At 34.3% G+C, this 121,896-nt stretch overlaps 2 protein-coding genes across 2 annotated transcripts; both read right to left on the bottom strand.

Moving 5' to 3' along the window:
* Positions 1–502: 502 nt before the first annotated feature.
* Positions 503–97,337, bottom strand: Atf2 (activating transcription factor 2). Its single transcript, XM_076866549.2, is given in 15 exon segments — positions 503–2,863; positions 2,865–3,070; positions 7,541–7,646; positions 17,381–17,587; positions 21,106–21,255; positions 33,187–33,276; positions 35,472–35,586; positions 36,186–36,364; positions 41,505–41,633; positions 41,768–41,886; positions 44,898–44,994; positions 56,725–56,794; positions 69,359–69,433; positions 83,707–83,802; positions 97,174–97,337. Coding segments are annotated over 13 exon segments (1,524 nt in total). The 5' UTR covers positions 69,391–69,433; positions 83,707–83,802; positions 97,174–97,337; the 3' UTR covers positions 503–2,839.
* Positions 97,338–107,324: 9,987 nt separating this feature from the next.
* Positions 107,325–110,822, bottom strand: Atp5mc3 (ATP synthase membrane subunit c locus 3). The gene is made up of 5 exons (XM_076866193.1): positions 110,714–110,822; positions 110,414–110,525; positions 109,184–109,261; positions 108,350–108,543; positions 107,325–107,849 (listed from the first exon to the last, which is right to left on the bottom strand). Exons 2-5 carry the CDS (start codon positions 110,450–110,452, stop codon positions 107,735–107,737), a joined length of 426 nt encoding a protein of 141 aa, XP_076722308.1. The 5' UTR covers positions 110,453–110,525; positions 110,714–110,822; the 3' UTR covers positions 107,325–107,734.
* Between the last annotated feature and the right edge of the window lie 11,074 nt (positions 110,823–121,896).

Raw genomic sequence — 121,896 nt, 5'->3', positions numbered from 1 at the left:
GAATCATGAAAGATTGTGAGAGGAGTATATCTGAGGTTAGTGTGAGGGAAGGTTATTTCAGTGTTGGATATGGTCTATTTAAGATGTTTTTTTTTTTTTTTTGGGGGGGGGGTGGTGGTGCTGGGATTGAACTCAGGGCCTTGGGCCTTGTGCATGCTAGGCAAGCACTCTACCAACTGAGCTATACCCCTAACCCCTATTTATGAGGTTTTATTAGGTGGTGAGCAGGTGGGTCTGTGGCTAAAGTTCAGGGAGTGTTCCAGGCTGGGGACATAATTTAAAGGATCATAGTATATGAATAGAGATTAAGGTAAATGCATAAAAAAGGAATAAGGCCTGAGCACTCTGAAGTTAAAAGGTCTTCAAGTATGAATGAATTTTATCATTAAAGTGGAAAGAATCTCAGTTCTTCTCAGGTAGTTAAACGTCCTGAAGGAAAAAAAACACTTATTAGGTGATATTACTTTGTGAAAGACAGGTAAAAACAAGCAAATTATGAACATAATTTAAAGATAGAATTTATTCTCTTGACGGTTTACTCATGCAAACTGCACATAAAAGAAAATAGTACAGTTTGTGTAACATTGCAAATATAAGGACTTAAAATGCTAGGTACAGAAGTAGTGTGACATCCTGGAAGTCAAAATGGAATTTGTGTTCATACAACTAATAATGATTTTTATTTGCTGAGTACAGACTGATTTACAATGAAAAGTTTTGCTAACCTTGGTAAGCTCATTAACCGTTTACATGAATTCTTACATCTATGTAGTTTTATTTTACAGTTGCAAGAATTGTTACCAAAAACTTTAACTTGCATAAATAAGATGAAAGAAAAACGCACTGAAAGACTTTAGAAAGTGAAAAATTGAGGCTTTTCCTAACCCATCCAAACTACGATAAAAAATAGCCTTCTTGTATAATTCATATTTTGTGCCTTGAGATCAACTCCTTAGCAAACTATGACAAAATCATGATTAGAAATTGATTACTTTAAAATTATGACATCAGTTAAAAATAAGAAAATTTTGAAGTAGAATTGTCAACCAAAATGCTCTCATTTTAAATAAGTCAAACAATAAAATTCCTATTATCTTCATACTTAGAAGTCCTGAAATGTCATTTGTATAATTTGCATGTTTCCCAGTTTGAAACTTAGGCAGGTGGGATACTCCCTTGAATTATCAAGGATATTCCATATAGGCTTTTAAAATGTCAGTCTCATCAGAAGATGGCACAGAGACTTTAGCAAGTAGTGTAGTATGGATGCAGAACAAACTACACAACTTATTATTAATGCATTACAGATATTTACATAATGGAATTCTGCTTGAATGCCAGAAGTTGGTACTGGGTAGGACTCATAACTATTTTACAAAGGTTTTTTTACACACATTTACTACTTTTTTATTTTTATTGTTTAACAATTGAGTCTATTTAAAATATTGTACTGTATTTTGAACATAACTGAAGAATAAAAATAGATAATGGCACATTAGAAAATTCAGTATCCCACAGATGATTGGATAATGAGAAGTGTACCTACAATCATCTCATCAGAAACAAGCTACTTCATGGAATGTTAGTTGTCCAAGCCTGCACAGTAATGACATTTTAAATTGCAATCATCTATTGGCCAGCATCACACTGAAGGCATCGTTAAACATTCAAGCAAAGATTGCTGGCATAAACTATTGAGACACACACACACACACACACACACACACACTCTCTCTCTCTCTCTTACATTTCCCACATTATAATTACATTGTTCTAAAGATAGATACTGATTTTTTTCCACGAGAAACGTTATCAAAATTTGCTACTAAAAGATGACAGTGCTTTCACAAGAATAAGTACAAGTTAGCTCTCAAGTACAAGACAATGGGGGTAAACAGTCTTAAATTTTCTAAGTAGTAATTTTAGGCTTTTCTGGCAACCATACCATACTTGACTATGCATAAATTCTGTCTGTAACCTGAACCCTGAAAAAAAAAAACACCTCAAAACAAGAGCTAATTTAAAAAAATTACTAAATATCTGATAACCCTGTATCGTATATTATATAATTTCATACTTTTCAGCCTCAAAACATGGTTTAAAAACACTGAATTTCAGACTTAAAAATAAAGTCATTTTTTAAAATGCTGAAGATTCCAAAAGTTTTTTCTACTTAAAATCTTAAAAAAAGAAAATGCATTATTAATGAACTTGATTTAACAGTGTGCATATAAAAGCACTGTATGTCTTTTATCATGTTTTCTCTCACTTAAAAAAACAAACAAACCAGTGTTCTCCAATATTCTTCCTTTTGCAAAATGTGCAAAATAAAAGGCAAAAAAGATTAAAAGCAAATTTCTACCCTTCTCTTGCCTAGTGCTTTATGACTTTGTTCACATTACAAAGTCAATAGGGACTATGCAGAACTTTGGTATAAATGATAACAAGACTACCATCACAGTTGAGGGTTAAGGGGTGGGCAAAAGAAATGGAAGTGGGAAGAGAGATTCAGTAACACCCCCATTTATTAAAACACCACCAAATTAAAAGTAAAATAAACCACAATGAATTATAATACAATTTACACATTGAGCACAGAAAAATTAATAAATCTAACAATATTTATAAAAAAGCAAAATCAGTCTTTCCAGAGACTTAAAACTGTCATTCAGTCTTATCATCAACTGCTGCTACACCAACTTTAGAGCCAAATTTAATTTCAAGTAAAAAAAAAAAAAAAAATTTACAACCACAGATTTCGCATAAATGGAAACTGGTCTTTCCTTGATTTCCCTTTGAAGTCACTAATGAGTATCTAAAACTGTTGTACTGCAGGTTTTTAATCAACTTCCTGAGGGCTGTGACTGGGAGGAAGGAGCCATGACAATCTGGGAAAGCGCAGGCTCCATACTCTGGTCTGCCATCTGGGTGAGGACTGAAGTGGCTACAGCTTCTGCCTTTGAGGTTGAACTGACTCCATTGGATGTGCTGACAGAACTATGCTGTATAGCTTCTGTATGTGGACTACTTGGCACCGAAAGGTCTTCTGAACTATCATCTTTATCAGCAGCTGAACAGAAAACAAAGAAAAATTAATCATTCCCTTCTTAAAGTATATGTAAAAGTATTAGGCTGAGTCAACATACAGAATAAAAAGTATTTTACAAAACTGAATATTTAGATAAGTCAGTATGGCAAATTAAGTAACTGAAAAGAAATGGCTATAAGTCATGAAGTAGGTGATTTTACCTGCTACAGGTCAAATGAAGAAACAACCATACATATGGGAACATCTGGGTGCCCAGTGCCTCACAAAATAGAGCTGAAGAAATATTTGCTAAATAGTGTTAAAGAAAATTAGGTAGGAGTTTGGGAGCTAGCCTTTCACACACACAAACAAATACTTATCAAGAAGCACATTTAACAAAACCAGTCTGTTCAACAACATGTCATTCTTTTTAAAAGATAAACAAGAATTTATAACCACATATATATACAAAATGAATCTTATTTACTGATTATATTTTCAAATTATTCCCTCAGCATTTTCCAGAACTATAGTCTGACTGACTTTCCATCTTGCAGCCACAGATGATTATAACACCTGATTCTAATGAGGCATACACATGAGTATAAGCACTATTTAGTCTAAATGCCACCAGCTGTTATATTTGCATGAATTAATTGGGATTCAAATAAAAATCCATATAAAACTCTAATGAGATTGAAAAGATGTTCAGGAAAGGACATTCTAAATTTTTATAAAAATAAACCTACCAATATTTATGCCTGAATAAAAATCTCTTAAATCTTCCTTATTTTAGCAGAAAGAATCCACCAATTTCATTTAGTGAAAAATTTGATGTGTGCAACACAAATTATTTATAATATCTGTGAGTTATAAGGTACAATGATAACATGAACACCTGTGCCCTAAATCTCCAACTTCAGAGAACACTGCCAATGACACTGTTGCTCCTTGGATGCTTCTCTCCTTGCCAGAGGTAATCCCCTATTCTGACATTTCTTTAACCAGTCCCTTGTTTTTTCTTTGTAGAGAGAATGGCCAGATGCCCATTCTCAAAGTTAAGAAGTTAAAAAAAAAAAAAAAAAAAAAAAAAAAGACTCTGGACATTAGGAAGCAAGATTACCCCATGATCTGTAATATAAACGATGGAAGGGGAGAATAACTGATAAGCATAACTTAAACTCAAAATCCTCATTTTGAGGATTTTCTGAAATATAGTGAAATTTACAAAATTTTGACACATCTTCCTCAAATCCACACATTTTTGAACAGCAAGTTTTCATAAATATATTAATGAGATAAAATCGTATCTTCTTCTCTATAATGTTATAAATGCAAAACTGTACCCATGGACCAAACTTACCTCAAGATACAGTAACAGAGATGAAAATTAGTAATCTTTTAAAAAATTGTATAAAGCATTATACAATATTTTTCTAATCAAGCATAGTGAGTACTATAAAATATTTATAATTATTATTTAGCTAATACAATAGTTACATGTTCAAAGAAAACACTGGCAATGACAGGCTAACATGAGAATACTAAGCAGTCCTTTTTGTTTATTTCACCACTATTCTTCAACAGAACAAGGCTGACCTTTCTCTGAATGTTAAGTTCTCAGGATATAGCAGCTTTCAAAAACAAAGGGATTGACAGGTGATGAGTGGTACAAAGAAATCTAAATACTGGAGGCAAAGACTGAGAAATAGTAAATTGTAATGGAGGAGTACTGACCTCCACTAAAGGTTTGTTCTAGGTAAAGCAAACCTTCAGGCAGCTGACAAGAATCAGTGGTTACTTATAAATTGTGTAATTATAAATTTTACATAGAAAATACCTTTGCAATGTGATATATCTGTTCTTATGTCCAGTTCTAGAAGGTGAGGTGAGACAATTACCAGTACAATCAAAAGCACAAGAAATCATGCTATACTCAAGAGTCACTTTAAGCTCTTTGTAAGCTAAATGGAACCAGATGTTAGACAATTCAATTCTATAAAAAATTCTCTACCTATGTTTATACATATTTTCAGTAATGAAATTAATCCAGTGGCTCTCCCAAAGAGCTAAATCCCCAGCACTTTTTATTTTGAGACAGGATCTCACTCAGTTGCCTCAAACTTGAGATCCTCTTGCCTTGGGTTCCAGAGTAGCTGGGATTACAGGCCCATGCCATCATGTCCAGTTATTAGTGCATATAAATTGTACAAAATAATGGGACTTATGGTGACGAGCTCATATGTATATGTATGTGTGTGTGTGTGTGTGTGTGTGTGTGTGTATAAAATGTCCTTTGATAATGTATTCCTTTCCTCTATCCTTCACCTCCTCCCATCTTTTCCATAACCTCTAGGTGATCTGATCTTCTTGTAAGGCATTAATTCTTACCAATCTATCGCAGATTTTACCTCCACCCAGAATTGCATTTACAACTGCTTAGTGAATTTTCTGACTTGGATGACTACATAAGTAAATAAGTATTATTATTATTATTATTTTCATTCTGATTTTATATTATTTAACATTTGGGGTGACCAACAGTTGACTGACTAAAGGGTTTCCTAGGGTGCAACATAGGACTTTCAGTGTTAAAACTAGGCAAGACAGTGTTAATAAAATTGAGATCTTATGACTAACTATTGTCACCTTTACCTGCAAGATTTTACAATATTCCTTAATTTATACTAAATCTTAGTTCTCCTTCATAAGTGTTTTGAAAGACTTACAGATTACCACCATTAACATTGCTATGTGCTACATGTTAGTGTGAAATCTGTAAACTTCTCCAAGATATATTCACTTAATCTCTATCACTACTTTCACTATTACTCAGAAGAAATTAGATTTATTTCAAAGGTTTGAAATCTGCAAATATAAATCTCTTAAAAATTTCTTTCAAATGCTAATAATTTGATTACCTAAACAACTAGACAGGAATAAAGGTAGAGATATTTCCAAATAATAAAAATATCTTTGTATTTCTTGCATTCTCATAACCTACTAAAAATATATTCACAAAAATGTATTAATCTTGATTTTTGGTCATTTAGCCATAGATAAGCCCACATGTCTCTACACCTGAAAATATCTTATCAGTTGTTAAAATGAATAATTGCTTTACATTTGTTGAGCCTATATTACTTAGAAAAAAGAGTCAAAACTATTAGAATCATCCAATAAATTACTAAAGATTAAAAACTGTATATAAATTTGAATTAAATGTAATTTGAGAAAAGAGTTACTTTCTTTCTAATTTTATAGAATCGTTTGTATACCAAAATTCAAGGAAACTTTCCTGTTTAAGAAAATCATGTATGCATAATGCTGAACTCAGAAGCTTCCACAGGAAATTATGTTAAGTCAGATGGGAACATAATGGTCTCATCCCTATAGCAATCATTGTTAATATAAATCCTAAACATATTTCTATATGGTTCCAATTTACTTTACAATGTGTTTCACTGGCCTTTGTCAAAATGACTAGATATCAAATAACTCAGATTCATATTCTCGAAACTGACAAAAATTAGTGTCCTAAATATATATGGCAATGGAGAATTGCTAAATCTACTGAATCTTTTTAAATTAAAAAATATTGCCCATTCTGATGAAATTGCTTACAATGACTACAAGTAAAAATGGTAGCCATTAAGTTTTATCGTGAGCACCTGAGGAACTGTTTGCATCCAATACAAAACATTTTGTTCTTTTGAATTACTGACACTGGCAAATTAAAATAAAGTGGATACATATGGCTGAAACAATCTTCACATTTACAAATATCCAGAAATATCACTAAATCATAAAAATGAAAGCTGTGGGTTATATATTATGAACGTTGCCTAATGCATTCCCAACTCTGTTATTTGTTTCAAATTTGTGCAATGGACAAAAATTGGCCATTTATTCAAGAGTAACAGCTGGTTCCAACATTGTGCATCTTATCTAACAAGGACATTATAGAAAGGAAAAAGCACAATTAACCTCTAAAATGCTGAAAACAGAAAAATCTCATTTTTTGTAAAACATTAGGAGTGAATTTACAATCAGATGATTTAAATACTGTTCTAGCCTTTTCATAACTAACTATATAAAGATTCACAACAACAAAAACACTGCACAATGCTGACATTACCTAAGAAAGAATAACAGGATCTAATACTATAAATGGATATTGTATGTTAAGTGAAGATGGCTGATAAAAAGTATAATCCTGTGAAGATAAAAAAATTATCATCAGTACTTGTCAATATGTTTAAAATCTTTAGATAACACATATTGCTGATCTGCAGTAATGCTTAGGAAAAAGCTAAAAACAGAAAACTCCAAAACACTTTAGATTCTAAAAAGTATACCCCACAACTCGCTTGTATAACAACCTTGCAGAAATTGATATTTAATCTTAGATTTAAGAACTGTACTCTCTACTTTTTTAAATGGTAGCTCTGCTCACTCTGGCATTATTTCACTGACGTAGCCTAAGGCTGTAGGTAATGGAACATTACTCACTATGATAGCCAGATTTCTTCTGCATGGCGGTTACAGGGCAATCTTTATGAGCCAGAAGAAGCTGTTTCAGCTGTGCCACTTCATTTCTCAGCAGGGTAACTTCGCTCTGGAGAAGAAACAACTTATGTACCTTACCAGCAGTAGACTAAACACATTTTTTACTGTTCAAAATGAGAGGATTAAGATTTGAAAACTGGACATCACTGGCAGAACATTAAGGAATAAAAAAACTATGCTGCTTAAATATGTCTAATCGGTATACATCATTTTTGCTATTTTAGCTTTTATACAAAAAGGACAACTTGTATAAAAAATAAGACAATAGCACAACTAGGTAGCATATTTCAAAGTTTTTACATTACCATTTGCCTTGGGACTCATTGTATATTTTAGGTTACCTATTGAAAATATTTTTATTTACATATGTTATTTGTTCTTTTGATTATCTGATAAAAATGAAAAATTCATCCTGAAAATTCAATTAAACTAGTTTCTAGTTACTAATAAGATTCCAGATGGGAAATACAATAACAAAAGAATCATGAATTTATGAAATTTATTGCAAGGTTCTATGTTGGGCACCAGAACCACTGAAAGTACATGTAATATTTAAATGGCTTAGCTGCCTTTTACCCAGGCAATTTGAAAAACTGAATTTAAAATTCATAAATCAATGGTGATTTGTCCTAAAGCTTACAACAGAATAAGAACTTCAGACTTTATATTAAATGCATTAATCTGTAAGTTTTATGCAAAAGTTCCAAATTGAGTTGAGTTCAACTCAACCTTTTGAGTTACCATCAAGTACTAAAAACGTATAAATTAGTGATCATTACCAATACTCAAGAATTAGAAATAATATGAATTTAATGAATTGCTAACATTAAAAAAAAATCCTCCAGGTGTGGTGGTGCATGCCTTATAATCACAGCAACGTGGGAGACTGATACATGAAGATCCTAAATTTGAGGGCGGCCTCTGCAACTTAGCAAGACCCTGTCTCAAAATATAAAATAAAAAAGGCTGGGGATGTGCCTTGGTGGTAGATTGCCCCTGGCTTTAATCCCCAGGGGGGGAAAAAAAAATAAAGAACTTAATTTATAAACATCTCTAACTTATTTGAAATTAACATTGACTTTACCAATTTGGGTTTTACTCCAAAGTAAATAGAAATATATAACAAACCAGGAGTAAATAAAAGTTTAGGCAGGTAGGTCTTTTTATATTCTGTCTCTTAACTAGAAAGCTCAATGTAAACTATTTCAGTAGAAATAGACTATTTCAGGGTCATTAAGCCTCCCTAAATGACCAATGCAGAAACATGAAAATCAACATAACAAAAGTTAAGCAATCTGTTTAATTAAATAATTCCTCACATCCCAACAACAATGAACTGTAATACTGTATCTAAAAGCACAAAACAAAATTGAGAGTCATAATAACTCTAAATATTAATATAAAGGTCAGATTATATTTAAAATACTGAATTTAAGAATGGGTGAAGAGTGATCAAAGTACAAAAGGTAAAATTTAAAAGTTTTGTTTTAGAAAAGATAAGCTGTTATTTAGAAAACTTATTTCCATGGAATATTACAAACCACTGGTGTCAATACAATTAATTATAGCTCGTTCTTAATGGCACTACTGATGAGAAACCATGTTACAAATAATCCAATATCTACCTTACCCTGCCTTGTCACCTTGATCTAATACTGTTTTCTACAAGCTTCTCATTAATTTTTGTAATATGAAATGGATATTTATCTTTAGCTAAAAAATATATAATCTTTGATAGTCTGCTGTGACCATATTGATTTCTGACTCTCACTGCTCTTCTAAAATACTATAAGCTTTAAATATACCAAAATACAAGTAATGTCCTTAAGTCTCCCTTATCCTTGCTGCCTTCTCATTAGTCTGAGCCATATGAAATAACCACTATCTAATTGTCATGCCTTATAAAAATAGTAAACTTAAGTGAATAAAATGCAATGTCTCTTTCTGGAAAGTCTTTCCTTTCTTCTTTGCCTTGGTAATTATTTCACTGATTTTAGGAATCAATACAATACAAATTTGCAAAGGAAAAGAAGTCAATTTTCCTTTTCTGTCTTCCCACAGCCATATAAAGGTGCATATTTACATTAATAGGTATCTTACACCGTACTTATCACTCTGGATTGTAATTTTTGGTATGTTTGTTTATCACCTCTACCAGATTGGGAATTTCTTGAGGGCAGAGATTATTTCTCTGTGTAACCTAAGAGGACAGTGCATGATCCGACATGGGTTGAATAGCTATAGTGAGGACTACAGTAATTTCAGCTAATAAAAAATTCCAAAGAAGGAGAAATAAAATAGCTGAAATAATAAGAAATTGGTCTGAAGTCCTAATTTCATTATTTATACCAACAATGTCACCAACACTGATATGCTGTTAATTTTCAACAGTTACAAAACGAAATTGACAAGCATTACCTTGATTATAAAATTTTAAAGATCACAAATCGTCTCTCAAATATTCCATAGAAACACTCATCATATAGTATACTGTGAAACAAAATGCTATATGTAATAAAATGGCTGAAAGCAGTTCTGAATTGATTAACCAATTGATTAACCAATAAAACAGTTGACTTAAATAATTCTGTGATTAAAAATTAAAACAAAATTCTTATGCACTCAAATAAAATAAATATTCAAATTTTCTTTTTAATTATGCAGAATTGAAACTGATATATGAGACATCAATTTCTATATTTCACACAGTTGGTGACAGTATGGCTTTTGATCTAATTAGATTATCTGGTCCATCAACAAATAAACAAATGTGAAGATGCCAACAATGGGCAATAAATATTAAGGATGGAAGTGGTAAGGCACTTGGTTCTTGCAATTTGTATTTGTGCTCACTGAATTTTCATTGGAGCAAATAACAGGAAAGACCAACAGGAGGGGCAATTAAAAATAAAAAGTTTGCATACATATATCCAAAGACACAAAAGTATGCTCTAAGTTATATTCACCCAAACTTCAAACAACAAATTGTTTCTCCTGCACTTTTCACATGACAGAAAGGGTAAGAAAACCCTCAACAATTTCAAGGTATACTCAAATATAAACACAGCCTAATTTGTTACATTATCCTGATTTTGGGGGGCTGGGGGCCCTCAGTAGTAGAGTGCTTGCCTAGCATGTGTGAAGCACTGGGTTCGATCCTCAGTATCACATAAAATAAATAAATAAAAGGTATTATGTCTATCTTTATTAACTTAAAAAAATTTAAAAAGTGACTTTTGGGTGAGAGGTTATAAATTAGACATAATTTGTGTTATTATTGTACCCTAATAATTTCTTTAAAATCTGGTATAAGCACTAGTCTGAAAGCAGCAATAGGACATAGTTACTGGCAGTGGGACTGAGACATGTATTGAAAAGCAAACACAACTGAAGTGTAGGTTAAGCATGAGAATGGGTCATGCTTTGATGGAAGTAGATTTAGTTGAGCTTGACTCCTAAATGTAAGCATATGTTAGTGGTCAAGACCAAGTAGAAGTTGAAAATATGAGGATTTTGCAGGTAAAGTTTATATAATAAATTAGGCAGAATAGGCTAAAGTCAAGTAATTTCTAAGTCATTCATGATATAGTAAAACTCAACAAATTTATCCAAGCATTTAAGAACTATAATCTCATATACATAAGTTTTAAAGGAAATATTTTATTCTTAAGAACATAGGTTTGACTATATTACTATTTGGATAAAGTGGTTGTACAAGTTATAATTTTAATTTTGAAAATTTTCTATAAAGAAACATTAGAATATAGGTTGGGAGGGGGGCTGTTATGTAACAAATACAACATGAAGGCTTCTATACAGAAACTTTAGGAAGTTAAAGAAAAAAAAAAAAAAAAAAAGGAAGAGAATACATATACAACCAGTTTGCTTAAGCCAAAATAAATTTGAGGGGATGTTAAGACACAGATTTAATAGTAAATGAAAAAAGAAATGTTTACACATCTACCATCTACTCTGAGGATTATTTTAGAATACACTTTAATTGGATTCAGCTTCCAAAGCCTTCCTGGTTGTATTGCCCACTATCTGTGAGTTAGCACTTGTAGAAGATTCTTAGATCATTTTGAAGATGAAACAAGGGGCATTAAAAGCATTTTGAAAATGCAAAAAAGTCTCATTCAAATGTGAGCAACTATTATTTTGTCAAAATAAAACAGATTGGGAAGAAAAAGAAAATGGTGAAAAATACTATTCTGGCCTAAAACCCAAAGTCAATTATTTTAACATCTTCTATACAACTGCTTCACTCTAAGAATGTGGCTACTTAAATTTAACTACATACTAGTGAACAAATAATATTTTTCTATATTGTTTATCTGAAGCAGATAAGTCTGATGAATAATGACAGGATTTTTTGATTAATCAATCAAAAATTTAGTTATGTTTTAATGGCCTGTTTCTCCATAAATTTATGTTATTTGAATTTCTAGTTTAGCCACTACCCCCCAAATTGGAGAAATAATATTGAATAGTTCCTTCTTTTGGGGACTTCTTATTGCTATAAACTATTTTATTATATTCAGTTTTCACAAAAGCCAGTTATTAAGTACCAAGATTCTCACCACACAGGCCCAAGGATTACACTGGATGTAAAACCTTATAACTGATAATAAATTAGTTCTTTAATTTGTATCTGTACTAATAGGAAAAACAAATAGGGTTTTTATTAGCGTTAAAAAATATTTTGGAAATAACTTAAAAAATGAGTGGGAATGACCACTGTCCTATTTTCACATTTAATTACTTGTTTTGTGTCTGTCTCTGCTAGACCACAAGTTTTGTAAATGCATAGACAATTATTTTTTACTGTTATATAATCTGTATCTAATAACATGCCTTGTACATAACAGAAACATAATGACAGAATGAATAATAACTTGCACTTACATGATGCAGCTACAACATACTTCTACACTTTGTCTTACTTGATCTTCCTAACAGTAATTATTCTATCAATTTGACAGATTAAAAAGTAAAGGCCTAGAAAAAGTTTTATTAAATAATATTAAAAGTAAGAGCTAGTGGCACATGCCTGTAAATCCAGGGGCTGTGGAGGCAGAGAGAAGAGGATCAAAAGTTTGAGGCCAGCCTCAGAAATTTAGTGACATCTGCCTGAAAATGAGAAATAAAATGGGCTGGGAATGTAGCTCAGTGATAAAGTGTCCCTGGGTTAAATCTCCAGTACAAAAAATAAATTAAAAAAAAAAAAAGTAAAATAAAAATTACTAGATTTCAAGTCCATAATAAAAACATACAAGGTAGAGATGAATATAGTTAAAATTTCATGGGGGGGTGGGGGTGGGGAAGAGAGCACATCAGAGAATTATAACTTTTTCAGTAATTAAACAAAACAGGCATTGTATAGCATCTTCCAACTGCTTTTCTTTCCTATTTCAAGTAATAAATATAGAAATCATATATTGTTTAGGTACTAGGAATAAAAGACTTGATTCCATTCCCTGTAAGTCACTGAATTAATAAACAAAACTTTTTCCACACAATTAACTATTGAGTGAAAAATCATCATGTATTAAATTATGCTTTTATTAATTTTGGGGGCTTCTACCTCACAATCATTTTGCAATATTTAAGTTTTAAAAACAAAATCCCAAATGAAAAAATTAAGTTTGCTTACAGAAAAATTACTAAAGAGCTACTATTAATAAAGAGAAGAGGGGCTGGGGTTGTAGCTCAGTGGTAGAGTGCTCACCTAGCATGCTTGAGGCCCTGGGTTCAATCCTCGGCACCACATAAAAATAAATAAATAAAATAAAGGCATTGTGTCCAACTACACCTAAAAAATAAATATTAAAATAAATAAATAAATAAATAAATAATAAAGAGAAGAGTCTGCCTTTCTGTTTACAAGGACACATGTTAAAATTGTATACTGAAAACTAACCTCCATAATGAATATAATTGAAAGACAAAGTTAAATATAGGTTAAAACCATTTCAAATAAAAGATAAAAGTAACAGAACAGGTATTATTTTAAAATACAATTACTGATAACTAACAGTATTCAATTCTTGGTCTACAGTACCATAAATGTCTGTAATAGCATTTGATTAAAGTGCTCTTTTAGTGATGATTTTAGAAAGCTAAAACATGATTCAATGAATGAGGAAATGATCTTCATAATAATTTTCTTTAAAATCAAATATGTTGGGCTGGGGATGTGGCTCAAGCAGTAGCGCACTCGCCTGGCATGCGTTCGATCCTCAGCACCACATACAAAGAAAGATGTTGTATCTGCCGATAACTAAAAAATAAATATTAAAAATTCTCTCTCTCTCTAAAAAAAAACCCACAAATATGTATTTGGTAAGAATATGAACAATCACAACTTAACACCTGTTAATCTTTTTATTGTATAAATAACCATGGGTCATTACCTAGTATACTGATCAGCTAAACTTGTATGCCACATAAAGGATTATTAAGGAAGTACAGAATTGATGAATGATTTCCATAGAGTTTAATTATTTCTTTGACACTAAATTTTCTACATAATTCATTCTGTCCTTCAGTTAATGGGATGGTTGTTAGCAGTCTAAAAGAAATTCTTGTTCCCTGAAACCATTATAAGTGGATTAACACTTCATGCTCTGCAAATAAACTCTGGTCAAAAGAGTTTTAAAAACTTTTAATTTTATTTGAAAACATAACTATAAAACAACAAAAAGTAAGAATCATATATTGACTTGAAACAATAATAGAAATTTATAACTGAAGTGCCTTTCTTCCCATCATCCATGGTTCTCAATCTCCTCCATCATCATTACTTACATCATGGTACACCTCACTGTTAAAAATTTACCTGAATTTACGGAGTCATTTCCTAAACCATTTCTACACCTATATATTTATCTATGTAAACCCTTCATTAATGAAAAAAGGATTGTGCTATACCTTTTAATATGCAACTGACTTTGAGTAATTTGAAGAGATATTCAAGTAACATAAAAGTAACCATTTTAAAGTGGCATTTAGTACGTTTACAATGTTATACAACCATCACCCTCAATTACAAAATGTTTCCATCACTCTAAAGTAAAAGCATTTACACATTAAGCAGTTTTTCCCAATTCTCTTCCACTCACCTTGTCAATATGCATTCTCTCTTGATAGATTTATCTATTCTGGATATTCCAGAATATGAATGAGTGCATACAATGTGCAATGTTTTGTTCTGGCTTCATTAAGCAAAATGTCTCAAGGTTCTTTCATATACTTCATTCCTTTTATGGCTGAATACTATTCCATTGTATGTATACATATACCACAGTTTAATTCATTTATACCTGAAGGCTGTTTCTAGCCAAGATTCCTTTTGCCCATAAATATATATAATGGATATTTCTCCAGGTTAATACATATAGGTGAACTTCATTTTTCAATGTTTTTTCTTTTTGAGAAAAATTTTAAAGTAAATCACTGATAACACATCATTTTAGCTCTTCATATTTTGGAATACATTTCAAAAACTAACATAGTGCTAACATCATTTAATTTTTAATGATTAAAAAGATGATTTTTCTATTTGTAGTTTGAGATATTAACTGAAATCATTTTCAATTTAGAGCTTAATTTAGTAATTTCCTGAATCTGACATCCATGTAAAAGTCAGATGCTTTGAAAATGGTGTCAGTTAACTTCTACTAAGATGATAAATTTTGCCTTTGTTTCTCCAAGTGAGAAATTTCTACCCAAATTAGGAAATATAAAAAGTCACCTTTTGTTACAATAAACATTTTTATCATATGGCAGAAAAAACAAGATAAATGAAAAAAAGATTATATGTACTTTGAATACTGAATCTTACAAGATTTTCTTAAATAATTAAGTGTTGCCATTAGTAAGTGGTGACCAGTGCTGTTGCATAATTAGGGAAAGCAATATTTCATTCAAAGCTATTAATACTTCTATAACTTGGGTCAAAGCAGAAAACTGGTCCTAATTAAAGTCTTTGTAAATGATACCATACATTTATATACCACTTAATAGTTTTCAAACACTTTTAATTTTTAAAACAAGACATAATAGACCAAATTACAAAGGAAAATACTGATAAGTTATCACTTTTTTTTAAATGGAAAACACCTGCATTCATTTCAGTTTGATTTATGTAATGACAGAGAAACAGGACAAGTACTATTATTTCTATTCTACAGGTCAGACAACTAGGCTGGAAGAGATGGGTTTTATATTATCCAACTATAAAACAGCCAAGTCATTCAGAAGGTTTTGTTATGATCAAAAACAAAAGATATATTTAAGTCACGTTACTAATGGAATAAAAGTTTGAAATTTAAAAAAAAACAGTAGTTATTATTCTAACAGGTTTGGTAAAGTATATAGCTATTTTGTAGTATATACATAAATTAATATTTATAATCTGTTTCATTTTATTTAAAAGGTAAAAAAAATTCAGAATTTTTTTTCCTGAAAAATTGTGTATGGCTACAGATGTAGATCAATGGCATTGTGCTTGCCCAGCATGCATGACATGCTGAGTTTGATCCTCAGCACTGCCATAAAATAAATAAATATGTAAACAAATAGTGAAACTAGTTCTTAAATAAAAATTCATTTATCATATGGTAATGATAATATTTCTTAATAAACTCTAGTTTTATACTTGTTATACTTCCACATATTGGAAGTCTATGTGGTACAGTAAGTTATTAAAATTAAATGGTTAAATATAGGTTTGTAAGACAATTGATTTGTTCTAAAGTTACCAGGTTCTTACTCAGAGCACAACATGGATTTATAAAAGATGTCTGCCTCACATATTACAATTTTTGAATTATAGTATTTAATTTGGTTAAACACTATGTTTGCTGTTAGAAATTTTTTCCTAAGCATTTAAAGAGACAATTATATGTGTAATATCTTTACAGATAGATTTAAAAAAGGAGTAGGGGTCTCTCTTATCATTAATTATGATTATATGGAAAGATTTGCTTTATATTGGCCTGTATTAATAACAAGTATAACTCATTAATATCAACTTCTAGTTGATGTTCATTAATTGGTGGCTAAAAAGACTTTATTAGAAAATACTCACAATGTTAAGAATAACTGAGTAAGGAGTCTTAAAATCTTTATGACCTCATGAGGTCCTAAAGAAACTATTTAAGGTCAATCTGGAACCTTTCATGAGTGTTAAAACAAAACAAAATAAAACTTGTAATTCAAAGAATTAAAAAATTTAAAAGTGGAAACTGCTGAAGCAATTTAGTTATGATATGATCAAAAGATAAACAAAGAAAGTGAATTTAAGTAATATTTTTAAATTTTAGAATTCTTTGATCTTTCTATTACAACTTCATAAAGTTTCAGTTAGATAGTTAAGATAGTGTATTTTTTTTTAAAGAGAGAATTTTTAATATTTATTTTTCAGTTTTTGGTGGACACAACACCTTTATTTATTTATTTATTTATTTTAACGTGGTGCTGAGGATCAAACCCAGCGCCCCGCGCATGCCAGGCGAGTGCATTACGGCTTGAGCCACATCCCCAGCCCAAAGATAGTGTATTTTAAGTTTCTTAATGTGTCAGTGCTGAAAATTTTATATCATTTCATCTCAGCATTCAAACACGTTTGTAAAACTATGATTATATTACTATAGAGTCTACCTACACCCAATATTATGCCCTAAAATATCCTGATGGCCAACTAGAAAGAAACAAGGAAAAGCTATGTTCACAACTAATAAAGATAAATGGCAAAACAAAACACATATTTATGCACCATACCTGCAGCTGACCATTTAATGAACTCAAGTCTTCTGCTTTTTTTTCTAAGGACTGAACCCAGACTTTCCTTTTTTGTCGGCATCTTGAAGCTGCTGCTCTGTTTCGCTCTAAAAATTTCCTCCTTTTTTCATCAGGATCTTCATTAGCAGCTCTTCTTCGACGACCACTTGTATTTTGAGTCTGTGGAGTTGTGTGAGCTGGAGAAGCCTACAGTGCACAGAGATGGAAGTTTGTTATATTTATGTTTAGTGAGTGAACTGATGTAGGCAGTAAAGGGTGTCAAAGGGGGAAAGCCACTAACTTTATTTTCTAAATCTTGAGGAATACATTAGTATTTTGGAGCAACATAAAAATCACCCTATGCTTTAATTGCCCCCTTGAAATAAATGAATCATACTATAATGAAATTCTTACTAAAGCAATGTCATAGTGAATATCTTCTTTAAAGTATATATAATATTTTCATTTGCTTAGAAATAAAAAATAGAAAATATAATACTAATGATCATATGTACTTGAATTTTCTACATGTACATTAAATTGACTTTCTTGTAATATTTAATCCTTTGAAAATTACTGATTATTTAATAAGTTCAAAAATTTAACTTTCTAATTAAATTCAAGTCAGAAAACCATTTTTTGTTTATTTTTTAAATAAAATATACTATATATTAAATCTGTCAATTTTCTTTATTGGTTTTTCTAAAATTAAGGAATTAAGATATGTATATACTTTGGGGTAGTTAGCTTTGAAATTCAGGGTCAGTCTTTTTCTAAGGGTCAGGTTCTTATAATTATTAGTGCTCATTTTCCTAGCAGGCAGAATCCCACAAGAACCCTAATTTTCATTTTTTAATTGATCCCATTTCCTCCTAATGGATCAGCTTGATTTCTGATCAGCCAAGGATATAAATCTTCAATCACTAGTCATACTGTCTAGTATATAGGACTAGAGAAAACAGAAACCTCCAGTCCTCTTATGAGCCCCGAAATCCATGCCACAAAACAGTTGAATATGGGAGATTGGAAATGAACCACTAGAAATTTGTGTAGAAGAAAGAGCACTTAATTGTTATAGGTACATAATTCAAAAGACAAGACTAAAAACAGGACTGGGGATGTGGCTCAAGCGGTAGCGCGCTCGCCTGGCATGCGTGCGGCCCAGGTTCGATCCTCAGCACCACATACAAATAAAGATGTTGTGTCTGCTGAAAAACTAAAAAATAAATATAAAAAAAAAAGACTAAAAACAATCTTTTACCTATAATTAATTATATTTTAAGGGTGTGAACAAATCAAATCAAATCAAGTCTATGTAATAAGCAAAAATCTTACGTATGTACGTGTTCAAGATAAGTTCTGCAGTAAATTGCCAAACTATTCCTCATTCTACAAACTCCCCAAAATAGTAAGTTATCACTTGATTCCTTTGTTCAAATAACTAGCAGTAAAAAATTAAGAGGTTAGGACTGGGAATATAGTTCAGTACCACAAAATAAATAAGAGGGTTATTTCACTTCTGAAGTATTTTAATTGTAATAAAGATCAAGCACTAAATTAAATTGCCTTTTTTAAACCTATGTATTGCAACTTAATCTTTTAGAAAAATATTTGCATGGCTGGCTTCAAGAACTGCAGCCTTGAAATATGTTTCTTTATCTTCTATCATTTTTTTTTATTGAGAACAAAATTTTTATTCAATTGTCTGAATAGAAAGAATTTCTTTGATTTGTTTTTAATTGATTTAATTCATCACAGCAAAGATTAATCAAATAATAGAATAGTAGCAATTATTACAATTAGATTCATGAAAATATTTATAGAAACTATTCTAGAGTCTAGTGATATATCAGTGAACAAACAGATAAAGTCCTGTACTCACTGGGCTTCTATTTGATACAATAAAACATAAAGTTATAAATCTAGGGAAAGACTAATAGTATATGAAAATAAAGATAAAGTAACTAAGTAAATATCTATGTTTAGTTGACAATCTAAAACTTGCTATTTACCCATTTCTTTGATTGGAAATTTTTAAGGTCAATACTAATATTCTTCAAGTAGAGAATATAAAATTTATTATAAAGGCTGGGGATGTAGCACAGTGTTAGAGTGCTTGCCTAGCATGTGTGAGACCCTGGGTTGGAGCCCTCATACTGCCAAAAGGCAGGGGGTTAGAAATTTATTGTAGACATATAGAAATATCAATCATGATAGGCAGTTAGAAACTAGAGATAAGTGAAAAGGGGTCCTTAATATAAACTGCTGCCATATTTATTCTTTTGGTGATGTTTTACAAATTTTAATTCAAGAATCATTTGATTTGTGTCATATGACTTACACATATATGGGTATGAATATTTATATATTTAAAAGACCTCCCATTACCTAGAAGTATAGTAAGAATACTTACATGAATAAATAAAAAGAACTAGTGCTTTATAATGAGTGAGCAAATACAACATGTGGAAACAAGAATTGCTAAAGAAAAAATGCCTGCTTCTTTGGACATGTGGAACATTAGTTAACAGCCCTATACACTTCAGTGGCTAGAGACCATTGCAATACTATAATATGCTAGGCAGTGTAATTAGGGACAATGATATTCTAGGGAAAAGGAAAATCAATGACAATTTTGAAAAGAGATTCAGAAAGATTCTTTTGTTGTTTTTGTTGTACTGGGGATTGAGTGCAGGGGTGCATTATCAGTGGGTTACAGACACAGTCCTTGTTACTTTTTATTTTGAGACAGGGTCTCACTAAATTGCTGGGCTTGAACTTGCAATTCTCCCGACTTAGCCTCCCAAGTAGCTGGGACTACAGGCATATACCACTCTGCCCAGTAGAAATACTCTTTAGAGATCTTAGTTTTGCTATCTAAAACGTTTCTAAAGAATAAGGCATTCCTCAACAATATCAAATAAGTTGTTAATGTCTATAATGTTTACAGAACATATCGACTATGTAATAATATTCAAGAGTACAGTTTAATATCAAACCTATTTATATCGAAGAAAGGAAAATATATTGATAATTATTGTTTGTTTTTAAGACAAGTTTGTCTATAGTTTTGTGACAATATTTAAAAGAAACTCTTCATTCCCCTCAACATAAGGTTCTAATGTTTTTCTAGTTATAGGACAAATTTTCCAAAGAGGGAATCATAACCCTAAAATTCCTCAATCAAGAAAGAAGGAATGAAATAAGTTTCCCAAAGTTGTATTAGGTTTCACTGTTCTAGAATTAAAAACTATTTATTTAAAAACTGGGCACAGTGGTGCACACCTGAAATCTCAGCTATTTGGAAGGCTGAGGCAGGAGGACTGCGTGTTCAAGGCCAACCTGGGCAACTTAAAATAAAAAATGAAAAGGGTTAGGGATGTGTCTCAGAAGTAGAATGCCTCTGATTCAGTCCCTAGTGCCAAGAAACAAAAACAAAAGTCGTCTGTGTTGTGTCAGGTCAATGTATATAAATGCCCACCGAGTTATTTATAGAATGTCTTGAATAGTAACAATGTATCTATTATTTTTATCTATTTAATTTTGTATTAACACATACATACTGACCTACCTTTTCTTAAGATTTTTGATATAGTTCTGGAATGACAACATGACAAAAAAATATTTATTTTTTTCAAAATATATAAAAAAGTCAATGTAAGTTACACTACATTTGCTTTTTTATTAGTAACAAGAGTAGTGAATGATTAAAAAAACACACATACCGGAGTTTCTGTTGTGGATGTAGCTGGTTGTTGTAATGATTGTGGGCGAGATTCTTCTGACTGAGTCCTAACCAATCCACTACCATGACCTTTGACAGTATCACCATTGGTAACTGGAGGATGTTGTTGGGTCAAAGCAGCTTTTAATCTCTGAAATGTAAACACCATTTAAAAAAGAAGTTTCCTGCTTTATCCCCAAATGTAGTTTACAACATACCCATTAGCTAACTGAAAATATTTGTTAAGGAACATATTTGGCTTTGAAATTAGTTTCAATTATTATATTTCACTGAGTATTATAAATATCAATATGACAAACAATTGTACATTTGGAAAGCTTCTCTTTTTGTCTAATTCTGAAAAGTTAAAAAATAAAAGTTAGCTGAAAATAACTAGCTTTGATCAATTAAAAAACACATTACAAGTTAATTGTGATATACACTTTTATCCATTCTTTTCTCCCTCATTCTTAAACCTCCTCCCCACCCCCAGGTTCTGCTTAAGATACTAAAACCTAAATCTATTCTTACCCAGATTTGGTAACCTTTAATAATCTCTGTTTATAGGTTTGGTATTTGGACAATGAAGAGATGCTGCATTTTTTTAGGCCACTATGCTGCCTGCCAGACTGAACTTCCTTCTAGAACTTACAGTTGGCTTTACTTCTTGTAGATCCTTTTCTTCCACTATATTTTATTTTTTGCCAGTAAAATGAACTGGACCTAATTGACTTATAGAATGTAATAGGTCTGGTATTAGATTAAAGCCCTACATTTTATGGCTACACCTCCTCATAAAGATACAATTTGAATGAAATTTATCTATCATCAGAAATATGTCATGTCATATGCCAATTAGATAGTAAGAGCAGAGATTATCTTGATTTCTTCTGTGAAACTGGGCAGATGTGTTTTTTAAGGTAGTTTTATGATTTGTAAGTACGTAACAATTAGTATAAGATAATCATAGTATCTCAGCAATGAAAGGAACATCAAGAACCTGGAAAAACCTGGGACTACTATTGCTAACACTGCTCTTAACTGAGATGTAGTTCTTGAGCCCCAAATAAGTTTCACTGAGTTGCTTAGTGCATCGACATTGCCAGGCTGGCTTTGAAATTTCGATCCTCCTGTCTCAGCCTCCCGAGCCGCTGGGATTACAGCTGTGTGCCACTGAGCCCGGCTTGGATGTTAACTATTAAAAAAAAAAAAAAAAAGATTCTTAACAATTTTTCCTTTCTTCCTTTCCACAGCACACAGTAAAGAATGCATGTGAAGAAAAGACCTTTTGAGGGCTGGGGATGTGGCTCAAGCGGTAGCGTGCTCGCCTGGCATGCGTGCGGCCCGGGTTCGATTCTCAGCACTACAAACAAAGAAAGATGTTGTGTCCGCCGAAAACTAAAATATAAATATTAAAAAATTCATTCTCACTCTTTCTCTCTCTCTCTCTTTTTTTTTTTTTTTAAAAAAAAGACCTTTTGAAAAAGGCCCTCAAATGTTTCTACAACTGTTTTCACTTATTCCAAGAAAAATTTTAGAAAATTTTATCAACTACAAAATTTTTCATCTATGCATATCTTTTTATTGTTTATTATATGTGATCCAAATCCCTTAACAACTGAAACATACATGAAAAGATCAGTAGAATTTCACCACAGGCAATAATTATGCCTAGATAAGCATTAGTGGACATTTTCTCTCTACTGAATGCTTGTAGATTCTGGATTTAATTTTTAAAATAAAGTCAGTAGTTTACAGAAAAGTCTTATTGACGTATAAGTTTTACAGACAGTAAATTTACTCATTTTAGTGTATACAGTTTTTTGAGTGTCAACAAGCACATACACTTGGGTTACTTTCTCCACAATTAGGATACTGAATAATTCTACCCACAAAATGCCCTATCCTGTCATATTTTCCTTGCATCTCTGGCCCCTGGAAACCACTGTTTTTTGACCCCAAGAATTTTATCTTATCCAGAATATCATTTAAACGGAAACATATAGTGTCTAGTCTTTTGAATCTGGCTTTTTCCCTTTGGCATAATGCACTTGAGATTCATCTGAGTTACCAATAGTTTTTAAATATGTTCTTAAATGAATAGTATCCCTGTTTTATAGATTAGGAATCCGGTGATCATTCTCTCAAGCTATTAAACTAGTTCAAATCCTGGTTTTGAATACAAAATCTCTTCAGCTTCAAAGTGTGCAATTTTTCTACGGCACTATGTTACATATATTATACTTGGTACTGTCAGAAAACACAGGGAAAGAACAAGAAAGATAATCTGAGACTGCATGGCTTTCAAAAGACAACCATAAAGGATTGAGAAAGACAAGCCTTATACAACTGCTAAGCCATGTCACCCAGGATCAGACATTTTTTCTCCTTTTCTGACAGACTTTCTCTACGAACTATAAAAATCACAATATCTGTAAAGTCCTACTATCTTCACTGATTGTATACACAATGTATTATAATGTCTTTTCAGATGAGAAGATCATGTACATATAGAACTTTAATTCAAACTCTCCGTAATTTTGAATAAATTAATCTTTTGAGTCTTAATTTTCTTTTCTGTGAAACTGGGAATAACTCCCTTGGAGGAGTTAAACAAAAATTAAATATAATATCCACAATTATCTGATTCATAAAAGGATTTCTAAAATGTTAGCTTCTTTATTTCTTCAAGAACAGTTATTGAGCCAGGTGTGGTGGCTGTAATCCCAGTGATGCAGAGGGTTAAGGTAGAAGGATTCTAGGTTAGAGGCCATTCTGGGCAATTCAGCAAGATCTTGTCTCAAAATAAAATTTTTTAAAAGGCTGGAAATGTAGTTCTGTGACAGATCATTTGCCTAGCATGCATAAGACCCTGGGTTCAATCTCTAGTACCAAAACAAACAAACCCATACCATATACTGCAATATATTTAAGAATACAGACAAAATTCCTAATTCCTTCTTTCCTCTATACCCTAACATTTTTTTAAAAAGAGAGAGAGAGAGAGAGAGAGAGAGAGAGAGAGCAAGAGAAAGAGAGAATCATAATATGAATATATTTTTTGTAGATGAACACAACACAATGCCTTTATTTTTATGTGGTGCTGAGAATTGAACCCGGGTCGCGCCTGTGCTAGGTGAGTGCTCTACCGCTGAGCCACAATCGCAGTCCAAATGCCTTCTTCTTCTTCTTTTTTTTTTTAAAGAAATCAGAAACAATTTGTCGTTAGGACAAAGGAAATAAGGACACTAATGACTGAGAATAATGTTGAAGTCGACACATAAAAAATGGAAACAGATGAGTGACCTAACTGGTAGCTGGCTGGAAAAAGACAGGAATATTTAGGAAACTGATCGAAAAGAAGTGAAAGAAAGATAAAAGTTAGAAAAGAGTATAGATCACATAAACAGAACAAAGAAGGGGAGTCTGAGGAGATGGTTGGTCTGCATATTTATACCTTCAATAAACAGAATGTTAGAGATCAAAATATAACAAATAGTACCCAATTTATAGTGCTAAATTGGAGCTTTTGTTTCTGGATATAAAGTGTGCAAAAATACACTACAAAATAGAGCTGTGAGGCTTGGTAAATTATGTGTTGGTAAAACATTTTTAAGTCCTTAGGTAGAAAACATTATAGAATTGAAGAGCATTTAAAGTTTTATAGTGAAGAGCTTACTCTTAGAATTAATGAAATACAGTAACTGCACATAGGGGAGTCTGAAGTACATAAACATCACTCTCTTGAATAATCTTTAGTAGGGCAAGTTACAACCTTACAGAGCACTTAAAAGCAGCATCAGTATTCATTCATTATCCTCCCTTGACTGCCCTAGGGTATACAGCACTCATCCAGTGAGGAAGCACTAATGTTTGCTCCATGCTGTTACATTGATTACAATGGGTCTGACTTGGAAAGTGTGCCAGTGGGTATAAAATATAAAAAAGAGATTTTAAGGGTTAATTAACACTGCTCAACTGCTGATTAATTTTTTTTAAACTATATATATATATATATATGTGCACATTATATGTATATACATACATATATACGTGTATGTATATATATGTGTGCTAAAAACTTAGAATGAGTTAGGTGAAGAAAGCAGGCACTAAATATTCATATAAATTTTTATAATTCATATAAGGATACCTATAATTTACCTTTATATATGTTAGGAGTATTTTAAAGAAGGCCAAATATCTTGGTTTTAAAAGAATTAATGAAAGCAAATATAAATACAGTGGACATTTATTTTACAATAGAATTTTGGAGCTAGCTGAGATAATGGAAATCAAAATATAATCGTCATCTTCCATATTAAGAAACTTCTCAAAGATTGAAGTTACTGCTCAAAATCATAAAGTTAGTAGCAGAGGTAAAACCTGAAATTCTATCTGTTGACCACCGCCACCCCCAGTTCAATTAACACATTATTAACAAACACTTTGCCAAAATAGAGCTTTGCCCTAATATTAAGTATTCTAGCACCTACCTGCCAAGGGTATTTAGACCAATGTCTACATCAAGCACACTGTGTCCCTTGAGCTATATCTGCTAGAGGGCAGCTACAACAAGGTATTCCTGGTCAAAGGCAACATCCCTGCTGAATGCTACACTTCTTCAACAACATTCTGCTGGACACTATCAGTGACAAGATGGCAGGATGTATTGAGAAGGCTGAGGAAATCCTTATCACTGAGGCCACCCAGAACCTCTTTTTCAAGACACCCAAGAAGATGATGGTCTAAGCTAAAAGTGAGGGTTGGTCCTGGGCCCCAACAACTACTACAGTTTTGCCAGCCAGCAGAAGCCAGAAGACACCACCATCCCCTCCCCAGAACTGGCCAAAGAGGTCACTGAATGTGCCCTGCAGCTGGGGATGTTTGAGCCCGCTGGCCCTGGGGCAGGGCAAGGCATCATTATTTAAAACTCACAGTGCAGGCTGTCCTCCAATAAAGGTGGAATGTCATTCGTTCTTCCAGACATTGTAACCCCAGTTGGAATGGCAGAGAAACCATTATTATCTCTGGAGAATTTGGAAGTTTGAGGGCTTATGGAGGTTGGAGATAATATCTTCCCATCTAACCCAGGGACAACTGCTCCTGGTCTCACACACAGATGCTCTGTGAACCATGGAAGAGCACAGGTCCCATATGGCCACACTGGAATGCTGGGCCAGGGCATCCAAATCTTTCAGTGATGTGTCCCATTTTTAAAATGTTGGCAGTGTACTAAATAATTTTACAAATGGAAAAAAAAGTAATCTAAGTATATTTGTTATCAATTAAGTATTAGATATATGCTCAGTTCATTACTAAGATCAAAGTTTCTCTCACCAGAGAAATTTAATAAGCAAATAAAAGCTAGGCATGGTGGAACATGCCTGTAATCCCATCAGCTCAGGAGGCCAAGATAAGAGGATCCCGAGTTCAAAGCCAGCCTCAGCAATGATGAAGTGCTAAGCAACTCAGTTAGACCCTGTCTCTAAATAAAATACAAAATAGGACTGGGCACGTGGCGGCCGAGTGCCCCTGAGTTCAAGCCCTGGTACAAAAAAAAAAAAAAAAAAAAAAGGCAAATAAAGATTGAGCATTCAGAAAATAAAGACTGAGCACTCAAAGAAATTAAATAAGATTTTAAGTGATCTATAATCTCTAATATGTACAATAAATCCTAGGCATAATTTTAAGGGAAAGGCGTATACTGTTTGAAAAAAACCTGTCTTTTATTATTATGTTTCTAAGAAGTAGATTAGTGTTTTGAAGTTGAGTTAATGTTTAGCAATGTCAAGTTCAATACCTATAATAAGAGCTTTTTTCTTTGAGATATAGACTGTGCCAATTAATTAAAGGGTGAATGGTGCATCTAAATATACCTTCATTCATTGTGATGAACAATCTGATACATTCATTTTTATAGGTGATCTGATAAAAATAATTTGTTATTCAAGTTCTATGTTCTCTGCTTATGTTGCACTCTTGAAATCAACTGTATCAAATCTGTCAGAACCTGATAGAAAAAAAAAAACTATCATAGTTCAGAGAAAAAAAGATAACGTTCTCTAGAAACAATTTATGAAAAAGTCAGATACATATTTCATATGTGCCACAAAAACTCATCAGAGTAATAACCCTCCTTCTCCTGGGTGTTATCCTACCATCTGCTGCTCTATTACTTATCTTTATTTTTCAACTAATTAACAGCATAATCTTCTAAATTCAGCAAGTTAATTATCATTATTGTGGTCTTTGCAGCATCATCAGTCCTCATGAAGTCTTGTCTCCCCACCCCTAGAGAACATATGAAAATGAAGTAGGTTTGGAGAGGGTCTGTTTCTTTGGTGTGGGCTCATTAGGTGTTTGCTGATTAGCTTGGCATGCAGAGGCAGGTCAGAAGAATTCTGCTGAACATGAGGTTCCATGCAGGGCCCATCTAAGTTAATGTAGGTTTCTGAACATTTGCCAAGATGCCCTATGTCAGCTCTTGGTAGAAACCCCCCGCAGAAACCCTACTGGCTACCCACTGTGTACAAAGATATTTCTCAGTTTGTCACAAGTCTTAAATGAATGATTCTGAAGGCTACTACTTAAATACTTCACTAAATATTCCTAAACAAAACTCCCAGATGATCAACATCTTATTTCTAAAGTCAGTATTTTACTACAAATATTACATAAGAAAGTTTCCTTATTTTAAGAGTAACACAGCAAATATCTACTGTTTATGTTTAATGACAAAACCAAAACCAAAACCTCCTAAATCTAAATTTGATGATATCTGCTATGATTTTATAAAAATAGCAGATCCTGGGAATTTTTCTATAGTGTTAAAAAGTACTAGATAATCTTGTATCTGTGGACCACTTAGCCCACTTCTTTACCACATTATTTTTCCAAAGACTAATAAGTTGTTAAATTTTTTTTCTTTTGAAGTTTACTTTGAAGACTTCAACAGAAAAGAAAGACCTTATTTTCCTATTTGTAGTCGACAAAACCTGACACATACATAAATTTTCCTTAAGCATTGGGCATCTGAAAACCAAGTTATTACAAAAGCATCCTTGGCTTTCTTAGGATACAAAGTTAAGTTTCTCTTCAACAGTGGTGTGCATTCTTATTCTTAACTGTTTCAATTTTGCCATTTCTCTTATTTTCTTAACCATAGGTCATATGAGCAGAATCACTACTACACTAAACTATGTAGCATTCCATTAACATATTGTGACCAAAGATCAAACAGTTATTGAGAGAGATGTAGAACCCCAAAAGAATGATTTTTTTTTAGCCAGGTGTGGTAGTGTACCACTTGTAATCCTAGCTACCAGAAGGCTGAAGTAGGAGGATTGCCAGTTCAAGGCCAGTTTCATCAACTTAGTGAGATCCTGTCTCAAAATAGAAAATTAAGAGTTGCAGATGTAGCTTAGTGGTAGAATGCACATGAGTTTGATTCCTAGTACTACAAAAGAAAAATTTAAAAAAGATGTTTACATGTTTTCAAAGAGTTGAAAACTACCACCACTACACCAACAAAGCAAAATTCAACTGAAATAACAGCAGCTTCTACCTCAAGGGCTGTCCTAAGGAAGAGGGCGTAACTCTTGTCCTTGGAAAAACCCACAGAGTACTCCTAAGTACATACCCACCCTGCTGAGTTGTTTGTCTGTAAATAACAGGAGAGGTCTGTGACACCAGGTGTCCCTGACTCAGTTAGGCTAGGTGAGGACCCACAGCAACCCCCCTAGCAACCTCCAATCAGCATGAGACAGGGAAAATAACTGAAATGCCAAATGACCCCCAAGTAGTTTATGGTGGTTGATAACATGTTGGGAAACCATGTAGTTTAGCACGTACACCCGTCTTGGCCTAAAAGGATCAGTTCAAACGAATCCCCCTCTTGTACTGACCAATCACCCCTACCCAACTTGTTCCCGCCAGTGGATGTGCTAATCAATGTTAAGAGTTGTTGTTTGACTTTCCCTAGGAAAAGTATGGAATGATTTGCTGTGTGATGTTGTGACGCATAGAGTATCCCCCACAAACCTATAAAATCTCACTGAACAAAGGACCAGGACTCATTCCCTGGGACCACTGCTTTGAGAACGGTTGTGAGTCGAGCCTCGAGCTTGCAAAAAAGACTCTTGTGTGCTTGCATCGGATTCAGCTCCTGGAGATCTATTGGGGTCCCACAAATCTGGCATAACAGAACCATCCACTTGGAGAAAATGAATGTGGAATTCTATCTTTGTTGCAGGAAAACATCTAGTCCTGTGATCAATAATTTGGTCATCAAGAAACCTCTGTGAACTGATATGAACCTAACTTCAACAGTCTTCAGATGGGTCGACAGAATTGTTTTTATTTCCTGAAGCTTACTAATAAATTCATGACACTGACATTTTAACTTTAAACTTGGAAATCAATTTGCACTTTTTTGGTAAATTCTGTTCTAAAAGTGCTAAAATAATTTGCTACATGGAGTAACAGATTATCTTTGTATTTTAATTAAAAATGTTTAATTTGGAGATTGATTTAGACTTGTAAATTTTAGTTTTCAGTAGTAAGATAATCTTAACTAAGCTTCTAAATGCTATAGGTATATCTAAGAAAACCAAGCCTCATCAAATCTACAAGTTTAAGAGTTATCAAACACTTAGGAAAGTTTGTTAACTGAGGTAATAACAAAGATAAATTTACAAATGTGGCTTAACATATTTCAGATGCATTATATTTAAAACCCTTTAGAAGCAATTATTACACACTTGTATTTATAAATTGCTTTGAAAACTTAAGAAACTTAAGTTTTCAAACTTGTAACTTTGATAAATGTGAACATGTTTTTAAAAAGTAGTCCCTGAATAATCAGTTTGGGGCACAAAAGTCACTATCAATGGCATGCAAAAAACAAAACAAAAAAACAAAAATTCACTAAGATATAATTCTAATTGCAACCCCCCCCCAATATAAATATATATCTATGTGTGTGTGCATGCATACGTACACACACACACACACACACACACACACACACACACACACATATGTACATGTTACACACCCACATACAGAACTAACAAAAATCTTGAATCCAATATATATATAAAGAATTCCTACAGTAAAAGAAAAGCCATTAAAAAATGGGCAAAAGATTTCACAAAGTTTGGTCAAAAAGGAAATGCAAACAATCAGAAACTGCTATACACTCCTAGAATGTCTATAATTAAAAAGAGAAATCTAAAGGTCAGCAAGACTGTGGAGACAAAGGAAATTCCCATATACTTCTGGAGGCAATATAAACTCTTGGTAAAAGAAACAATTTCTTTTACAATTAAATATACATTTACCCTGACTCAGCATTTCTATCCATTAGGTATTTTCCAAGAAAATAAAAATTATTTTCACAAAGAATTGTAGGAGAATGTGTATAGTAATGGGAGTTTGGGGTATAGGTCAGGGTAGAGAAGAGGGCTTGACTAGCACGCTGAAGCCCTGGGTTTGATCCAAACAAAATGAAACTAAATTAAAATAAAAACAAAAGGAATGCGCATAGTAGCTTTACTCAAAACAGCTAACCACTTGGAAACCAAGTGGCCATTAATAGGAGAATGGACAAAAAAATTGTGGTTTATTCACACAATGGAATATTATTCTGCAATAAAAAGAAGCAAACTGTGATACACTCAACAACATGAACAAATCTCAGAGACATTCACTGAGCTGGATATAAGAGAGTACATATTAATTTCATTTATATGAAATTTTAGGACTACAGTCACTATAGCAGCAGAACAGCTAGAAGTAGAACTAATAGGGGAGGGAAACAAAAAACTTTCTAGGTAGATGTCAATGTTCTATATCATAATGTGATGTGGGTTCTGTGAACGCCTTTAATTATTAAAACCATAAAAGTATAATTGACTCAATCAGTGTATGTAAATTTTGAATTGAGACAGAAATAAAATAGTTTTTTAAATGGGAAGTACAGATATAAGAATGATAGTGTCACGTTACTAAGTTGGGTGATGAATACATGTAAGTTTGTTATATTATCCTATTTTCTTTTTATATTTTGAAATTTTCCATAAGAAAAAATTTAAAAAGGCAGTAGAATAATTTCCATATTTTTTATTTAATACAAATAGGGAAATCTTATTTATTATTCCAATTAAAATAGGCAATCATGAAAATATGGCTATTTTACATTACCAAAATTCTAATAAGAAATTAAATTGGATTATTTTGTGGGTTTTTTTTTTTGGGGGGGGGATCGGGGATTGAACTCAGGGTTACTTAACCAATGCGCCACATTCCCAGCCCTTTTTTATATTTTATTTAGAGACAGAGTCTCACAGAGTTGCTTGGTGATTTTCTAAATTGCTGAGACTGGCTTTGATCTTGTGATCCTCCTGTCTTAACCTCCTAAACTGCTGGAATTTCAGGCGTGCTCCCAGCCTAGTTTTGGGATTTTTAAGTGATGATTGTTTTTTATATATAAAATGATAAAAGTTATCCAGTTGGTTATTTTTTTCACACATAAATGTTCAAAACACTTTTACTCTTTTAATTTAGTTTCCTAGTTACCTAAGAGAAAAAGTTATTTAGTTAGTCTTAGGTTTAATAGATGCTAGAACTATTGCCTACACTTGTAGCCAAAAGAACTTCTTTAAATTGGATGTTTTCCTTTTGAATAAATCTGTAGAAAAAAAAGTCCACTGAATGTGTAAGCGTATTTTTTGGTGCAATCTACAACAACAGGATCTTTTTGACTTCCATGGAAGGGTTCTCACAGCATGGAATCTTAAATTGAATTTTTCATTAATATAGTATTTTAAACAGCAAGTATAAAAAATATCCCCAGTGAACTTCTTCTGGTATCAAGTTCATCTTAATATTTCCAAAGGCTCAGACCCAACATTCTATGATATGAACAATTTTACCCCCTACGTTTTTTTGTTCTTTCACCACAAACAATAAGTAGTCAATGTTTACATTTTTTCAACCAATTGTCGTTCGTTCAAATGATGTGTTAACTTTTAAACAAAGGTTATCATGTGCAAATATCAGATTGATTATTTGCTCTAATAGAGAATAGTTGTAAAAACCTGTAAGCCTTGCAACATGTAATGTTTTTTATGTCTACACAATTGTATCATTAATATAGTGCCTAGAACTGAAGCAAATATAAGGATCTAATAACTACTTATTTATTGATTTTCTAAGAATACACTAATTAATTGATGTTAAGAGGAATTAGTCCTGCATTGTCTCAGACTGTACAATGAAGAATTACACTGATTATAAAATTAAAAAAAATCTCATGTCTTTTAAAAGAAAGTTAAAAAGTTTATGGCAATTTGGGTTGAATAACGCCAGAAATCAAGTCTTAATTCTATTTTAAAGACAATGAAAAATGGACCTCAGAAAAGTTAAACTGGCTTGATTTAGGGTAGTGAATAGGAAAGTTAGAATTAAAATTAAAATATAGATCTTATCCCTTTAAGCAATATTAATTTCTCATTCTTTCTGGTGCTTTCTAATTAGACAAAATAGTGGAATTCATTATGCCTTACTTGCACATGCACATTACATAATTTGATTAATCTTATTCCCCAGTAAAAACAATACTAATTTCTTATGTCTGAAACACAATAGAAAAAGATATACTTTTATTTATCATGTACAATGTTTCCTAGCTTATATACTATTTCAGAATTCTTTTTTATACTGTTTAAAACCACTCATTCAGCCCTGCCTTCAGATGATTGTTACACATAGTCTCAGCTGTAATACTCCTAGTCTCCACCAGGAGGAGAGTTTGTTTAAAAAAGTCAAAACCAGACAAATTACAAATGACAAGAACCAGAACTTTATTCCCAACTCACCCATTTATTTTAAAGTACCACTAACCAATTACTACGCTAATAGAAGCTTTTCTTTGCCAAAATTTATGGTTCTTCTACAATGTAATATAGTCTATGACTTTTTAAAATGGGACCTAAACTGTACCTTTGAAGCAGGTTTTAATGGAAAAAACTAATTCAAAGCTTAAAAAAATGTACAAAATAAACAAATTTTTGCTCACCATTTTTGCTTCTGACTGTTGTACTGGTTGAGGGGAGGAAGGGCCTGGAATTCCTGGAACACTAGGCACCATGGTGACTGGTCGAACAAGCTATGCAAAAAAGATATTGAAAAATATTTTCTATAGAATATTTTCAAAATGAGATTTGTATTTTTATTTGTATAATGGCTATTACAATTTGAAACATTAAAATCACAAAATTATAAAACTTATCTCTAGCTGATTATATTTCTACACCAAATCCTGCTTTACATCCAGATATATCCCTCAAAAGTTGTCAGTTTCTCTGAGACATGTGCTTCCCTAGTCTTCAATTTTCATGACTTCTTTAATGTTTCTTATAAAAACTCATAGTATTGGAAGTGATTAATGCAAAATTTCTCACAAATCTGTCACTTTCATTTTGCATTTGAAAGAATTTGAAAACTAGTGACAATAGGCATAAAAATAATTTCAACAATGAACTCTGCTTTTCTAAAATATATATTTGTATATGAAAATTTTCTAAAATATGATTTCTTTGATGTATCAATATACTGGATAGTGACAAAGAAGATGATTACTTCTAACAACTTCTCAAATAATCTGGAACAGATTTTACCACATTTTTTTAAACTAGTACTATATAAATAAAGTATACCTCTTCTTTCATTTTTAAGTTGCTGTCATCACAGATACAATTAATAGGATAACCATATAATCTCAAATACAAGGCAAAAATGTTTTCCATCTCAAAAATATCCTCAGCAAAAAGGAAAAACTTATATTTGAGTATTTTACAAAAAGTCTTTCCAATAATAAATTTTGAACAAAAGTTTTGTTTTGAAGAAGTCTTATTATCTTAAAATTATCCCATTCAATACTGATTTTGGATACTTAGATCACTTGGAAGAATTAAAGTATTAAGCATTTAAAAAAGTATAAACATAATATTAATCTGTTAATATTTCTGGGGGTATAACTGTATTCAAAGTATCTGTTACTATAAGTAGGCTTTTAAAAATAATTTTAAAAAGAAACATAGTGTTAACATTACTAAATGTCATCATTTAAAAACTAAACTTTTTTATTATATAAATGAGTATCTAAGGCTTTGGATAAGATTTCCAGGAAACTACAGATTCAAAAACTATTATAAATAATTTAGGTGAAAATGAAAATGATGTGCTTGGAAAACTTTGTTGGATATTTAAAACAGTGGTTCTCAGGATTAAAATGTGAAATGTTGACACATTTGGAAAGTATGAATTAAACTGTTTATTAAACATGAGAGTAGGGCAGAGTATAATGGCACATGTTTGTAATCCCATCAGATCAGGAGGCTGAGACAGAAGGACTACAAGTTCAAAGCCAGCCCCAGTAATTTAGCCAGGGCCTAAGCAACTCAGTGAGACCCTGTCTCAAAAAATAAAAAGGAAGAATTGTGGATGTGGTTCAGTGGTTATGTACCTTTGGGTTCAGTCCCTGGTACCCCACCCACTGCCCATCCCCAGAAAGTGAGTAGGAAAAAAGCATTATTTCTAAGTTGCAGCATTTTACAATGTGTTTTTAAATTCTCACTAAACTATTAAATATCATAAATAGTTATTTGACTATTTTGTCCATGTCTTCCAAAATTTATATATTGAACATGCCCTTCAAAAAAAATCTCTTGGATCTTTTCATTACAAACTGGGAGATTACTACTTCAGTACATTTAGATTTTAACATGCTTGGGCCATCAAAGAAATTCTGTAAAACTAATTGGACCATAAAGGCTCACAGAACCTTTATGAGGTCTTTATAAAGAACTTTTATAAATAAATAGAAATGCCATAGAATTATTTGATAGCATTCTAGTATTAGTATCTTTAAAATTAGAACTCTGGGGCTGAGGATATAGCTTCATTGGCAGAATGCTTGCCTGGTATGCATGAGGCCCTGTGTTCAATCCAGAGTTTTAAAAAAAAAAAAAAAAAAAAAAAAACAAACCTGCAGAAATCAGAAATATCTGAATTCTACTAATCTAGGCAAATTGAAATGAACTGAACAAGGGGTGGAGTTCTTAGTATTAAAAAAAAAAAAGCAGGAAATCAAGATTTGAATGGGAAGAAAAACTGTTTTCTATCCAATTACATTTGCCTACAATAGTATATTTTATTACTACAAATATCAACAAGTAAATATTACTGACCACTAATAAGTATTTTGTTTAGTTTCAGCTAATGAAGCAGTTCCAAATATATTTTCTAACTGCTTTACAAAAACCAGTTTGCTACAAGAATTAGTCTAACTTTACAACTTACTGGGACTGCAGCTGGAACATGCACATTAGAACTTGTAATTGATGCAGGAATAGCAACAGGCATGGTTTGTCCATTAGGGAGATGTAACAGAAGAGGAAATGGGCCTGGTACAGGGCTAAGAAAAACAAAACAAGGGAAATTTAAAAAGAGCCATGACAATCATCCCTTTAAAAAACAACAGTACTCTTATTCTTATTAATTTAAAAATCTTAAAAATTATTTAAAAATAAATTTTCTAATCACTGTAAAGCAAACTGCAAAATTTAATTAGTTTTAATTGTATCTTAAATGTACAATCTATTCAACAGTGTTAAAAAATGGAAAAGATTATAGATTCATTTGGGACAATCTCTATTCTATAAAATGGGAAAAATTCTCATCAAAAAGCTCTTGGAAGCTACTTGTAAGAACTGAAAGAAATGTTATCTGATGATGTAGTAATTTTATGTTTTTCTTTTTTTTTTGAAATAGCATGAAAATAAGAGATCATCTTAAATTCACATCCTATGATGATTTGTTTTTAACTAAGATTTAGATATTTATTTTCTAATCTATAAATAGTATTTACAGTAAAAAAAAAGAAATCAAGTTTTCTGAAATCAAAATATGCAGATCTCTCTCACACACACACACAAAACTAAGGTCACAATTTGAATAATTAAATGTCTTAAGAAAAATCTAACAATACAGTCAATGACTGGCCAAATCACTTACACAATTGGCCTGTTGGAGGACGGTGCCTGGGTGATTACAGTACTTGAGGTTGGTGAAGGTACTGCCTGCTGAATAATTACACTGGAGTCAGAACTTGTGAGCAGCACATTGGGAACCTGTAATGATGCTGGACGAACAATAGCTGATGTGGGTTGTGCTGTTTGTGCCAATGGTACTTCCTATTTAATAATGAGATAAAGAAAGGGTGTCAATTATAATGCAAATCAATTTGTGTACCCTATTAAACAGAATGAAACATATTTCTAAAAGCATCCACAAGATAATACTTGAACACCCAAAATCAAATTAATTTATAATAAAATTAATTGAAAGTACATTTTAGGGGATTGGGATGTAGTTCAGTGGTACAGTGCTTGTCTAGCATGTGTGAGGTCCTAGGTTCAAATTCCAGCATCACAAAACAAGCAAAATTAAGAGGCAGCTGTAAAGCACTAAGCAGTGCTCAATAATTTAATTTTTAACAACTTGTTTTTTTTCTCCCAGAATAACTGTGTTTCTATCAATCTATAAAAAATTAGGCTGGACAATTTGGCTATGACAATATGATTTAATGAGAATTTCAGTAAAATATGCAAATACAATCCATTTTCAGGAATCACAGAACACAGAATCCAGAAGGAATTGCCTAATTATACTCCCTCATTATACTGTATGGACAGGAAACCAGTATGGGGAGATTATGTCATCATTAACCAAAATTCAGTAAGAGAAATGCTCAAAAATATTTTAAAGCAACACAAATGTTTGCTAATAGGTAGCTACCCCTCTAATAGCCATAATTTCTCAATATCAAAAGGCCAATATTGCTATCTTGAATGTAAAATAAATAAATAATTACTGGAGTAAGACCTTTCTGTATTAAAAGGAAAAAATAATTTATGACTCAGCCAGAGCCTTAAAGGTATTCTTTTCCCCAGTTTCACAGATTAGCAAACAAAGAGATTAGGGTCTTACTCACAACTCCTTAACTAATTGGTATAAAAACTGGGTACAGTATGTTCTTTAAATTGGTCTATACACTGCCACTTACTGTGGAATTCTTACTAAGGTACATAGAAGAAGGAGCTTCATTTACTCAAGAAGTTTGAGAACCTGTAACATGTTCTCAAATACTGGAAAGAGAGATAATAAACTAAAACAAACAAAACAATTTAGATTGTAACAAGTGTGAAGTGTTACAGAATAATAAATGCAACATAATAAATACTGGAAGACCTAAGGGTTAAAGTAGAGTTGGATATTTTAGATAGAATAAGAGAAGGTAAGCTGTTTTGCAAAATGATATCTGAACTATACTGAAAGAATAAGGAGGAAAGCATGCTAGGAAGAAGGAAGTAATATCACAAGTAATATCTCAAGGCAGGAAAAGCTTACAGTACTTGATGAACACAACAGAGGCAAGAGGTTGAGGATGAATGAGTAGACAAGTTCAGATCAGAGAAGGCTTATGCTAAGGAGTGTCAATTATCATAAATACAATGGCAAAGTATTGAAGGATTTTTCAGCAGTGGAGCTGCTTTATTCATTTATTTATTGGTGCTGGGTATTGAACCCAGGGCATCCAGCATGCTGAAGCAAATGCTCTACCACTGAGCTATATTTACAGCCCCAAAGTATTTTTTAAAATATTTTTTCATGTTGGTGAACTTTTATTTTATTCATTTATTTATAATGTGATGCTGAGAATTGAACCCAGTGCCTCACACATGCTAGGCAAGTGCTCTACCACTGAGCTACACCCCAGAACCAGTCCCAATGTATTGTTTTACAAATCCCAAAATACTATGGAAAATAGATTAGAGATGGAAGCAGGAAGTTCAGTAAGAAATTAGTTAAGCGTAGTGGTGGAAGCATGAACTTGTAGTTCAGCAGCTTGGGAGGTTGAGGCAGGAGGATCATGTGTTTGAGGCCAGCTAGGCAACACAGTGAGACCCCATCTCCCGTGAGAGAAATAAAGGGGTTTGGCGAAGTAGCTCAGTGGTACAGTGCATTCTAGAGGTTCTGGGTTTGATTCCCAGCACTACACAAAAAAGAACGCAAATATTAATAATAAAAAATACTACAATGACTTGGCTTAAAGTGGTAACAATGAACACAGAAAGAAAAGGATAAGTAAGACTCAGGATATATTCTGGAAATATGTCTAATAAGAAAGGTTGTTGGTTTCAATGTGAAAAAAAAGAAGGAATTAGGGATGATCCCTAAATTGTTGGCTTGAGCAACTAGATAAGTGGAGAAAATTTACTGCAGGGGAAAATTGGCAAAAAGAATTAAGGGCTCTGATTTAGATATATTAAAATGCCTATCAGACATAAAAAAGGAAATATCAAGTGGAGATGAATATGAAAATCTCAAGAGACCTCAGTTGATAAATCAGAAATAATTTTTTATACCTTGACATAACTATGCCCTTACCCAAGAGGAGCTAACATTAAGGAATTCGGGAAGAGCAAATACCCTTAAAAGATGATAACGCAGCCATATAATAGTGAAGAGACTGGAATGCTCTGCAGGAAAAATGGTTTATCTTAAGGATTTAACAACATGTCTAATAATGGGTAATGTGGAAGCCTGTCCTAAAAGAACAGGATAATTAAATAATCAAGATAATTATAAAACAAAGTACAACCATTAAAAATTGTGATTTTGAGAAATCCCTAATGACAAAGGAAAATGTTCATTAGTGCTACGTATATAAAGTACAATGTAAGGCCAAGTGCAGTAACACATGCTGGTAATCCCAGTTACATGGGAGGCTGAGATAATGAGACCACAAGTTCAAGGCCTGTCTCAAAATAAAAAATTAAAAAGGGTTGGGGATTTAGCTCAGTGGCAGTGCCCTGGGTTCAATCCGCAGTACTGGGCAAGAGGAAAAAAAAAAAAAAAAAGCCAGCTACCCTTCTATGCAACTATACACTTACATATTTGTATGTATAAATGTATGTATAAATAAAGGGAAAAAATCCTCAAAATATTAGTAATTATTATTCCAGTTATGGGCTAAGAGGTGATTTTAGTTGCCTTCTTTGCTATTCTTTAAGTTCTTACGGTGAGAATGTACTTTTATCATCAAAAAAAGAAAATTTAAATAAAACAAAAAACAACCCTAAACTTTTATTCTAGGATAAAAAGTTACTTTTTCTGAAGTAATATACTGCATAATGACATTATGACAATAGGCTGCATAAGATAGAACTGAAAAAATGTATTACCCAGGAAACACATAGCTGAAAAAAAGATAAAAGGAAATTACAAGAGAAGAAAAAGAACCCCCCCAAAAATTCACAGGGAAGGGTTTAAAAAGAAGTGTTTGCAAATCTAAACAAGTTGTTTTAGAATTTTGAAAATGAGGACACCAACACCAAAAAGGTTTTCAATAATTTCTTTAATTGGGAAGAATATTCATGGTATAATGAAAACTACCTGAGCAAACCATCCCGGACATATTTCTGAAAAGAATGACATATCCTCAGGAAGAGCTTAAGGCAGATCCTTCAAAAATGATTTCAGAAGGAGGCATTGCTATCATAGGTAACATGGCTCCATGTGTGAGTTACTGTCCTAAAGACCTTACATAAGGACAAAATGTGGAAGTGGAAGACAGTGACATTGATGATTCTGATCCTACATAGGCCTCAGCTAATGTGTGTATTGGTGTATTAGATCTTAAAAAAAAAAAAAAAAGTTAACAAGAAAAATAATTTTTTAAATAGAAAAAATATTATAGAATAAGGATATAAAAAGAATATTTTGGTACAGCTAATGCAGTGGGTGTGTGTTTTCAACTGTTCTTACAAAAAAGTTGAAAAGTTGAAAAAATAACAAGTTTATAAAGTAAAAAAGTTAACCAGTAAGTTAAAGTACTGTTACAGGAAGAATTTCAAGAATATTTAATATAACCTAAATATACAGTGTTTACAAAGTCTACAGTAGTGTATAGTAATATTCTAAGCCTTCATTCACTCACCACTCACTGACTCACACAGAGCAATTTCCAGTTCTATAAACTCCATTCACAATAAGTGCTTTACACAACTGTCCCCTCTTTTTTAAAAGATTTACTTTTTATTTTTTAAATAGGTTTTATTTTTTTTAGATATACATGACAGTATAGTATATTTTGATATATTATACATACATGGAGTATAACTTATTCTTTTTTTTTTTTTTGGTACCAGGGACTGAATTCAGGGACACTCAACAACTGAACCACATCCTTGGCCCTATTTTGTATTTTTATTTAGAGACAGGGTCTCACTGAGTTGTTGAGCACCTCGCTTTTGCTGAGGCTAGCTTTGAACTTGCAATCCTCCTGCCTCAGCCTCCTGAGCCGCTAGGATTACAGGCGTGTGCCACCACGCCCAGCAACAACTGTCCCATTTGTTTTTTTTATCTTTTATAGTTTATTTTCAACTGTACCTTTTCTATGTTTAGACACACATATACTTAACATTGGGTTACAACTTCCTACACAGTATTCAGTATAGTAACATACTGTAAAGATTTATAGCTTAGAGGCAATAGGTTGTACCATATAGCCCAAGTGTGTTAATATGCTATACTATCTAGTTTTATGTAAGTACACTCTAATGCCTGCACAATGATGAAATTGCCAATTGATGCATTTCTCAGAATGAATCTCTGTAATTAAATGATATATGACTGTATTTCCTATTTATATTTCCATCAATGTTATGGCTTTAGAATAACGTATCTAAAAATGACCACTGCCTCTTGCTACCCAATAAATATATGTTCATTTCATGTGCTTATAAATGAAAAAAGTGATCATTGTCACTCAACACATAACGGCCCAGATGGCCTTAGGTTAACAGGGGATTCAAGATAGTATCATCACCATCTTAGTTACTAATACCAAAGATCCACTGCTGAGAAGTAACCAGTTACTTTTTAAAACTTAAATAGCCGTTGTTCAAATAAATTTTAGTTGTAAAAACTTTTAAATTAAGTTGTTATTATATCAAACTAGCTAAAAATAAAATGGTAAAACTGAGAAAAATGCAGTTAAATTTATAAATTTACACGTTTTAAAATTATGCATTTCTGTAAAATGATTGCTGTTCTATCCCATAATTTTTCAATGTAATAAAGATAATTATCTGTAAAGGTAGAATCTTTTTCCCCTGAAATGTTGAATTTTCACAAATATAAGGTGACAATGAATTTTATATAGTTTAATACATTGACATTTTGTAGAGATTAAATAATTAAACTTTACTGGGAGCAACAATTTTTTCCACTTAACTTGTATTTCTACTACATAAATATATTCCTAACCTTTTCATCACTGGTAGTAGACTCTGGATGAGGTAAAGGACTATCCTGGTGAGTTGTTTCCACAACAGATGGTTCCTCAATTTTGCTTCTTATGATGGGTGTCGCAAGAGGGGACAAATCTAGAGGCATCTAATACAAACAACAAAGAAAATGTTATAAGTTCAAAAACTAAATCAGTATGTCTAAATTAAGAAGCAGGAAATTTATACAATCATTACTTTTCCAATCAGAAGTATTCTTTAAGTTCACAGTTAACAACATACTTTTTTAATGTCATCTTCTGAAGCCTTCTTGAATTCATTCTCAAATGGACTTGCCAACTCATTAAACAAACCCACTTCTTCACAGTTTTTCAAGAATCTTGTTGGTGTTGGGGTCTGATCTGAAATAAATGTCAAGAAGTAATCATGCAGATTTAAATATCATGTTAAGACTTTCTAAAATATAACTAGTAAATTAACAAATTAGCAGGACTGGTTCAATCAGTTGTTAATGCTCTCTTTGAAATCTCTTCCTTTAAAACAAACAAAATTTGGTTAAGTTTTTGTTGAACTTAAAAATATCTTCTCCAACTTCATGAACCATAAAAATATGAAAGAAATCCTTTTGATTCCATAGTCCACTCCTCTCTGAGTGGAGTGGCAAAAACATACTCTACTCTAGAGATAAACTATTATCCTAGTGATTAGAATTTTTAAAATTTACATTAAAATTATAATTGTTTAAATACATGCAATTTGGGAAAAAGTAGAGTAAGAGCATCTATGTTTGCTTTAACTTGACCCTTCTCCAGTTGTTTATAATTTAGTCTTAAAAACATTAGGATAAAATATAATATTTAATATCTAATAGGTGGATCAAAATACAAGAAAGAAAAAGAAAGTTAAAATGAGAGCCCTAAAAACAAAAGACGGCCCTCTTCACTACTGTCAACTGAAGTTCATTTTCTATTTTAATGCATTTTATAAAACTGGTATGAGGAGTATGTTAGAGTCAAGTATCAAAAAAAAGTTCTAGCTTAATTTTTACAACTAACAATTACTTTCTTACAAATTGAAATATTTCCATTGTACTTCAGTAAGTACTCATGTTAGGTACATTAACATGTTTATGTATTGCTTATAGAATAAATACCAGTTAAGGCCCATGGTGAATGAAAAATAGCAAATTTATAAAATTTACCCATTTAATCTTATTATTTTCAAGGCTCTTTATTCATATTAATTAGAATTGGTAGTGTATTTAAATTTCATTCACATTTTATATACTTTAGAGCATCGATTTTATAGGTTATACCAGGAATCTAGTCTAAACTAAATAAATGTTTAGACTACCAAGGTCAACTCCTGGTTTAAGAGAAAAGCCAAAAATATTTTTTGTGGAAGTAAAATTCTTGTACTTGTTAATTACTGTTTTCCCAAAGTGGGCATTACTATTTTATCTTTATCACCACAGGTGTACCAAGAGTAATATTACATATAAATATATTTTAACACTAACATGACCTAATTGTCACACACATTAGATATAATTTAAACCTGTCTCAGACACTATTAGTAATATCAGAATTACTTTTGGGACTCCACTATGTCATAATTTTACCTGTAATTAATCTTTAACCTATGTCCTACTCCAACACCCAAAAGACTTCCAAAATCATATTACAGTAAGGGATTTGCATACATGCATCAGCTTAAGTCCCTCATGACTGTATTAATAAGTCAAATATAACTTGGACTCTTCTGTTTACAGCCAAAAGATTTGTCTATCTAAGCTTATTAAAATTTTCTTAATTTATATTAAAGGGATGGAAAGTCTTAAAAATGCATAAGTATAAGTCATTTTTATTGATTATTAGAACCATCAGACTTGAGACAAGTCAAGATAGGCACGATCGTTTGTATATGGCTACCGATCAAATATATACCACACACATCATGCATTTTATTTATACAGTAATGTTAAACAATCATCTCAACATGTCAGTAAAAAAATGTTCAAGTGTTGTTTGTGCTATATTTTTACACACTATGAAATGTGATCAGATAGGAAAATAATTTCTAGAAACCAATTTCAAAACATTTTATGAATTAAGAACTTATACAGAAAGAAAATGCTCTCAGGAAAACAAAAACCTTTATGTAGGGAGTAAACTTTCCAGGTTATTTTTCTTGCTTTTTTCTTTTTATTTTTTTTAATTCTAGCTCTTACTATCTATAATATTCCAAAGAAAGGCTCTTCTCTTTTACTTATAGGGCTGAAGTTGAAAGTTTCCTTACAAAAACTTACCAACTTTTTGTTACCTCCAATTTCTTCATTACAAAAATTTAGATACTGAAAGTACAGGACGAGCCATCCAATTTTGTCTTATTAACTACCCAAAGCATTGTAATGACAATTTGATCTCAATACTCAGTAATAATTTTAAAAATACTAATAGTATTCAGGTATAATTTCAAAATTGCAAATAGTATAGCCTAAGCTTCACAAGAGAAAAAAGAATCTCGAGTTAATTGAATATAATGCAAATCTGTCATTATGATATAGAAGGTCTAACATTTTTGTAAAGTTGGATATTAAAACTTGTTTAGGCCCTCAGTGGCCCTAAGTTGCTGAGGCTGGCCTAAAACTTGCAATCCTCCTGCCTTAGCCTCCCAAGTCGCTGGGATTACAGGCATGTGCCACCGCACCAGGCTAAAACTTATTCTCATCATAATACATAATCAGAAAATATGCAAATGTACTAAAATTATACATAATATATGTGGGTATATATACATGAATGTGTGTGTATATACTTAAATACCAAAAAGGCAGCTAATACAGCATGCAATAACAATAAATCAATGCATGAATTAGGTCTTTCTTCTTATTTGTAATGAAAAATAATCACCTGTTTAAGTAAGAATGTATGATCAACACACCAAAAACAGCACTGACTGAATTTAGGCTCCTTTATCAAGAATATTTTATTAATACAAATAAAAAGAATTAACAAAATCCTAATGGACATGTCTCCTAATTGCTCTTTCTCCATCATATAGCCTTTTAAACTGAGTTAGGACAGCTAAAAGAAACACTGACTAAATACCATATTAGTTCAATTATCAGTTAACTGTAAACTTTGTAGATTGTATGAATATTCCCAGAATTTCAATTAACTTCCATAAAATTAACATTGAAATTTATATTTGAAAAGTAGACAAAAAAAAGTGAAATGAATGGTCAGACGAACACATGAAAATGTAATGGGTAAAATGCATGTTGCCAACATTTACCGTAAATGAAGTAATTGGAGTATCACCAGACTATAATTTTTACAGAGAATACACAAAAATTGTGCACATTCCAGGTGAAATATGTATATAAGCTATTAAAAAAGCATATACTAACCAGCCACAATGACACTGTCATTACGTGCTGGACCAAATTTCAGTGTCATCTCATGTTTATGTTTATGGACAGCCAAATGATCCTCGTTGGTAAAACGCTGTGGCAGAAAGTTTTAAAATATAGTTAAGATTTTCAATTTGATCAAATAAGTAAAATGATAAGGAAATTCATTTCCACAACATGTAAAACCACCATTAACAGTGACATAGCAGTTTGTCAACTATAAAAGGATCTACTGTTAGTATAGACAAGCATACTATATTTCAAATAATCACAGAGAAAGTCATTACCCAATGAAGAACAATACCAATAAATTACTAAATCACATAATTTGAGAGCATTTAAAAATAAAATCTAAGGCAAAGAAACTTTACATAAATTTCATTTGGATACTAAAACCAGATCATTATTATTTTTTTGTTATATCAGTGTAGAAATATATACTCCATGGCACAATGACTTTTAAAGAAAATTCTATATTTATCTAGACTTAAGTTTACTTACCACTTTTTAAATGAGAAAAATTATTTTAAAATATTACTACTGAACAAATAAAAAATAAGTCATGATTTCTGTTACCACATAAAAAGACAATGTCTTTGTTATAATCTAGTAAAGAAACAGCAACCAATACAATGATAAATCGGTTCATCTAAATAAAGTGTTTAGCTTACAGTAGCTAAAGTGATTTTTTGAACTATGGGGCTTATATTAAAAGTGAAGCAAAATTATTTAAAAGCTATATCAAATTTTTCCCCTTCACTCAATCTGGATAAATCCTGCATATTAAATGTGAAATTTATGAGTACAATATAATAAATACATTGTTTAAATATTCTCTTTATGAAGATGCTCCTTATCAAGCAACATTTGTAACTACCTCTTGTTATTTCAGAGCAATTATTTTTTTGCCCAATTCCTGGTTTGGAGCATTAATTTAAAAATGTTAAGTTAATGGATCTAAACTCACTCTTTAGTCTATAACTTTACAAATAGGGATGTTAAAATTTTATATATAACTAACTTGGTTTTCCCAAATTACTAAAATGGATCCCCCCCTATTCAATTCACTATATCCTTTCATTCAACTAGAAACAGTAGCTTTAGGCTAACCCTAAAACAATGTAAAACAATTAAATATTTTCCCCCACTATATATTTTATTCTAATTTTTTTTCAAGCATGCCATGGAGTACCTATATCATCACTAGCCCTCAGCCTACAGATGTAAAAAACCTTTATCTATGTCCATTATGCTCTGTGTAACACATTGGTTATAGCACCTTTCATAATAGCATACATATTTTCATGTTCTTTTTAAGTAGGCAAGATCCTACTATCATTCCTCCAAATATAACATGTAGTAGTATGCTAGCAGTATGCTTTAGCTATATTTTATCATTTAGTCTTTAGATTACTTCATACCAGGGGAAAATTAACTATTATTTTATGATCCTCAGAACCTTCCTTTATTTCCATCAAAGGCAATCTGGTCAAAATTTAGTCATTAAGAAAAGACTGACAGTTGGATAGATGTCCATTTTCTAATAAACACTTATAAAAGTAACTATAATATATGAAAAAAATTATTTTTGCAGAATCTATGTGAACTACTTTCTAGCCAAACTAAATGGTTTATTCTAAAAGAAAGTTTTTAAGAAAAATTTTTAATGATACTATAAAAGTGTTCAGATGCAACAATACTTCTGTCCCTTGCCTTATTAATTCATTAGCTATTCAGACATTTACTGAGCATCATCTAGGGGCACTCAGACAATCTTAACTTTTCCCCACTTAGGAACTATCTTCTTTTACTTTATCATTATAAGAATCCCTCCCAACTTTTGGGGAATAAGTATTGGTGGCACTTTTGACAAGACTGCTAAATAACAAAGCTCCTAGAGAATGAACATATCTGTAGTTTACTAACATTATTTTATTGCTTTTTATATTTTGTATAACAATTTTAAATGTATGTGTCTTATATTCTACACTAAAAGTATATTAAAGCAAGATTGATTTTATGTTCCAAAGAATGTCACAATGTGGTTTTTCCACTAAAGGAAATCATTAAATATTTGTGAATGAATTCATTTTAGTATAGGTTTCAGATTTTAAAACTGTAAAGTTGGTAAAAATTAATAAGAATAACTTACAAATTTTTCTTCTAGGAATTTTATTCTATCTGTATTCTCTGCTTAGTTTTGACCACATATATTCAAATCAAAGATCAACTGGGGGTGCTGGGGTTGTGGCTCAGTGGTAGAGTACTTGCTTTAGCATGTATAAGGAGGCACTGGGTTCGATCCTCAGTACCACATACAAAAAGAAACAAATAAAATACAGTTACTAAAAAAAAAAAAAAAAAAAAAAAAAAGTAACCGGGGCTAGGTATACAGCTCAGGAACTGGGATTGTAGTTCAGTGGTAGCGTTTGCCTACCATGCTCAAGGTCCTGAGTTCAATCCCCAGCACTTCAAAGAGAAAGAAAGGGGAGGGTGGAAGAGACACAGAAACTACCTATAAAGCAAATAACACTGTCTTCTTTACAAAACAAATATGAGAGCACTAAGCTTTATCCCAAGTGAAAAGGAGTGGTTGTAACAAATACTCAGGATCATATGAACTAACATTAAAAGAAGAAATCCAAGAAAGATGCATTTATAAACTCTCAGGGGATCCATAGATTGAATTTACCTAAATGTTGTTTATAAAGGGATTAGTGATCATACACTGGTATTATTTATATACACACACTTTCTAATGTGAAGGACAAAATACACTCAATTTGGCCCTTGATACAGGTGACTCTGACCCTTGCTATATCTTAAAACATTTACTTTAAACAAGAAAATTAAAATCAGCATGAAGAGGCAATCTGGTCAAAATGTATGTGTGTGCATGTACACATAGGTACAGTATTCTTTTTTCAACAAATACTTAAAAGTAACTATTACATGCTGAAATATGTGTGTGTGTGTGTGTGTGCGTGTGTGTGTGTGTGTGTGTGTGTGTGTGTGTGCGTATGTATTTACACCATCTATGTGAACTGCTTCAAAACTAAAGGGAAGATAAGTTTTCTAGAAAAATTATAGTGATCTTACTAGCAATACCAACACTGAATTCATGTTAATTTTTTTTCTAGGCAATTCAAAGCACAGCCCCAATGCAAAATGCTATAGAAATTCACAAAAATACAAGTATTTTGTTAAGCAACAGAAGCTTGAAATCTATTACTCAATAAACAATGAGAAAAGCAGTGGAAAAAAAAAAAGTGTGTGTTTTTTTTGTTGTTGTTAGATTCCTGATAGGTAACCATTTCTCTTAGAAAGTTAAAAAGGAAGGATAATCTGACAAATGGGAGGAAGGTGAATCAGTTGTTTCCCATAATAAATTAATGTAAGCAACTAATGTAAACTCTGCTGAGAAATCTGTGCTTACAAGGCTCTACTACTCGCCAGAATTAACTTTATAAAAAATCAGTCATTCTATATTTATATATTCACTCACATCTACAATATACTGATTATTATTCCTATTTAACATATTAAATAGACACAAATAAGTTTTCTAGTTATCAAGCCAATAGCTCATTTTACTACCTCTTTCACTAGTTGAAGAACTTGAAAAGCAAGAAGTTACTGATTAAAAGAAGCCTGCCTTAACTGAGACTTTAGAGTAAATATAAAGCCGATCTCTCTTTCTCTCACACTCTCTCTCTCTCTCTCTATATATATACACACACACACACACACACACACACACACACACTTTGTAAAACTGCTTATAATGTACATTTTACCAAAGAAGCTATTTTCAATGAGAATATCACCAAGGCAAATACATTAGAAATAAAACAAAAGAGTACCAATTTTCACTAAATTATCTCTGTCTCTTATGGCATTCCTTAGAACATTGCTTTAATACAACTGAAATTAACAGGAATCTCATTGTGGAATACCTAACAGTTAATTAGGCATAATAAAAAAAGATTTAACAGCAAGAATCATCAGGTGAACTCTTTGTACAATTTCTAAAGTCTTTCTCTTAGGTAATATTAGTAACAAAATACATTTTAAATTGTAAAAAGTCATTTGAAATTTTCAACTTAGAACTAAAATTAATATTGGTAATAATATTACTGCTTACTGATAAGAAAAATGATTTGCACTACCAACACCAAATTGGTGCTTGTAAAATTAATTCTTATTCACAACCTTCAATTTCCTGGAAATAATATTTCAATCTAAAGAGAGACTATATTATTTCTATACTCAGCAAGATTTAACAAATGGAATATTGACAGTAGCCAGGTTACATTTTGGTCAGTAATACAAAATGGTATTATAACACAGAGATTATTTTAAGTACTTTTTTTTTTGTTTTGCAGTGATAGGAATTGAACCCAGGGCTCTGCACATGTATGATCCTAATCTTTTTTTTCCTTCTCTCTCTCTCTCTCTCTCTCTCTCTTTATACACAAACACAAACACACACACACACACACACACACACACACACACACACAGGGGATTGACCCCAGGGGTGCTCTACCACTGAAATACATCCCCAACCCTTTTTATTTTTTATTTGAGACAGAATCTCATTAAGTTGCTTAGGGCTTTGCCAATTACTTATGCTAAACTTGAACTTGTGATCCTCCTGGACTCAGCCTCCAGATCTAAGCCACTGGGATTATATGAGTAAGCCACCAAGCATGAACTAATTTTGTTTTGAATGAGAGGCAGAATTTAGGAAATGCTCCAAAATGTTAATGAAAGTTCTCTTTGAATTTTTTTCTTCTTCTTTTTCTTTCTTTCTTTTTTTTTTTTTTTTTTTGCAGTACTGGGCACTGAACCCAGGGCCTTCTACATGCTAGGCAAGCACTCTACCACTGAGCTATATCCCTAGCCCTTGTTTCATTTTTTTTAAGATAGTATCTCACTGAGTTGCCCATGCTGGCCTCAAACCTTTATCCTTCTGCCTTAGCCTCCTGAGTAGCTGGGATTTTACAGGCGTGCTCCAATACTTGTGGTTTTGCTTTGAATTATTTTGTCGTTTTAAACTTGTCGACATTTTCTGTGGTACTTTTATAATTAAAAGGAAATAATTTTTTTTTAATGTCAAGAAAAAATACACATATACAAGGAACAGTATTCAAGTAAGAATCTCTTCGTATCTTAGCATGCTATTTAGGGATGACTCATTATATATGTTACACAAGAATATGCTTGGATTCAAACCTAGCACTAGTATTTACTTATTCTGTGACTCACAAAAGTTCAGCAATTTGTCTCAAGTTTAGTCCTTGTCTGTAAAACGAGGCTAACAATACTGACTTCACAGGGCTGTTACAAGGATTAAATGACATAGAACACATCAAGTTCTTAGTATCAGTGACTAGCTAAATAAAAAAATGCTATCATTATAAATGTTTTTATTACTAAGATGACTATTATATAAATCTTTAGTCCTCCAATCCTTTTTGAAACAAGTTGGGCACAGATTAAAAAATACATATGATAAATATCTGATAAATATTTGGAAGCCCTATTCTGTGGCTGGATATGTAAATTTTATGTACATATATATTTCACAGGTAGAGCTGTTTTTGTTGTTACTTTGTTCTCAGTTACATTTCATTTTGGAAAATCGTTAAATTCACAGAAAAGTAGAAAAGATAGCAAGAGATTCCTAAATGCTTCTTAACCAATTTTGGTTCCCCTAATGTTTTCTCAATACTAGGTATACTGTTCAAAACTACGAAACCAACATTAGTACATTACTAATAACTAACTCAAGACTTCAGTAACTTTGTTTTAAGCTTATCTAACTAGACTCAGGCTCCCACTGATTTTTTGCTATGTATCCAAATTTAAAACCATTTCTGAAAACTACGACAAGGACTGCTAGCTGTCTCTCAACAAGTAGTCCTCCTTTTACTTCAATAAAAATAAAATGTTCTGCATTTCAGGTGAGCATTTAGTCATCCACAACAAAGACTACATTTTCTAGCTTCCTTTGCAATTGAGTGGCCACTAATTCAATTCTGGTTAAAAGGAATGATTGAAAATTATGAATTTATTACTTCTAGCTAATGACTTGAAAATGATGGAGATGTACTGTATGCTCTGCTTCCCTTTTTCCTTACTATTATTGTAGACTTGATGGCATGAGCAGGAATAGCTTCTTGGAGATACAAATGGAAGTCACATGTTGAGGATCACAGAGGCAGCCTACTGACCCTGGAATTCCTACTTCTGGACTATTACATAAGAGACAAATATATACATTATTAGGTTGCATCTATGTGCTAACTTGTATCCTAAGTAATATAAAGGGCTGAAAATTTGCCATCCCTTAGGCTATTTCAAAAATGTGTCAAAGCCTCAAAGTCTCAAAAGGTTATTTTGTTGGTTCAATGAAACAAACAGAAGTGTAGTTTTTAAGGTGACTATATTGAAGGATATATGTTTGTATGTCTTAAGTTCAGGTATGATTTCTTTTCTATATTCAAATCTTCCACACTTCTCTTCTCTTCACTCAGTTACTATGAGTAAACTATTCATGGTTTATCTAACAATAGTTCCTTCACTTCATAACTGGATCATATCTACTCTTACCTACTTAAGGACCCCATTCCTGCAGTGGTCCCCTAACTCTGCAGTAACAAATATGCTGTTACATTCCTACTTTTTAATTTTTAGTTGTAGTTGGACATAATACCTTTATTTTATTTACTTATTTTTATGTGGTACTGAGGATTGAACCCAGGGCCTCGCACATGCTAGGCAAGTGCTCTACCACTGAGCCACAACCTTAGCCCACATTTCTACTTTAAAATACAAAACAAACAAACTAAATTCATCTTTAATTCTACATCCTTCTCCAGCTATATATCATACTTTCCCCTTTAGGTTACACTCCAAGAAAGAGCTCTTACAATGTCTCCATTCTCTTCTCTCTCTCTCTCTCTCTTTTTTTAGTTATACATGGGCACAATATCTTTATTTTGTTTATTTATTTTTATGTGATGCTGAGGATCAAACCCAGGGTCCCACATTTGAGAGGTAAGTGCTCTACCGCTGAGCCACAACCCTAGCCCCTCCATTCTCTTTTTTTTCCCCATTCTCTAAACTACTCTGATCAACACAGGTGTTCCTGCTGCTTCACTGAAGCTACTTTCACCAAGGTCTCTAATTATCTTCACTTTTTTTTTTTTTTTTTAACCTTTTTGCAATGCTGGGGATCAAAGTTAGGACTTTGCACACATTAGGCAAATGTTCTACCACGCTACAGGTATAGCCCTAAGAATTTCTAAATCAAATAAATACTGAATTCTCATTTGATGCTATATGGCTATATTCCCCCCACCCCAACAACTTCAAAACATTTCTTACTTGACTTCCAGGACTCAACTTTCCTCACTGGCTATTGTGTCTTAGTTATATTCTCCTCCTATTTTGACTTTTAAACACTCAAGTGCCCAAATGCTTTGTTTTCAACCCTTATTCTCTATACCATTTTAAGATAGAAACTAAATAAATATGAGAGTTATAAGACAAAATTTAAATTTTATAAACCTTGACAATATAAGAATAGTACAATAATTATCTGATATCAGGAGATGGAAAAGGGAAGTGGAGAGTCAAATATCAACTTGTTAATGTTTTTCATATGCCATAAATTTAATGTTAGAGGTCTTTTAGGAAATAAAAACTCTTATGATGCATATATACACATATATTCTAACATCTGGCATCAGTTTCTTTTTCTTCTGTATAAATGAATTTAAACACAATGCTTTTTATAAACAAAGGCATGTAAGAAGTCTGTTGTGTTTAGATGTGAGGTGTTCCCCAAAAATTCATGTGCAAGATAAATGCAAGAAGGCTTAAAGAAATGACCAAGTCATGAGAGCCTTAATTCAATCAGTGAATTAGTGCCCTCATGGGATTAACTCAGTGGTAAATGAAGATGGGTGAGGCTGAAGGAGGTGGGTCATCGGGGACAGGCCTTTGGGGTATATATTTTGTAGTATTTGTCAAGGAGTCTTTCTGCTTTCTGATCATCATGTAAGCTGCTTCCCTCCAAGATGTTCAGCCTCACCTTGAGCCCTGAGAAACGGAGCCAGCTGTCTATGGACTGAGAACTTTGAAACTGAAAGCCCCTGTTAAGGTCTGTAAACAAGTCAGATTGGCACCTGTTATTTTGCCAGAGAAATGTTAGAGTCTGTAAACAAGTCTGGATGGCGCCTGGCAAAATGCCAGAGGGAGTGGTTTGTGAAGTAACAAAAGTGAGCCATTAAGTGTGGAGATTCCTTATTGGTTGACTGCTGTATCTATTTTATGCTAATTAGATAAGCTGTGTAAAATGTATAAATACCGCTCTTATTCTACAATAAAGGGCTTCCACTCCTGCTGTATCAACTACACAAGTTATTCGTCACCCCCCCCCCACCCCCCGTTATTTTGCTGCAGCCGGACTGCGGCAAGCCCCCAAATAAACTTTTCCTCCTCTAAAATTGTTCTTGACAGGGTTTTTAGTCACAGCCGAAAAAAAGCTGACTAAAACAGAGTCAATCACAACAGAAACATTCCAACTATTTTAAGCAGAAGAGAATAAGGACAAAGAATTAGGTAAGCCCTTGTCTGAGTCTGTATTTTCAAGAACAACTGCTAGAACATGACCAAACTGGCTAATGTCCAAAGATAGTCCTGGAAACTTATTTCATTAGCTGTTGCTGTAGTCTGGATCATCTTGATTGTTAAAGACCTGGTTCCCAAGTGGGCATTATTGGGAAAGGTGGAACTACTGAGTGTTGGGGCTTTATGGGAGGTTCTTAGGTTACTGGCAGAGTGCCCCTGAAAGAGACTTTGGGACTCTGGCCCCTTCCTCTTCTTGGCACTCTGCTTGTGATATAAGTGGTTGGTTCTGTTTCTTGCTCCTGCCATGATGTATGTCCTGCCTTGTCACAGGCCCAAAGTAACAGGACTAACCAATCATGGACAGCAACCTCCAAAACTGTGAGCCAAAATGAATATTTTCTCCTTATAAATTGACGTTTTTAAGCTCTCTTAACTTTATAGGAAAATGCATATCAAATATAACTCCAAAACAGATGTCAAGTTAGTCTATTTCTATGTCCACCATTACTACTTAGTCAAAGCCACCTAGTCCATCTCTCATCTGAATTGCTGTTAGCCTCTAATCTCCCTAACTTTCACTCTTATCTCAGGAATAGTTTCTTACTGTTCTATGCATAAACCCCAAACAGTATGCAAAATTCTACAGGATATTTCTTCTTTTTCCTACCATTCTGATTAACCTCTAACCCTACCTCCCACTGACCATTATATGCTCTAATGCAAAAGAAATATATGCACATTTTCTTCATTTCTTTGTTCAAACACATTTCCTGACCAATCTATTTAAAACAGCATCAACTGTGTTAACTCCTGTCTTTATCCTGCTCAATATAGATACCAGGTAATTGAAATCACAAGACACCACTAACATCTTCACCAGAATTACTAAAAATTAAAAGACTAACCAAAACGATCTTTAAAAGGGAGAACTAAATTGAAGAACTTACCCTATCTGACTGGAACACAAACTGCAAAGCTAGAAAATGTGGAATTGGCATAAAAGCTGAGACTGATGAATGAAACAAAAATATAAAAGCCCAGAAACAGCCTCATCTTATATCATCATTTGGTTTTCTATACAGGAACCAAAGCAATTTAATGGAGAAAGAAACATCTTTTCAACATGTGATGACTGTCTGAGAAACTATATCAGGAAAAATAGATTAATTTCAATCTATACCTCGCACTGTATATGAAAATTAGTTCAAGATGAAATCAGAAGCCTAAGCTTAAAAAAAAAAAAAAAAAGCTTTTAGAGGAAAGCAAGGACAAATATCTTTGTGACCTAAGGGTAGGCAGAAGTTTCTTAGGCAAGTTACAGAGTACACAAAACATAAAAGAGTAAAAATTATATATCAGACTTCATTAAAATTAGAAACACCTGTTCATCAAAAATTATTATGAAACCTAAGATGCAAATTACAGGCTTGAAGAGAATATTTGACAAAGCACAGGTATCTAGAATATATAAAGAAATGCCACAACTCAGTAATTAAAAGACAACCTAAGTTTTAGAAACAAAAAATGATCTGAAATGATACCTCACAAAAAATAAGGTATACAAATGGCTCATAAATACATTTTGAAAAAGTGCTCATTTTTTCATTAAAGAAATGCAAATTAAAACTACAATGAGACACCAGTATACACACATGAAGATGACTAAAATTTTAAAGACCTGACAACATCAAATGTTGACAAGCACAGGGTATAATTAAATCTCTTATAAATTGTCAATGTAAATGTAAAGTGATATCCATTTTGGGAAGCAGTTTGGTAACTTTCTAAAAAGTCAAACATACACCCATCACATAATCCCATCATCATATTTCTGGGTATCATCTAAGAGAAACAAAAGCACATATTCAGATAAAGACTTGTATACTAATATTCATCCAAATTTCCATTTGTGATAACTAAATACTGGAAATAAGTCAAATGTCTATCATAAACAAGTAAATGAATGAATTGTAGAAAGATGAAATATTATTTCTCAGTGCAAAGGAATTAATTATTGATCATATAACATAGAGACAATAGTTTGGGTATGTCCCCAGGAATCCACATGTTAGAAACTTTAAAACCTAAAGTCATGTTAGTAGTATTTGGAAGTGGGGCCTTTGGAAGATAATTAGGATTAACAGGGTTATTTAAAAAAAAAAAAAAAAAAAAAAAAAAAAAGAGAGAGAGAGAAAAGAAAAAGAAAAAAGAAAAAAAAAAGACTAATTCAGACTAGTTAAAATTGACTAGAAATCTTAAGTTATGTGGTATAAAAGAAGCTAGACAAATACACAAACTGTATGATTCCATTTATATAAAACTTAGAAAATGAATACATCTACAGTGACAGCAGGTACATCAGGGGTTGACAGGGTGAGAGAAATTACAAATGGGTATGAGGAAAATTTTTGGAGTAAGGGTATGTTTGCTATCTTGTTTGTAGTGATGTTTTCTTGAGTCCATACATGTTAAAATTTACCACAATGTGAGTTTTATGCAGTTTATCATACATGACTTCTATCTCAATTAAAATAGTGATTACAGAAAATGAGAACTAATGAAGTACTTTAATGCTTATGACTTAAAATCCATATTTAAGTATGCTGTAATTTCAGTATACATCAAATTTATTCTTTCTTAGTGTTTATATTTATTTGAAGAATAGGATAATTATAATAGATTAATGATTTAATGCCTACTAAAAATCTGAAATATTTATTATTTTCTGAAACTGCTTCCACACAGATATTATATTTAAGAACATGGATACATTAGTGATAATATCAGAGGTAAATATCAGTTAATTTCATAAGAGTTCAACACATAAAACAATTTTTATATAAGACACGTGTTTGATTTCTAATTAGATAGTATACCAATGATTTTTGATGAATGTTGGTCAGATTTATAACTTTAAAAATCCTAGATTTTTACATTTCTATTACAAAATACTCCCCCAACCCCACACCCTCCGTTAGACTGTATTTTCTAAAACTCAGATATGTTACTGAAGAAAAAAATGAAAAGAAGAAATTCTTTCCCAAAGTGTTCTGGGCTGTTTTTACCTTAACTCTTACAAAACACCGTAAGACAGGGCTTTTTAAATAACAATGTATTCTACCATCAATGTTCTAACAAACGAGAACATACAAAATTATTTAAAGTAACTAATATCTATTACCTGGCCACATCCAGGGGCAGTGCATAGAAAGGGTTTGTCATCACTCATATTCCACAGGTCCTTGTATTGCCTATAATAGAACATAAGATGGTCACACATCTATACTATGTACATATTTTTAAATAAGGAATAGTTTAAAATATAAATCTCAAAATTTGACTTCTACTAAACTTAACTTTTTTCTATTTGTGAAATAAAACACTTTTACCGACATTTTAACTCAATTTTCCATTTATTATGAATGTAGAGAAAAACATTGTAACATGAAGATGTTATACTATAGAAAAAAAGGTGAGGAACAATGGCTATCAGATTCTTTCCTGCTCAACAGTGTAAAAGTACTTATGGTGAAATGAATGAAGTTCATTCATTCAAAAAAAATTAAAATGAGCAACTACTATGAAGTCTTTTAAGGATCACACTGCATAGTAGTAGAACAGTGGAAGAATTTCTATCTTCAGGGTTAGGGATACAGTTCAGTGGTAGAATGTTTGCCTAGTTTCTATGAGGCCCTGGGTTCAATACCCAGCACCATAAAAAAGGAAAAAAAAAATATGTCTTCCAACCTAAATTCTCAATGAATATTCATTTATTGGCAAAATGGGTCTATATAAATAGCTCACCAAAACATCACTTTGTCTAAAAAAATATCCTTAAACCCTACACTTCATTTGGGGGATTGAACCCAGGTGTGCTTAACCACTGAACTACATCCCTAACCCTTTTTTAAAATTTTGAGACAGGTCCTGCCAATTTGCTAAGGCTGGCTTTGAACTTATGAACTTCTGCCTAGCCTCCTGAATTGCTGCAACTACAGGTGTGTACCACCATGTCCAGCTGTTAAATCCCTTCTTAAAATTATTTACTTTTCATGTTTGCAAAGTGCTAGGGAATACTCTCAGAGCGGGTGAAGATATCCTAGGTTCAAGAGATCTCTCCTCCCAGTAAAGAAGATGGTAAGTCCATGGGAACTGGTTTCAAGACATCTTGCAGAAAAAAAAAATACACAGGTGCCTAAGACCCTCATATAAAATGGCATATTTGTATGTAACCTAAGCACAACCTCCTGTATACTTTAAATCCTTCTTAGATTACTCATAATACCTAATACAATGTAAGTACTATGTAAATAATATTTAGGGAATGATGACAAGTAAAGTTCTGTACATGCACAGACACAATTTTTTTTTCAAATACTTTGGTTCCTGGTTGGTTGAATCAGAGAGTGTAGAAGGCTGTCTGTATTAATATAACAAAAATCTTTGTTTCTAACTCTGATCTCTTTCTAAATCCGAATTTTCCAATTCTTTGTTAGTGGTAGATCTAGAATCAAAATCTAATCTTGATTTACAGTTCCAAGCCCCTGCTACAATTTCAAGCTCTTTCTTCCTAATGTATCAAAATTTTTGTCAAAGGTTTAATAGTCCTAAGGACATTCATGATGGTTCTCAGTAGTTACTATTTAATGTTTTAAGCATCCACACAACCCATCACTGCAAATTTAAAGGGTTTCCAGGTGGTCATAATTAACATTTCATATAAAATTTGTGAAATGAATGAATTACTGATTGCTTTATCCACTATAATTTTTAAATAGCCTATGGACAATTTGATACTGCACTTGTGCAAAGATGTCACTTAGTGAAACACTGATTAAGATTTCTGGTTTCTAGTTCAACATATACAGAGCTTGGAAATCATCACTTCTGCCCTCATAATAATGAAATGCTATGTAAATTAACTGAAAAACAAAAAAGTTGAACAAACAGAAAATCATCAACTTTTATATCCATCAGAAAATTGAGAGTAAAGTGTTGCCCTGAAAAGTGGAGTCAGAGAATAATCACTGATTACCAGGAGCCTGCTGCAAGAGCCAGTACTGGTAAGAATACATAAATTATAATGGACCAATTGCCAAAAACTGGGCTTAGACTAGCTTGAGAAGTAAAACTCCTGAAACCCAGTCATGAGTGGTGGTGGTGGCACAATTTCCTGAATTGTACCTACTGGAGCCCCATTAGAATATCAGGGTAAAGATTTGGAGGGGAAAAAAAAAAGTAGCAAGAGTAGGGGAAAGCAACTATTTTGAAATATGCCTAGAGTACTTGGTTCTTTTAAACAAAGCACCATTCTCAGAGGAAACTTAACTGATCTGAGGACAGGAAATATTCAACTCTAGCCCCCTGCACTCTTTAAATCATCTACTGGGAGAGGATAAAGCTGAGAACTTGTGAAGGTCACAGCCTATGGGTGCAGGTTCACTAAAGACTATTGATAAGATCAATTGAGCAAATCAATGGAAGGATTTTAGAATGTTTTCACTCTTCTCATATTTTACTACCACCATCAAACAAGCTCTTGCACAACAGTGTATCACAGCTGCCGGCACGCCAGTAATCCCAGTGGCTTGGTAGGCTGAGGCAGGAGGACTGCAAGTTCAAAGCCAGCCTCAGCAATTTAGCAAGGTGCCAAGCAACTCAGGGAGATCCTGTCTCTAAATAAAATACAAAATAGGGATGAAGATATGGCTCAGTGGTTGACTGCCCTGAGTTCAATCCCTGGTACCAAAAACAAAAACAAACAAACAGAAAAACCCTCACAACAAACAAAAAAACAACAATAGTGGGACACAGCTGAAAGATCTACAAAGCTCAGACCTTATTTTAGCAGGAGTCTCTAAGGAAACCAAAAGACAACAGGGGAAATAAAAGCAAGGATACCAGAAAATATTTTAGATTTGGACGCCTAGAGCCACAACAAATAATAAACACAGCCCAACTCATACCCAGATAAATACAAACCTTACCCAAAGGCTTATTAACCTCAATTCCTGTAAAACCAACCCTAAAACACACAACATAATTTAATAATTATGATTTATAAATTCTCAAAGTAGGGATATATAAATCCTCATGAAGTAGGGATGGTACAGCAACTCTTATTATTTTGCCTCAGTACTAAAAATACATTCCCTTTAGTAATAAAAAGTTTACAGCTGCACAAAATCTTGAAGGACCAAACCGAGTACTGTATCAATAATTACAACTTCAAATAGTAAAAATTTCAATACAAAACAACTTCAACAGGGTAATACTATTCATCTAATATACTGCCTTCTTCTGACAGTTGTATAACTGCAAATTCCTAACAAATTCTTAAAAATAAATCTAATGAAAAAATGACCTGTACTCTAAAACAATAAAAAAAAAAACCCAAACTAAAAAAATATTTCACAAGAAATTAAAGGTCTAAATAAATGGAGAATATAATATATTTACAGATGGAAGATTCGATGTTAGTTAGTTAATGACAATTCTACTCTAGTTAATCTATTAGAAATCAAGTATCTCAATCAAAATCTCAAGCTTATTGTGTGTGTGTAAACTGATCCTAAAATGTATAAGGAAACATAAAAGACTGCAAGACTGAAGAATAATCAAGCTAAAGTACTTACAATATCAGACATTATATTAAGATCCATTATAAAACTACAATGAGATACTGTGATATCAATCCAATGATAAACACAAAGCAATAAAAAAGAATGGAGTCCAGAAATGGACTCATATATAAGGTCACCTGATTTATACAGGTTTTTAATTTGTTCTAGAAATCTCAAAACAGTATTTGACTCAATTGTGTAATATTCCCTTTACAACACCAGCTAATCAATCCTTTAGATCAATGTTCCCCAAAGCATTATAGAAAAAAGATCTGTATTCCACATAAATTTGGGAAATGCTGAAGTATGTGAGGTTCATCTTTGGGGTACTGTTCAGAGCCTTTAATGCTATGTCAACTAAGCACCCATAAGGAAAACTATGACCCTTAACTCCTATTTCACATCAAACCAAAAAAGTCACCAGCAGATCAATGATCCAAATGTGATAAGTACAGCAAAAGATTCTGGAAAGAAAACCAGGAAACAATCTTCACAATTTTGTAATATACAAAGTTTCCTTAACAGAATCAAAAAGGAAAAGACTTGATTAATGGATTTTACTCTATGTGATATATTTTATTCTATTTTCATTGTACTTCAGCAAAATGTAATCAAAGACACACACACACACACACACACACACACACACACACACACCACACTAGTTTATCTAACCAAACACTAAGAAATAAGACAAAAATTAAGTAGGTAAATTCATCTGGATACAGTATGCTTCGGGAAACCTTACAGAAGCTTTTAGAGTTGAGAAGGACACATACTACAGAGAATATGAAAAAAATCAATAGAATTTTTTTCTAAAAATGAATGAACCTTACAGAACTCAAAGCAAAGAGAGAATAGAATAGTCAAAGAAAGTTTGGTACACAGCAAAATACCAATAAAGACAAGCAAATCATGCAATCCAGTGTCTGAAACAGGTAAGAAAAGGGGGGGAAAAATCAGCATTTATTCTGCTATTTTTGCTTAAATTTGTATTTCAGATAACCAAATAGTTGATGAAAATAAATTTCCTCACAAAAAAATTTATTTTAGTAAGTGCAGAAAGAATGAAATAATTAGAAAATCACTTTAACCCCAGTGAAATGAATCAGAGTAACTATCATCAATGTGTGATTTTTAAAACTATTAAGGTAAGTGAAACTTTATAATGGTTGGATTAGGCATATGACATGAATCAATCGTAATCAACAACACTAAAATTGGATCAAATACACATTAAGTACCTCCTAATATGACCTAACAGGAAGCAATGATAAAGTATCCTTGAAGGGGTTGAAGGTGGTATCAAACCTGAAACTAATCAAGCCTCCATAGCTCCAACTACAAGGAAATACAGGAAAAACCAAGAAGCTATCAGCCAAAGTCAATACATGGGAAAATCTAGAGGACAAATTACCTGGTCTCTTCAATAAATGTATGTCATGGGGTAAAAAAAGGAGTACATCAAATTAAACAAATATTATGACAAGAAGTAATATATTACAAGAGGTAATAAAAATACATTCTTGGATCCTGATTCAAGAACAACAACTACAAAGAGAGATATTTTTGAGTCAAAGATTATTTTCTGACTTTAAAATTTCCACTTAAAGTGTTCAATTATTCCTTCAATCAACTTGCAGCATAGCACCTGTACTTCTTTTCTTTTCTTTTTTCTTTTTTTGGTTCTAGGGGTTTAACCCAGGAGTGCTTTACCACTGAGCTACATGCCCAGCCCATTTCATTTTTAATTTTGAGACTGAGACTTGGCTAAAGTGCTTAGGGCCCAAGTTGCTGAGGTTGATCTCTAATCTTTTTTCCTTCTTCTTATAAAAAAAAAAAAAAAAAAAAAAAAAGTTTTATTGATTTGCTAGTGAAAAAGAAACACTGGGGACTCCTGTCCTAGAGGCTGAGATTCTGCCCATCATGGGGAACAGGGTTTGTTTTTTGTTGTTGTTGTTGTTGTTGTTTTAAAGCGGTAATTCAAAGGCTACATGCCATACGCTCTCAGTTGGAGTTGTGATTTACTTGTTAATGTGGGAGACAGTCATTTCTGAGATATGTGATCTCTGGTACCAGCCCCATTGTCTGGACTACTTTGTTCCTATGGTGTACTCAAGGACAGATAAATCTGCCTAAAATGGGAAAGAAAGGTAGTCCTGTTTTCCCTGAGTTTAGAGAGGAGCAGGGAGAGAGACAGAGAAAGAAACACGTCCATTTTCAAAATAAGTTGCAGGTGGTAGAGCAGCAAGGGTTATATTCAAAGTATAAAGTGGACCACTAATACATTTCCCCACTGTTAATTTCTAAATTTTATTGCTTCACCCTAGAAAGGGTGAAGACCACTCCAAGTTGCTTCTTGCTGAAAGAGGGTAAAACTGGGGAAGTAACCCAAGGTCCTTGTTCTCTATCAGGTAGGGCATGGACAGTTAGGGGTACTCAGCATCAGAGTAGTCCACAGGTCCACAGTGGCAGGTGGCAGGTATCTGGACAAGGCATACATAAGGCAAGGAGCATGCTAACACAACAAAAAAACAAGACATCAAAGCATTACCTTTTTTGTAAACAATTAGCAGAAAAAGCAATTTGTATTTAAGCTAATCTCTAAAAACCATGAAGACAGTAGCTCATAATCATATCAGTTTAAAAAAGAGTTTATCAATGTGGGAGATATGAAAGATTTGTAGGTCTATGAGATTAGATTGCAAAAGGGATTCACTTGATGCTTTGACTGTATCACCCTTGTCGCTTTAAAACTTAACATTTTCCCCCCAATCTTCTTCTCCCCGACCTCCTCCCTGGTCTTCTTTTCACTTTCTCCTTATTTATTTTCCCTAACCTTCTCTTCCCTGATTTTCTCCGTCCTGATCCCTCCTCCCTAATCATATTTTCTCTGAACCACCTCTTTCAAAAAACCCTGTTCCCCATGATGGGCAGAATCACAGCCTTTGGGACAGGAGTCCCCTGTGTTTCTCCTTTGCTAGCAAAGCAATAAGCCTCCCCCCACCCCTTTTTCTCAAGACTGTATCCTCATTATTGGATTGGCATTGGGGACAAGGATGGAGCTTTTAGCAACAAAATCAGGCTCAAATTAACTCAGGACAAACTGTGACTCTAGAGTCTTGTGTGATCATTATTATTAGGCACTCCTACACAAGAACTCTTCCTTTTTGGCCTCCAGGTTTAGTTACTTTTCATAGGTCTGACACAAGTTAGCCTTAAGTTATGTTAAACAACAACAACAACATTGTTTTTCCTTTTAAATGTCCACATAGGACTGTGCTTGCTATACTTTCCTGCAGGTGTTTAAGACTAAGCTGGTCAGAACTAACCTTATTCCTTTCAACTCTTAACTGTCAGCTAAAAAGGAAACAATCAATAAAGAGAAGAGAGACCCTAAAGAATGGGAGAAAATCTTTGCCACCTGCACCTCAGACAGAGCATTAATCTCAAGAATACATAAAGAATTCAAAAAAACTTAACACCAAAAAAAAAAAACAAAAACAAATAAGCCAATCAATAATTTTCTTCTGTGAACAGACACTTCACAGAAGAAGAACTAGCCTACAAATATATGAAAAAATATACAACATCTCTAACAATTAGAGAAATGGAAATTAAAACCACACTGAGATTTCATCCCACTCCAGTCAGAATGGCAATGATTAAGAATACAAATAACAATAAATGTTGGCGAGGATGTGGTGGAAAAAGGTATGCTCATATATTGCTGGTGGGACTGCAAATTGGTGCAACCACTCTGGAAAGCAGTATGGAGATTCCTCAGAAAACTTGGAATGAATGGAACCACCATTTGACCTAGTTATTCCACTCCTCAGTTTATACCCAAAGGACTTAAAATCAGCATACTATAGTGACTTGGCCATATCAATGTTTATAGCAGCTGAATTCACAATAGCTCAGCTATGGAACCAACCTAGGTGCCCTTCAACAAATGGACAAAGAAAATATGGTATATATACACATGGAATATTACTCAGTTATAAAAAAAATGAAATTATGGCATTTGTGTATAAATGGATGAAACTGAAGACTATCATGCTAAGTGAAATAATCCAATCCCAAAAACCAAAGGCCAAATGTTCTCTCTGATATGTGGATGCTAACTCACAATAAATGGGTTGGGGAAAGAACAGAAGTTCAATGGTTTAGGCAAAGGGAAATAAAGGGAAGGGAGGGGAAATGGGGATAGGAGAGACAGTAGAATGAATCAGACATAACTTTCCTATATTTTTTTTAATTTTTTTTTTTTTTTTTAGTTGTAGCTGGACACAATACCTTTATTTTATTTACTTATATGTGGTACTGAGGATTGAACCCAGGACCTCACACATGCCAGGCGAGTGCTCTATGGCTGAGCCACGACCCCAGCCCTCCTGTACTCTTATATGAATATGTGACCAATGTAATTCCATATCATGTACAACCACAAAAAAAGGGAAGCTATACTCCTTGTATGTATGTCAAAATATATTGTACTGTCATGTATAATTTAAAAGGACAAATTTTTTAAAAAAAGAGTCCGCTGAGATTCTTTCACAGATCACTCATTAGGGATGTGTGCAAAACTTTTTGGCTCCTTTAGATTTCCTCTACCAGTATTGCCATCTGCCAGGATGGGTTAGAGTCTTGCTGACCATACGTGGCTTCCCTTGGAAGCATAAGGGACATATTCCTCTCCAACAACCCTCCTCTTGGAGAATGTATGTACATTGGTTGGTTTCCTGTTCTATAGGGTACTCTCCATCTCCCTGATCAGAAGATCGGGTGACTCACTAAAGTGCAGGGCCCAGAGTAGGGTCCTGCTGTTCTATGGGTCCTGCCTGACCTTAGAGCACAAGGGCAAAAATGTTGGCTGATTTTTCCTTGGCCCTTTTACTTCCTTGACTTTGATCTCCAAGTTTTGGGTTTTAAACACCCAACAGGTCTGTTTCACCAGTCTTAAAGTAGGAGTAACAAGTTACAACTTCAATATCTATAATTTTACAGTTGCCCCTTTCATTTAATTGGTATTAGTGCTAGTACTGGAAGTAAGCATTGTATACTATCTGTCCTATAGATAATGGTTTATTATCTCAAACTTAAGTTGTTTTATTAGAAGCAGTACCTCTGCAAAACACTAACAGGCGATAGTTCTAAAGTTTACAAGGAAAATACAAAATGAAATTAACAGAGCAAAAACATATTCAGTTTGTGTAACAGCTATGAACCAAGAAAAATATTTTTATAATCTTAAGTCTTTACTTAGTTATGTATTACATTGCCTATTTGAGGACACAGCAATCTTTACAACAAAAATCCATCTTTTGAACACAACTTTAAGTGAGCTCAAGTCAAGCCCATTTTGGAGCCATTCTAACATGGAGTGAGGTGGGAGGCAGAGCCTTATCTCAGGGAAGGCAGGCTCTTGACAAATAACACAATACAACATTACATCTGAAACATGAATCAAACAAAGGCTAAGAGAACTTGTAACTTAAAATCTGTGGAAAAAGTAGCAAATGCTTCTATTTTACAATGTCCCCTTTAAACAGATCAGGCTCTCCTTATTACTTTCCAAAAATATATTTACATTCTTATTTCAGTGTGAAGAGTAACAGAGTATATATAACTTATTGACAACAGGTTATTTTATCCAGCTACGAAACATCAAATGACATAAATACCAATCAAATTTGTTATTTATGTACAATAAATAACAAATTTGGTTGGTATTTATGTCATTTGTTATAGACTTTTTGTTATAGATAATTTTAGTACACAGAACACCAACTTAGTACTAAGTGTTCTCCCTAAGCTTTAACTTTTAAAATACAATTTAGAACCTATAGTGAACAGTAACAATAATCACAGATCTGCATGGGTTAGCAGTACTAGTAAAAAAATCAAAGAAGAGCCTTATATCTTTTATACATTTAGGAAACAGTGTTAATAATTAGAAATAGACTTAAGTCAAAGCAAACAGATATAAGACATCTTCAAATGACAGTGTGGCCCTTCTCTGTCAGATAAAATGTATAGAGAGCACTTATTGGTTACTTTGCCAGTAAACCTCGATAAACTTTCATTTCGTAATGACATGGCTCGATAGATATAGTTCTCAGATGAATGCTTATATCTAGTCACATATATTTAGACTGTAAATTATATTGTTATAAATAGTTCTTTACCTAACCAGTTACAAAGTTAATCATTTAAAAGACTTTAAAACAGGTACAAGGGCTGGGGCTGGGGCTCAGCAGCATCCCACTTGGCTGGCACTGTGAGGCACTGGGTTCTATTCTCAGCACCACATAAATAAAATATAAGACTATCAACAATTAAAAAAAAAAAAAAACAGGTACAAAACCTAATTCCTGCAAGACTTAGTTTCCCTAAGTAACAAAACCTAATGGATAGAGGAAATTATCTTGATAGATAAGACCAATGTTTCAGATTTTGCTTAATATCAGTACATTAAAGTTCAAATAACTTTGTGCTAATTATAGCCAATTTAATAACAAACACAAACTTTTTGAGACTTTCTACAAAACTTCTACAACTTACTTAAACATTCACAATTTGCTTACAGCCTTAGTTTTGTCCTCTTTTCCATCTTGGACTTAAGCACAAGACTATTACTTTACCAGACAAATACTTTCTCATCCAGAAGTATTTCTTTTACCTTCTAATTTTTTGTACTAAAATATACTTCCATAATAATTATTTCCTATTAACTTTCTTATCTTTTCTAGTTTTGGACCCTTTAAATTCATATTCTGAAACAACCCTTATGAATGTTATCTGATTTTAATTTACACAACAAATTTTATTAGGAGGGGTTTAGACAATCCAGCATATACAAAAACCGTGCCTTCATCTTTTTTTCCCCAGGTTGCATTCACAGGGTTGGAGCACAGGGTATTTCTGAGCCTGACCTGTCTCTCTTATCATTATCACAATGCCATCAACTTTAAGTGAGTTCCCCACTGTCAATTATACCCAGAGGATCCTTTGGGTCCTTTTCTTATACTAGGCATATTTATATACAATGGAGAATGCTCTTTCCATCCTTTTCTTTAGGTTTTCTTGAAGATGCCTTTGCAGAGGCTGCCTACAAAACACAGGCTGGCCTTAGTTTCTGTCTTTTTCTTTTCTGGGCGCAGTTATTTATTCTGCCAGTCTCCCCAGGCATTGGGTTTGATGGGATTCTGTTATAAACAAGAACTGCTTTGCCCCAGTGATGGATATCCCTTGGCCAAATGGGTTGTCCTGTCAGATCTTAAAAGGGGTGACTATTCCTGTCCCCAGATTATAAACTAACAGTGCTAAAACCCACTGCCACATTCTTTATGGCCAGGAACTTCCACCCCACCGTGGGGCAAAAGGGGCTGGAAGGCAGGGTAGAGGCCAGATTCTCTTTGGGCATTTTTCCAGAGCCCAGGCAGTTTTTCTGGGATTCCCCTCCACCCCCAAGTTTAGGGCTAGTGTCCTTGACCCACAGTGAGATCATCTGTGGCTGCCTGGGGCCAGGCTGAGAAGCTGTGCTGGGAGTGCCAGCACTGGGTTTAAAAGATTTAAATCTTTTTAACCCTTTCTTCTGATGTCCTGCTATCCTTGCACACCAGGGGCACTGCCTTTTGGCACCTTCAAATTAGCTCCAGACTATTCAGACCCCTTATCATGCAAATGTACATACAAAATCTGTTTCATACACTTTATGGCTGACAGACCAACTTTAAAATTATATATAATAATCCAGAAAAACCATCCAGAGGCCAGACTGTGTTACAGCAAACAGTTTTTCTCTTAGATAGGCTTATGCCTATAGGTAGCCCATTCAGTTAAGATCTCTTGCTTAAGAGACTACAGGTAAGATCAACACAACAGGGCTCCTTTCTTAAAGGACCAGTAACAGACACAAAAATACAGACAAACAAAGAGAGGATCACTGAAACCAGGGCTAACAGAAAGAAACCTTTAAAACATGTACAAATTGTTTCTACTTACTTTACCTTTGACAGACCAACTCCAACTGCAAAACTGTATAATAATTCAGAAAGTTATTTATTCAAAAGCCAGCTCATTACAGTAAAACATTATCTTAGATAGGCTTACATCTAGGTAGCCCTTTCTTTAACTTACTTTACCTCTGACAGACCAACAACAATTTCAAGATTCTACTAAAAAGAAACAGAGAGAGAGACAACCAGAGAAGAGCCCCAAAACCATGGCACACAGACAGGAACCTTTAAATTGACCGGCCAAGATCTTTCTCAAGAGACTAAATACAAGTCAATGCAGTATTGGCCACATGATACAAACAAAACAAAAACAGACAACCAGAGGGAATTCCCAAACCCAAGGACAACAAACAGATGAGAACCTAAAATATAACAGAAGGGAGTAAATATCCCTAGGTTCTCAAAACCCACGTAATCCATGATTCCTCTACCAGTGGTGCCACAGATGTCTCCACAAAGAGTGACCAGATGTTCCTATGAAGAGGAACCAGATGTGTGGAATCAAGGGTCTCAGTGTGCACACAGAGGAACTTACCAGATGGCTAAAGGTGTCATGACTTTACTGAGTTCAATTTCCTTTTTCTCAAAGTGGACAACAATGGAGCAACCTACACCCTTCAAGGAGAGAAAGCAGGAGTTCCCGAAAGCAAAAGGAGCTTCAGCAGCTGCTGGGAGAATCCCTTTACTCATAGGAATAGCTACTCTAGTTTAAGTCAAGGCAAACTCACCAGTCTCCTAAATCTCCTGCATTTGGCTCTCAACAAGTTCCCAGCCACCCTGCATCCTCAGCATGGATGTGGGTTCCTTGGAAAGCCAGGCCTACCCAAGAAAGCTGGAGTGGGGGCTGCTCCTAGGCCCCATCTGGGGTGCCAAATTTGTTATAGAAAGCTCAGTCTTTGTCCCTGATGCCTATCTAATAATGAGGATATGATTTTGAGAAAAAGGAAAAAGAAGTTTCATTGGTTTGCTATCCAAGGAGAAACATAGGGGACTCTGTCCTAGAGGCTGTGATTCTCTAGTCTCTAATTAGTAATCCTACATCTCAGCCTCCCAAGTTGTGCACCACGTCTGCCAAAACGAAATATTTATCTAATAGAAACAATGTATGAAAAATTTACAAACTAAGATATTAAAAAAATGACTAAAAATACCAAATTTGTGCACATACCTGGCAGAATTCACATGTAACTTGAATTTCATAAGTTGAACAACTTATCACGTTCTCTTTTTCATGGCAAGGATACTGAAAAAAAAAGTGATTTCACACTATTAAAAATAGTTTTGAAACACTTCTCGAAACACAGAAAGTGAAAGCACTCAAATTATACTCTGTAACACCAGGAATATTCAAAACTCCAATCACTATTAACAAATTTTATAAATGACAGAGCACTGCTCCTGAAATATGAACAACCATGTAAATGCCTTAACTGTAGGCATTAACATATCCAACTCTACCATAGGGGTTTAATGAGCAAGAAATATTTAATTCAGCCCTTAGGGCTATGGTTGAAGGACAGTCATTAAAATAGTAAAAGTTCTTACTTTATAAGTCTGACAAAAAAAAAAAAGATCTGGCATTTCAAAATTTCTACTCAAGAAGCTTCTAACTTAAGATATACTTAACGGTGGTAACAATATCAGTCTGTTTTGTCAAAATTTGTCCCACATTTGTCCCATAGTGTAAATGATCCACATAAGCAGCTCCCCTTTCCATAATTTTGTAACTTGCTTATGTGATATCAGTTTAAACACAGCATATTGAAACAAATAAGGTCATTTTCAAACTCTGCCAAAACTTTAACTTATATTCACTGAAACTCCATCTAGTGGTAAACATAGTGTACTATATTATTATCCAAATAAAACCATGATATATAGAGGAAAATTATATTTTTCATAATTTTGCTTATAAATTTTGCTCAGAAAAACTGGATAATCCCTGAGCAGAAATGTGTAACTAGAGACGTAGTTCTGAGTCCTGAAGTAAAGGTCACCCTGATATGAATTAAGACAAAGGATCTTCTTCCCTGGCTGCAGGCAAAACTTAATCTGGTAGGGTTGCATTTTTCCATTCATATCCAATGGTGAGGAAAGGAAAAAGAATACTAGAACAATCCAAAGGAAACATAGAGTACTCATGCTTCTGTCATTACCAGCAAATGTGAGCTCAGGAAGAGCAAGGAACTTATCTTTGGGCTATCTAAAATGATGTCTCAGTAAGTTAAGTTCAAGAAACATCTAAACATAACTAAATGCAATCATGAAAAACAACAAAGAGTTGTTTCCTTGCACTTGAAAAACTAGCAGAAGAAAGAGGAATACATAGGTATGATTTCAATTAATTCATAAGAATATAGGAAAGTTGGGATGGGTTTTGGCTCAGTGGTAGAGCACCTGCCTAGCATGTGTGAGGCAGCAACACATAAATGAATAAAATAAAGCCATAAAAAAAAAGAATATAGGAAAATTAAAATACTATGAGAGTATAAGATGGGCACGGTGGCACATGCCTGTAGTCCCAGCGCTCAGGAAGCTGAGGTAGGAGGATCGCTTGAGCCCAGGAATAAGGCCAGCCTAGGCAACACAGAGAGACCCAACTGAAAAACAAAAAACAAAAACCAACAAAAACAAACAAACAACTATGATAATGTAAAGGCAGACCAAGGATCAATCTGATAGTTCTAGAAAAGTTTCTAAGGGAGTTAACCCTGGATACCTCTCTATATAATCTTTTCTACCCTTTTATCATAACTTTCCTTTTTACCTATACAAGCCTATTTTCTAGAGTAGATACAAATTCACATTCCTTTACTATCATTTTCTAATACCTAGGTGAAGTAGCTGTAAACAAACAGTTCAAGTCTGGAGATACAAATGGTATCTTTTTGTTCATCTAAATGAATCTCAAGCTGGTAAATCCAGGCTTATCTCCTTTTTTCAGCAAGAATGGAAATATGCTCAAGACAGAAGGTTTACAAGTGAGGCTTTGTTACACAATACATTGTTGGAGAACTGCATGATTTCTGATTTAAAAAAAAAAAAATGTAAATTGTGCCAGGAGCACATGCCTGTAATCCAGTGGCTCAGGAGGCTGGGGCAGGAGGATGGCAAATTCAAGACCAATCTCAGCAACTTAGTGAGGCACAAAGCAATTTAATGAGACCCTTTCTCAAAATAAAACATTAAAAAGGGTTAGGAATATAAAGCACCCCTGTGTTCAATCCCCAGTACCAAAAAGAAAAAAAAGAAAGGAAGATTGTTAATTGTTTACATTGCATTCTCTGGCAAGTGTCTAAAAACCTATATTTCTATTCCAGAAAAATCACTGTCATGAAAAATCACTGTCTTTGGGGTACCCAAGAGGGTTCTAGGCAAAATTTTAAAAATTCCCATTTCTTTGGTTTTTATCACCTCTAACTCTTCCCACACTTCTTTATTTTTCTCGATCTCATGATCTAGAGCTATCAAATTCCCCCTTCTATTAAAAAATGAGTATACTTTGTGCTTGGCACTCTCCTGGATGCTAGGAATGAAGTGATGAATTAAAATATAATTCCTGCCTTCATGAAGCTTCAAGAATAGTAATGGAGTTTATACTTGCATCCAACTCAGACAACCTAAATTAAGAATCAAAAAATACCTCTGAATGCACCTAACAAAACTATGAGCTTCAACCCTTTAGGGTTTTATCTACACTCTTAGAGATACAACCTGAACTGTCTTTTATTTCTAATCTCACCTCCTACCAGAGATATTTCTAATACACCATGGCCCATTTAACAGTATCATACTGCCTGCCATCCCTTAAAGATGACACTCAATTTGCATATCCTCAATTTACATATTATTTTCACTATATCTAAAACATATCCTCCCAGATGAATGCCTGACTTCTTTGCTATTGGACAATCAAGGCCCAGTTCAAATGATACTTTCATTGCAATTCCTTCCCTATAATCCAAACTAAAATTTTCTTCAACTAAGCTTTTTGTATTGTTTATCCTCTGCTTACAGTACCCATATTAGATTTTGGAAAATAACAGATTATATAATCTGTACGCTTCTTTCACTCCACCCCAACCATGCCTTGAAGAATCATAATATACTATAGGAGAAGCAATCAAAACTGACTCAAACCCAGGCACGTGACACACACCTATAATCCCATCCACTGGAGAGGGTGAGGCAGAAGAATCCCAAGTTCAAGGTCAGCCTGGGCAATTTAGGCCTTGTCTCAAAATAAAATTAAAAGGGGGAAGGGGGTGCTGGGATATGGCTTAGCGGTAGAGTGCTTGCCTAACACGAATGGGTTCCTGGGTTCATCCCTAGCACCACAAGGAGAAAAATATTGGCTCAAAGACTAGTTGTGCCACTCCTAAGACAGGCAATCTTGGTCAAAGTTCTAAACTCCTTTGAGATGCATTTTTACCACCTATAAAGTAGGGGTAATACTATCTACTTCACAAAATTGTTAAGTATTAAAAATAGTACAGGTGAAGTGCCTCACACAATGCTTGGCACTTATGAACTCCTGATAAAAATGGCAGTGGTAATTCTATTTTGATTTTTGTTGTTAATATTGCAAGGCTATTCTATGTATCCTTATGTCTGCATAGCATCTTATTTATAGCAAGCACAGAGTAAATGTTCAATTATTAATCACCCCCCCAACACACATACAACTTGTAAAATGAGTAGATATACATTTACTTCTTGCACAAGTGAAAACTCTATACTTCATCTCAAATGCTCTAAAATTTTAAAGGAATGGATAATATTAAACACTTTCATCTTTTTAACTGGGAAAGGACAATCAGATGATTTTTATGAAAGAAACAACTAAATTTGGCTAACCTGAAATTCAAATATTATGAAGAATTTAAACATCACTTTTCCATTTCTCAGAAAATTATAAATGCTTCAAATCCAATGATTTACTACTAGTTAAGACATAAGTGCCTAGTACTTGCAGTAGAGATTAGAGATGAGCTACAAGAAGCATCTGTTACAGACTATTCCAAGATTCTTTTAATGTTTATAAGGGTTGAGGCGTGGTGAGTTAGAAAAGAAAACTTTAGTTCTGCAGATTCTAAAAATGAAGTAAAATGCCATCTGTATAGCAGCAGCACTGGAAGAAACATGGTGACATTTTTATTTCTGTGGTAATGGGGATTGAATGCAGGGGCACTCTACCACTGAGCTATATCTTACATCTCCAAACTTTTCTTTCTTTTTTCTTTTTTCTTTTTGAGATAGGGTCTTACTATGTTGAGGCTAGCATTGAACTTGTGACCCTCTGGCCTCAGCCTCCTGAGTTGCTGGGATTATAAGCACATGCCTCTGCACCCTGCATGGTAATATTTTTAAAAGCAGAGCTCACATCTGACAGTGCACTGTTGTCATAGCCTACACTTTCTATCATTGTGACATTTGGTAAATGGGAATAATAATATTTACACCACAGTTATTTTGATAGTAAAATGAAAATATTGTATTAAAAAGTAAGCTCAATAACTTTCTCATAGTGAGCATTCAAATAGCAGCTGCTGTTACTTTTTAAAATATAAATGATATGCAATAAAAATGGCTTAGATGATAACAGTGATATATTACCTCAATTTTCTGATTCATCATTACTACTATTTAACACAGGCTCTAATTGCCCAGAAATAACTATTCAGAAAGAGAAATTAAATAACATACTCCCCTCCTTTGAGAATAAATAATAAACCACAAGAAATCGGAATTAAGTCTATTTAAGAAAGAAATTCTCTTTAACTTCATGGGTAACTATGAAGCAATCACACACTACAGTAAAATGTCTTAGTCCTGGAATATTTAAAATGCCTTGTGGATTAAAAAGTATTAGCTAGAGTAAAATGTTGAAAATTAAAAGTCCCAAATCAGATTATCTTGCTATGCTTGATTTAAATAAGAACTTGACCCAAAATGATTAAAGTATCCTTGAATGTACACAGAATCTGTCCTGAAAACTACTGATACATATTACAACACAGATTAATCTAAAAATATTATGCTATGTCAAAGAGGACAATCTAAAAAATATCACACAGTATGATTCCATTTATACAAATTCTAGAAAAGGCAAACTATAGTGACAGAGAGCAGACTAGTGGTTGCCTAGGAACAGGAGTGGAAGATTACAAAGAGGTCACAAGGGAGCTTGTGATGAATAAATCATCTTGATGGTGGTGGTGGTTTGATGGATGTATACATATAAGTCAAAACTTATTGAATTGCATACTTAAAATATATGTGGTTTATTACTAAGTCAATAATAACCCCAAAAGCCATTGACTTCTTTTTTTAAGATTTATGAAATAACCTATCATAGTTACATGAACTTAATACCAATGGCTAATGACCAATCACAAATAGTATCTCTTACATAAGTGAAATTCACTCTACTTTTTTCCTTCCTCTTATCTCATCATGAGCTAGGTTCTTCATTTCATACCCTAAAAAAACTAAGAAACACCAGGTGCAGTGGCTCATGCCTATAATCCCAGCAGCTCAGGAGGCTGAAGCAGGAGGATCTCAAATTCAAAGCCAGCCTCAGCAACTTAAGCAACTCAGCGAGACCCTGCCTCTAAATAAAATATTTTAAAAAAGAGCTGGGGATGTGGCTCAGTGGTTAAGCACCCCTGGGTTTACTTCGGGGTACGAAAAAAACTCACTAAGAATCAACTTCAAGGTTTGAAATGGCAACTTGCTCACTTGTCTCCCCTATGCAGTAGATAAATAAAATGCCTCAAAACCTTTCTCCAAATTAAATCCAATGAAGCTTTACTTTCAACACTTTAAAATTACACCTACTTCAGGGCTCTTGTAATAGCAGTATAGTACTTTGAAAACATTTTCTGGTATGAATCCACAAAAAAAGTCTTAATATATATGCTATATATGCTAGTTCAGAAAAAATGAGTATTCATCCATATGAACTAGTATCTCAAACTTCAAATGAAAAATATGACCAAAACTGCTCTAAGTTCAAGAGCAATAACAATTGCTCCTAAGATTAGACAAAGAGGTGGTGCAGAAAAACAGGAATAGTAAATTTCTAAAATATGTAAATGAAAGAAAATCTATATATTATAAGTTAACAGACTTAGTCATTTTGATACAGGCATAATAAACTTTCTATGAACTGAAGATATATGTTTGGTGCTCTGCTTCAGAAATAGACCAGTATAAAAGTCAAGTTTTTACTTTCTGGTTTTCTATGATAATTCTACATATAAATATGTATCCATTCTTCATATTTTCTATATTTTATTGCCACAAAGTTTTATTAGAACCCAAACTTGTTAAAATTATACTTTAAATTTTATTTATGACAAACACAGCCAGCAATTTCTATTATTTGGTATCCTGCACAAATGACCAATTTTACACAATTCTAAAACAACCCTTAAAGTTTTAATTGGAGTTCCAAAAAAATTCCCTCCTGAAAATATTAACTAAATTACTTTTAGTCAACTAAGACACTGTAAGGAACTTTAAATTTGCTCCCACAAAAACAGAGAAGTGAAAAAAGAATCACCTGGAATACTACCACTCAGAGTTAACTACTATTAATATTCCGAAGTACATATTCCAGTTTTGTCAGTGTGTATGTGTGTGTGTGTGTATTTTTTAATACCTTTATTTTTATGTGCTGCTGAGGATTGAACCCAGTGCCTCACATGTGTTAGGCAAGTGCTCTACCACTGAGCATATACACATTTATATAACTTTAAGAAATGTAAAAACAGCATGAAAACTGACTTTAAAATACAATTATCTAGTAGGGTGCTGTGGCACACACCTATATGGGAAGTTGAGGCAGGAGGATCACAAGTTCAAAGCCAGCCTCAGCAACTTAGTAAAGCACTTAGCAACTTGGGGAGACCCTGTCTCTAAATAAAATACCAAAAAGGGCTGGGGATGTGGTTCAGTGGTTAAGTACCCAGGGTTCAATCCCAGGTACCAAAAAAAAAAAAATTGTAATTATCTACATTCTGCCACATCATTAAATAATAATGTCATTAAAGATTAGATGTCTGGGCTGGGGTTGTAGCTCAATGGTAGAGCACTTGCCTTGCATGCACCAGGCCCTGGGTTCGATCCTCAGCACCACATAAAAATAAATAAATAAAAATAAAGATATTGTGTCTATCAACAACTAAAAAATATATTTAAAAAAAATTAGATGTCATTTTTTAAAAATAGTTTTTAGTTGTCAATGGACCTGTATCTTATTTATTGATATGTGGTGCTGAGAATTGAACCCAGTGCCTCACACACGCTAGGCAAGCACTCTGTCACTGAGCCACAATCCCAGCCATTAGATGTCATTCTAAATAGCTATATTTAAATATAGCTATATGATATTACACCATTATCAATGAATACTTTTGGGAAACAACTTTGTGCAATATCTATAATAATTTCCAAAGGATGAATTTCTAGAAGTGAAACTGCAATGTCAAAATGAAGGCATATTTTGAAGGCTTTGAAATTATATTGTGTTAAACTGTCTTCCAAGAAGCATTATTTATTTCTACTTTCCCTATATAAAAATAACTCATGTCTCTCAACACCTACACCAACAGTGGTACTATTTTTTAAAATGTCTAATTAATAAAAAAATTTAAAAGCTGTGTATCTTGATATCCTAATGTGGTGAACTTTCTTCATATACATAACAGTCATTTATACATCTCTGTGAATTGCCTTCTTTTGCCTATTTTTAAAAAAATAAAATGTTAGCTCAAAATTCTCTCTCCTGAATAAGTACTCTACCACCGAGCTATACTCACAGCCCACAGGGTTTTTATTATGACATGGGACTTCTGACCATGTACCTCACTGTGTTCACAGTGTAGACCTAAGTATTCACCCTACAAATGAGAAGACTGAAGTTGAAAAGTGTGAAATTACTTACTCAAGGTCAAAAACCAGGGCAAGGCCCAGCACAGTAGCACAAGATATTCCCCATTGGCTCAGGAGGCTGAGGCAGGAGATTGCAAGTTCAAAGCCAGTCCCAGCAATGGCAAGGCACTAAACAACTCAGTGAGACCCTGTCTCTAAATAAAATTCAAAATAGGGCTGGGGATGTGGCTAGTGGTTGAGTGCTCCTGAGTTCAATCCCTGGTACCCAAAACAAAACAAGCAACTTATTCTGTGCCTACAAAGCTATGATATCTTTATTTTACACCTACCAACTATAGAGAAATTTTATATAAATCATATACGAAAACTGGTATTACAGAAAGATTCTTTGGAACTTCCAGAGTAATCAGATCCATTACCAAATGGAATCATATAAAAATGAAATGCCAGTAAGAGGACCAAAAAAAAAAAAAAAGAAAGAAAAAAGTAAAAATAGATGAAAATTGAAGAAATTAAGTGTAAGAGTATCTGCATGACAAAGCTCAGACAAGCTATTAGGGTTCAGCATAGTGCAGAACCTGGGTGGGGTAGGGTGAGAAAGATGTCTCTAGTGAGGAGAAAGGAAATGAGGGTTAGGCTAGAAGGAAGGAGATCAGCCCTACATGGGATACTGCAGTCTGAGTTGAATGAGGAAAGGTCTCTGTGTGGATGGAAGTGTAGCCTGACAATTCTACATATAAGCATGTATTTGTTCCTCCTATTTTCTGTTTTATTTGCCACAAGCTATATGATTCTGTTTGTTTTTAACTTCATAATACAGAATGTAGTTTTTCAATTTCTTTTCTTTTTATTTTTTTTGGTACCAGAAATTGAACCCAGGGGTGCTTAACCACTGAGCCACATCCCCAGCCCTTTTTTATATTTTATTTAGAGACAGGGTCTCACTGACTTTCTTAAGGCCTTGATAAATTGCTAAGGCTGTCTTTGAATTTGTGATCCTCCTGCCTCAGCCTCCCAAGCCACTGGGATTACAGGCGTGTGCCACCATACCCAGCTCAATTTCTTGATATATCTAATAACATGAAAATTATACACAGAAACAAGCATAGACTTGTTAGAGAATCAGTACATTTTGTATTGAAGAGGTGGTCCAATTTGCTTAACTTGGTCAGGTATCTCCCCTAATTTACCTGAAACAGCTATGTCAGGGTCATGGATACAGGATTGTTCTCTATTGCACTGGTGGTGGGCTCTCTAAGAGGTGAGTGAATGTGTGCTGAGGAGAGATGACTAATGCCAGCACACTCATGTTCCCACAGCATCTGTGTTTTATCTTTTATAAAGATTATATATGTATGTCTGTATAACTGAATTAATATCATTGTTGTTATTATTTTCACTTGTTTATCTTCCTTTTTAGTCTAATTTTAAGCACAGAATCCATCTCTTATGAGATAGCCAACCAAATGTTTTCCAAATGAAGTTCATAAAATAAATGAGGAAAGATGACCAAGTTGGGCACACTCATGTTCCCATAGCATCTATGTAGCCTGATAGGAGATGTTAATGCCCAAGTGGGCTAAAGAGGCATCCACATGAGATAAGAGACAGGATGACACTATTCTAGTATAGGATGTCAGGGCCAACGAGTAGAATATCTGCTTGATGGGGAAAAGTCTGGTGGTGAAAGGCAATTCATTACATACATACCCAGGGATTGATCAAATTAAGTAAATACATCAAGGATATGATAAGTGAAAGTAAATTCACATTATAGGTGACTATAGATCAAATGAACTATAAATACGGGGTGAACCTTTGTATTAAATGGGTTCTGGAGATAATGACATGAACTCATGACTTTCAAAATAAATATAAAGATACAGAAATAAAGATGTTAATGTCTATACATGTATGCATATATGTTCATAAAATTTATCTAGTTATGTCCACTGAGAGGGCCAGGAACACAGATAAAAAGCACATATATTGGGGCCAGGACTGTAGCTCAGTGGTAGAATGCTTGCCTAGCATGCATGAGGTGCTGGGTTCGATCCCTGGCATCACATTAAAAATAAAAGTACTGTGTCCATCTGCAACTAAAATATATATATATATATATATATTTAAAAGGAAAAAAAAAAAGCACATATAGCATTCCATATTTTATTGTGTAAATACCATTTTCCACCAAATGGGACCTCGGCTCCTTGAAATACTGATTGATTTCAGGGATGGGCAGGGAAAAGTACAGGGCAGACCTTAAATATCTTAGGTAGAAAATAAAAACAAAACAAAAATCTTGCAGATTTAGCCCTGAAAGTGACCAAATGTGGGACAATTTGAGAATCAAAGCAAATAACGACAGTGAAGGATCAAAACAAATAATGATAGTAAAGTATACCCTACATAAATAGAGTTCACAAATCCATACTGATACACAAGAATAAATTAAAAGTTTGAACAGGAATAAAATATTTATTTCATCTCAAAGTACCTTTCTATAAAATAAAATGTAATAACTAAGGACAAAGAGTAATTTATAGTACAAAAATCTAGTAAACATCACCTTAATCAAGTGATCCAAGTTAACAATGTTAGAAATAAAAAGCAAAGTTGTGTGCCCTTTTTGGGATGCAATGAGAAAGACATGTCATCACTTCTACTACAATAATTCTGAGGATCAAATCATGAAGAAATATCAGAAAACCCCAAACTGAGGTAAATTCTGTAAAATAATCTTTGAAAATGTTCAAGTTATTGATGTCAAGGGAAGACTGAGGAACTGTTTGTGATCAAAAAGATCAATAAGATACAACAAATAACTGCAACATGAGATATTAGATGGAATCTTTCTGCTATAAAAAATATTACTGGGAAGACTGGCAAAAATTTCAATGTGATCTGCAATATTCAGGTCTAATACAGAGGGTAGAAATAGACCTGTGTTGATTTCCTGATTCTCATAGTTATACTGTGGTTTTGCAGGAGAATGTCTTGTAGAGAAATATAAAATTTGGTAATAATAGGTAATAAGGCATCACATTGGCAATTCAGTCTTGAATTTAAAAAAAATAAGGAAGGGGCTGGGGCTGGGGCTCAGTGGTAGAGTGCTTGCCTAGCACGTGTGAGGTCCTGGGTTCGATCCTCAGCACCACATATAAATAAAGTTATTATATGCAACTACAACAAAAAATAAATAAATAAACATTTTTTAAAAATAAGGAAAAAAACTAACAAGATAAGCTTAAGTAATACATATATAATATGTGCTAAAATAATTCACTACATAAGCATTATTATATAACTAACGTTTTTAGCAGTAGTCATGAGAAAAATACTAATAATAAATAATAATAATAAATTGTACTGATTCTCTAACAATTCTCTCCTTCTTTCTGGCTTATAATTTCAAGTTATAAAATACACCAAGGAATTGAAAAGCATATTCTATATTGCAAGGTTAAACAGAAAATGAAATTATACTATAGTAACAGAATTTACCAATCTGAACGAACTTATAGAGGATACTAGATAATTATTTATCTTATTAGTTCCCTTTTGAAAAATATGAAATGTGGGCCAAATCTATTGCACAAATAAAAAAATCCTTCAGGCTGTAGTATCAATATTCCTATGCCATTTTAAAGTCTACCATTCAGATGATTTAGCAGTGAAAATATTTATTTTCCTACATCTTGATCAAAAACAGATTAAGAAGGAAAATAATTCATTTCATTAAAAAAAAGTGCTGGTGAATGAATTTCTAAAAACAGAAGTGGTGGATCAATTTCTGGTAACTCTAGAAATTTCTATACTTTAAAATGTGAATTTAACTGACAATCTACTTAGATGGTTACATAACTATAAAATTTTGTAAACTCTTAGAATGCACTCAAATTTAAAAGTAAATTTCTAAAATATGGATAACAGTGTTACATATAACATATAGCATTATCAAACATTTCTAATAAAAATCCTTTATTTTTATGAAATTTATTTGGAAAACATTGACTGCCTATTTTGCAACCATGTTAAATACAAGAGGTATGGATTCTGCACTTAAAATTGGATTAAAAAGGAGGATTAACAAGTGAAAATAATAATTTATTTATGTACATGTATAATCTTTCTTTTATATAAACACAGATGCTATGGGAACATGAGTATGCTGGACTTGGTCATCTCTCCTGAACACCTGCATGATCCCACTAGAGTGCCTGATCTGCCAACAGTGCAATAAAAGGCAATCCTATTATCCATGATCCTGACATAGCTGTCTCAGATAAATCAGGGGAGACACCTGACCAAGTTAAGTCAATCAGACTACCTCTTTAGGAAATTGGTAAAAAGAAATAGTCAAACAGAAGTGGGCACAAGACATTCAGAATCATACTTGAGACTAGTGGACATTTTTGGTCATATTTACAGCGACACATTTAATAAAAAGAATGGAGAAGATACAGAAGAATAAAGTTAAGAGAAAGGAAAGTAATTTCTACGATTGGATTTTTAGATTTCCTGGAAGTTTCTAGTATTCTTAGAATAAGGATTTTTTTTTTTTTTTTTTGGCTTTTTTTTTGCCAGGGTACTGGGGATTGAACTCAGGGGCACTCAACCGCCATGCCACATCCCCAGCCCTTTTTTGTATTTTATTTAGAGACAGGGTCTCACTGAGTTGCTTAGTGCCTCATCATTGCTGAGGCTGGCTTTGAACTTGCAATCCTCTTGCCTTGGCTTCCCAAGCTGCTGGGATTAGAGGCATGCACCACTATGCCCAGCTAGGCCAAACTCTTGAAATAAAACAGTTTCTCACATTTTTAAACAATGGTATAGAGAGTAGGCAAAGAAGAATATGCAACAGAGATCAAATGTGGTTCCTACAAAGCCTAAAATATTTTCTTTTGGTCCTCTTCAAATTAAGAAGTTTCCCTAGCCACACTGTTAAGAAATTGAAAATTTTTAATTTGGTAAGATCACTAATAGAATTGTGGAGGATGGATAAGAGAGAGCTACACTACCCAAGAAAACTAGAAGATACTGTGAGATTGAAGAAGGAATGATGGTATTAACTCAAGTAGTGCTAGTCAAAATGAGAGGAAAAGAAAGACCAGTTATGAAGAAAAATACTCTTAGGACAAAGCCTCATGAACTGATGGCAGCCTTTCAGCCCATGGTATTCCAGGGTACGATGATTCAGACATGGTCCCTTGCCTTCATGGAACTTACTTACAGGTTATGAAGAATACTTCTAACCAGATCATCAACTTGAACATTCAAGTTAGTTAAGTAGCTTAAAACTATTTAATCCTTTTACTATTTAAGGATTAGTATATAAGAAAAAATTATCAAGTGTTACCACCCTTTCTTCCTTGTATTTGCTTTAAATTTTTTTCACCTTTTAAATACATACGCATTTCAATTATTTTTAAAATATTTCTTTAGTGTAAATGAACACACAGTATCTTTATTTTTATATGGTGCTAAGGATTAAACCCAGTGCCTCACACATGTGAGGCAAGCACTTAACCACTGAGCTATAGCCTTAGCCCCACATTGCAATTATTTTCCAAATTTTTGACAAAATTAGAGTAACTCCATTTATGCATGTTTTTTTTTTCTTTTGATTTGGACCTCTGGGTTTAGGTACAAAAGAACAGGCCAATTTGCTCATACATCTTGATATATTTGCAAAGTCTACCATTAGACTGCCATATTTTGAAAGATTCTGCATGCCAGATCACTTTATTAAACTGATATTTTTCCTTCCATTTTATTTTAATTTTAATGGGGAGGGGGAGTACTAGGGATTATACTCAGGGGCACTTTACCACTTAGCTACATCCCCAGTCCTTTTTATATATTTATTTTTTAAATTTTGAGATAGGGTCTCCCTAAGTTGATGAGTCTGGCCTTGAACTTGTAAACCTTCTATCCTGGCCTCCAGAGTTGAGTTGTTGGGATTGCTTTCCATTTAAAAAAGCTGTATTTAGAAACTATAAATGGCTTGAGATCAAAACCCACTGTATTTCATATCTCTAATATCAATACCATATGGCTAGCACATAGATGCTCAAAAATGGTATAATTCAAGGACCTTATAATGTCAAATTAATATTTCTGATCAGTATGAAATAATAATGATAATTTACTTGGCTGAAACAAATCAATACAAAAGCAAATAAATCTAATGTTTAATTTGCTTGTATATAGAGTATGTAAACTTTTTGCCACAAATATTTCTGAAACATAGAAAGTACTTCATAGATTTACTACTGTTACTAGTCTTATAAAATCCTAGGAGAATTGGGATGTTTATGTTGGGCCTACTTGTCTCCAGTCAAATAAATTTAGGAGCCTCTGAATTAAACAAAATCTAACACTTTAAAATCAGTCTTAGATGCACTTTAATATGCTGATACATGTTCTATCTCCAAAAAGACATTTCCAACTTTGCTGACACTCAGAATCTTTTTTTTTTTTTAAACTAAGCATTATCAATATGGTAGCGTTCTAAGTAATACTGTATAGAAACATCAGTTAAATTCAATAATATTTGGAGACAGTCAAAAATAAAAAGAATGCTTTTGCAATAAAAGCTTAATTAAGATTTCTTACCTTTCTAGCTGGTAGGCCATGAGTTTTATTCACTCTATAGTCAGGAATCCCTCAGCTCTTACCAATAAGCACAACTTAAGTTTCCATCTAGTATCCCTAGGAAAAGAAGAGGCAGAGAAGCATGAACTCATTACCCTGTGTGATCTGAAGAATAGCTTCATGTACTTTAACTCCATAATAATAAACACTTCAAATGTTTCTTTCATATCGAAAACACGCATCTGAATTTTGCTTTCCATCTATCTATATGTTTTAATAGAAAATTAAAGCTCCCTCCAAAATCCTCAGTGATTCAGGAAGACATTTATCCTGGAGTCTCCAATAATTTTTGGTACATTATCACTCACTAGAGGTATAACAGTTCCAAGGATAAAAGTAGGACAATGGACCCATGATGAAAAGAGAAAGTGATTTTTACCATAATAAACCTGAGGTGGGGAGGGAATCATGGATAACAGGTGACATGGCATGAAATATAAGCATCAAAATTCTTCATAGTGGAGATTAATAGTTTTTGTGTGCGTTAGCGCTACACCATAACATCCAAGGGATCCAGTTTGTGTGCTTCTTATTTGAAAAATAGCTTGACTTTTTGTTTTGTTTTGTTACAGGGAATTAAACCCAAGGGTGCTCAACTACTGAGCCACATCTCTAGCCCTTTTTTTCTTTACTTTTTTAATTTAGAGATAAGGTCTCACTAAGTGGCTTAGGGCCTTGCTAAATTGCTGAAGTTGGCTTTGAACTCATGATTCTCCTGCCTCAGCTTCCTGAGCCACTACTAGAATTATAGGTATGCACCACCGCACCCAGCCAGCATGACTTTTTAATATCTCTGTTAGGATTAGATTCTGCTGTTAATGACAGAAAACTCAAACAATGGCTTAAATTATTCAGAAATACATTCAATGGAAATGTAGGCAGTCCAGAATCATAAGGAACCCAGCATTGTTCTATTTTGTTTCTCTGCCTTCCTCAATGAATGGCTTCCCCTTCATTGTTTTAAAAATGATTGCTCAAGCTCTAACCATAACCTCTACTGATTAGAAAGCAAGAGACGAAAAGTTGAGCAGCAGCTTCCCTTTAAGGAAAATTTTCAGAACTCTCAAAGGAAACTTCTGCTCACATTCCATGGACCAGAACTTGGTCACACAGCCAAAGCTGGCAGAGAGGCTCCGACATATTTATTTCACCACAAACTTATTAATTAGAAATTGCAATATCTACCACTAACCAGAAAGAAGGGAATGAATACTGATAGACAATTAGTTATTTATGCCCTCACACCCATTTCATACTACAATGTAAGATGGTTAGATACCTCATAGAAATGAGTTGGCAGTCTACTAAAGGGAGCTTTTAAAAGTAGGTCTTGCCAGTGACAAAGACCAACATTCTACCAATAAAAGGTCAATTTGCATGTGACAAAGGAAGAAGGGAAAAAATCTGAAGACCAGGATGACAAAGCCCCGAGTGCAAAGAAACAACCGGAATCATTGTCTGGGAGACTAAATTCACATAAATTCACAAAACACAAAAATTATTAGACAGAACCATTATGTAAATAATGGAGTGCACAAGGTGAGACTGGAGAAACACTCTGCAGAAAGCTCAGCTCCTAACTGCATTAAGAAAAGGTAATGAAGTTGGAAGCATGATGGTCAAAGGAGAAGTATTTTCTTCTACCATTATCACAGAACTATGTTCCCACTATCAGGCCAAGAAAGAATTTGGGAGATTTTTCTATTGCAGACTGTTGTGAAGAAGGGCTATAAGTAACTAAAACAACAAAGACAAAGCTATGAGAATAAAGAAAAAGAAGAAGGACTACTACACTTTAGCTTATTAGCTTATCAGATTGTCTAAAACATTCTATTATGCTTAAAGCTTGGATGGAAAACTGGGAAGACTCAATTCAAAGGTGGCAATTCTGCTTTAAGTAGGATATTTAGTTATACAAATAGGATATTTAGTTATACAAATGTAAAATGGGACTATAAATGGAACAGCAATTCAAAGGACAAATGACTCTGTGGGATAACATAAATGTTTACCTATTTTAGGGGGAGATAAATTTTTTTCCAATTGTTTTCTTTCAGAGAAATGTTTATTTGGTAAATTAGGCTCTAAGTTTTCCTATTTGTATAATCAAATAGAAATGATAATTTGAAGATTAAAACTACTGTCTTTTTTCTTTCTTACCTTGAAAGGCACAGATGTAGGAATCTCTCCTTTTCCACAAAATATCCTACCTAAGGTACAGGCATTTCTTATAATTAGATATAACTAACCTGAGGGTAGAATCTCTACCAAAAGGTACAAATACTGCTAATTGTCATGGTAAGAAACAAGTATTGTGCCTGCAAACAGGCCTAAAAGATATGTATTAGTGTTGAAAGAAATCAATCCTGTACAAGAAATCAGAAGAGTCTAACATACCCAAATACAATCCTGTGTGGTAGAGGAGGGTGGCATCTGTCCTTTGGGAGAGGAGGATCTAGACAGTAGTGGAAAAGTCTTAAAGAGGCAGTGTTCAAACTAAGTTATGTATTATTAAAGGGTCATGATTGTTTTCCAAGGGTACCTGGGCATGCACATCTTCAACTTCTCTTTGCTTCCCTAAAACTGATGTGCCTATTTTCCCTGAATCCTCATTCTCACACATTTCAAAAAAGCCAAAAGCAGGGCTAGGACGGTAGTTCTACGTTAGAGCACTTGCCTACCATGTGCAATGCTCATGGTTCCATATCCAGTACTGTAAAACAAAGAAACAAAAAAACAATACTTCTCATCTACCTCAAATCTTTTTTTTTTTTTCTTTTTAGTTGTACTTGGACACATCCTCTTTATTTTATTTATTTATTTTTTTTATGTGGCACTGAGGATCAAACCCAGCGGCTCCCACTTGCTAGGCCAGCACTATACCTTTGAACCACAGCCCCAGCTCCCCCACCTCAAATCTTATTGGAATGTATTGCCCTGGGTTGTAAAAACTTCCATTAAACAAAACAAATGGATAATTTAAAATAAGAATGTCTTAAAGCCTCTATTGATGAAGGCACCATTAAGCCTCAGGCTCATGCTTTTTCCCATTTCAGATAAATGCAAAGCACTACAATGGTGCTTGTCCTGTGTTTAGAAATGTTCTGAATTTCAGATATACTGTATACTGTGATGACACTAACAATAATCTTTAATGACTGTTTCTTTCATTCTTGAAATATTATCCAAAAATGTAGCCTTGAGAGGGAGTTCCATAAGAATGAAGAAAAGAAGAAATTATAGGATACAAATCAATATACAAATATCAAGTTTTCCTACACACCAATAATGAACCTGCTGAGAAAGAAAGCAGAAAAACAATCCCATTCACAATAGCTTCAGGGGGTTAAAAAAAAAAAAGAGTAAAAACCTAGAAATAGGCGAAAGACCTCTACAATGAAAAACTAAAGAATGCTGAAGAAAGAAATTGAAGAAAACACTAGAATATGGTAAGCCCTCTCATATTCATACGTTGGCAAAAATAATGTAGTTAAAATGGCTATATTACCAAAAGTAATACACAGATTCAATGCACTGTCCTTCAAATTACCAAAGATATTCTTCCTAGAACTAGAAAAAAGCAAGTCCTAAAATTCACCTGGAAGACTAAAAGACTCAGAATACATAGGACAGGGCTGGGGATGTGGCTCAAGCAGTAGCGCGCTCGCCTGGCATGCGTGTGGCCCGGGTTCAATCCTCAGCACCACATACAGACAAAGATGTTGTGTCCACCAATAACTAGAAAATAAATATTAAAAATTCTCTCTCTCTTTAAAAAAAAAAAAAAAAGAATACATAGGACAAAAAAGCAATGCTGGAGGCATTACAACACCTGACTTCAAATTATTCTACAGAGCTATAGTAACAAAAACAGTATGGTACTGGCATAAAAACAGACACATAGACCAATGGTACAGAAGACACAGACAAACCCACAGAGACAGTCATCTGATCCTTGACAAAAGTGCCAAAAACTTGTTGGAGAAAAGTGCCTTTTTTAACAAACGGTACTGGGAAAAATGGTTACCAATATGTAGAAGAATGAATCTAGATTCTTCTCTCTCATCTGCATCAAAGTCACCTCAAAATGGATCAAAGACCTAAAAATTATACCAGAAACTTTGCAACTCCTTAAAGAAGACATAGAGTCAACACTAAAACATGTGGGAGCAGGCTCACAACTTAATGGAACTCCAAAGCGCAAGAAATAATATCAAGGATTAATAAACAGGATGGCATCAAATTTAAAAACTTCTGCCACAGCAAAGGAAAAATTTAAAGAGAGAAGCTACAGAATGGGAGAAAATCTTTGCTAGGTACTCCTCTGACAGAGGATTAATATCCAGAATATATGAAGAATCAAAAACCCCAATTATAAATGGGCAGCTGGGTGTGGTGGCACATGCCTGTAATCCCTGTGGCTTGGGAGGTTGAGACAGGGGGATCTCAAGTACAAAGCCAGCCTCAGCAACAGAGAGGCACTAAAGCAACTTAGTGAGGCCCTGTCTCTAAATAACAAAATGCAAAATAGGGCTGGGGATGTGGCTCAGTGGTTGAGTACCTGAGTTCGATCCCTAGTTAACCAAAAAAGGGTAAATGAACTACACATATTTCTCAAAAGAGGAAATACAAATAGTCAACAAATATATGGAAAAAAAAAGTTCAACATCTTTAGCAATTAGGAAAAAGCAAATCAAATCTACACTAAGATTTCATTTTACTTCAGTTAGAATGGCAACCATCAAAAGTATAAACAATAATTAAATGCCAAATAAGATGTGGGGAAAAAGAAACACTTTTAACACTGTTGGTGAGATTATAAATTAGTACAACCACTATGGAAATCAGTAGGGGGTTCCTCAAAAATACTAGGAATGGACCCACCATATGCCCCAAGTATACCACACTTCAATATTTATTCTAAAGAATTAAAGTTAGCATACTATAGTGACACATGCATACCCATGTTTATACAGTACAATTCATAATAGCCAAATTATGGAACCAGTCTAGGTGTCTATCAACAGTTGAATGGATAAAGAAAATGTGGTATACATACAAAATGGTATTTTATTTAGCCGTAAAGAAGAATGAAATTATGTTATCTGCAGGAAAATGGATGGAACCTCAGAGCATTATGTTAAACAAAATAAACCATTTAGAAAGTCAAGGGTCATAAATTTTCTCATGTGGAAGCTAGAGAGGAAAAAGAAAAGAAAGAGGTGTTGGTGGTGGTGGTGGTGTCTCATGAAAATTAAAAGAAGACCAGTAGAGTAGAGGAAAAGGACCAGGGGGAGGGAAAGGGGATATCTTGAGAACAATTAAATTATATAGTTACACCATGTGCCTAAGTGCATAAAAATATGTAAAAATGATTTGCTATTATATATAATTATAATTCACTAATAAAAATATAGAAAAAAGAAATCAATGAGAAATTTTGAAAATTTGAATATGTATTTGTTATAAAGTATGATAAAAGTGATCGATAAAATATTTTTATTTAAAACATTAAAATACATTGGATTCAAATAAAATTATATTGAAGGAATGGAAAAAATAACATTTTAATAAGAAAAAAAGGAACAATGAAAATTTCCAACTGTTAATTAATTCACATTTAAAAAAAATTGTAGTATCAAATCATTATGGCAATTGTTATATTATAAGAGTGGTGTCTATATCTAGAAAAGCTAGGGATATTGGCCATATTATGTTGTTTTGTATGCATATAACAACAAATCTAATATTTATGTACAACTATAACGCACCAATAAAAATGTGGAGGAAAAAAATAATAAAATGCATTAGAGTTTTCTTTTTGCAGTATTGGGATTGAATCTAGGGCCCCACATTTGCTACCTCTGAGCTAAATCCCCAATCCTTTTGTTATTTTGGGGGACAGATCCTCAACAAATTGCCCAGGCTAGCCTTGAACTTGCAATCTTCTTACCTCTGTTTCTCAAGTATCCAGGAATTCAAGTGTGGACCACTGTGCACAACCAGAATACTTTTCAACTATCCAAACTCAGATGAAAAATTTTAGGAAGCAATTTAGAAATGTACAGGTATAGTTTATGGAATTTCTTTGCAGAATATGTGTATAGTAGGTAGAATAGCTCCCATGATGTCCATGCTCTAATTCCAGGAACCTCTGAACAGATTATATTACATGGCAAAAAGAACTTTGTAGATGTACAAGATTACAGATTCTAAAATAGAGAGAATATCCTCAGTTATCTAGGTGGACCTGGTCTAGAGCACAGAACTTTGTTGATCTGGAGTCGGACATACAAGCAGAAAAAGAAATCAGACAAGTGAGATGCATGAGAGGACTTGATCTGCCACTATTTGAGGAGGGCACATGAACAGTATTTCAGCTTCTAGAAGCAAAGAGCAGGCCTTGGCTGATAACAAGCAAGGGAAGGGGGATGACAGTCCTACTACTGCAAGCATTGGAATTTAGTCAAAACCTGAATGAACTTGGAAGCGAATTCTTCCCTAGAGACTCCAAAAAGGAACATAGCACTGTAAACACATTGATTTTGGTTTTGTAAGACCCTAAGCACAGAATGAAATTCTGTCATTCATGACAACATGGATGGAATTAGAGATCATTAGGAGAGTAAAATAAGACAAACTAAAAAAAAAAAAATTTTACAAGTACCGTGTGATCATGCTTTTGTGTGAACAAACAAAGAAACAAAACCCAAAAAAATCTCCAAACCAATCTCATAGAAGTTGGGAACAAAATGGTGGTTACCAAAGCCTGTAGTGCAGGGTGGAGAGAAGGATGGTGAAAAGTTCATCAATGGGTACTAGTTACAGTTAGTGATAGGAAACTCTTTGTGTGGTACTGCACAGTAGAAAGACTACAGGTAATAATTATGTATCTCAAGAAAGGATTTTGAATGTTTTCACCAGGAAAAGATAGATGACCAAGGAGACAGAAATGCTCAACCTGACTTGAATGCTACACAGTGTATGCATACATCAAAATAACACATGGTACCCCATTATTATGCACAATTTTTTTTAAATATCAGAAAAAAATAAAAAGATCCCAAGCAGATGACTCAATTGACCTTACCAAGGCTTCTGACCTTCAGGAGCTATAATATGATTGCATTATTTTAAGATGCTCAGTGTGTGGTAATTTGTGAGGCAGGAATAGAAAATTAATGTAGGAAGATGGACTTGTACTCCACAACTTCAAGGACAGCAGCACCATAGAGGCTCTGTGCTTGTATGTATATATGTATGTATATATGCATGTATGTATTTATTTATTGTGGTGCTGGGGATTGAACCTAGGGCCTCACACATGCTGGGCAAGCACTATATAAATGAGCTACACTACAACTTCTTTTATCTTGGTTGAATGCCAAAAAATGCAAAAAATAATCCCAGAGCTCACCTTGGGAACAGCAATATGGTCATAATAGCAAATCTAAACCCAGGAGTTTGAAAACCTATAGTCATGACCTAGAAACATTTCACTCTTCCTTTCAATTATCTTGAACTTCCTACACTAGGGCAATCTAAATAGCATACTTACACTGTGATCCTCTTCAGTAAGAAACAACAAGCATTTCAAGGTTGTCAAAAAGAATTAAGGAAAACAATATATGCAATTATAGGTTTATATTAAGTTTTTCTGCAATATTTTTATTTTAGTTTCCTTTCTTCTTTCTTTCATTATTGGGTCCTCTAAAACTGAACTGTACCCCCTGCTCCCTCCTTCCTGCTCTCTGTTTTTGGTACCAGGGATTGAATCTAGAGGCACTTAACCACTGAATCACATCCCCAGTCTTTTTATTTTGAGACAGGATCTTGCCACGTTGCTGAGGGAAGTCTTGAATTTGCAATCCTCCTGTCTCAGTCTCATGAGTCACTGGGATTTTAGGCATGTGCTACCATACCTGGCTGGTCTCCCTAAATTTGGAGGCTGGCCTTGAGCTTTTCAATCCTCCCTGCCTCTGTCTTCTGGGTAAATGGGATCACAGGTACAAACCACTACACCAAGCGTACTTTAACTTCAAATGTACATTCTCCTAATGCCTAATTAATACCTAATCTTACTCTCTTTTCATTTTTAAGGCCAGAAACTAGTAACTACATATTATAGCCATAATATACCAATTAAAAAAATGAAGAATATTTTAAAAACTATTTAATATCAAAATCCTCTGTGAAAATTAAACTAATCTTTAACACATTGATTTATTCATAAAATTGATGTTTATTTCATTAATAGAGAGAAATAATACAAATGTTAGAAAAAGTTAAAGCTCATTTTAATGAGGAAAGCAGTTTCCACTTTTTCTTTATTCACAGAAGACATGACAAATGTCTTTCACATATATCACAATCCTTAAGAGTATACTAAAGTTTTGATGAAGTTTTTCAAAGCTGATGGGACACACAAAAATCATGTCAGACTTCCTGAGACTATATTTGAGTATGTGAATATCCCAATATCTCAAAAACTTTCTTTAATAAAAATAACAGTAGTCCAATTTTTAACTTCATTTTTAAAGTGAGTTGATTATTTTCAGATCTCTAATCCCTGTTTTATGGAAGGTAAGCAAGTTCTTGCTTTACAGTTTAAAATTACAACAGAATAACATTAAAACGATATAAATACAAAGAACTTACAGATTAAGAGTTATGAATATAAAGTATGAGTGCAAGTCTTACTATATCACTTTATATTTGGTAACGGAATCAGTCTCATAATGTCCACAGCATACTTTTACCTAAAGGTAGATGAATAAAATATACCTTTGTTGCGTTTTGCCCTCCCTCACTAAAAATTTAGCTTTTTTGGTAAAAGTAAAAAGAAGCTGGGTGCAGTGGCATACACCTGTAATCCCAGTGGCTTGGGAGGCTGAGGCAGGAGGATTGCAAGCTCAAAGCCAGCCAAAGCAAGGCCCTAAGCAACTCAATGAGACCCTGTCTCTAAACAAAATGCAAAATAGGGCTAGAGATGTGGCTCAGTGGTCAAGTGCCCGAGTTCAATCCCTGGTACCCCTCAAAAATTAATAAAAAATTTTAAAAAGTAAAAAGAAAATAGAAATTCATAATTCACTAAGAACTACAACAATTTATAGTCATCACCACTACTAATAATACATCAATTAAAATTTCTCATTTACAAAGAGAGCACAAACAAGATAAACTACACTTTATATAGAATTCCCATCAAAACACTAATAAGCTCACCTCTCTCCCTTCCTCAAAGTTATGTCCAAGTTCAAGTAAGTGAAAGTGATATTACTAATAGGAAAAACCCTTAATCCTAATCTATATTTCAACAATCATTACAATCTGCTTTACAAACAACAAAAGACATCAGTAACTCTTAACACTGTGGATGAGAATTGATAATGTAGTTATATTACTTGAATAATTACTAAGGACTTTTAAAGAACAACCATCAGGACTGTTATTTTAATTCATCATAATCTCCTATGAGGAAGAAATAAAAGGTCTCACTAGATTGTTTATGGTGAAATTGGCCTAGAAGAAAAAAAAATGGATTTTATGGAAATTACAGTATAATTTTATCACCTCAAAAATGTGCATGCTAAAATACTAAAAATTTGATATAGAAAAAGTCTGATTTGGAAAAAGGGTCACACATGGAACAAAAAATACATGATACTCTCTAAATGGATTTATGAAATTCTAAATTAGTAAATTCCAGTACAAATAAGTTCTGAATAAACTTCATCAATAATTATTATATTATATGTTGAGTTCTCATTAAGTTCCTGACACAGTTTTAAGCATTCTATAAACATTATCTGAATACTTACAAGGTTTACAGTTAAGTGTTATTCTCCTTAAAGGAAAATGAGGCACAAAAAAAAAGACATAATTTGTCCCACAACATAATATAGCTCCTAAGTAGTAGACTCATGACAATCTGGCTCCTAAAAAAAAAATCATCCCCAAATCCTGACTACATACTTACTATGTGCCAGAAGAAGATATCAAAGAAACAAAACCTTAGTCAATTTGGCTACAACATACACAGACTTTATTTGAAGGATTACCTATAGGAAAATGAATTTGTCATTTTGAATCTTAATAATTATTAATAATTATTAATCATGAATTATTAAGATTCAAGATGACAAATTCGTTAAGACAGAAACCCTATGGAACCTATAGTTAAAAGTCTATAATCTTAATACCCTGAATATGCCCGATCTTGTCTGAAATCTATAGTTCAAAAAGCAGAAAAAAAATGAAAAATATTTGTCAAACTACAAAAACATATGGTTGACTAAATAATTTCAAAACTACTAAATAATATAACTTAATGCCATTAATAATTCCCAATTAAGCAATCACATTTTATTTAATAAGCACAATTCCAAAGTCAGCAAAATTATGGCAAAGCTACTGCATTCATAGTCTGATGACAGTGTAAACTTAGTCAACTCTACTTGGGGAGAAGCAAAAATTTAGCAACTGTAGAAACATTTATATCCTTTCAGCAGTAATCCCATTTGAGATTAGTATACTATGGAAACAGTTCAAAAGAAGAGAAAGCTACATGAACAGAGCTGTTCAATTTAATGTTATTGAGAGGAATAAAGTACAAACAATTATTTCCCTTTGGGGTCCTTAGAATTGAGGAAATTTTAACAGTAATTTGGCTGTCACATAATCATCAAATATTACAAAGGTTAGAAAAGTAAAATAAACAATATTTATGATATTATAAATTCTGCAAAAACCATATAGTATGTAAATGCAAATTAGAAAAAAACAGTAATAATGAAAACAATTATTTGTTAGTATGGTAAAACTGGAGTTGATCTCTAATAATAGTATTCCAATAAATGTTCAATAGACAAAAGGAAACATTAGTGTAAGGAGTAAAATTAAGAAAAAAAAACAAAGCTAAAATTGGAAGAACAAAGGTATAAAGTTGGAATACAAAAGATTAGGTTCCACATAGTAAAAAAATTTCAAAAATATTTATAAATTTAAGGTCAGTGTTAAGAGATGAGATAATTATGCAACACCAAATAACTAAAGTTCATTTGGTATTTTGCCAATTACAATTCTCACACTTTATTCAACAATAATGATTATCACACTATATACTGAGTTCTCATTAAATTCCTGACACTATTGTAATCATTGTATAAATATTATTTGAATGCTTACAACAGGCTTTCAATTAAGTGTTGTCCTCCTTAGAGGAAATTTTGTTTACATCCCTTTTTGTTGAACAAAAATTCTTAAGTTTTTAAATCACTTTACTACCTTTGCCAAAATGTCATATCCAGCCCCCCAAAATTGCATTTAAGTAAGGAAGACTTTACTACTTTGTTTTCAAGGGATATTTTAATAAGAAAAACAAAGAGAAAGAAATACCAGCTTATAGACATATTTCACAGTAGGAGAAAGAGCTTGAAGAAAAAAATGAGTGGAAATAGCATATATGGTGGAATTGTTTACCTGATCTAGCAATTCAATTTAGTAGCAAACAACATAAATCACTGAAACTATTGTTTTTTAAAATACAAAAATTCAGGTAAAAAATGTAGATGATTTCTTGAGAGTAAATGCTAGTTATAAGTAGAAGGTATTTGATGGATAGAATGTATTTTTTAAACAATACTTACATAGTTTCCAAATTCTGAGTACTAATAAAAGTGCCCTTCCAATTATTTGTTAAAGAGTGACATAACCTTTTCTACCATTAATTTAGTTTAAAAATACTAAAATAGAAAATACTCCAAACAAAAAAAGTTACAGGAATTTCTGAGTTACATATTTAATAAGAGAATAATATAATGCCCTTAATACAAAATGAACTTTTTTCATAAGGTATTTAAACAAGAATGACAGGAAATGCAATCAGATCTACAGGAGGTATTATGTACCTTAAACATACACAAAAAAGTTCCTGAAGATTCTTAACTGATAATTAAAATACAAAACACCTAAGTTCTAAACTACCACAATTTTATATTAAAAATAATTTTAAAAAACTCAACAGCAGTAACATCCTCAAAGCAAGAAGAAACATGTCTTAGGAAGACAGCATAACACATCACTTGTAAATCCGGAAGAGTCTTAGGAGTTATTTTACAAAAACTATTACACGATTATCAATAGCCTTAAAGATACATGAACTGTCTTAATTCTTAACGTGAATGGTGACCATTTTTTTAAAAAACAAACTTGTTTAAAAATGATCATTACTGGCAATGGCAACGCTGGTGGTTAAAGTCTTCAAATACAACAAAAAGTGTGCTCAGAAGAAGTCAGTGTGTGTTCTGATTTCAAGCATATACATAACACGCATGTATTATGACTGTCTCCATAATCCCTAAGAAATTATTAGCTTTCACATTATAATTAGGGATTAGTCAATAAGGCCTAAGGTTCATCAGGAGTATTTCCTTTTATTTCAATATATTCATGATAGTTTTGCTATTGACTTCATCAGTTTCATGACTCGCCAGTAAGGAAAGACAATTTTATACTACCTAGAGGCACAAAAATAATACTCAGCTCCTCCTCCTCTTCCTAGCTTTGGTTCAACGAGCAAGCATGGAAAACATACATACATACACACACACACACACACACACGTACACACAACACACAATCCCTGGGTCCTGGTCCCTAAGGCATTGATAAAAAGCACAGATACTTTCCCTACAGAAGCTCTGCAGTTCACTCTTGGAGGTAAAAAATAGGAGAAAATACTACAGTCAATCTGCACCCACACTTCAGCCCCGCCCCACCTGGAAAAAGTGGGGGATGGCGGGAGAGTGAGGGTGGCAGAAAGGACAGAAAAGGCCGAGGGCTTCAGCTTCTAGGTTCTCCTTACCATCCGTTACACCAGTTTCCCCCGAAATCTGGGACCCAGACCTTTTTCCACCAGCGCCTCCCAATCTTTCCAAGCCATCACCAACAGGGTCCTTCAACCGCTTGAGTCCTGGGTGGGGAGACCACAGTGGGCCCTTTGCCTGCCCAATCCAAGGATTGAGGAGGGGGATCTCCTTGTGTACTGGACGGATCCGTTGTGCACCCAGGGACCTCTAAAGTGACCACAGGAGAAGACGGTAAATCGAAGGGAGGGGTCTTAAGAGGAGCCGTTATTCCTTTTTCCTCTTCGTTAGGAAAGCGCGCGAGAGGGAGGGGCCGGAACATCGAGAGTCAGTTACCTAGCGGTCCGGTCCCGCCGCTCAGGCTCCTACAGCAGACAACGCGCGCCGCTGAGGTAGCGGCACTTTCACCACTGCCCTAAGGGGTGGGATCGCGGCAGCAGCGCCCGAGGGGATGAGAAGCGGGGGGTGGGGACTATGGTGAGCGACGTCGCCATGTTAGCGCCTTCTTTCTCCGTATCCCTACAGTCTCCAGTCCTGCGGCCCTCTCCCCATTACTACTCACCTTTCCAGGTCACTTATTCATGATCCTTTCCGTCACCCGGGAGCCCAGAGCGCAGCCGTGTTTACAAACTACCCCTGGAGGAAAGGGCTGAACCGCACTTTAAAGGCCACGGGCTCCCACAGGCTTCCGTCCTCTCTCGCGAGAACGGACTGACAACCCGTCTCTCCGCCCTACTCCCGGCATTCCCCCCTTTCTTCTCGCGCCCCTCCCCTCCACGCACACGCCCCTTCTTGCCTTTCCTCAGAGGGAGTGCCTCCGGGTCAGGTGATTCCGTTAGGCTTAGGGAAGGGGGCGGGCCCTCCGGAAGGCGGGTAGGGAGAGGGCGGGAACCAAAGAATACTTGGACGCTGCTGAATGGACAAGCAGCCTGAAGGGCGGGAAGCTGCTCTGGAGGGGGAGGGAACAGAGGGCCGAAGGAGCGTAGTCTGAAGCCAGGGGGCTGCGGAACACTGTGATTGGTAGCCAGCCAGAGGCTGCGAGGTGCCGGGGCGCGGGAGGAGGTGGCACTGTGGAGGGCACGGAGGAAGTTCGCGGTGAGGGAAAGAAAGGTGAACTCTGGAAAGGCTGCAAGTGACTGCAGTGAAGGCACGAAGTGTCTTCAAGCTCATCCCTGAGACTTGGGTATTAACGTTTCTTGTCACTTCCCAGCCTTTCCTAGGGATATGGGTAAAATGTAAGGAGGCGCGCTCCTAAACCCACCCCAGGCTACCCGGAATCTTGAGATGGGACGCTTCTGTTAAACTGGTTTGGGAGGGCCGGTTTTGCCAGTAATCCCCACACCCCAACAAAAGAAAAACCGAAACCGACACATCTAAAAAAAGAAGAAAAGATCAGTTCTAAGTAGAAAAGAAAAAAAACTGTTGTACTAAATTGGTTTTGCTCAAATTTTACTAAGCTAAAACTGGTCCTGATTCTTAGGAGTTTTTCCCAGCACCAAGTGCGGTGTATGATATTAGCATATGATTAGGCTTGGTACCATAATTTAAAACAATGCAACAACCTATTTCTGAGAAAATACTTTATATAATGGTGTGTCCTATTTTGTCAATCATCTTTTACTTGGTTATAGATAAAATATATCCATTTCAGTAAAATCATGTCAATCTTTTATAATTTAAGTAATCTCATTGATGATTTAAAGAGAACCAAAGAACACCACATTATAATATCGCACAAAAATGGCACTCTTCCAACATATTATTCTCCTGCTTAGTAGGTTGTTGCAATGCCTAAGAAATGTCTGGTAAATTTGAAAATAATTTTTTTAAAAAATAGACCAGAAAGATCATTTGATTAATGTTACAGGACAAAAGAGAGCATCTATACAACTCGATTTGACACAGGTATACTCCTAAAAGCACAGAAAAAGTATGCTGTTGAAAAATATTTCTTAATATTGCTTTATGATTCTCTATACAAATTAAAGATCTCAGAGTTAATTGTAGGGATATTGGTTGTTCAACAAATAGGCACAAGTTGAAAAATGTGATTGGGAACACTGAAAATTTGCAATAATGATAAAAAAAAACCCAAACTTTTTTCAATGCCTTGTTTTTTCCATTTGTTAAAAGTTGATTTCTAGCTTATAACAGAATTATTATTATCTAGTCACAAAATGCATTCTCAATCTTTCCACATCAAAGTGAAACAAATTGTTAGAAGAGTTTGGGGAAGAGTATTTAAGAGTTAATGAACTTGCAGTTCAATAATGATATCTGGCATGAAAGTGAAATTCTAATGGCATTGGACCTTTTAATAGGTTTCTGGCTTGTATACATGTATGTGAGCCAATTCAATCTTCTTTTAAAACCAATTTTAATTACTCGAGAAATATGAAAGAAGCCAAATTATCAACACTGTTTAGTTCTTAAAATTAAAGCACCATCCTATAATATCAGTAACATTGCAGTAGTGTTAGTGTAGTATAACACTAATTGTATAAGCAAAACATCATCTGCTCAGATTACTTATGGTAAAAATGATAAACAAAAATATGTGATTGACAGATCACAAATAGGTATAGAAAACATTCACTCAAATGGTGCTTCTCTCTGACAAAATATCTGAGGAAAAAGAACTATAAATGTTAAGGCATTTCAAAAAAACTTTGAGTCAATTAGAGTAGTTTTTAAATAAAAGTATTTTTTCCATTTGTATATATTAAAAATTTTGAACTAGTTTCTCCAGTTTGATTTATTTTCATTTTCAGTTGGCAATACTGCTTATATTTAACTTTTTCTCCTTATTCCTCCTTCTTCAGTCTGCAAATAGTTAATTATCCACACAATGGACTAGATGTTGTTGTGTTTGTTTTGGGTACTGGGCATTGAACCCAGAGGTGCTCAATCACTGAGCCACATCTCCAGCCCTTTTTTTTATTTTTTATTTTGAGACAGGGTCTCACTGAGTTGCTGAGGCTGGCCTTGAACTTGCGATCCTCCAGCCTCAGTCTCCCAAGTTGCTGAGATTACAGGTGTGCACCACCATGCACATAACTTTTAAAGTTAATATTTTTGCAGTCAGGGGATTGAACCCATGGCCTATGCATCCAAGGCAAACACACTGCTTCTGCGATATATCCCAAGCCCTCAAGAAACATGTTTTAAAAAATTATTTTGTGCTGGCATTCCTGTAATCCCAGCAGCTCACGAGGCTGAAGCAAGAGGATCACAAATTCAAGGCCAGCCTCAGCAAAAGTGAGGCACTCACATCACTGAGGTGAGACCTGTCTCTAAATAAAATACGCAATAGGGCTGGAAATGTGGTTCAGTTTTTTTGTGCCCTGAGTTCAATCTGGTACCAAAAAAAAAAAATCTTTTGGGAGTTTTATTAGAGAGGAGAAGAATCATTTATTAATATGAATAGTACTCTGATCTATTTTGAAAATTCAATTTTAGCTATTTTTTTAAAGAGAAATAATGCTTAATGTGAGAAGAAATAAAGGTGTTGAGGGAAAAACATGGAAACTATGCAAGAATGTTATTTGTATGAATTAGCAACCTGGCAGTTAGCAAAGTGACTCACTTTAGCAACATACTTCTAGCTAAATTACAATAGTTTTTGTACAAAGAGAAAAGCTAGATGAATGTACTCAGTTCTGATCCCATTAACCTGTACAGCTCAGTAATCCAAATCCTCATAAAATTCTTCTTTTCAAATTTTCTTTCTTATTTCCTCATCTTCAATATCCCCAATAGTCCTAAAGTTCTCTGAAATCTTCTGTTTACAAATGCAGAAAACTTCTGGGCTCCTTTGGTTGTCTAATGGTTCCATAAATGCATCCACCCAGTTTATTTTTAGGAGAATTAGTGAAGATCTGTTGAATTTCCTTTAAGAACCCGGCATGAAATGATGCTCAGTGTATACATATGTATTTCATTTATATGTATGTCATGTCCTCTATGTTCATGCTTTCTATTTTTCTTATTTGGTATCCTGATAAAAGTGTACTGCTCTTTCTGAAATATAATTATGTGAGTGTATATTGATAGCCTATTTTGTAAGTGCCTCAGGACATTGTTTTTCTCATGGATGTTCCAGATGTCAGAGCTTACATCTATTAGTAATAGCAAAATGTATATATAAACAACAAAAATAAAGTTTTGTAACAAAAGTAAAATTCATGATTTATGGATAAAACTAGTATCCCTTATATACAAAGAAGGCTGTTTGAAGAAAACTCATTTCAATCATGAAAAATGTTAACTACTAAATACCGTAAGAGCTCATGGTTGCTTCTAAATGCTCTCAGAACCTTCCAAATACCATGGAACGGGTATTTCAACCTTAATTGGAAGTATGACAGGGCTGTCAATCCATTAATCTATATTGCTCATTAAAATTCTACTAAAAACCTGCCAATGTACATATAGGAGGGGAAATAATTAATTTATAAAACACAGTCTCTGTTTATCTGCAACTAAACAAAACAAAAATACTCCAGGGCCTCTTGTGTCTGCCTTGTACAGCTAGTCTCAGGTTCAGAGAAAGAATCTCCACATTTTTATGGTATCCTCAAGATGTAATCCCATGCAGTGGATTGGCTGGGATTTTACCAGTGGGATCAAGACAAGTGTATGTGATGTGATATGAAAGAGTTGGAGCAAGTGAGGCATGACTCCTCACTTGATAATGGAGAGATGAGATGTGAACTATGTGGTCCAAAACATTTCAGTTGATTTTTTGGTGGCTTTTACATCATAACAGATTTTCTTTTCTTACCCTAACAGCCCAATGTGTTTTCTTGCACATTGCTGAAATTGCTGAAGTGGCCTGTTTCAGTTACTTCTCAGCACCTGGCCTTACTATGGCTTTTTTATTCATAACATTTCAAGTACAGGAATATTCACTCTCCAACCCAAATCATTGTTTCTCAAAATAGTTTATAATGAATGGTGTGTGGCATTGTGGAGGAAAAAAAAATAAAGAACTGTGTTTATCTTCAAATCTTAACAGTTAGCTTATAAGACCAGAATGGAATTTAAGGGTCTTGTTTTCATCCTTGATAACAGTGTCCCCTTTCACCGCTCATATAACTCACCAGAAACAGAGGTTGTCATTATATTCTGTTCTCCACACATTCTTAAGTTGTCATTAAAAGCAGATGGAAGGGCTGTAGCTCAGTGTTAAAAGCGCTTTCCTTGCATGTGTGAGGCACTGGGTTCGATCCTCAGCACCACATAAAAATAAATAAATAAAGGTATGGTGTCCACAAAAAAATTAAAAAATAAAAGCAGATGGAACCATTCCTAGTATAGTGTGTTCTGGCATTCCACTGTCTACCTTCATGGCTGTCCATAAGAAGTCTATCACCGTAAGGCCCATTATAACATAATCATGAATTCTTATTGCAGAAACCAAGGGAGTCTTTCTGGTCATATGGGTCAGACCCTCCTTGGACTAACACACTACTCTTCTCAGTTATCTTGTGTTGGACACAACCTCTGAGATGAACTGTCAACTGAATGTCTCTTTACTCATAAAGCATCAATGTTTATTGAGCATGAGCATTCCAGGCACTGCTCCTGGCTCTGAGGCTACAACTAAATAAGACAAAGTTCCTTAAATAGTCTCTTACGGGGAGTATATCAACAATAAGAATTTAAATAATGTGAAGTACGATGGTGGAAATAGAACAGGGATGTGATCATGTGCGATATAAATTTGCTCTTTTTATACAACTAAAATGTAGCAGACATTTTAGGTAATTCTAGAGAGGTGGAAAAATTCTGTGAGCTCTTCTTTAGATACAAATCTTGAAGGAATAATACTAAGTGTCCAACAATTGAGATACCCCAGCCAATCTATGTAGATGTTTGAGGAAGTAAACCTTGGGGCTCAACTCTTAAGATCTGCTGCGCGACCAGCGCGCAAGCTTCATAAAAGAAGGTTCGAAGCATAGAATTTTACTAGTGAATTTTTAAATTAAAGAGACATACTCTCATTACCTTTAATTCCCAGCTCCAGAGTTGGCTTCTCCTAGCTCTCGCCTCCAGCCACCTAATGCGGTGGTGAGGTTTACAGAAGAGGCGAGAGAGGGGGAGAGAGAGAGAGAGAGAGAGAATGAATGAATGAATGCCAGGGAGTGAGCTTTTATTGGGGAACAAAAAATTCAAGGGAAAATCCCATCCAATGAAGGTTGAGGGGGGCAGCATTCCAAGGTCAGGGTCAGTGATTGGTCTTCGGGTCAGTGGCCAGGCACACCTCCACATGGACAAGCCCTGTACCTGGGACAGGGTGGGGAAGGCTCTGACACAGTTGCATCTAAGTGCCTCTCACCCAGCCAGGGAGGTAACTCAAATCATGTGCGAGGATGGCCTCCCACACTAAGAGATCCTGGAATCTTCATAGCTGGGAAGTGTTAACTGTTGTTGAAAAGTAGCCATTGCCAATAACTATGGGTCTTCCCGGGAGTCTCTGTCAAGATCAGTTGTAGGATGCTAGCTCATACTAATAAGAGGAACAACTCAAAGCCGTTGGGTTTATGAGTCCCTCTTGATTTTGGGTCTGTCAATTCCTCTTCACTATTTAAGCTCCCTTGAGAAAAAAGTATCTTAAGTTACTAAACATCTCAGAATAGATACATTATTTATGTCAATCAGGATAAAAACATAAATTCTTGCCAGGAAATTAGGTCAACTGTTTATAGTTGAAAGAATGTGAGCTACGGAGAGATAGGTTTACCCTCAGTTTATAAAATTGATCTCTACAGAGTTTTAAGTGCAATGACATGTATTAGAACCTGTCTTTCTCACTGAAAGATTAAACCAGTTATTCTCAAACATTTTGGTTTGGGGATGCTGGGCCCTAAAATAACATATAAATAGTATTTTTAAAAAACTACACATGGCAGAACAAAAATAGAATGACATTTTTTTTTTTCATTTTTGTAAGTTGCTAGTCATGCTTAATAGAAGACGGCTGCATTCTTGTATTTGTTTCTGCATTTGATATGTCTGTTATGGTATGAAGTTTTGAAGTACATAACAAAAATCTAGACTCACAGCTATGTAGGTAGGAAAGAGTCTTGAGACCCCTCAGAAGTCATTAGACCAAACTTTGTGAATCATCAAGTTAGCCAAACATTCCAATGAAGGAGGAAAAAAGCTCCCAAATGAATGAGTTAACAGTTTTAAAAGATAAGACCAGCACTGGGAATTGCAGTATTCCAGTACAGTGCTTCTCAAAGTTTAGTATGTACACAAATCTCCTGAAATCCTTGTTAAAATGCAGATTCCACTTGTATAATTTTACCTCTTGTTTAAAATTATATAAAAATACAAAATTCATCATTTCCCCAAATCAGTTTTGTCCTTGTTACCTTTAACATACTCACACTACAAATCAAAGCATGGGCCTAGGCCCACTTTACCTCTCAGCAAAGCTACTATAGTTATCATTGGTCATTGCTGACTCTCAGATTGGTCTAATTAACCTTTCTGAAACACAGCTCTAAACTTTCAATGGCTGCCTATGGTCACATGAATACAATCTATACATAATTTGGCCCCAATCTATCTTTTAGTCTTAATCTCACATTACTTCCCTCCTATGCCAAGCAATGCCGTTTTCCCTCCCTCACATACCAGTGTGAGAGGTAAAGAGGGCCTATCTAGGATGTTGGCATTGAATATTGTAAAGAGGACTGCAAAAGTAGTGTCAATAGAATTCAATGCTTAGATCTCCAGGAGGAGTCAGTAGATGAGGACTTGTGCATTCCCTATACTAGATGAGTGCTATTTCCTGTACTAGAAGCTTTCTACTGTCATTTAGTCTTCATGATCTACCTTTCTTTATGTTATTCACTAGCCAAGATACTCTCTTCTCTTGGCTTGTCCTGTTATATAGTTCCTCAAAGTTTATCTTAAATTATAGACAAATAGCACTTTTTCATGTGATCATTGTATTGAAATATTATTGAATTTGCATGCATGTATAGTGTTCCTAGCTAAATAAGATTTTCTCTTTAGTTCAAAGACAGATTTCATGCTGAAATCTATATTTTGAATTAATCCCAAAGACATAAAAATATCAAATTTCTGCATAAAGGAAAAGGGACAAACATTACCAAATAAAAAGCATGCCTGAAAATTTGAAATGCCTCAAGGAACAACAATCTGGGTAAATATGGTTGAATTGGTAACCTATCATCCTAGAGTACTCTTGCCTATTGGAGTTTTTAAATACGCCAACTACAAAGGAAAAGTATTTCATGTTTGGTTGGTGTTGAAAGTAACATCTCTGTCAGCCTCTGTTCAGAAACAAGTAAGTTAGTAACATTTCATTTCCCATTTCCCATTAGTATTTATTAGCAAAGCTCAAAAAACTAAGGAAGGCAGTATTTGCTATAAAAATAGTGAATAAATGTTTCTGCTGACAATTGATATATTCCAGTTACATACTTCCAATGTCAGAAATCTGTTACAAGAAAAAATAAAATATAAGTTAGAGGATATATGCCAGGATAATTGGAACTTCAATGCAGTATTTGGTTTCTCCATCTAGGTAAAATAAATAGCCTATAGTTATACTTCTAAGTTAAACTATTTTCTACTCCTCATCCCCAGGCCCCGCCCAGTAACCTGGGGACCATCTAGCCACAGCTTGGGTATGTATTTACTTATATACTGGGGATTCCCTCAGCTGTGGGATCTCTTCCAAGAAACCTTTCTAGAATCAGTTTCAAGGTGGTCTTTAACCAAGACTGATTAATTTAAAATGAACATGGAACAAAGGACTCACGTGTGGATTTTACTATGTACTTTGTTACATAATACTTTTTAATTGTAGTAAAATACACGTAAAATTTGTCATATTAGCTTTTATTTAATTGTACATTTCAGCAACCTTCTAAGTGACTGTTGTGCAATCATCACTGCTTAGCCCTAACATTTTTGTCACTCCAAAATGAAATCCCATGTCCTTTGAGTGGTTATGCCCGTTTTCCCTTCCCCTTAGTCCCTAGTAACAACTAACAGGCTTTGTCTCTATGGATTTGTCTCTTCTGGGTATTTTTATAAAAATGAAGTCATACATCCATAGCTTCTGGCACTTAGGTTTAGCCTCTATTAGTGCTTCATTTTTATGGTTGTATAACACTCTTACTATATGAAAATACACATTCCACATGTTTATTCACCAGGTGATGGACATTTGGTTGTTTCCACTTTGGGGCTATTATGAATAGTACTATGAACATTGTGTAGAATTTTTTTTTAAATTGGTATCATCAATTGAACCCAGGGGCACTCAACCACTGAGCCACATCCCCAGCTCTTTTAAAAATATTTTTTTAGATACAGGGTCTTGCTAAATTCCTGATCCTCTGGCCTCAGCCTCCCAAGCTGCTGGGATTATAGTCACATGCCACCACACCCAATGTGGAGAAATTTTTGTTTGAATACATCCAGGCATGGAATTATTAAAAATTCTACTTACATTGTTGAGTTCAAATACTGGGTAATGCTGTTATAAGAAAATATCTAGGCTTCAAGAATCTTGCATTTGATAGACTACATGATTACTCAACTAAATGTGTAGTTGTAGTAGCTCTAGCAGTCTTCACCTTTTTTATTGGCAGTTCTGGGGATTCAACCCAGGAATTGCTCTAGCACCGACATGTCCCCACCAACCTCCCCTTTCCATTTTTTAAAATTTTGATAGGGTTTCACAAAATTGCAGTGGCTGATGTCGAACTTGAGATCCCTCCTAAATCACTTGGATTAGAGGTGCATGTCATTCATGCCTAGCCCTCACTTCACTTTGTTAAGTAGCAATATATGGAAGGATAGTGATTCTCAAACAGTATGCACAAAAATTACCTAGGATGTCTTTTAAACAAGAACCCTAGGGGCTGGGGTTGTAGCTCAGTGATAGAGAGTGCTTGCCTTGTATGCGTGAGGCCCTGGGATTCGATCCTCAGCACCACATAAAAATAAAGATATTGTGTCCATCTACAACTAAAAAAAAAATATATTTGAAATAATAATTAAAAAAACAAGAACCCTAGGTGATTTCTTAGGTAGTCTTTCCACCATGCTTCAGAAATTCTTATATCTGACAATTTTTTCTCAGTTGATATCAAATTAGGAAAAGAGAAGTAAATGGGTATAATGCAGCTTTCCTTCAAATAAACCCTGACAATCATATAAATAATATGATGGTACATTTTATTTGCTAGGGGAAAGATTCTTTCTATAATAGCACCACTTTTTTCCTTAAAGGTCTGACCAAGGAGTGACATGCAATGTTAGAAGCAAGGTAATGGTGAACCAAGGTGTCACTTCCAGGACTCCCACTACTAACATGCTAACAGCAGCGATAAACATTGCTTTAGCAGCTTGTGGCTTTTAAAGATATAACCAATTCAGTTCACTTTTTGATAATTTATTTTCAATAAGTAAGAAACTAGCTGCCAGTTGATTGACTCCCTTTCTTAGATAACAGATGGTGATTCATTACAGACATACAATTACTTAATGTGAGATTTACTAAAAAATAAAAATCACATTCCTTCCCAGTTTGTTTTCAAGTCCTAAAAAGTTGATTTATTTTTAGATCCAGCTGTGTAATACCACCCAAGTCAACTTGAAAAGTGATTCTGTTTCCAAGTATTCCAATTCATGCTAACCTTTAAAAAGAAAACCATCAAGGAATTAACTATCCTGTTTTAATTAGTCACATTTCATAGAAACTCAAAGGACTAAAATACTTCTCCTTATATGAATAAACAAAAGGCCCATGAATTACAATGTGCATAACACTATATAAAAGAATTCCCATAAAAATTACATTAGGCTCTTTTTTTAAACCACTGAGACTACTACTATAGCTTCCTCCAAATTGGATGGCATCTGCCTGAATGCATCTTCTTAGTGATGATCTAAATTTAGGTAAGTACAAATCACAGCAAAAATTAAAGTTTTCATCTTTAATGAAATGACTTTGGAAATAACGTACATTTCCATGACACCAACACTACAGTTTTTCGGAGTCACAGTAAGATACACAGAATTACATCCATAATTACTATGAATGCCAACATTTCAAGCAGTAATTTCTGTTACATGGCAAACAAGATCAAGAAAGCGACCATCAAACAAAAGAGACCCATAGCTTCAGACAAGGCAAATCCCAGGATAGCATAGGAGAACAGCTGCTGCTTCAGCGAAGGATTTCTAAAAGAGATACAACACATATGACTGTTACTTTGAAATATTAACTTTAACATACTTGGTAAATGTTAAAGAATCAAATTACTAGTGTGGTGATCTTATAAACTGGAAAGTCCACCTAAAGGGTATTTGCCTAGGTCTCTTTTGCTTCTTTCTACTTTTTGCCCCAATCCTAATCATAAGGCATAAAGGTAGGTAACTATCTGTTTATCAAATTATTTGTTTTTTTCAATGCTAAGGATTAAACCCAAGGCATAGGCAAGCAAGGCAAGTGCTCTACCACTGAACTACACCCCTAGTCCTTCTGTAGGTCAGTTTACATTCATTTTGAGGAATCCTGACATTTTTTTTATCCCTCCGTTTAAGTGAGATAATGCATATAAAGCCACAAAATAAAACATTAGATACACAGTGGGCACTTAATATAAAGAGTTACTATTATCCCCCTAGCTTTCTAAGTTTCCAACTATTTCTTTTAACTTATTAAAGTATAGAAATGATACCTGGCATAACCAATGATAAGGCTGCCAAAGACTGTTCCAATACCAGCACCAGAACCAGCCACTCCTACTGTTGCAGCACCTGCACCAATAAATTTGGCAGCAGTATCAATGTCTCTGCTGATTACACTGGTCTGAAACTCCCTTCGGATTAGCTGACGTTCACCATTCTGGGCCTCATTAAAAACTGTAGAGCCCTAGAGAACAGGAAGTAAAAGCAAAGGTCAAATCAGTAGTCACAATTATTTTAATTACTGTACTGTCAAAATGATAACTATTTCACTGCATTGCAGCTGAGTATGAACAGTAGTATGGCACAACAGAAATATAAGAGCTTAGAATAATTCTAAACTTGTAGAATACTGAAAATAACATCTATACATTATAAAGTTGTTAAAAATTAAGAAACAGATATAAATATGCTTTGTGTGGGAGGTAAAGGGGTGTACTCAGGTGAACCCTACCACTGAATTAAACCCCTAGTCCTTTTTATATTTTATTTTTGAGACAGGGTCTTCCTAAATTGCTCAAGTTGGCCTCAAACTTGTGATCCTCCTGCCTCAGCCTTCCAAGTCACTGGAATTTCAGGTGTGTGCCACCAAGCCGGGCTAAATATGCTTTTTAATACAATAGGTTTCTCAGTAACTGTGACTATTATAATCTTATATATTGGTAACTCAAAACTAGAGGTTTACATATATTTTTGGATAAAAGAGTAAAAAAAGACTGCCCTCAAACCAATAGTATTGAGACCCCCCCCAGCCCACCTGCACTATAATCAAAACTGTTAAGATTTATTTGGTAGTGTTATCTAATTTCTATTACTACTACTCTTACCTTTCCAGGTCTAGTCTCTGGTCGAGATAACACTGATACAGAAATTGGTCTGTAAGCAACTCTGGATCCAGCTCGGATCTATTAATGAAAAGATTCCAAGTATTAGAAATACAGACAATACTTCAATGACCTTTCTTGTATCATGAGTTCTAAAAAAGCATGTATTAAAAATGGATTAGATACATATCTATCTGTATTAACTCTTATCTTGACTGCTTGATCATTTTCAATACATGAAGCAATTTTAATAAAGTTTCATGCTAATAAAATTGCAGACTTGCTCCATAGTTTATAAATCTCTGGAAAAAAAAATTCTAAGAACAACTAGTTTAAAAGAATGAGTACTGCGCCAAATATTTCAATTATAGTGCCTCAATTCAGGGAACACCCCACACTCTTTGTGAAGTTTACATGGATTAACAGGTATATTAGGAGGGTCACTAATATAAAGTTATCATTTAAAATAGCACAACAGTTACTATGAACTCCCACTATTTCCAGGATGCCAGCTAATTATAAAATTACACAAGAATTTAAGCAATTTTACATCAGTTTAATAATCAGTGAATCTCTCATCATAAGGGCATACTCTAGTCCGGCTTCTCTGCCCTTGAGTGTCCACTACACTAAGGTCACAGAAAACCCTTTCAAAACAAGACTTGATTCTCTAAGACAAATCCTCCAGATTTAGATTTCACCTAATGCCTCCAAAATGGTTATAGAAATAATATCCCAGCGACAGAAAGAGTATGGGTTCCCCCACCGCCTTTCTCCACCCACGCATGGTAATGCAAAGTCCCTCCCTCTGCAGCAGCAAGTATGACCTACAGACAGACACTGGAGAGCGCTGCTGCGGGGAACTAGGCCTCAGCGTCCCCCTCCTTTGCCCCCAGTTTTCCAACCATAGCGTCCACCACAGCCCGACAGAGGGAAGTGGTGGGGGAGGGGCATTCCAGGTGGAAGAGCAAGGAGGATTTGACCTACACAAAGTGAGGCCTGACCGCTAGGCCTGGGCTGCTCTTTTCCGCCCTAATGGAGGAGGGCTGAAGTCTGAAATGTCCCAGGATTTAGGAGGAAGGCAAGAAAAGGGCATCAGGTTAAGGGGTGCGGGGACTGCTGTTCCTGGGAAGGCGGTGTGCCCCGCCCGCAGGTTGCCCCATTCAATAACCGTGGACTCTCCAGGCCCGCAGGCCTGGCCCTCGGTCCCCCGGCCCAGCCTGGGCTACACACCAGAGCGGGGGTGCAGGCGAGCTTGGCGCAGGCGAACATCTTAGACTCCTTGGGGCGGCGGGGTTGGAGGATCTAGGTGACAGGCGACGTGGGCTCCTCTCCCGCTTCCTCTCTGCGGAGGCAAATAGGCTTAAGGTCATGTGCTCTCCAGGGGCCTGTCCTTCCCACCCAGGCCCCGAGGGCCCCCATGCACGCCGTCAGCTTGGGCCTCGTGCCCAGCTAGGCAACAGCAGAATGAATGGGTCCCTTCTGGGCGCTGCTCCACCCTGGCCAGGCCCGGCTTCCGCGCCCTCCACTTACCTTCCCAGGAGGTGGCGGCGGCCGCGGCGGCAGAGGTCGAAGGAGTGGGGCTGGGCGCGCAGGCGCGAGGCGGCTCTTATCCGCGCCACAGCACCCGGATGGAGAAGGCGGAGTGTCGGGTGCACAGGGGAAGACGCTCAAGGTCACTTTGTAACAACTTTATTCGTAGCCAGCTGGGAAGGACAACCCTAGCCTTCCGGTGAAGGGCTGGGGAAATAAAGATATTGAAGACTAGCGCTGAAATTGCGGACCGAACAGGTGTTTCACTTTTGATCTGGCAGGATGATAGTGGGGCTTTTTTTTTTTTTTTTCACATTCACACTTTGTGAGATTTGGTCTTTTACCGGTTGCTACTTCTCTTTAGTAGAAGGTCTCCTTCCCGATCATTCTTCTCTGTGAAAAGGGGAAGGGGAGTGGGGGTGGGGCGGGGTGTTCATTTACTACTTGACAAGAAATTAGTGAAGCTATTTCTTTCAAGGAACCTGGAAAAGGGTTCCATAAGTATGGTTAATCTTCTAGCTGAAAGAGGGACGAATTCAGGGATTATATTGTTATTGCATGTAGAGTTTAGACTAAAGCCACTTATTTTACCATCTACTTTTGGTAACTTTGGACAAATTTTCTTCAGATGGATGCAGATATCTCAGAAAAACGACTTTTACTGAATTTCTCGTGTTGTTATTAGATCCTTGAATTTTGTAAATTTAATTTCATAGTTTTAATAAATGACACCTGGAAGTGATACAAGTCCACAAGAAAGTTTACACATCCAGGCGCTGAGAATGTAGTTCAGTGGTAAAATACTTTCCTACCAGGAGTGAGGGCCTGAGTTTTACCCCCAGCACTGCAAAAGAAAACAACAAGAAGAACAACAAAAAAATACTCAGGATGTACAGCTAAACTAAGTACACTGAACTTTGCCTACACCCCTAGCATGAAACAACATGAATCAAGAAAATCAACCTATAGCAATATAGTTAGCACAAAGATGCAATATCATCTACCAGCAATACTGGGGAGAAACCCTTAGAACTGAAACATGAAAAATAAGTAAGTCTTTACTGATCCAACATCAGACGCAAATTATTGAAAATAACATGAATGCTAATATTTTATTCTCAGTCTTTGCCCATAAAATAGAGATAATTCACATGTGCAGTTCAACAAGTGATTATTAGTTATTATTAGTTATTATTAGATATTATATTCTCATATAATTCTAACCTGAAGTATTGTGTTGTCCTGTGTTATCTACAGTAGAAAAAGCAGCAAGGCCCTATACATCAACAATAGATTCTCTATGGGATAAATTATTCTAGATAGATTTGTGTGCTAAGTTGGATTAAGTACCATTCCTGTCTCTTTAGCACAAAAATAATAGCAGGAATTTTTTTGAAGAGGGGCAGGAGAGAAGCTTGGATCCCTAACAGGGCTGCTTACAGATTACTTATGGACTAGATACCTATGGCAGGGAGAGACTTAAGTTCTGAAGCTCAGCTCATCTGTTGTGTTGAGGGCCCTATCCATGGTCACGCCTCCATAGTGCTATTCTAGATACAGTTGACTCAGACTGTGCTTGGTTTTCCATTACGGAAGGAGAGAAATGGATTTGGGGTGACACTGTGCCACATTTTGAGAGTGAATGTTTGCTCTGAGGAAGCTTGAAGAAAAAGGCACCTTCTGGGAGGACTAAGTAAGGCCATAAAGATGAGCAAGAAGTATCTAATCCTCTCAGTTTTTATTTTTTTTTTCTTAGACTGTGGGAACAGTCATAATAAGTTACCAGAAGTCACAGGGAAGAAAGAAATGAGGCTGTCAAGAGAAGTATGATGGATTATTTCCAAATGTAGCCCCAATAATCTGTCCTATCCTTAACCCCTTTTTGCAACATGACATTGCCACTTATCAGGCAATAAAGTCTGTTTTTCATCTCCTTAAATCTAGGGTCGCTCTTGCTTTGAGTTAGAGAGTATACTGTTGTTACTTTGGGGCCTACTGGGCCTTAATAGATATATCTTTCATTGGCTCCTCTGTGAAGCCAGCACAGGAAACACAGGTTAGCCTGCTGAATGATAAGGCACCATATGGACAGAAAAAAGAAGACTGCGTGAGAGAGAACTGAAGCACTAAAGACATGTGAATGAGGCCATCCTTGATTCGCTAGCTCTAGTCAAGCCTTCCCAGGGAACAGAACTGAGCCATTCCCAATGCACTTTACCAAATTCCTGACACAGAGTCAAGAGCAATAAAAGGATTATTGTTTGAAGTTATTAAGTTTTAGGGTAGTTTGTTACAAAATAATAGATAAATTACAGATAGATCCCTATTCCTGGTTAAAAAATAACAAATTTCTCTGATTCCCTTACAGTTAGGAATGCTGAGGGAGGGAGTGATAGGAGAATTGAAGTTTTTTTGACAGCACCCCCAAGACACAGATTCAAATGGATCATTTCTTTGTTCCATTAACTTTTCTTTTTCCTGCTTGGAATATGGATGCAGTATTGGGAGGTGAAGCAGCAATCTTGCAACAATGACAATAAAAGTCATACATTAAAGATAGGGAATCTCAAAACTAAAGGAACCTGAGTTCTTACTTAAAAAAAATATATAGCTACAATAGCTTTTAACTAAATATTTATGAATTTACATTACATGAAAAAATAAATCTTTATTCAGTTAAGCCACTGAAGTTAGTTTTTGTTATGTATACCTGAATACAACCCTAGCCAATATGTAATTCTATAGATTTACATCTCTGAAGCTCTTTGTTCTTTGTACTGTGATTACAGCTGAAGTGGCCTTCTTCCCACAGAATTCACATTAATTTGCATCTGTCTTTTCTTTCTCATTCAATGGTGTATCTGCTAGGACCATCAAGACAGAAACCATATTTGTAATTTGAAGAGGGAAAATTTAGTGTAAAAGTTGCTAACGAGAGAGGGGTGTTTAACTACTAAAAGGCATAGTGTGGCTCTACCGGATACAGTGGTAATAGTATAGGTACGCCTACTACCTATGTCTGACAAAGAGTGAACAGCAAGCAAGATACAGAAATTTAGAGAAGAGGGCTTGGCTGCCAAAGGAATGTGTGTGGTCCACCTGTGGTAAAGAAACTTGTTGGAAGTGTGGACCAGACTGAATCATGAAGACTGCTGAAGTGAATACCACCAGGCATCCCTTACAAACTGGTCCACTAGCTGCACACACAAAACAGAATACCAGAAGAAAGGAGAGCTCTTTCCTTCTGCTCTGGTCTCCTGGTATTTATTTATTTATTTGTTTATTTAATTTTTTTTTTTTAAGAGAGAGAGAATTTTTTAATATTTATTTTTTAGTTTTCAGCAGACACAACATCTTTGTATGTGGTGCTGAGGATCGAACCCGGGCTGCATGCGAGCACGCTACCACTTGAGCCACCTCCCCAGCCCCTCCTGGTATTTATTTTTAAAAAATAACATTTTACCAGTTGTCAAAGCAGAAAATGCCTCCAGGATCCATCTCCAGAATAACAAAGCAGGGCAAAAAGAGTAGATTTATAACCTAAATTAATGGTAAAATTCTCAAAGGCAGGGATGATGTCTGATTCATATTTGTGTCTTCCATGGCAGCTAATAAAAAGTGTTAAACATAGTATTCACTCAAATATTTGTTCAATAATAAACAATATGTTCAAAGTTATTTGCAATAATTTTGTTCTCTTTGAACTAAGATTCAGTCTCTTGGTGCAAATTAGGATGACCTCTAGAATTTTCTTTTTTTTTTTAAATGGGTATTTCAAAATCTAAACATAGAGAACCCAATAAATAATTAAAAATTTGTGGGATGAATTTATACAAAACCCCTGAACATTAAAAAGAAAAAAAAAATCAAGTGTGATGCTGGAGATCCAACTTAAGGTCTTGTACAGGCTAAGCATGTGCTTTACCAGCCTGCTTGACTTTTTTTGTGTCTATGAAGGATTCTGTGTTTATACTCTCAGGTGCTTGAAGAATTTATTTAAAACAATATTAAAGTCTTTTGTGGATACATTCCATGATACAATAGAATATTGGCAGGAATGAAACATAAATTGAACCAAATATAGGCCCTAGGCCTGCATGTTTGGCTACAATTTTCCTTTCATGTTTTTCAACAATGTCTTTGATCCACCCAGGGTAAATTACTCTCTCTAAAGGTACTTGGGATCTTCATGTTGTCTCCTGACTATGTAAGACTCTTCATGGTAGCACCTATTGAAGGCCATGTCCAGCTTCTGAATTCTTATCTATGTAAAATTTTATTTTTGTTTATTTATTTATTTAGGTACTCAGGATTGAATGCAGGGGTACCTTACCACTGAGCTACATCCCCAGTCTTTTTTAAAATTTATTTTCTTGAAATAGGATTTCCCTAACTTGCTGAGACTGGCCTTGAACTTGGGCTCCTTCTGCCTCAGCTTCCTGAAAAGCTGGGATTACAGGCATGTGCCACCTTGTCTGGACAATATGAAATTTTAATGTAAAATTTTAGCCTTAGTGCTTGTGTCACCAACACATATAACAAAATTGTAGTGTTATAGACTAGCATAGTCCCTGTGCAAGGATGTCACAGATTCTTCAAATATTCCTTGTTTGCCTATGTGTGGTGGCACACACCCTGTATTCCCAGTGGCTTGGGAGGCTGAGGCGTGAGCAGTTTAGCAAGACCCTGTCTCTAAAAAAAAAAAAAAAAAAAAAAAAAAAAAATATATATATATATATATATATATATATATATATATATACACACACACACACACACACACACACACACACAAACACACATACATATTATATGTATGTATACACACACACACACACATATCACTGGGATTGTGGCTCAGTGGTGAAGAGCACCTGGGTTCAATCCCCAGGAGAAAAGAAAAATATTCATATTTGTATACTCAGAAGTAGAGGAAGAGATATATTGTATCTAAGAAGTAGAGAAAATTTCAAAACTATTTCCTATACTTAAAAAAAATAGGAGGTTTATAAGTAGCTATCTGTCTATGAGGGGAAGAATAGGTCAGAGGAAACAAAAAGAGAAGCTAGACTTCTTTGAATATACTTTGTAGATTTGAATTTGGAAACATGCAAACAATTTATTTACAAAAGTAATACTTTTTAAACCCATAGAGAATAACAATAATGGAGCAAATTAATTTAACTGTATGTAGTTGGTAGTGTAACTAAACTGGGAAAACACAAAGAGTTTTTCTGAAGGTATAAAAGGACATTCATTATTTGCTCTGCTTCCTGCACACTGGCCTCCTTGCTGTTTCTCAAACAAGCTAACTGAACATCACCTCAGAAAACGGTACTTTTTGTTCCTTCAGCTTAGATATTTGCTTGCTGCACACCTTCAGTTTATTTAGTTCTTTCCTCAAACATCATGTCTTAGGAGAAGCCTTCATGGATCACCTATGTTGAATTTTCTTCATAGCTCTTAGGACTACCTGGCATAATTTGTTATTTGTTTATTTCTTGCATTAGACTGTTAGTCCAAGAGGACAGGGATTTTGTTTTGTTCATTTTTGTATCCACCAGTCTAGAAAACACTTGGCCTGTAAGTAGGCATTCAATGAATTTTTGAGAAATGTTAGTGTAAAAGGAAGAAACTATTAACTTTTCTTTACATATCTCTATATTATTTGATATGTTATTGTAAGCATGAATTTCTGTAAAATAAAAAAGGAATGTTAGAAATGTTTTAATAATTAATAATAAAATTGATGCATGTATATTCTCCCCTCTGTTGTACTTATGCTAATTAGCCAAAGGGAAACATGAATAAATGTTGAATTTCAGGTCTTGGTGATAGACTTGCCTATACTTTAGGCATTAACACTGTCATGTACTCTTTGAATTAAGATTCAAAATCTTTTTTTTTTTTTTTTTTTGATACCTGGGATTGAATCCAGGCACTCACCCACTGAGCCATATCCCAAGTCCTTTTTCTATTTTTATTTAGAAACAGGGTTACTAAGTTACTGAGGCTGGCTTCAAACCTGCAGTCCTCCTGCTTTAGCCTCCCAAGCTCCTGGGATTATAGGCGTGACAATAGAAGCACAGTAGAGTGGTGCGTCCTGAGAAAGACACTGGAAACTGTTACTGGCTCTGAAAATAAAAAAGCAGCCTACCGACAAGGATTGCAGGCAGCCTCCAGAATCTGGAAAGGCAACGAAATAGAAAGAGCACAGTGTTTCCACACCTTGATTTTATTCTGCTGAGACCCATTGCAGACTTCTGACTCAAGAACTGCAAGATAATAAATCTGTGTTGTTTTAAACCACCAAATTTGCAGAGTTTATTTATTTATTATTTTTACAGCCACAGCAGGAATCTAATATAGTCATCAAACTCTTGACTGATTCCAGGCATGGATCATTAATCTGGGAGTACAAATCAAGGAAATGGGATGTGATCTTGATTTTGAAATTCAGGCCGCTGGTGTGTCTCATGTCATGTGGGATGGGTCATTCATCATGGATCTTAGTTTAGCACAAGGTCAGGGATTCAATCAGCAATATCATGCCCTGAAAAATGATGGTATGATCTTCAGGAGTGTGGTAAGGAATATCAGCAAGTTGGCTGGATCATAGGACTAGTCCCATTCTGGGCACCCAAAATTTGGGAGGCTAGGTACAAGATAAGGTACCCAAGAAACTGGACAAAAGTTGTCAGGATATCCCTAGGCAGCTAGACTTGGGAAGCTTGCGGCTAAAATGCTCTTGAACTAAAGTAACAGAACACTTTCTGAATGGCACTGATTGTTAGAAGGAGAGTTAGAAAAATATTTCCATGTTGGGCTCCTGTGGTTCCAAGTTGCTGTTAGTTAGACAACCCTGCAGAAGGGGGGCATCTAGAGGAGAGTCATCAATGATATAGTATTGAACAGAAATGTAATAGAAAGAGGGCTTGGAAATATGAAGTGGTGTCACTTTAATGATGGGTCAGTTCTACTCATAGCTTACTGGAGGGTAAAACTCATGGCTTCTGGATTTACACTTTTTGACCATAAAGGGGTCTTGTCCAGGTGGCCCTGGGGAGAAAGCCTAGACAACATCTCTTTCTTTTCCCACTGAAACCATTCTATTTAGGACAATACTTTACTGATATTGGTTTTATCTATCTATCTATTTATACATATCAAGGATTGAACCCAGGGGCACTTAATTATGAGGTACATCCCCAATCCTTTGTAAAAAAATTATTTTATTTAGAGACAGGGTTTTGCTGAGTTGCTCACGGCTTCACTAAGTTACTGAGACTGGCTTTGAACTGGCAATCCTCCTGCCTCAGCCTCCTGAGCCACTGGGATTACAGACATGTGCCACCACACCTAGCATTCTACTCTTATTTAATTTACTTGTCTTGACCTATTCTCCTTTAGATTAATATGACATTTATGTATTCAACAAGCATTTTATTCATTTATTTTATTCAAATACAAGACTGCTTTCCTAAGGTAATCCTTTGATGAAAAAGAGGAAAAAAATGTGTACTTATTGATGTAACTTAAGAGCTTTCCTTTTTCTATCCTGCCCCTCCCCCTACTCCAATGGCTATTTTGTTATTGGAACTCTCAGATCTGGCCACTCTGAAATGGTCCACTTCCCATTGTCCAACCACCCATTCAACCATAGCATAAAGAAACTTTATGTAACTCTGGTTATTTTGCTCTAGTAAAGTTCACAGAGACCTCTGAGTCTTCAGTTTCCTTTTACATATATCAGTAAAACATATGCTACCCAAATACAGCTAATGAGTAAAAAGAGAATAAATGGGGTTGGAGGGGGTGACAGAAGGCGGAAGGTTAAGGATTAAGACCAAGTTTTCTTTACTGTTTCTATTTGCTACTGATATTGGCAGATTATCTGTATAAATAGCATTACCCTCGAGATCTGCTAATTCTTTCCCACACTACAGCTCTCCTGCCTCAGAGTTTTTATTTAATTTGGATCTTTAGCCTGCCAAAATATTGACTCTTAGCTTAGTTGGCCCATACTTTGACATCTGACCAACTTTATTTTAAAGCCAAGCAAAAGAGACTTTTTAACATTGCATAAGTAATGCATGAGTACATGCTTGCAAACAATTTTTTAAAAAAAATATGAAATCACATAGAGCAAAAACCAGAGCTCTGGCTGGGAGTACATAGATCAGTGATATAATATGTATTTAGCCTGTACAGGTCCTGTGTTCAATCTCCAGCCAAAACAAAACATGTCCAAAAACAAAACCAAAACCCACAGCTCTTGTGTACTACCCATTATTATTATTTTTTCTAGAAGTAATGATTATTTACATTAATTTAGTATGTTCCTTTCTGTATATTTCACATGGAAACATATGAATAGAGTTTTTTTGTGGGGGGAGGGGTACAAGGAACTGAACTCAGGGGCACTCGACCACTGAGCCACAATCACAGCCCTATTTTATTAGAGATAGGGTCTCACTAAATCGCTTAGCACCTTGCTAAATTGCTGAGGCTGGCTTTGAACTTGTGATCCTCCTGCTTCTGCCTCCCTAACCGCTAGAATTACAAGTCTGTGCCCCAGCACCTGGCCATGAATAAAGTTTTAATTTTCTTAAATAAAAGCTTATACATTCTTTTTAACAAATGGTGCTAGGAAAATTGGATGTCTAAAATTAGACGTGCAAAATTGGACATGCAAAATTATAAGAATATAAAAAAGTTAATTCCAAATGAATAAAGATCTAAATGTAGGATCTAAAACTATAAGACTCTTAGAAGAAAACATAGAAATAAGTCTTTGTAACATTGAATTTGTTGATGACTTCTCGGATATGGCACTAAAAGTACTGACAACAACAACAAAAAGAAGATAAATTGAACTTTAGCAAAATTAAAACTTTTGTTCATCAAAGGATACTATCCAGAGAATGAAAAGACAACCCACAGCATGGAGGATAAAGGATTAATATCTAGGTATGTAAAGAGTTCCTACAATTTAATGACAATGATAACAATAACAAAACAACTCAATTTAAAAATGTACATGGTCTTATATAGATGTTTCTCTAAAAGAGATATATAAGTGGCCAATAAACACAGGATGCCAATCATTACTTATCATTAGAGAAATGCAAATAAAAAAACAATGAAATATTACTTCACATCCATTGGGATGACATATATGTGTGTGTGTGTGTGTGTGTGTGTGTGTGTGTTGATGAATACTGGAGAAATTGGAACTCTTGTTCATTTATGGTGGAAATGTAAAATGGTGCAGCCAGTTTTGAAAGTAGTATAGTGTGGGCTGGGGTTGTGGCTCAGTGGTAGAGTGCTTACCTTGCATGGGTAAGGCACTGGGTTTGATCCTTAGAAACACATAAAAATAAATAAATAAATAAAGGTATTGTGTCCATCTATAACTAAAAATATTTTTTAAAAAAGAAAATGATGGAGTTGGGGTTGTGGCTCAGTGGTGGAGCACTTGCCTGGCATGTGTGAGCACTAGGTTCAATCCTTGGCATCCTTTATCCATCGCATAAAAATAAAAATAATAAAAAAACCCCAAAGTTATTGCTTCCATCTACAACTAAAAAAAAAAAAAAAAAAAAAAAGAAAGAAAGAAAAGAAAATGGTGCCAGGTGCAGTGGTGCATGCTGGCAATCCCAGCAGTTCCTTAGGCTGACACAGGAGGATCCTGAGTTCAAAGCCAACCCTCAGAAAAAGGGAGGCATTGAGCAACTCAGTGAGACTCTGTCTCTAAATAAAATACAAAATAGGGCTGGGGATATGGCTCAGTAGTTGAGTGCCCCTGAGTTCAATCTCTGGTAATGGCTCCCCACCAAAAAAAAAAAAAGAAAGAAAAGAAAATGGTATAGTGGCGCCTTAAAAGATTAGACATAGATTTCTTCTGATTCAGCAATTCCACTTAAAAGAATTGAAACAGGAACTCCATGGATACTTGCATGCCAATGTTCATATATAGCATCTTTTACAATAGCCAAAAGATAGAAACAACCTAAATGTCTATCAACAAATGAATAGATTTTAAAATGTGGTGTATACATACAGTAGAATATTATTCAGTCTTAAAAAGGAATGAAATTCTCATACATGCTACAATATAAATAACCATGAAAACATTATGGTAAGTGAAATAAGCCAGACACAAAAGGTTAAATAGCATATGATTCTGCTTGTATGATGTAATTCATAGAGACAGAAAATAAAATAGAGATTACCAGGGTCTGGAGAATTAAAGGAGATGGAGAGTTACTGTTTAATGGGTAAAGTTTCTGTCTGGGATGATGAAAATGTCCTGGAAATGTACAGTGGTCATGGTTGTATGACACATGAATGTATTTAATGCCACTGAAATTTACACTTAAAATGGTTAAAATAGTAAATTTTATGTTTGCCATAATAAAAGCTTTACCTTGAGTTTCCAACAATACATATTAGTAATGTTTCAATTTCAGGAAATACCTAGTTAAATAAATATTTTAATAATAATGTTTTCAGTTTTATAATGGAACTTTAAAAACAATCAAAAGTAAAGTAATAAATGTTTGCCTATCCCCTAGATTCAGTGGTTATCAGTGCATGGTCAATCTTGTGTGTTCTATTCTCCCTCTCTTCCACTCCCTTTCCCCACTATCCCTTGTTATTTTGAAGCAAATTCCAGAAATAATAATATTTAAATTGTAAATGTTTAACTATAATCTCTATAAGGATTCTTCTCTGAAATGCATAACCATATAACCATTATCACACCTAAATGTATGTTTTAACTATTTCTTGATAATGATAAAATATCCAGATACCCCTGATTGTATCTTAATATTTTTAAGTTTTTGAAATTAAGGATTTGAACAAGTACACATGTTGTAATTACTTATATGTCTTTTTCTTTTTGACAGTGCCAGGGATCAAAACTAGGGCTTCAAGCATTCTATGTAAACTCTCTGCCCCAGTTATATGTCTTTAGGTCCCTTTTAGTCTGTAGATTCTCCCTCCCTCCTCTTTTAAATTTATCAGTTGAGGAAACTGGATTTTCATCATGTAATTTCCCATATTCTGGATCTTGCCATTTTTATCCTCATGATGTCACTGAACATGTTCATTGAACTTCCTGTACATTAGTAGTGATATCTATAGGTGTGATCAGCTTTGAGGTTTTACTTTGTCAA

This window comes from Callospermophilus lateralis, chromosome 9 (assembly GCF_048772815.1).
Source record: "Callospermophilus lateralis isolate mCalLat2 chromosome 9, mCalLat2.hap1, whole genome shotgun sequence".
Classification (NCBI taxonomy): Eukaryota; Metazoa; Chordata; class Mammalia; order Rodentia; family Sciuridae; genus Callospermophilus; species Callospermophilus lateralis.
The sequence above is the reverse complement of the archived record's forward strand: the minus strand, read 5'-3'. Positions and strand labels throughout refer to the sequence as shown.

Excerpts from the sequence above, each read along its gene's own strand:
- Atp5mc3 (XM_076866193.1), bottom strand. The coding sequence starts at position 110,452 with ATGTTCGCCTGCGCCAAGCTCGCCTGCACCCCCGCTCTG. Across the intron at positions 108,544-109,183 it reads CAGAGACTAGACCTGGAAAG|GGCTCTACAGTTTTTAATGA; the intron begins GTAAGAGTAGTA and ends CCTGTTCTCTAG. Across the intron at positions 107,850-108,349 it reads CTTATCATTGGTTATGCCAG|AAATCCTTCGCTGAAGCAGC; the intron begins GTATCATTTCTA and ends TATCTCTTTTAG.